This window comes from Protopterus annectens, chromosome 3.part0 (assembly GCF_019279795.1).
Source record: "Protopterus annectens isolate FY-2018-M chromosome 3.part0, PAN1.0, whole genome shotgun sequence".
Lineage (NCBI taxonomy): Eukaryota > Metazoa > Chordata > Ceratodontiformes > Protopteridae > Protopterus > Protopterus annectens.
In genome coordinates, this window is record NC_056731.1 from 1,724,818,486 (window position 1) to 1,724,962,664 (window position 144,179).

Below are 144,179 nucleotides of genomic sequence, written 5' to 3' on the forward strand. Positions count from 1 at the left end.
GGGTCTGCATGCATGTCCACAAAGGCTGTTGTACATCTATAATGCATAGTCATCATTGACAGACTCTCCTGCATTTGAACAGGTCTGACATATACCTCAGCCATAAACCTTCACACACACAATTCAATAGAAACCGTAATGACTGTGTGTGACACGGATGACCTGGGCCAGGTATCACTGCAGTGGCTGGCCTTGTCACAAGCATACAGATGTGACCTAAGGTCTGTGAAGCGGCAGCACAGTTTGGCAAAGATGCCAACTGTGTACTTGGATAAAGCAGGGTTCCCACACATGCAATACTTGAGGTGACATGTACGTATATGTATTTGCCTCATAGCTACCTCACATGTGCAATGCCTACTGATATGTCAATACGGCAGTAAAAGCAAAACCCCCAACACATTGACCAACACTGTCACACACACTCACCAAGTGCAGGATTCAAACCCTTACCTAACTAAATCATGATACTAGAGAAGTATGCATTAACACTTCTTGCTGTACATATTACTTGGAAGTATCTTTTCCACAGGTATATTTGTAGGCTGGTGACGTAATCAGACTTGATAAAGAGTAGTTTACCACTTTTAAAGTGTTTTGCTACTCCCCTAAAAGGTTGCGCTTTCTCAAGGAGACCACACACAAACACTCACACAGTTGTCAAGTGCAGGATTCAAAACCCTACCTAACTACATTATGATACTAGAAGAGTATGCATTAGGACGATGTGCTACACACATTACTAGGAGCTCTCCTTTCCACAGGTATACTTGTAGGATGGTGACATCATCAGACATGACAAAGATGTGTATACCATTTTTAAGGTGTTTTACTACTCTCCAAAAAGGTTGCTCCTCTCCAAGAAGATCACACACACACAGTTGTCAGTTGCAGGACTCAAATCCCTATCTAACTACTTCATGATACTAAAGAAGTACACATTATCGTGATGTGCTATACACATTACTAGGGGTTCTCCTTTCCACAGGTATATTTGTAGGATGGTGACATCATCAGACATGACAAAGATGTGTATACCACTTTTAAGGTGTTTTACTACTCTCCAAAAAGGTTGCGTCTCTCCAAGGAGATCATCATACACACACACACACACACACACACACACACACACACACACACACACACACACACAGTTGTCAGTTGCATGATTTGAATCCCTACCTAAGTACTTTATGATACTAGAGAAATTCTCATTAGCAAGATGCGCTGTACACATTACTGGGGGTTTCTCTTTTCCACAGGTATATTTGTAGGATGGTGACATCATCAGACTTAACAAAGATTGGTTTTCCACTTTTAAGGTGTTTTATGACCCTCCTAAAAGGTTGCTCTTTTCCAAGGAGACCACACACGCACTTCTTAAGTGCAGGATTCAAACCCCTACCTAACTACTTCATGATACTAAAGGAGTACGCATTAATACGATGCGCTATACACATTACTGGGGGTTCCTTTTTCCACAGGTATATTTGTAGGATGGTGACATAATCAGACTTGACGGAGATTAGTTTACCACTTTTAAGGTGTTTTACTACTCTCCAAAATGTTTGCTCCTTCACAAGGAGACCACACACAAACACACACACTTGTCAAGTGCAGGATTCAAACCACTACCTAACTACTTTATAATACTACAGAGGTACGCATTTACATGCCATGTTATACACATTACTGTGAGTTATCCTTTCCACAGGTTTATTTGTAGGATGGTAACATCATCAGACTATACAAAGTGGGTTACATTAGATGACATTAGGTGGGCTACATTGAAGGAATGTCTACACACTTTGGCCATGTCATCATCAAAGGGGTGTGTAGTATCTACCTGTGTCCCCAGGGCCATAATGACTTTCTCCGTACATACTGGATTACCACCTATGTGGTAATTTGTGTGCACTTTGTTGTACCCAAAAGGGATGGCCATGCATTCCTTGGCATTCAGCTTGAGCCCATTGTTTTGACACCAGGTATCTGTCTCTGTAAGACACTTCTAGAGGATATCTGTGTTAGCTGTTCAGTTGGTTATGGACCACAGTTACCATTCATCTGCAGACCTGTTCAGCCATACACATCTCATGCTTGCCTCTACCTCTGAGCAGTATCTACTGAACAGGTGGGGTCCCAAGACCAAGACCTGTGGGATGCTATTTGTGACTGGCTTAGAGTTGGACATGGCACCAGCAACTCTGAACATGTGTGTTTGATCTGTGAGCCACCTGGCCACCCATCCTGTGACATAGCTGTTAATGTTCCAGCTGGTATGCTTGTCCATGATGACAGAGTGGGGAATGGTGTGGAAAGTCCTTCGTGAGGTCCGGGTGGGCTGTGTGGACTACTTTCAACTCCATCTATGTCCTTGGTAACTGTTTGAAATAAGTCAACTAGGTTTGGAAGCCAGGATCTGACTTTAGCAAGGCGAAGTTTTGGAGAGTACAGGGTCTGGAGGTCTCCAATGCCTCTGTTTATGGGTTCCATGACAATTTGCTCAATAGCTCTGTAGACCAGGCTGAGTAGACATATTGGGCAATGGTGTCCATGTTCTGTTGTGGCACCCCCTTTCTGGAGCTGGATGACTGTTTGTGTATGCCATTCTTTGGGTACATAGCCTGTGGTACGTTTGTGTCTGGACAGTGAATGTGAGTGAGAGTCCAGTTCCTCATGGGCCTAGTGTATGACACACCTGGGACACCATCCAGACACACTGATGCTGTGTTCTCAGCTTTGGTAAGAGCTGTCTTTACCTGCATGTCCATGATGTCTGGGGCTCTGCATCCTTCTGTGCTAGACACAGGCCCTTTTGGGGGTGATGTGGGGGTGTTTACACTGAATGTATCCCCCTGGATGTGGGCAGTGATAGTTGGTTTGGTGTATTTCTTTCATTTTTTCAGTAGCTGACAGCATATTTGGAGGTTGACACCTACATGTCTAGTATAGCTACTATAGGCTTTGTGGTTGTCATTCTTACATTCCTTGGCTATTTGTCTTTAGGAACTGTCCTTGGATTATTTTATGAGCGATCATTGTTTCATCCTGATAAAGATCAGTGATGCGTTTCCTTTAGTGAAGTTGGCTCTATCATGTGTTTGTTTCCTCCTTCTGTTGTCTAGCTTATTTATGGGCAACAACCACCTGATTCTTGTCTTATTTTTGGAGGTGTGCATCTTGGTTTTATTTGTGGTGTCTCAATCCATGCATCCCTGTAGATGCTCATAGATGCACTTGTAAATGATTCTGCGGTTTGTATACCATTATCCTATAGCAAGAGGGCTTTGGAACGCTCCACTTTGGTCTTGGGAAGTGTGCAGTTTGCTTTTGCAAATGTCTTCACAGTGGTTTCATTGACTGGGTGGGGGTGCCGGATGTGGATGTCCAGTGTGATTACTTCATTATCTGATATCACCAGCAAGGGGTTTATCTCTGTAGTGGAACACTGGTACCCCATGTTGGTGATGATCATGTCCAGTATGTTGTCACCTCTAGTGGGCATGGTGACCAGCTGTTCCAGGGTGTTAGGGTTTTTAAACTCTAGGAAACACTGGGCGAAGGACGTTGTACATGAGTAATTCCACCACTCACTGTTTGGGTAGTTGTAATCTCCTCATATAATGGTGTTTGATAGGACCTTTATACTTTCCACTGTTCTCTGGAATACTGAGTGAGGTTCCTGAGACAAGGTACATGATCTGTAGCAGGCTACAATCTGATGGGCAGCTTTGGCCAATGTTACTTGCACTCGCAAGGTCTACAAGGCCTCATGCTGTGCCACTAACCTGAAGGTGTGGGTATCCATAGGGTAAATGGGTACACCCCTTCCTTTTGTATTTCACTCATGGTTTTGGGTCCAAAGGTCAGAGGGATTGTGAGTGTTTTACATGGACCATATCCAACACCTCTGTGTTTGACATTGCTTTGTATGTTAGGCAGTGAACACCTCTGAGTGGGCGATATGCAAGGGAGTATGTATGGAGCATTTTGAGATGGTCTGTGTATGGCATGCAGGCCGCTAATGCTCTTTGTGTGGTATTGCTGCTGGCTTTCCAGTTGTTGTAGTTGTCTTGTGAGGTACATAGCAAAGTGGCGTTGTACTCTATTATAGTTCTAGTGAGTGATGAGTGGAGGGGAACATTGTCCTCTTCCATTCTGCATGAGACCCATTTTGTGATGAGGTGTGCGACATGGGAGGGTTTCCTGACTACTGTGGGAATGTGATTAGCACAGTTGTATCCACTGTCCACCTGTGACCCAAGGTCCCTTGTCACACTTTCAGTGTGAAGTATACTACCACCTCTGTTGTAGTTCTTGGCTACAGAGTTTTTAACATAGGGGATGACAATGCACCTTTTGGCATTGAGCTAGAGCCCATGGCTTTGACAACAGCCATCTGTCCCAGTGAGGCCCTTTTGTAGGATGTCCACATCTTTTGTGTTTACCATTATGGCTCCTGGTTTGTAGTCCTCTGGTAAATTCAGCTGCCACAGACCTGCCATGTTAATGTTTACTTCAGGGAAGTAGATACTACACAGCCTAGGAAGTTATCTGGTCCCATGGCTGCTGTGATACTGGCTTTGGAGAGTGTTTATTACCTGTGCAGCCATGATGACAGCAACTTTGCAGTCTTCCATTATGGAGATGTGCTCTTTCATGGGTGTGAGGAGGGTACAGTTAACAGTGATCCTATCTGCCAGGATGTTGGCAATATCAGTTGGCTCTGTATATTTACTGCCATTGAGCTGTTACTCGGAACAGATCTGACTGTAACCATGACATGAACCTGTATGTTGGGCAGATATCTCCTGAGTAGACAGTATGCCACAGAGTACAGATTGGGTTACATTCAGTCTTGTTACATGAGATGGCTATTTGAGGCCAGTAATCCTCTTGTTAAGGTACTTTATTGGTCTTTCTAGCTGCTGAACGTGCCTAGTCGGATTCATCGCAAGTGTGTTGTGGTACTCTCTGAAAGGTCTGATGACTGCTGAGTAGTGGGAATCTCCTTTGACCAATGTGCACAGACCTTGGCAGTTGGTGTGAACACATAGCATGATTTTCCAACCACTTTGTGAATGTGTTTCTGGAAGTAGAGATGACTATCCACATTTGTCCCCAGATACCTGATTATCACATCCATATTTAGCCTAAGTGTGTGAACATGCCCAGTATGACCTTTCAGTGTGATGCTGAATGGAATCCACTACATTTGTCGGAGTGTCTGAGCATGCCCAGTATAGACATTTATACTATATGTGTATGGAAAATCAAGTTGAATTTTTACAGCAGGGCTCACCTTTGTGTCATAGATCAAGGGATCATGCTGTGCCTGCAGGGCTTCCATGCAACACTTTTCACAGACTTACCAACATTTCTACATACAGGGGAACAGCTATTCCTTGTACATTTCTACCCAGGGGCACACCTGATTGTTACTGTGAGTGTACATAGGATGTGGGTTTCACCTGACACATACACATTTGCTATGCCTGCACTGCTATGTACAGGACATCATTTCAGTCTGTACTGTTGCCTATTGTAGTGGCTGGAGGCATACTTCTGTACTACAGATGTTGGCATTAAATGTCACATATATTACACTGCGACTTCATAGCCTACACAACCCACATCACACCGCATAGCCTGATGTTCTCGGTCTGCATAGGTGTGTGGGGGAGGTTACCCATTTGCCTCTTTAGGGGCATGATACTGCATTCTTTGTGTTTGCATTAGTGTACAATTGTCCTGCTGTGTGTGTGTGTGCCATTGAAATGCTATCATGGCTTAGTGGTTCAGAACTGTAACTATAGTATAAAGTATCCTGGGTTCGAGCCCTATCATTGCTTTTTATTGCCATGCTGGGCAGACCAGACTGCTTAAGGAATAGTACAGCAGATATGAGCATGTTTAACTGACTTTACTCAACTTTGGCCAACCTTGCCTGACGTTGGGCTAGTTGGCACAAACAATTTTGTTTACATATACTAGATACTGGTAAAAGCTGCTTAGCACAGCTTTATATTGCTTAAAACATGGCAATCATGCCTCAGGTGGTGCTGCAGGGCTGCCTATGTCTGATGCACACACTACACTCCCTATACATGTTTGGAAACAGGTAGTGTCATGTTAGGCATCCCTATTATTTTATGTGTGAGTCAGAGGGAGGTATTATTTCCAGGGTTCCTACTGAGCCAGTGTATGTGCTATGCGTTGCCTCTTTGTCAAGGCCAAGGCATACTGGGCACGCCTCCTTCTGCCTACTGGGGCAGGCTCAGGTTGTTCCTCCTCCGAGTCACACTGTACCTGTGCAGGCCTTGGCAATGGTGGGGGGCTGTTTGGCCCTGCTCCATGCTGTTCCTCCTGCAGTTGTTTTCACAGCATCATATTGTGTAGCATGGCACATACCATGACAATTTGGGTACATATAGTTGGTGAGTACTGCAAGGCTCCACCAGATGTGTCCAGGCAACGGAACCGTGACGTGAGCATCCCAAACACATGCTCTATTACATTTCGTGTTTGTGTGTGTGCCTCATTATGGTGTTCTTGTTCAGGTGTGTGTGCATTTCTGATGGGTGTCATCAGCCACGGCTCCAGTGCGTATCCAGCATCCCCCACTAAGTGACCGTCAGGGATGTCCCCACTGGCAATTGTCTGGTACAGCTGTGACAGATGCCAAATATGGGAATCATGGCAGCTTCCAGGGCAGCCAGCACACACATTCAGTATTATGCCCTGGGCATCACACATGACCTGGCAGTTGATGGAGTGGAAGCCCTTGCAGTTGATGTAGGCCCTACCCCGCTCACCGGCTGGTGCTTTGATGTTTATGTGCGTGCAGTTAATTGCACCCACTACCTCAGGGTATTCCGCTATTTGATGGAAGAGACGCATGTTGCTGGCCAATACCTCACAGGAATTGGGGAAATATACATGATCCCTGACATGTGCTGACATGGCATTCAAGAACTGGTGCAGTACCCTGGATGCTGATGCCTGTGAAATCCCCATCATATCACCAGTTGGTCTCTGGAAGGTACCTGTTGCTAGTATTCTTAGGCCAACACATACCTTGGTTTCCACTGGGATGGGTTCCCCTCTGTTGGTTCTTTGTGTGAGGCGTGGCCTGCACAGCTCAACAATTTGCTGCAGGAGCTCTCTGTTCACTCTATAGCGCTCCACTATCTCCAGCTCATGTAGCCCCTGGTAGGTTACCCTGGGTCTGTACACTCTTCTCCGTCTCCTCACTGTGGGTTGCTCAGCAGCATTCGCAATGGCACCACCCTCAGCGTCTTGCACATGTTGCCTTATAATAGCAATGGCAGCCTCTAACATTCTTTTGTCTCAGTTAAGCTTTTTAAGTTTTCACTTCTCTTTGTAGACTGCAGTGTTGCAGTGTTTCTGAGAAAAACATGGGGGAATGTTGTTTGCAGAGTTTTAAGTGCTGGGCTGGGCTAGGCTATTGTACTGCCTGTGTAATTGGCTGATTCTGATTCATTTCACCTGGTAGCTCTGCTAGTTCTCCTTGGTTAACTTCCTACTACTTCCTTTCCTTCCTTTTCCCATTTCTGTTTCCACAGCGGGCAGCGCCACGCAAACAAGTGCAAACATGCGCAAACACGTGCACACAAGCTCACACGCGCGCACACAGGCTTACACAGGCTTGCACGGGCTTAGGCGGTGCATACATGCTTAGACAGCCTTACACAGGCTTACAGGGGCGCACACATGCGCACACAGGCTTAGAATGGTTTACAGGTGCGCGCACACAGTGTATGCCGCTTTGCAAGAAACTTCAGTGATAGCCACGGCGTACACCTTCGGTTTCTGGGTTTCAGACAACTGTAGACACGCCTCTTCCAGTCCTGAGTAACTCACAGCAACCACATGCCACTCTGCTCCAGTAAGCTTAAAGTCTTTTTGATACATACCCCCTCATGTTGTCACCTATCTTCTACAATGTTACTCCCCTAGTCCTACACTTACACTCTACGGACATGGTTCACATGGCAGGCAAATTTGGGATTCACTATCCTTATGCTCATTTGCATAGGATTGCCTACTAATGCTTGGTTACATCTCTCAGACTGAGCTTCTCCCCTTAGCAACCACTACTCAGTAGCCATGTTGCCTTCAGCCTGCCATTCACCTGCATGGCAGGAGAATATTTTGAATAAAATCCCTATTTGTGGCTTTTATTTTTTGTTTTTAGGGTTTGTAGAGCGCCCCACGTTTTTGCGGCGCTACGCTACGCTTAAACATCAGAGATCGAGGAAAAAAATATTATTTTATTATTTTGCAATGGATAAAAATGCCAATGCCCATATATCTGGCCATTGGCATGCTTCCTCAACTGGATGCATCCTTTATTTGGAGCTGTCATAGCTCCGTTTTGCTATTTGCAGAACGGTACTCAGTTGCCAACTGAGTACATTTCTGCAAATAACACTACTCTTACTCAGACAGGTTAGTGTTTCCTAGATCGCACATTTACCTCATTTGCATAGCTTTCAGCAGCAAATGAGGCAATTTGCATAAACTAACCCTGTCTGTGCAAGAGTCGTTTTAGGAGCTCTCTTGCACGCCCCTGCCGGCTGTTCCTGGATCACTCGGCAGACATGTTGGCTTGCTGGAGTCTTACTCTACTCTTAGACTCCGTACAAGCCTTCATGAATCTGGCCCCATGAATTTCTCAATTGCCTTAGTCTTGCATTCTGTGTAGGTTAACCTGCATAATATTAATATACACTGACTCTCACACTTAGTCTGTTGTTTTTCACAGACTACTTTGCATTATCCTTGCTTTCTTTGTCACATATATTCATGTAAACATTGATACTTTACTGATGTAATGCAAATATGCATGAGAAAGTATCTTATGACTAAAATAAAATGTATTTTGTCTATTGCACTTATACAATTGCATGCTAAGGACTAAGGGCTAGGAGTATCACTGGCATCCTAGATGAGGATAGGTTCCTGACTTTAATGCTGGTTCTCCTCCTGCTGTTATACCAACTTTCCTCAACATGACATTTTTTTCTTGGATATGGTCATTGTACATTTTTGTGACATCTGATCAAGAGATATTTATTATGTTTTCTGTTTCATTCTCACTTATGATATACAGAATCATATCTTATGTGTGCATTTATAACTTATATGTATAACTAAAGGATGTATGTTGTATTGTTATGCACTGCAACTGAGCCAGACATTTAGGCTTCTTGCAGTATACTACTTGCAGTATTGTGCCTGAGAGGTAGTGATTCCACATAATGATGGATTTATTTACAGGTACAAAAAAGTTATTTTTCACCTGATTGTGTCACTCTGGTGATCTGTGCATGTGTAAGTGAGCTACAGCCTATTTTCACTTCTTCCCTGAGAAAGAACTGTACCATTTTTGTCCTTTGCTTCTTTTTCTGTATTCAGGACTGTTATGGTATAAGTCTGTCTTGCAACAACTTGGATTTACAGCAATGATATTCCCAGCTTCTTATCTTGAATTTCAGGTTATTTCCTACAATGCTTCTAATAATTTATAAAGTGTTGACCTGTTCTTTTGTGATAACTGGTAGAGGAATGGTGGAGGACATTTCTGGGAAGGGGTAACCAGAAGTGATGGGTGGGTAAAATTCAAGCTGAATTTATCAGTCAGCAGATTTACTTTATCTTCTGGCTGGGTGTAGGTGATACCATCTACAACTAACTCTTTACATTGTTGGGTGCTGCCCTTAAGATTGTGGACATAACTGAAAAATGCCTTATGGTTATTCTTTGCTTGGGAGGCTATTTTTGCCTTGAAGTTGGCTTTTGAAAATGTGACTAGTCTCCTGATTTGCTTGTTTAAACTAATGAGAGAGATTTTTCCCTGCAGTCCATGCCCTGTCCTACTTCTGGACAGGATTTTCTTTTTTTTTGTTGTACAAACTATTTATAACAGGGGTCCACCAGGATGGCTTGTTTTTGCAGGTTTATCTTGATCTAGTATTGCCACTTCTCCGCAGCTGTTTATGTGGATGTACAATTATTTTGTTTACACCTCTGCATAGGCCTCCGTATTTTCTTGGTATTTTCTTAGTTTGGAGGAGCCTGGAAATTAGCTATGTCATCACATAATAGGAGGTAGTTGGCCTTCAAAAAGTTTTTAAAGGTTCTGGAGTTAGATGGGGGTTCTAGTTTTATATTTATTTCAAAGGACACTATTTTGTGATCTGATCTGACCAGTAAGGCATGGTAGTTGAAGGGGGGGGTGCAATGATTCCCCATATTTGTGAGTACCAGGTCTAGGATATTTGTACTCCTACTGGGAATATAGACTAGCTACTCCAGGGAATTTACATTGACAAAGTCTAGAATTCTTTCAGCCTACCTGTTAGGGGTCATGTAAGCTTCCCAGTTAATGGAGGGGTAGTTGAAATCATCCATGAGTATGGTGTTGGGCTTAAAGCCGGTATCACAGAGATTGCTACTTTCAGCATGTTACTTGGCACTTTTAAGCTGAATATAAATAATAATTAGAACAGCAGTGCAAGGAGAAGTGGCTTGAGTTGAGTGCTGCTTGTTTTTCTTATACTTGATTTTGATTGGCATTCCAGTAATGTATTTAAAAAGCAATTTATTTGTTCATGCCTCACAACCTTTTTTTTATCCATCTAGATATTAAGTAAACTGTCATACAGCCAAGCATTGAAATATTTTTTTTTCTTCTGCACTTCATTTTGTCTTGATTGGACTCTCATAGTGATGGTTTGACACCCAGGGCAACGTATTTAATTAAAGTTCCAGTTTTTATGGTTTTGAGCATAGCTCCTCCCCTTTCTAGTTGGCTGCACCCCTTCCCATTGGCCCCACCCATTAAGCTGTCTCCTGCAGCCCCCCTTTGATTTGAAGTCACCAGCCGCCACTGTGTATTTATTTATTTACATACATATTTATTGCTTTTGTTGACTTGGAAAGCCGGTCTGGGTGGAAAGCCCCTTTTTCTGTGAAAGCCTGGGGAGAAAAGCTCCACACAATACAAAGAAAAAGCAACATTAGTACAAATGTACATACCTAATATAATGAATCGAACATATAATGGAAATTAAAAAAAACATCTAGATACACATGAATAATTAGCATATAAACATATCATAATCATGCATTGAGGGTCTAGCAACTCCAGCTTTGAGTTCTAACTTTGTTACTTGGTCATTTTGTACTAATAGGGATTTAATTTTGCTATGAATTACCTTTCAGTGGCTCACAGCACACATCTTAGTACGTCTAATGAAAAATCAGCACTGCTTACAGAAGTATTCTAAGAAGTCAAGTGATTCACAATACTGTGATTGTATCAAAATGCATCCATCACACAAACAAGCAACCAAACACACAAACAAATAAATAAACAGACAAACATAGACAGCTGTGTCCAGACAATGTTCGAGCTTACACAGTTTGAACTAGGTTGTCTGTGGCCTGTCACATGAGGAAAAATGAGGCTTTAGTCCACTTAATTCTTCCATTGGGTGAGACTAAAGGGATATGCAGGGACATGAATCCTAATGATTATAGCAGTAGCTGCTGTAGGAGTGGACCCTGAGGGACAGGTCCCTGTCTAGGTGAGGGCATTACCTTTGCAACACCACTGCATGCCCTCTGATGATACCAGTCTGCATATCAGTGGGGGGTGGGGGGTAGGAGTCAAGCATGAAAAATCTCTACTGGGTGCAGCATGACATCTCCATGCCTTGCTTAGTTGTAGTCTTGGTCCATGACGGGTCATAAGTCATAGAACCATTGCATGTAGAAATTGGCCACCATCTATATGTATGGGCTTTCCATGCAGGGAGACCCTCTTAGCGTGGGTCACATGGAAGCCCATTATGATTTAGGAAACTGGGATGATTGGGAAGTATGGGAGCTGACACAAATACAAAGGAGCAATTGAAAAAGAAAGCTTGAATCCTTGGTAATACGTAATACACTTTATTCCACTGAGACTCCTATTCCTTCGAACACATTAACGCTGTACAGAAATATATCCTGCATTTTCATTTCAAGTGACTTCCTCAGATGAAGAAAACTGAATGCATGCCTCAAGAAACTTCACAAGCTGTTTTTAATCACGTAGGTCCCACCATGTTGTTTTTGAAACTCCCTGACTGTTTATTTTCAAAGTTACAAAGGAAACAAGGGGAACTGCTTTAGAGACACAGATCTTGCTCTAAATGTTCTGTTTCTAGTTTTGGTTGCCTGGAACTCCAGAAAATAATAACTCAAGGTTAATTTAACTAATCAAAATTTATCAACTTGATTTTAGTTGTTTTGTCTTTCGGCTTTTCCCAGTTAGGGGTCGCCACAGGGGAACGCCGGTCCGCTAATGATTCATGGCGACCCCTAACTGGGAAAAGCCGAAAGACAAAACAACTAAAATCAAGTTGATAAATTTTGATTAGTTAAATTAACCTTGAGTTATTATTTTCTGCAGTTCCAGGCAACCACGACTAGAAACAGAACATTTAGAGCAAGATCTGTGTCTCTAAAGCAGTTCCCCTTGTTTCCTTTGTAACTTTGAAAAGAAACAGTCAGGGAGTTTCAAAAACAACATGGCGGGACCTACGCGATTAAAAACAGCTTGTGAAGTTTCTTGAGGTATGCATTCAGTTTTCTTCATCTGAGGAAGTCACTTGAAACGAAAACGCAGGATATATTTCTGTACAGCGTGTTCAAGGAATAGGAGTCTCAGTGGAATAAAGTGTATTACCAAGGATTCGAGCTTTCTTTTTCAATTGCTCCTTTGTATTTGTGTTGGCTGGACTGTTTAGAGCAATTGTTTTCCATTTGTTGACTTTATTTAAGTATGGGAGCTGGTAGTAGTGTAGCCACAAGTCAGTACCATTATGAGGAGGACATAATAAATGAATTATTTTACTAACTAATTAATAAATAAATTAATTTAAAAAGTGCATGCATACTTATACACATACATAGATACACAGACTTCTTATATCTAGGCTGTTTCATTTTATGGGCACATAACAGGCATTGAAGGAAGCAGAAGAATAATCTAAAAAATAAAATCTCATTAGAACAAGAGTACCAGTGATGGCAATTTTGCAGTATAAGAATGTAAGCTGTAATAAGAAATGATTAGATTCATTGAAATGCTTTGTTATCTACATATAATGATGCATGTTTCATTGGTGTAGAAGGATAAAGACACTACAATGATTCAGGGTACCTACGTTTGGTACACAACATGGACATATGGTGCAGCTGGTATGAGAAGAAAGAAGAGTGACAAGGCTTAGCTTTCTTATATCTCTCTAGAGTGGTTTGTGATGGATATGTGGGTGATCTTGCCACTTTGATACCTCTGGTGGAAACTGTGACTTAGTAATAAGAGTGGGGCTAGGCATACAGAATGACTCGCAAAGCATGACCACCTTAGGTCCCATTGGGTGGTGACACTAACAAGCTGCACCTTATGGTACAATGTGGCCCATATAAATATAAGAAAGTACACAGAAGGGGTGATGGCCATCATCAAAGAGATCTACAACTATGATGCCTCCTGAGTCCAAGCAAGGTGACTTGCCAGATAGGAGACTTGCAACATGCAGTGTTATGGTTACAACTTGTGATTCATGAGGATGACATAATACCTACATATTTAGAGTATGCAAAGGCTAATCTACTAAACTGAATGATGACATGGCTAAATTCAAAAGTCCCTTCCAGCTTGATGACCACACTGCTTATGCAAAAAACTTTACTGCCATATTCTATGCACATGGAAAGTAGCTGCATAGATGTATCTGATCCCTTCAGAAATAAATATATATAAATTCCCATGGCGGAACCCAAATATAAACAGTCTGTAATAAAAGAAAAAAAAATAATTCCAAGCAAAACTAAATCTAGCTCACAAGACGCCAAAAACATGAACTCCAGCCCCTTATAAAATTAACCAAAGACAGATATGAAATAGCAATAACTACCATGGCAAAGGATCACCAAAAAGCATTCTTTAATTATGTTAAAATCTGAGAAATAATGCCCAACTCTGTGCACTCTTAACAGTAAATTATATAATTGACTTTAGCAAATGGCTTAGAGTATGGTGTTATTTAAGGAGGGTGTGAGGTTTGTCAGCCTGTGAGTATAGACCACTGTGCTTTGCCAGAGATGGTCTGCATTTGTACACTCTGGGTTTTCAAATATTGGTTAAATCCTTGCCCACCAGCATACAACCTTTTTTAGGCATTGCCAACCTGATAAACCTACTGTCATAGATAAACCATTCCAGGAAAATCTGAAGGTGTTACAGCTAAATGTCTGCAGTCTAAACAAAAAACCCATTCCCTGCAAGCTGATCTTACCCCGCAGAATATAGACTTCTGTGCAGTTAGTGAGACATGATTTCAAGCTGCATAGCGCACCCCAACAGTGCAGGGTTACAATGTTTTCCACACATTTAAACCAACTACTACAAAGGAACAGACAAAAGGTGGAGTTGTCTCTATTTGCATTAAAATCAAACACACCCTAAGGCTAGTCCATTAGTATGGCATGCTTCCATTTCTTCATTTCCAAATTACCTTATACAAAGTCCCATGCATGTTTTATCCCTGCAATCTAGAGATCCCCCTCTAAGACCCAGGAAAAAAATAATACATTCTTAAATCCACTGGTGATGTTCCACATTTGACCTAATACCATACACATGAGTGACTTTAACTATCCCCATTATAAAGTGGGAATCATACACAAACCCTAACATATAAGCCCAAAGATTTTTGGACTTTGCAAATACAAACACCTTAGGCCAATTTGTCTCTACACCCACTAGGAAAGCAAATATCCTTGACCTGGTCTTCACAAATAAGAAAGAACTTTGCATCCTCCCTAGTGTACTGTCCCTGCTGATCAAGTCAGACTATAAAGCTTTCTCCTTTGAAGTAAAGGTAAAAGCAGGGAGACTGGTTAATTATGGAATGATTAGGAATTATTCTAGGGCAAACTTCTTACTACTAAGTGACAATATGCCTGAATTTCAAGCCCTCCCCTCACCAAACCATGAGAATACTGCTGTTTTTGCAAAATCATTCACTGAAGCACTGTATAATCATATTAACACATGTATATATACAGCCATACATACCAGGATTAAGCACAGGATCAACTCAAAAAACAAGCCACCCTGATGGAATTCCAGCATCAATAGGTTCTATAACAAAAGGAAGAAATTCATTGCAAAAAATTAGGAGGTGCAATTCTCAGCAAGATAAAAAAAAATCTCTCATCAACCTAAAAAAATTATCTCAGGGGGCTAATAAAGTCTACCAAGACCAAAGCTTAAATAAAATTAGCGTCCCAGGTCATGGACAATCTAGCTTTCTTCAGCTATGTCTGTAACCTCAAAAGGCATTTCACAACAATGAACCAAATTAATTGCAAATGGTGCCATGTTTACAGAGCTGCAAGATATAAAAAACTTCTTGGAAGACAAATTTAGCTCCAGTTTTATCCTCCTCTTCCCACCAGTTGCCCTTCAGGAAATATCCACATCCATAACTCCCTCAGCTCTCACTAGAGAACTGATACTGAAAGCAGTCTCGAAGTTAAAAAAACTAAATAGATGGGTCCAAATAATATCTCAGGATGACTCCTTAATAGCATGAAACAACTATTGGGACCATTAGAAACACTATTTAGCCACTGTCTCCAAAAAGACTTCATGACAAACAAATTGAAGACTGCAATGGTTTTCCTATTGCACAAGGGTGGGCCATGCATGGACCCGAGGAATTATGAATCCATAAGCCTGACTAGCCTGATATGCAAAGCTATGCAGAGAACAATCATGGATATTCTAAATGACAAAATACATAACCTACAAACATTGGACCAAATGAATTTGGATTTGTCAAAGTCAGGTCTTGCCTACTCAACCTGGTGGACTTCTTTTGAAGAGGTCATCAAAGCAATGGATGAGGGCAAAATGGTACATACTGCCTACCTCGAACTGGCCAAGGCATTCAACACAATACTCCACATGGGCATTGCTTAAAACCTCACTAAACTAGGGATAAACCCCTACATCACCCACTGGATAACGATTTGACATAGACACAGGACCTAATAACTTATAACAGGGGAGTCATCCTCTAGAAAAAATGCTGATCAAGGCTAATGTCAAGTGCTTCTGGCTTACAAGGTTTGCAGATGACTGAAAATTGGATATAGTCATTGAATCCCCCTAACACACAAATATCGTCCTAGAAGGATTGACACAGACTAACAACTGGTGCCAGAGTCATGGTCTCAAACTCAATGCCAAAAAGTGCATCACGGTATCTTTTAGAATGATGGCCACCCCAGCAAACTACTATATTGACAATGCATGCCTGAGACTAGAGCATAGAGATGGCAATTTGGCATTTAACCATCAAGTGTCTACCGCAGTGAGGAAATTATTTGATGTTACACAACATATAAGCAGGATTATGGCATCTAGATCCAAACATATCATCGTTCCATTGTTTTCTGTCCTCATAAGACCAATCACTGAGTACAATGCCTCCTTCTGTATGTACCTCACCAGGTATAAGCAACAAATGGAGTATTCTCAGAGATTTCCTCACAAAAAGAATACATGGTATAGAAAAGAAGTCCTCTGAGAACCATCTCAAAGCCTTTCCGAATATTCAAGCTCCTACAGGCTGCTGAGAGGTGACCTGTGTTTGGCCTAAAAAGAATCCTCTAATCCAGCCCTCATTGACCTGTTGCATATCCATAAATGAAATAACATGAGAAACACCTGATTCTGGGACCTAGACCTTGCCTGAAATATAAATAGGACATGTTGGAGGGATAGGTATGTGTCTTACAGGCTCCCCTTTCTCTGGAACATGCTTCTCATCCATGTGAAGCAGAGTTCATCCCTGTACTTATTCAAGAAAAACTTGGATCAGTGGATGGGGAACTGTAAACATACCCCTGGTCTAGCACTAATATCTTAATTAGAGAACAGAAGCTTGTAAATGCTTGACCACCCATGTCCAAGTATATATATATACCTCCAAAAAACATTGGGACCTCATACCTATCAAATTTTATAGGGAAAAATGGCTAGGATTAAAAAGTTCTCAATGATCAATAGCCTTATATTCTCCAGTGATACTATGATCCTATGACATGGCATATGTGGACCAAGAGGCACAGCCAATCTAATACAAAATAAATTTAGTGCAAAGTGAACCTCCTTTTCCATCCAATATTTTGAGATCACTTACCCAGGTCTATATCAGTTCATTGAAGACTAATTACAGTGAACAGCTGTACAACTGACATCTATGAACAGCCTTTCCTTGAACATTCACATTAGTGAACATTTTTCTCAGGGAAGGAAATGACTTGGCCAACAGACCAACTGACATGAGCACCACAGTAAATCAAACCCACACACCTCCCCTACCTATATATATCAACTCTGAGATTGCACTACAGTGGGGAAAGGGGCAAATTTCCATATGTTGGCCAAGTCATCCTTCCCTGGGAAAAACGTTTATTGATGTGAACATTCGATGAATGGTCATTGGCTGATTTTGGTTCGATGTACAGCCACTCATTGTGGTTAGGCTTTAACAAACTAGTATAGGCCCCACATACCCATATCTATATCCCCCTTCACAAGTCTCCCAAGAACCAGTTCACAAGGTGCTATCTAAGGCCAAAACACTACATCTATGGGGCCAAAAACATACTAAGCTGCCTGTTGGATAGCCTGAAATATAACTTGCCTGATCTCCTACAGAAGATATTGAATATTTGCTTCAAAACAGGCCTTATGCCAAATGAATAGAGGATCACAACAGTTATTCCTTTGCACAAAAGTGGCCCTTCAATGGACCCAGCTAGTTATTAGACCATAAGTTTGACCAGTGTCATCTGTAAAACTATGAAAAGGATCATTATGAAATTAAGAAATAAGGATATATGGAACTTATAGTCTCTCAAACCAATCCTGTTTGGATATGGCAAGTGTACATCTGCCTACTTAACCTGGTTGACTTGTTTGAAAAGTTACTGAAGCAATGGATGAGAGCAAAACATTGCACACAACATATCTAGACCTCACAATGGCATTCAGCACCATTTCACACTCCGGTATTATATATAAACTTTCCCAGCTGTATACCAATCCCTGCGTAAATAACTGGATGTCAAACTGGCTCACAAATAGAACCCAGGAAGTTACAGTGGGCTGCTCCATCTTTTCAGAATCCCTATCAATAGCCATGTATCCAGGGTTCTGTCCTTGGGCCACTCCACTTTGGCATTTACTTCACTGTGATCAAAGTGAATGTTAATGGTTTGTAACTGACCAAGACTGCAAATATTGGTAAACCTGGTACCATCATAAAATCCATATAGTGTACAATCATATCCTTTAGCAAGCATAACTCCCCTTGTATCTATTGCAGTAACAACAGACCCTTGAAAATTGATTTTGTACTTATGGATCTGGGAGTCTATAGTGACAATGAACTGTCCTTTGGTCATCAAGTATACACTGTTGTAAGAAAGTCCATTTCTGTTACACAGTATATATATATATATATATATATATATATATATATATATATATATATATATATATATATATTTGTAGGTACTGTGCCAGGATCCAGGGATGTAATCATTACATTGTACTTGGCACTAATTAGGCTGATATTTGAATATAATACTTCTTTTGGTATATATCTGTCCAAGCACTTGCCACAGCTGGAATAACTGCAATACATTTTCATTAGAAAATTAAGGAAATAAATAGTAAAATGTATGCAGAGCATGTCACAACCTCGTTGCTCTTCTAAGAATCATGCAGGCTACTGAAAGATGAACTTTGCCTCACATATACAGCTTTAACAGACCCTATTCTATCAGATCTATATATATCTATACACACACACACATATATATATATGTATATATATATATATATATATATATATATATATATATATATATATATATATATATATATATATATATATATATATATATATATATATATGTATATATATATATATATATATATATATATATATATATATATATATATATATATATATATGGGTCTTTATTAGAACATCAAGGTTTCAAACCTTTAAATGTTCTAATATCAAACCCTATGCAGAAAATGCTTAAAATAGCGAAGCAACAGAAAACCAAATTTTTTCCTAGGAAAAGAATTCGGTTGTCCGTTTCTGTTGCTTCGGTATTTTCAGCGCTGTAGTGGAAAGTTACGGGTCAGGTTCAGGTAAGTGTGCGATTGTGTGGATGTGAGGGTTAGGGCAGGTTAGGTGAGTTAGGGTTAGGGCGCAGGTCAGGTATGTATGCGATTGTGTGGACGTGAGGGTTAGGGCGGGTTAGGTGAGTTAGGGTTAGGGAGCGGGTGAGGTGAGTGTGTGATAGTGACGGACCTTAGGGTTGGGGTTTGGGTTAAGGTAAGTGGATAGTTAGTGGTGTGTGTATAGTTTAGTGTAGGGTTAGGTGTAAGATTTTAGGTGTATGTGTGTGTGGATTGCTGTCTGTTTGGTGTGCTTGTGTTGCGTGTATGTGTTTTGGACAGCAATTTTTTTCCCCAAGGAAAAAAATCGCTGTTCTGACAGTTCAAAATTGTAAGCTTTCACTTACATAGGGTCGATTAATTACCGTTTGCTTTTTTTAGAGGTCGGTGATCTAATGTAGACCCTATATATATATATATATATATATATATATATGGAACCACTACTAAATCCTGAAAACCTAAAGTACCGACGCCCAAAATTCTGATACCAAATACCCAAAACACTAAAATACCGAAACATCAAAACAACGAAATTCAAACTACTGAAAACTACACTCAACAAACACCTCACACATACACATACACACACTGTCCCCCAGAACACAAACACGCAAACCTAAACTACAGACAATCAGGGGGGCAAGCCCCCCTGCACCCCCATGTGGGGGGCTGTGCCCACCCCCCACATCCCCACTACTTAAATATTCTAACTCCAAGGTTGCACTACATACACAAACACATGAAACACCACCACACACCTGCATTCCCCTCGCACGCACACATCACAGTCACAACACACACTTACACACTAAACCCTAACCAACACATTTAAACATGGATACTTTCCTGACCTTCCACCATACCGCAACACCAGAAGCCCGAATGTCAAACTCATGATGATCATGATTTTGAAATTCACACTTCTGGTTTTTCGGTAATTAGGAGTTTCAGCTATATAGTCTCGAAAGTTTGAAATTCAGTATTTCAAACTTTCGAGATTATGTAATGATCCTGTGTGTGTGTGTGTGTGTGTGTATGTGTGTGTGTGTGTGTATATATATATATATATATATATATATATATATATATATATATATATATATATATATATATATATATAGATATGGGTTTAATGTATATTCTTGTATGGTCAGTACATTGAATTGTCTAGGATGCATGCTTGTTTTACTGAACCGATTTTCATTGAAGGATGCAAGCATCTGCTTTGGGGACTAGCTACCCAGTGGGGAGTGCCCCTCCATCCATGTTTTCAGATCTCTGAGTTGGTATATATAATTAACAGGGAGTGTGTGTGGCATGGGGGGGGGGGGTCTCCCTACATAAAACGTTGTTCCTTTCTTTTTTCTTTTTTTTTTTTGAGTGTCACTCATTTGTGGCCAGTATAGTTTATGCCAGTCTAGTGAATCACTGATTTTATGAAATATCATAATATATATATATATATATATATATATCTTTATACATATATATATATATATATATATATATATATATATATATATATATATATATATATATAGTGTGTGTATGGGTGTAATGTGAATCCAACCTGCCATAAAGTTGAATGCATAACACTGACAAAATAAGTTCGATCACCCACAATACTGAAAACAAAAAACACTTAACATAGTAGTGCTGAGAGAGGAAAACTATTTCCTTTCCCGATATTAAAACTAAAACTCCTCGTAACAGTAGCCTCAAAATTGTCTGAATAGTGCCAGTTTACAGGAAAGTTTTAATGACGGTGATGTGTAGAGTTAGGGTTGGGTGAAAGGGCAGCATTAAGATTAGGATTAGCACCCATTACTAAAGAGGGCGGAGGGGGGCTACGGTTGCTTGACAGTTAGTTCATTTTGCTTTATTTTGCAGGAAGAATCATTGTTTTGTTGGGTCATTATTTTGTTTTCTGAGCTGCAAAGAGAGCTTTATTCAGGCCTGAAGGAAACATATTTGGTTTGGAACAGGACACATGGAAGGTCTCTTGGCATGTTGTTTGAAGGTTTAAGTGGCAGTAAACGATGGTAGAATTAGAGGCAGTAAAGACAGTGTTAGTCATTCCCTGCATACTGTTTATTCATGTAGGAGGAAATGATCTAGGTTGGATACCAAAATAAAGATGCTAGTACAAAATGTTTTGCATTTTCTGTGTTTTTAGCAGAGATTTCCTCAGCTTGTGGTGGTTTTGTCAGAGATTGCACCTAGGTTGGTTCATAGGTTCAGAGGTTCAGAGGTAGGTACTAGGCTATCTGCCCGAAAGCATTTATAAGCCTAGCCAGAGTGTGTCAGCTTTTGCCACCCCTTTGATTAATTAACTAATCTTCTGTCAAGCAGAGCCAATGAAGTGATCCCAGGGGTGTATTTTCTGTTACCCATCCACTCATCAAGGTTTCTCTTGAAGAGGGGGGTTTGAAGACAAATGGGAAAGTTTATGGATTTAGAGAGGGCCAGGTGTTTTGACAATCATATAATGGCAAGAGCTTTGAAGAGCTTGGGTATGTATAATATAGAGCATAAATATTTGGAAGATAGGGATCTCATCTGGTACAAAAAATAGGGAGTTCATTTAAATGACATATATTTTGATCTGTTTAATGTATACTTGGTATTGTTTCTGCAAAGTTTGGTGAAGGATTTTTTAAAAAGGGGGAAACATACTGTGGTGGCAGGCTGGTAAGTAAATGTGGAGTAGTTTACCTTGAAACCCATTCTTCTGTCCCCCACCCTTTTTCCTTTGTTGGTTGGGTATTCAAAGGTTAGCAGTGATATACTGCTTTAATAAATATTGATGATTTTAGTGAGAGGTGTGATTTAACACTGCTTGCGTTCTTTGCCTGGTATGATGAGACTTTCCATTCTGATGAATTAATGTTTTCCTTGATTATCTGATGAGTTTGTTTTATAACAGACATTATACATGTTTATGGTGTGATTCTATCAAAGGAAATTCATCCACAAAAAAGTAGCAATTTTCCCTTCCTAATTCAAATGTGCTTAGCAAGTATCTTATTTTAAATGCTACATTTTCCATAACTAAGATAATTAATCCTGGGAATAGAAGACCATGTTAGCATGCTTCTTTTTTAGTAGACCCCCATATCTGAAACCTCAAAATTCACTATGAATTCAAATGCTGTTTCTGTCTTTCCCTGGCTCTGTGGTACAAGGAGAGAAAGACCTGACTGTGACACAGATACCATGAGATTGATTAGCTGCTCTTGAATCTAGAAGAGCTGGGTAGAGGTGCTTCAGAGATATCTGGCATATGCTGGTAATTTCATCTTGGGGGAGGAGGGTGCATCAAGGCTCCTACACCTGTGATGACATGACATTCTAGAGTGGTGTGGGCAGCTGCGTCAACAACAGACCCCTTAGGGACCAGTGCAGTAGCCCTTGTGCAGATGTGTCATTGAGTGGACATGCCTTTACATCCTTCTACAAGCTACAACATTGCCCAGAGCAGTAGCAAATGTGGGTGATCAACCTGTCATGAAGAAACAGTACAATACCAAAAAAGAAGCAATCAGCAAGTCAAAATAAATGATACCTATACATGAATATCATAACAATGCTGATATGTTCATAACAAATATAAGGGTTAATGCAGGCAGTTATAGTTATGGAGTAACATAAATATGAGGATGCAGTCAGTGAGTAACATCAGAGAAATAAAAAAATCCAAACAATTATGCAAGCACTGCAATTTCTCAAATGCAATCCTCCCATAAAATGTATAAACCAGAGAAGGAAACAAGAAATAGCACATGCAAGAATATACACCTACTAAGCAGAAAATAACAATTCAACAATGAAACAAAAAACATGCATAACTCATTCAAGTCAGTGACAGCTCAACTTTATGCATTTGTTACAATAATACTACAGAACTCTGTGCACATACTCTGTGCACATGAATATATGTGTATCTCCTGACCCCATGAAATACATGTCAGATCACTTCAACGGAATCACTGAAACCCTGCAGGTATACAGCCTACATTGTAATTATTTATCAAAATACTGAAAGCAACATATAAGTCTTTTGAACAATATATACATTGAAAATTCATCAGAAATAGCCCTGTAATCATAGCCAAAATTGTTTTTACCACTTGGTGACAAGTTGTTAGTCCTAAAGCTCCATGTCCTGCTAACATGGTGTAGATAACCCCAACAATCCTACTAATCATAGGTTCATAGGTTCATAGGTTCATACTAGGCTATCTGCCCTAGGGCATTTATAAGCCTAGCCAGAATGTGTTTGGCTTTCGCCACCCATTTTAAATTTATTTTGCTATGCCCTTTTTCGAGGTTAGTATACTGTGCCTCTATCTAACAGTGACACAGAAGTGATACCCGGGGTAAACCTACGATCTCCCATCCACTCATCAAGATTCCTCTTGAAGAGAGTCAATGAGGGACTCTGCCTAACCTGGACTGGGATTTTATTCCAGAGTGAAGGGAGCCTCTGGGTTATGAATCTGTCCCTCCAGCATGTTCTATTTATTTCAGTGCTGAGGTTCAAGTCTCTCGAGCACATAGCTCGATGGGATTTGGATTTTCTGAGGTGCAGCATGTCCATTAATTCCGGGTTGGACATGGCTTTATACGTCAGGCACAGATCGCCTCTGAACAGGCGGTATGTCACTGAGTAGAGCTGGAGTTTCTTTAACCGGGCAGCATATGGCATCTGTTTGAGCCCTTTGATCCTCTTGGTGAGGTACTTTTGGGGTCTTTCCAGTTGCTGCAGGTGTCTGGTAAGGTACATCCCAAAAGGGGCATTATACTCAATTATGGGCCTGATGAGGGATGAGTAAAGAGGCACGATGACCTCCCCTGATCTAGATGTGAATCCCTTCATGATTAGGTGGGCTATATAAAATGTTTTTCTAACCACTTTGGCCACGTGGTTGTCAAATGAGAGATTGCTATCAACTTGGGTCCTCAGGTCCCTAATTACTTCTTCTGTACTTAATGGATTTCCACCTATGTGGTAATTTGTGGGCACTTTGTTTTTGCCAAAGGGGATGACTATACACTTTTTGGCATTTAGCTTGAGGCCATGGCTCTGGCACCAGTTGTCTGTTTCTATGAGGCCCTTTTGGAGGATGCTTGTGTCGGCTGGAGAGTCGATTATGGTGCCCAGTTTGCAGTCATCTGCGAACTTGGTCAGCCACAGTCCTTCCGTGTTGGCCTGTACCTCCGAGAAATATATACCGAACAAGAGAGGTCCCAGGACTGAGCCTTGTGGGACACCACTTGTAACTGGTTTGGAGTCTGACATGGCTCCAGCAATTCTAACCATGTGGGTTTTGTCCTTGAGCCAGTTTGCAATCCATCTAGTGACATTGGGGTTTATATTTAAGCTGGTGAGCTTATCTATAATGCCCGAGTGGGGTATTGTACCGAAGGCTTTTGCGAGGTCCAGGTAGGCTGTGTGGACCACCTTCCCCTTGTCAATGGCCTTGGTGACTGTTTCAAAGAAATCAACCAGGTTTAAGAGGCAGGATCTGCCCTTAACAAAGCCGAACTGGGTAGGATTCAATGTTTGTAGGTCCCCAATATCTTTATTTATGAGGTCCATGATGATCCTTTCCATAGCTTTGCAGACCAAGCTAGTCAGGCTTATGGGGCGATAGTTTCCAGGATCCGTTGAGGCACCACCTTTATGGAGAGGGACCACTGTTGCTGTACGCCACTCTTTGGGCACATATCCTGTAGTAAGGCTGAGATTGAACAGTAGTTTTATGTTTGGGTTTAGCTCTTCTTTGAGTTCATGTAGGACGAGCCGGGACACCATCTGGTCCCATTGATGCTGTGTTTTTTGCTTTGGAGAGGGCGGCTCTTACCTGAGCATCTGAGATGTCAGGGGGTTAGCACTCTGCTGGGATAGATATTTGCCCTTTTGGTGAGGAGGGGGGGGGAGAAGTTTGCGCTGAACCTGTCAGCTAGGATGTTGGCAATGTCTGTGGGTTCGGTGTATTTTTTGTCATTTTGGACTAATTCTGAGCATATCTGGGAATTACCACCCAGGTTCCTAACATAACTAAAGAAAGCCTTGTGATTATCCTTAGTGTCTTGTGCAATTTTTCTCTCGAAGCTGGCCTTAGACAATTTTATGTGTGCCCATAGTTTTTTGCTAATACTGATCAGTGATGCCTTCCCTTTTTGGGATTTTGCTTTATCATTTAGTAGCTTCCTCCTTCTATTGTATAGTTTGTTTATGGCTGGGGTCCACCAGACAGGATGTCTGCCTTTGGAGGATTGGGTCTTGGTTTTATTTGGGATCGCATGATCCATGCATTCCTGAAGGTGTTCATAGAATGCGTTTATAAAGGATTCTGCGGTCTGGGCCATATTTTCCACAGGCCCGGGGGCTTTGAAGGATTCCACCTCAGTTTTGAGGAGTGTAAAATTTGCTTTAGAGAAGTTTTCACTGTGGTTTTCTGGGCAGGGGGTGGGGTCGGGATGTGAATATCCAGTGAGATTAGTTTATGGTCTGATCTTACCAGTGATGGATACACTTCTGGTCTGGAGCATAGAGTCCCCATGTTGGTGATGATCAGGTCCAGTATGTTTTCCCCTCTTGTGGGAGTGGTAACAAGTTGTTCCATAGCATTTGAGTTTATAAATTCTAGGAACCTGTTGAATATGTTAATTAAGTCTCAGTTTAGTATCTTTCCTGAATCACTCCATCTGCTCGTTGTGCAGGTAAACATGGTGTTAGATCTTACGTAATGACGTGCATATGCCTGAACAGTACAAGAACATTTATTAAAACTTTTGGTTATGTAAAGCCTTCCATCTGTGACTCACCAGCAGTTTTGCACATTTAGTTACTTGTTTAGCATCCCTGCTAGTGAGAAGTACACACAGAAGATGTGTCAGAGACAAAAGTTAAGTTGAATTTATTTACTTTGGAGAGAACGTTGACATACACTTTAGTTAACTTGTAAGATTAATTGACTCAGATGACAAATTGGCTGTAACTCACAGCATATATACAGCTTGGTAATAACGGAAATGCTGCACCATACTCATGACAAAATGTAATGCATTCATGGTACAAAGGAATTACATGAAAGGAAATCAGAACACCCTTTTCCTTCACTTCTGCCAGGATCACATCGGCACACAAATGTACTTTGACAGGACAAATGACACCTGTGTAATATGGATATACTTCAGAAAATGTAAATGGGCATGATTTTCTATACATTACTAAGTAAATGTTCCAGTGGACAAAATTATTAATCATGTAACTGTTTCATGTTGTAATGCAGTTGGTGTGGAGTTCAAATCTAGAGAAGGTAATGTCTCTGTGAAAGTAAGGATACTTACTGTCAATATTTTACTTGTATAATGTCACAAAGTGCAGAAATCAACAGACTGACTTATGAATAACATTATGTGGGCTTCAACCTTTGCACAGCACTTGGCAATACATGTCGGGCCTCATCAGTGATGGCCTTCACTGAGTAACAGTTCACTTCCCATAGCAAAAACTCAAAATTTAATTTTGCATGAACAAAGACTTTTTCTGCGAGTAACACAAATGAGACAGGCCATGGCGTGCCCTAGTCAGCACTTTCGACAGTACTGAATGCAGAAAATACACCTGCTATGTAGCTTTCTCATTCACTTCTTGTGTTGATGACTTATGTTCTAAGTAACAACACGGGTAGTGCAGGGGTTGAATCAACATAAGAGATAATTTAACTTTAGGGATCATAATACAGGTTTTTCATTTTCCGTACTTGAACCTGACATTACACTTGCAATTTGAAATGCAAATGTTGCAAGAAAAGTCTGTCTAATGAAGGCTAAACAATTTAAACGTGATCTGTGCCACCTGGAGTACTCATATCAGTGATTGTAGTACCACACTGGTATGTGCATGATGTTACAAATAGTACTTGGGCAAAAGTATGAGGCAGTACAATTAGCAACATAATGAATTAGGGAAATATAAAGAGCACATCAACACAGCTTGAAAAATATGTACGATAATGGCATTAATGTAATGTAATATTCATTACCCACGTTGTAAATTGTACTAATATGTGCTGTGTAGAACATCACTTCTCTATGGTTCCTTCCTCCATATGTCTTATAATATAAATGCATCATGATATAAATCAATGGTCAACGATGTCAGTGAAATCAACAGGTCATCAAAGTCAGCAATCCTAGGATTTTGCATTGCTCTTTGTAATAGAGCAACATGGGACACTGATATTATGCAGGCATGACCGCAGAGAAGTAGTACTTCATGTTTTATGTGAAAAATTCACAAGTAATTTTGTATGCGTTAATACTTTGCCATCAGCCACATGAATAAGCTTGGCCTCAACATGCACTAGATAGCATGGAAGATATTAGAAAATCAATGTCATGTAAACGTTGCCACAGGAATACATGTTTGTCTAAACGTATTACTCGAATGATGAAATATTTCAAAGCACAACAGTTGCAAGGCTGTCAAAAGTATGTCTATACACAGTCATTTTCAGAACTGTACTCCTAAACTTGTAGCAAAGTTGGTTCACCTGTAACATTATGAGTTAAAACACATAATTATGAAATTCAGGTTCCTTTCTGTCATAGTTTGATTCTAAGGTGGCATCACTCACAGTTTTTACCATTGTATGGTCCACCAAGCCATTGTGTAGTATTTATACAAATTTATATTAGTACGCAGTTGAATTACAACAACAAAAGTGAGATTTTCATGTCATATTTGTGACACTATTTATGTTATGAAAGCTGTCAAACATCCCAGACAACATGTTAGAGGAGGCAATATATCATCTGAAATGTAAATGAGATACCAACATTAACCAGCACTTACTGAAGTTACTGTGGAGCATTTATGTATGCACTGAGAAGCAGAGAAGGTCAAGTCTTGCTTGCATTTTCTCACCTAATGTGGACATTGAAGGTATTATAACTACATCTCATACCATTACATTTCTGTACTTTTTTATATTTTAAATGCAGCTGTCTAGCTTGTTTGTCATTATGCACAAGCCCCTAATGGTGAGATCTGAATTGGTGCCAGTTCCTTTCCATTTTTTCTGATATTTTTGAAAAGACATGGCAGGAGATGGAGATGGTAGTGCTCCATGTAGAGCACAACAGTGGTGTCAGGACGAGGATGAGATTTTGTTCTCCTCCTTAGATGTTGTAGCCTTAGGCTGCTGCATGAAAACTATACCAACTCACAGTATAATACTGAGGTTTGCAGTAGCAACAGGCATTCCATAAACTGGTGAACAACAGCATCACTATTACAGTGACTTGAAAAGGTGAAGCAGAACCTCCTTAGCCAATGGGGAGAATATTATAAGGCCCACAACCCACCTGAGTTTGGTAAGTATTGTGACCGATTACCAGGCAATACAATGTCATGACTTTCCAATGGGAAAAAAGTGCTCATCCCCATGGTCGAGTGGCCTCCGAAAGACATGCGTGAATGGGAGTGCCTTCGCTGAAGGTTGGGCGTCAGGCTGGCAACTCGGCACCATAAAAAAATCTACTGCAAATCATTAGCGGACCGGAGTTCCGCTGTGACGACCCCTAACCGGGAAAAGCCAAAAAGACAAACATTCATATTTTTTTCTGTTCTTTGTAGAGATAGATTAAAGCAGGAAACACATCAGAAGAGACTACCATGCCTCAGAGATGCACAGGGAAGTATGTCTCATTTATGTCTGATAGCTGTTCCATAATATCATTAATTTCAAAATCATTTTATCAGTTCTATGGACATGTATCCAAAACTGCTTGACACAGTTAGACATAGGTATGCATACTCTATATATGCAAACTATACATACCTGCTTGAATAGCTCTTGCAATACTGCATTTCCAGTGGTGCAAACAAGATAGTTATCTGAAGGCTCAAATCCAAGTAGCAGCAGATAGTCTGTATTACTGAAAAGTTTATTATTCTGTAATCAGTAACTTGCAATAGCATTTTACTCATTTCACATAGACATTTTTTGAGTTGTAATGCATAAAGCATGTATGTGATAGTCACACTATTTGCCTAATGTTTGTAATATTAATTAAATGATTGTGTACCTTAGCAGCACGAATGCGTGGTTTCACATTCATATGTGGATATGGCAAATTTAAATATTTATGTGGGGACATGCATGGACTGGAATATATTACAATTACATGACATTTTCATGACATTTATGATATTTTTCTTTGTTGTCTCTCCCATACCCTATATCTTTGTTTTTTTTTTCTCTAATGACATTTGGATTAAAATGCAACATGAATGACCCTGAACAGGGAGAGCTACATCATTGATAGGGTTTCAAACGACCATCCCTCCACAGGTAGCTGAAGCAGCACCACCACCACAGGCAGCACAGTGACCTGGCACTTCTAGGCCACAACCTGGCAGCATTGCCTCCACAGTTCCTACCTTACCTGAACCAGCTGTGTTAGGCAGCTCTGCCCCGGGGCTCTTGCACTGGTACACATCAGGAGTAGTACTAGTGGAGCTGGAGATTATGTCACCTGACAAGAGCTGACATAGCTGATGGAGGAGAAAATAGAGAAGGACCTCTGTGCTTGCATTGGCAGAATGGAACAAAACATGCACCAAATAGCCACATTTATGCCCTATCAAGCATTGCCTAAGGTTTCTGGGATAGGAGACAGTGGTGACAGTTCTAAGGCTGAGGACTACATTCTCTCTGTACTCATGCTGGATGACGATGTATCTCTGAACTCCCACCCCCATCCCTAATTATGTTGTTTGTCACTATACTCAGTCTCATGCACACTATTAAAAGACAATCCATATCTGGCTTAAAAGGTATCCGCTGGACATAAGGCATCCTCAGATCAAGCACTATTGAAGCTATTCACATCCAGAAGTCAGATGGTAATAGAAACACCTTGCCACGGACCTCAAACTTTTCTGTAACATAAACAGAATGATCTGGAAGGACAGATAAATATCCTAGAGGGCATCTCTACTATAGAATGGACTCCCTATATACATAAAATAAAACCCTTCGGGTTCCTATTTAAGTGAAATTTAAACCAGTGGATGGAAAGTAGATTCAGTGCTTATATGCTCTACCTTGCAGTAGGACCCCTAATACACTAAAGGCAAGACCCAGACAAAATAATTCACTGCAAGTTAGAAGTATTTAAGTATAGGTATGCAAGGATAGTTAAACATCTATGAAGTAACACAGCTGGCTGATGATGCTGAAGCATGGCTAGGCTTAAAATGTCCCATTAGACAATAGCCTAGTGCTCACCTATGGACCAATGAACCTAGGAACCATTTCAATCGGTACTACTGGCAGACCTGCTGTATGCCACTTTACCACATACAAGTAAATGTGCCAGTGGTCTGGTTGTGTACTCCATCAAGATGGCCTCAGGGTAAAAGAAAAAAGAAAAAAACAAACCATCTTTTGCCATAGCAAAACCTAAGTTTGAATGGTAGCCTCAGTTTTTTTTTTTTTTTACCAATTGTCCGCAGTTGTTTATATCTCACTGCTATCTCATTTTTTTCTGTACAGTTTTCATATTTGATGACTGCTATTATACACTTAATTGTATCACCGCTTGCTTAATGGCTATGCAGTAAATGATCATGTAATCTTAGGAGATGTTATTATGGTGTAGAAGTGTTAGAGTAGTATTGTATTGGTCACCAAGTGGTTTTATTTCTACTCACACTGTGTTGCATTGTGGATATACTTTTGTTCTCTCGCTTGGATTTGTTGTGACCATAAACCGCTGCAGATTCCTATGATATAGACTTAAACCAGCAGTCAAAGCTGCATATCAGATATATCTGTGTCTCACTTTTTCCCACCTTCTCTATTGTACAGCACCTAGTTGACAATTTTCTGCTTTTTAATCCTTGTGTTCCTAATCCTAGTGACCCCAGCAATACCCCTTGGACCTATAACTGGCACTGTTATGAACATGCATTCTGGTTATTTTATTAGGGTTTAGTATTATTCTGTGAAATCATATTACTGTATTCTTGTATCCCAAAATTTGAACCATAAATCTCCTCTCTGTACATTTGCCCTTAACTATTTATACTAAGAAGTTTTCTATTATGGTGGCAGGCCCATCTCACCAATCCCATCAGGGAGGTGGTGCGTGAGTGTACCTGGTGGGACCCAAAAGATGGTGAACTATGCCTGGGCAGGGCAAAGACAGAAGAAACTCTGGTGGAGGTTCATAGTGGCTCTGATGTGCAAATCAGTCATCCTACTTGTGTATAGGGACAAAAGACTAATTGAACCATCTAGTAACTGGTTCCCTCTGAAGTTTCCTTCGAGATAGCTGGTGCTTGGGGGGGACAGTTTTACCTGGTAAAGTGGGAAATGTGGCATATGGAAGTCCATCTCCCTGGTACCACCCAGGGGGGCCCAAGTCCCTGTGATTGAGGCTCAGCCCGAGAATAGTGTGAGGTCGGTGGCGGCCCCCAGCTGGTCAAGATCAGATCTTCCCACAGTCGGGTTGTTTGGGAATGCAGCCCAAAGTGGGTGTAAACTACATCTAAGGCTAAACACCATCAAAAGACTAATAGCGGACAAGTACTATAAGGGAAAGTTGAAAAGAACTTTAAAAAGAGAGTTCAAGAGGGCGTGAAACTGTTCAGAGGTAAACAGATGGGGTCTGAGTGGACCGCCCATAGGATTCAGCTTGGCAGCTACATCGGCTGTCCTGGCAAGGTGGATCCCCCTCCGGTGGAGCAGGTGAGCCGGTCGTTAACCAGCGCACTTCCTCCAGGGCGGTGCACCGCAACTAGCTCTGGGTTGGTCAGGAAGGCCACACAGAAGGTGGCTCCCCACCCCAGAGGGGAGTGTTACAGCCTGCACCATCCTGCTCTTACTGTGCAGTGAGGTCATGGGAAATGACTGCCACCACACCCACCTCTGTCCTCACAGTGGGGGCCCCCGGCTCCCAACAGGACTGCAACTAGGACAGACTGTCAGTGCAGCCAGACCATGTCCCACCACTGGGCCCTAATCAAAACAAAGAGGTTGAACAGGTGTTGGGGAGGGTGGAATTGATGATCAAGGAGAGTTTCAAGGACAGGTCATGCTTGGTATCAGCAGTGGGAACCTGAAAAATTATTAAAAAAATATAACTAAATGTTCAACTATTTATGTAATAAGGTATGCTGTTATGGGCCAGATTTAGAAAGGTTACCACTAACTGCATCCTGATGTACATTTTGTGGCAACAGTTTTCGACTCAGAGCCATATCTGCATGGTACAGCACTGTGATGGGCTGTCTCTGTGGCCTACTGCAAATACTAATAAGGCATTCAAGGGAGGAGTTAATTCTAATTAATCAAGTGCTCTCTTTTCAAAATGCTTGACGTAAAGCATTTATACAGGTGAATAATTCTGGCATTAACACAGCCAAGTAATTCAGAGAATCCCTTGGTTGCGTAAATCACATTGGCCACCACTGTTAATGAATACAGCTGAAAACTCATGTTCACCCAATTGTATTGGAGGTTAGTGCTAAGGATTTTGGAGGAAAGGTAGTGCTGGGTAGCATCTGCATGTCTGTATGTGTTTGTGGCTGCATGTTGAGTGTAAGCAGAGTATGACTGGTGTGTGTGAGTGTGAGTGTGTGCCTGCCTGAAAGGTTGAAGTACAGAGGTTAGTTAGGTGAATGGTAGGGTAAGTATATGTGCAGGTGAATGACTGAGTTGGTTTGTGAGTCTGATTAGGTGGGGGAGGGAGGATCTAAGTGTCTGTATACGTGTGAATGTGTGTGTGGGGGAGGTGGGCTGCAATACTTTCACACTCCACTAGACTGAGGAGAAAAATCCTGCAACATGGGGGTAACACTAAACACAAGGGATAACTCTTTATATTTGCCTTAAAGACACTTAAAATAAAAGAACAAAGTTTTACAGCATGAAAGATGATAGACTGGTAGAACACTACAGAATAGGGAAACGTCTATTATGCCTAAAAGTCACTTAAAATAAAACAGTGTTGTAGCTCAAAAGATTTGGGGTGGGAGAAACACTAGACATCAAGGATAATCTACAGAGTGTATCTTAAAGACACACTAGAGGGTGTGCCTCTGCTAATCTGATGAATGGGCCTTCAATGGCTCTTACTACAGGATTTTCACTTAGAACTAGTTATGATTCAAAGACATGCAAATTTACTGATAATGAAGTATTTCCTCATAGTTTCTAATTTGGCTGAAGCTCTAACTGCTGGTGGTGGGGTTCTTTCTGAATTTCTAAGGTCGCCATACAACTTAAGCTAAAGAATTTCTCTTCAGCTTACTTAGTTGAATGCTTATGAAAAACACCTAAGCTGTATGCAAACCTTATTATGTTTCTGTCTGATGATTAAATGGCCTCCTTTCATAGTACGTTTCTAGGCTACAGATGTAATATAAAATCTGAATAGTGTTCCATTATCCTTCAGAGACAAAATATAACGTGGAATGCCTGTTCACAAACATAGCATGGGCTCATTATTTCTGTACAAATTTCCACTATTGAGATCAAGCAGATTTCCAGCAATGTTAATATCTGGATAACCTTCTCCTATTGATGTTTTGTCTTTTAAAATGAATCAGAACAACACAGATGTTACAAATCATTATAACAGTTTGCTTATTTTTTTTGCATTAAGATGAAAATATACTCAAATAATTAACATTTTATAGTCAGAATGAGTTATCATACTGTAAGCCAAATGGCTGTCAGCCTTAGTAATGGTCAGCCTTAACACTAGTAAGGCTGATAATCATTTGGCCTGCAGTATGAGTTACTAGACAATTATTTTGATTTAAGATGATCCAAGATTAGTATCTGTTACATAATTCCTTACATTAGTATCTCTGTTACGTACTAATTTATTTATTTTTTTCAAAACAGAATAACAGTTTTTTATGTTTTGCAATTGTTTATTCTTGCATTGCTATTGTATTAAATGGCATGCTGTTTTCAGGCTGGCTGTTATTTTCATAGCTGCCTCTTATTGCTTCTCTTTATTTTAAATGTGTTGGGTTTAAGAGCCACAAAATAAGGCATTCCTTTAAAAATCATATATTTTATCTTTCCAGTCTATACAGATGTCAGTTGTTCTTATTGTTAATAAATATGTAGTAAAACTAGTACATTTGCATTGGGATGTGCCATACCGTAGTCTATCTTGGTGTATGCTAAACTTAAGTGTCATGCTCACAATTGTCCAAGATGGATACTACATTGAAAAATCATAGAAGTTACCAAGACTGTGAGATATGTATGAAAAATAAAATAGGAAATGGAATTATTGTCTTATGATGTGTAACCACTTGAATGAGAAGTTTAGACACTGAATTTACTTTGTAAATTATGTGATGTCAATATTGCATTATCTTGAAGTTCTTTTAATGTAAAATGTGGATCCCTAATACATCTAATTGGTCTCATCAGAGCAAAGCACTTGCTGGAAGACAGACTGATAAGCACCAGTGAAGCCAAGAGGTTAGATTAAGAATATGCATTGATTTTCTCACTCTTCACCTGTAAATTACACAAAATCATCCAGTGATCCCAGAAGAATGTGAAAACAGGCATTAATTCTCATGAACTCAATCTGTAGTGAAGTACAACTAATGAGATAGGGTTGCAAATCAAAAATTCATATCACATTTACAGAGTACTAAAGCATGTTTTATAAAAATATGGATTAATGCTACAAAAGTAGCAAGCTAAATTTAATATTAGGTAAACTGAACGCAGACACAAAGGAAAGATATGCAACATCAGATCCTGCAAACTGTGCACAGAAGCAAGACATAATCATGGTAAATCTGAGACAAGAGCTTAGGCATTAATTTTGTTGCATTTAGTAACTAGAAGACAAAAAAACTGACAATCTTTTTTTACCCTATCTGTGACTGAGGAAGATATTATGCTATGTGCAAGGGACTTCAGCAGAATAAGTTATGAGTGCCATACACAAGAGTGCAGAATGGACTTTAGGATATTGATCTTTATCTAGATATATGATGGCAAATAGCTTTTTTAAAACATCAGCAGAGAGTGAAGCACAGTACATATTTTCATAATGTCTATTTGGTGAATATGTTTTTGATGAATTCATAGGTGCAGTGTGTGATACTGATGTTCTTTCAAAAGCAGTCAACATGAGGATTTGTGCTGGTACTAGATATAACCATTTATCAGAATGCTGCACTACATTAATAAAATTTATCTTATATGATATGCCAAGCAACATATACCCTAGCTAGCGGTAAAAGGTGGAGGTAAAATGGTCTATTTCCAAAATGCAGAAAATTGCAATTCAGAGACATGTTTGCTGCAGTGAGGAAATATCTCATATTAGCTAATTTGCATGTCTCTGAATGTCTTAGCTACAGCAAGTCAAACCAGCACTTTTCTGTGGTAGTCAACACTGGCGGCCCATGTATGACATTCGCACGACACCACCCGTATTCCCTCTCCCATCTGTATACACACACAGTCAAACATACACGCACACACGCACACACACACATACACACACAGACACACACACACACACACACACACACACACACACACACAGACCCACACACCCACACACCCAAACACCCCCCCACACACACACACACACACATAGACCCACACACCCACACCCACACACACACACACACACACACACACACACACACACACACACACACACACACACACACACACACACACACACACACACACACACACACACACACACACACACATCTTACCTACCTCTGAGTTGACAGAATGATCTGCCACTTGTACATTGTGGATGAGTACCGTCACTCAGTAATGCCAGACATTAGAGCTTTATTCTTCTTCTTATTCATTGTAAAGTGAATTGTGATGCTAGAACTGTTACTCTATTAACCTTTTTTCAGCAAGTCCAAGTAATAGTTTAAAGGTTCTCACTGATGTTACTTAATGTTCCTCTCAGTTTTGTCCCGAAGCTTTGCCTGAGATGGACACATCTTTTACAACTGTCCCTGCCTCCACAGAATGTTCCTACTGTTGCCTCTTATACTTCCTCTGTCTCTAGTAAATCACAAATCTTCACAATCAGAAATTATTGACATACATTATTTTTTTATGTAAAGAAAAAATACTTTTGTTAAACAGGCTCCTCGGTTACTGTATAGGTTTAATGTTCCTGCTTAATCGGCTGTTTTATCAAGAGTGCAGGGCACAACCCCCCCCCTCCCCTTTTTACTTTAACCTTTTTTAATTTTATCTTTAAAAGTCTAATGTAACAGTGCCTGTTAGTGGCACAAAAAGCTAAAGTCTTTTATGCAAATGCTGAAGATTCAGGTGTTCCCCTACCCCTATTGTAAGTGTCTTTATGGCACAGTATAAAGGATATCCCTAATGCCTAGCGTTTTCTCTGCCCTACATCTTTTGTGTAGCAAAATGTTCTATTGCATTTTAAATGCCTTTATAGGATGAAACAAAGATTATTCCTATTGTCTAGTGTTCCTTGCCCCGTGCCTTTTGTTTTGCAACGTGATATTCTACTATTATTTTCAATGCCTTTATGGTATGACATAAAGACTATTTCTAGTGTCTTGTGCTTCTCATTTCCAGAATTTGCAGGCTTATCTTGTTCGTCAAGGAGAGTGTGGGGGTGTGACAGCCTCCCCACAAAGATTCACACATTATACCTCTCAACCTCCTAGAGCAAGAACTCTGGACGAAGCCGCAAATAATGGGGGGACAAAGGCCCCAAAATAGGGACACTTTTTAAATATTGCTCTTACAAACTTAGAATGTTGCTAGAATAACAGGTGTTGCATTAGCATGCTTTCACTCTAGTCTCTTTTGATCTCATCAGTGCCTTCTTTGACTACTGCTTGCAGCTGACTGTGGACACCCCAATAGTTTATGCTGGGAGCTGTTTCACCAGGATGACTTTGCAATCTTTAACTTGACTAAGTTTACTTGAGTTGCATGCTGGCGACTCTTATATGTAATCTTGTGATCTGAGATAGTCGCTCATGGAGAATTATGTGATAGCCATGTGATAGTTGCTATTAAGTGGCTTGCTAGATCAAAGCCCAGGATGGCCTCTTTTATATTATTCCTGTTACCCTATTCACATGGACCTAGGTGATACTTTCATTCAGTTCTTACTATCCTGATATGAGCATTCAGGTCCCTCATTATAAAGTTTGACTCATTTGTCACATTTTATTGAAGAGATCCTGAATCTGCTTCTTGAATGCTCACTTTTTATTTAGTATCAAAGCCTTGCTTTGCAGCATATGTCTGAGATCATGAAGGCTGCTCCATATTTATACCAGATTGTGAATGACATGAGACTTTCACTGATTCAAAACTGTCTTACTGTTTACAGAAGACTGTCTCAACACAATTCCCCAAAATATTTTGGTATGTCCTCCCTTGAGTAGGAGACATTCATATCTGCCTTGTCTTTTTCATACACATACTATCCAGTTTTCCCCTTACCATTATTTCATCCATTTCCAAGCTACATCCTGTCAGTGTACACATAGGTTCATAGGTAGGTACTAGGTTATCTGCCCGAGGGCATTTATAAGCCTAGCCAGAGTGTGTCAGCTTTCGCTGCCCCATTGATTAATTAACTGAGCCTCTGTCAAGAAGAGCCAATGAAGTGATCCCAGGGGTGTATTTTCTGTTACCCATCCACTCGTCAAGGTTTCTCTTGAAGAGTGTTAGTGACGGGCTCTGCCTAATATAGTTAGGAATTGTATTCCAAAGCATGGGGAGTCTCTGTGACAGGAATCTATCTCTCCAGCATGTTCTATTTATTGTTGTGGTGAGGTTTAGCTCACTAGAGTGAGTGGCTCGCAGTGACTTGGATTTCTTTAGGTGGAGCATGTCCATCAATTCTGAGTTGGACATGGCTTTGTAAGTCAGGCAGAGCTCACCTCTGAGTAAGCGATATGCGACTGAGTACAGCTGGAGTTTTTCCAGTTGTGCTGCATAAGACATATGTTTGAGGCCAGTAATCCTCTTGGTGAGGTACTTTTGTGGTTTTTACAGCTGTTGGAAGTGTCTTGTGAGGTACATCCCAAATGGGGCATTGTACTCTATGATGGGTCTGATGAGTGACAAGTAGAGGGGTCCTATAACCTCTTTATTTCTAGATGCGAACCCTTTAGTAATTAGATGGGCTACATAGAAGGATTTCCTAACTACTTTAGCAATATGATTGTCAAAGGAGAGATTACTATCTACCTGGGTCCCCAGATCTCTTATTACCTCTTCTGTATTAAGGGGGCTGCCAACTATGTGGTAATTCATGGGTATTTTGTTTTTCCCAAATGGGATGACTATGCATTTTTTGGCATTTAGCTTGAGACCATGACTTTGACACCAGGTGTCCGTCTCAGTAAGGCCCTTTTGGAGAATGTCTGTGTCTGCCAGATAGTCAATTATGGCTCCCAGTTTGCAGTCATCGGCGAACTTGGTTAGCCATAGTCCTCCTGTGTTTGTCTGTACTTCTGAGAAGTATATGCCGAACAGTAGCGGTCCCAGGACCGAGCCTTGTGGGACACCACTTGTGACTGGTTTAGAGTCGGACCTGGAGCCAGCTATTCTTACCGTGTGAAGTTCTGTCTGTAAGCCAGTTGGCAAACCATCTTGTGACATAGAGGTTTATGTTCAGGCTGGTGAGTTTTTCTATAATTCCCGAGTGGGGAATGGTGTCAAAAGTCTTGGCAAGGTCAAGGAAGGCTGTGTGAACCACCTTCCCTCATCTATGGCCTTGGTGACTGTCTCAAAGAAGTCAACCAGGTTTAGTAGGCACGATCTGCCCTTAACAAAGCCGAACTGGGTCGGGTCAAGTGTTTGGAGGTTCCCAATGTCTTTGTTAATGAGTTCCATGATGATGCACTCCATAGCCTTGCAGACCAGGCTAGTCAGGCTTATGGGGCGATAGTTACCAGGGTCAGTTGTGGCCCCTCCTTTGTGGAGCAGAATAACCATTGCTGTGCGCCATTCTATGGGCATGTAGCCTGTGGTGAGGCTGAGGTTGAACAGTGTGTTTAGGTGGGGGGTTAGTTCATTTTGTAGTACGTGCAAGATGCAGCCTGGGACACCATCTGGCCCCATTGATGCTGTGCTTTTGGCTTTTGAAAGGGCTGTTTTCACCTGTGTGTCTGTGAATTCCGGGACACTACACTTTTCCGGTATTGTTGTGGGCCCTTTTGGGGGTGAGAGGGGGGTGAAGTTTGCACTGAATCTACCTGCCAGGATGTTGGCAATATCAGTGGGTTCAGTATATTTTGTGCTATATTGCACTAGCTCAGAGCATATTTGTGAGTTGCCACTTAGATTCTTGACATAGCTAAAGAAGGCTTTGTGGTTATCTTTTGAATCCTTGGCTATTTTTCTTTCGAAGTTAGCCTTGGAGGATTTTATGAGGGGACCTTAGTTTCTTACTGATACTGATCAGGGCCGTCTTTCCTTCTTAGGATTTGCTTTTTTTCTGAACTTTCCTCCTTTTGTATAGCCTGTTTATGGCAGGGGTCCACCAGACTGGTTTCCTTCTCTTAGAGGAGTGAGTCTTGGTTTTGCTAGGGATGGCATGATCCATGCATCCTTGTAGGTGATCATAGAATGCATTTGTAATGGTTCCTGCATCTTGGACACTGTTATCCTTTAGCGTGGGGGCTGTGAAACTTACCACCTCTGTCTTAAGTAAGGTGAAGTTTGCTATAGAAAAGTTTTTCACTGTGGTTTCCTTGGTTGGAGTTGGTGGTGTGGTGTGGACATCCAGAGTGATTAGTTTATGGTCTGATCTAACCAGTGACGGGTTGACCTCCAGTGTGGAACACCTGTTGCCCATGTTGGTGATGACCAGGTCCAATATGTTTTCACCTCTGGTAGGGGAGTTTACCAGCTGATCAAGGGCTTTTGAATTGATAAATTCCAGGAAGCACTGGATCTGGGAGTTTGTACTTGAGTAGTTTTCCCAGTTAACAGTAGGGTAATTGAAATTGCCCAATATCAGGGTGTTTGGTAGGACCTTCATGTTTTCCAGTGTCTCCAGAAAGGCAGAGTGCGCTGGTCCTGGGTCATGGATAGTGGTCTGTAGCAGGCCACAATTTGCATTACAGATTTGCCTGATGTTAATTGCACATGGATGATCTCGGAGGTATCATGCTGCGCCACTAACCTGGAGGTGTAGGTATCCTTGATGAATATGGATACACCCCCTCCTTTTGTGTTTCGGTCCATATTCTGTGGCCAAAATGTATGGTATGAGTTGTACAGTATGATGACCCAGAAGGTAAAACAATAAAGCATAGAACCGAAGCTGCCACAGGAAACAGAAGTTTAATCCACAAGCCACAAACAGTTCACATAAACGCCTCCAAATACACAGTACGTTTTCACTTTTTCTCAATTACAAGTTGATTGCTTAGCAAAGCTGATTTGTTAATTGAAACAATGTGCTCTATAAAAGGTGTTAGCTTTGGAAGCAGCCCACATCTGATGAAGTAGGAGAAACGAAACCGTACTGTGTATTTGGAGGCGTTTATGTGAACTGTTTGTGGCTTGTGGATTAAACTTCTGTTTCCTGTGGCAGCTTCGGTTCTATGCTTTATTGTTTTACCTTCTGGGTCATCATACTGTCTAATTTCAAGGTTGTTTATCGTGTTGGTGACCGGGTTACCTTATTTATTTATGGTATGAGTTGTAGCCCGGTAATGCTGGGGTGCTCTGTCGAGCCTTGAACCAGGTTTCAGTTTCTGCACAGATATCGACATTCTCCATACTGAGAAGTCCTTCGAGTGCGTGCATTTTGAGATTTTAAACTCCTGGCACTGAGTAGCATAACCCTCATTTTTTTTTTATTTGTGCTGTTTACGGGGGTGGGTTTGACTTTTGAGCCTTGCCTAAAAAAGGCACTATGAGGGCAGCAAGAGCCTTGGCCAGTATTTGAAAGCCTAGGGGTGACAGGTGCAAGCAACGTGGCTTGTTGAGCATGTCATCCCAGGCTGACAGACACTGGATCCCCTTTGAATGACACCAGAAGCTTAGCCAATTGTTGAAATTGACCATTTTTTCTTTATACTGCGGTTTCATTCTTGGTGAGGGCAGGATGCTACTCAGGGTCAGGGTCATGCCCGCCTGGGCTACATGATCAGAGAGCTCTTCTATGTCTCTTTTCATGTAGTCCAGGGAGGTACATCTCAGGTCATTCACACCAACATGAACAATGACAGAGTCATATTTGTACTTGTTCTGAAGAGACCTGAGTGCTTGTGTTATGTGACGGATTCTGGCTCCTGACAGGCAGCTAACAGTAACCTTCTCCTTGTCCAGCCTAGTGAGTGGGACATCAGTGTGCTTGACTATAGAGTCACCTATTACTAGTGTGTTAGGTATGTTATTTCTCCTTAAGGGCTGTGATTGTGCGGCACACTGATTTTGTGTTTTATGTGTTGTCTGGTTTGTGATGGGAGGTGCAGGTTTTTTGGGTGTCTGCTTTGGAGGTCTGTGATGCTTTTGCAGGTTTTTATTTAGAGCCTCAGAGTATGATTTCGTGCATTTATGTGTATTTTTTGCCAGTGCTGGTTTAGTATGTTTCTGTGAGGCTGGAGGTGTGGTGCAAGTGTTAACCTTCTCCTCATGACTGCCTGTTCCAGTCTTGGGTGGAGAGAGCTTAGCCTCCAATTTAGCAATATAATTGCATCTCTCGCATATGTTAATGTTTTGTGGTAGGAGGAGAGGGTTGTCTGTGTACATGAGACAGTTGTAACATTGCCTCAGGATACCCAGGTTCACCAGCTGGGTGTATATTCATTGTATCAATTCCTAGTTAATTTTAGTAAGTTGATTAATTTTACAACTCAGATAACCAGACGGGGAAACTGCACACTGACTGATGGGCTTTATGATATACAAAGGTACAATGACCACTAGTGGTTTATAGACCCTTCTTGGATTTGAGTAGGCCAGATCCTCAACCCACTTAGTACTGGAAAATTGGCAAGCACAAGTTCCTTAGTCAATGTGATCAAATCACCTAGTATCAATTTTACACTACAAACTTAAAAGCCCTGAGATGACATGCAGACTGTGGCCTATGTTCTTCTCTCCTGAACGAGTTCATCTGATTGATACTTCCCTTATAGCTACCAATTAGATTATGTGCTGCTGCCTCTGACCACATTTATTTATAGGTGCATTCTGTTGGCTGACTTCTAAGTTCAGCTAGAAAGACTGGTTTGGAACTTAGTACCTTTCACTCTTGAGACAATGACATTTAGCATGCTTTAGGAGTTGAGAGGAATGCTACACACACGTGTGCGCACACACACACACACACACACACACACACACACACACACACACACACACACACACACACACACACACACACACACACAGACGAAGAACAAAAAAGTGATGATAAGAAAGGATCAAACTGTGGTCTTTATGCTCATGACATGAAGATCTTAAGTGTTGAACAAACTTGCCCTCCCCTTGCTGTATTAAACCAGCGGCAGAAAAAGTCTGCATCTAGGCAAGAAATACAAGAATATATAGTTATAGTCAGAAACTGTAAAAACAGTGAATCCCAAAAACTAATACCATTGATTAGGGTTATCAATCAAAAGCAATTTATACCAAAGGTACATTTTAGAATAATAAGCAATTAGTGGAAGAGTGCCATAAGACATTGCTCTAGTTCCAGCTTTACTTAATACAGTTGTAGCGTATTTCTTCCATTGTTTGAAATAATGTGAAATTTTACACTTGCTGATGATTGCAACTCTGCATGACCATAACATAAGTATTACTCCAACTCAAAGAATAATCCACTGGTGTGCATTTGTTATTCTTTCTCCTAACATAAATGTGTCATTTTATGAACTATAGAACCTTATATGTTTCAAAATATCTATAAATATTTTATCACCAATTGTATGTCCTGACAATCTGTAAAGAACTTGGTCCTATACTAACTGGTATATTTTCTTTTATATTAACTGCAGACAGTCTAAACATGTGGGAAGGTAGTTAGTTACTTGTCCATGTACATTTCTGAATCACTTCTTAAGACAAATGTCAGTAACAATTTATAAATGAGAATGACTAGAAGCTATATTAGTGCATCTTATAATACGTTTGTATATAATTGTTTGATGAGGTATGTTCTGTCTGGAGTCAGCATGCCTTCCGATTGGCTCTGCTGGTATCTGCTGTGTTCTCTGCTTTCTTCCCATATCCAAATATATGCCATTAGCTGAACTCATGTTGTTGTTGTTGATTGTCTTTCGGCTTTTCCCGGTAAGGGGTCGCCACAGCGGAACTCCGGTCCGCTAATGATTGGCAGTAGATTTTTACAAAACGCCGAGGTGCCAGCTTGACGCCCAACTTTCAACGAAGGCACGCCCATTTACGCACGAATGTCTTTCGAACGTTACCCAACTTTGGGGAGGACATGCAGACTCCACACAGAAGGCACTCCCAAGCCCAGCCGAGAATCGAATGGGAGAACCTCTTGCTGTGAGGTAACAACGCTATCGTCGTGCCACCGCAGCATCCATATTCTTCTAAATTTGTTATAGTTGTGCAGGCCATGCATGAGTGTGTGTCTTTTGCAACAATCGTAAATTATTCATGAATTCTGTATAAAACTGTCTAACAGACTAATATAGCCCAAAAATTCAATATAGTGGGATATATTAACACATGAGGTAATTACACATAGTTGCAACAACACTTTCTGAATACATGCCCATCAAACAGCACTCTTGCCCAAGTTAAGAAGAATGTATCTTTTAAGGTTTAAGTCAGTTGAATCACACTTACGAAAATCTTAATTAATATCCATCTCTGGGATGTAACACAGAAGCATAAGTTGACATAAAACAGTAATAACAGGGTCAGTAAAAAGGCTTCACTAATTTGAGCAACAGACTGTGTAACACAAACTACAGTTGTTCAAATGTCATGTTTTATTGAAGTTAATGGATTCAGACAGTTTTACCACAGTACTGCACCACAAAGATGTGTAATACCATGGTGTGTTGTCACTTACAGCAAACATTAATGAAGCATTCTGGGGAAGAGGCATATGCTAATTAGCCATGTGCTTTCCCTAGAAATGTCTGTGGCAAGGCATTTATGTAATCGAGCCAATTGCATAGCTGGGTAATGTAGCTTGGCTATTTATATCAATGAATCCAGCCAAAAATTCACATTCCCCTGTTAATTTTAATGGGTGAGATTGCTTTAGAGGCATGTGTTAGGGAGCTTAATGGAGAGGTATTGGTGGGGCTGTCAGAATCCTAGCTGGTTCAACCAGTGCCCTGGTCAGTACTATGAACCAGTGCCACACTCCCCTCAGCTCTTCAAGAGAAGAGCAAAAAAAAATCTTCATTGCAATAAGCTGATTACTATTTTCAAAGCTTATTACAGCTTACTACAGTTAGATCTATGCCCTGCCACCTCTTCTGTTGGGAAAAAATGTGTTCCTTCTACTGGCACACTATCCAGGAGGCCAGATGCATGACATGCCTCCCTCCCTCCTGCACAGCCATTCAGGTCTAAAGCACTTATATCTTAAGTAAAATATATATCTATATATGTATATGTACACACACACACACACATATATTTTTTTAAACTGTAGCAAACAGTTGCTATGGTTTATACCTTGCCTGCATGTGATGCTACAATGCTAATTTTTTTCACTTTTTTACTTTTAAACTGTGCATCATTTTCTGCAGTCAAGCCACACATGGAGCACTAAAGAGCTCATGTTTGATTGCAGATGCAATACCAGCCTACCCATACGAAGGATAAGCAGATGACACAAGATGCATCTGAAGTGAATATAGGTTCATGGGTTTGTGTTAAACTATTGACCAACAGGGTCTTTATAAGCTTTGCTGTGCAACCCAATCCAGTTTTGTCCTTGAGCACACTGGATGCCTATATGGTGGAGGTATGTTAGTAAGGAGGTAGCTAAGGGTTATGTGTGGGAATATGTTTGCCTGTGATTAGTTAACTTACTGTTAGCCTCTGTCATCAAAGACATGGGGATCAGACCAGGGGTGAAGTCAATATTTCCCATCCAATGATCAAGGATTTGCTTAAAAAGGTCAGGGATAAACTATGCTTCACGTGGATGCAGAGCCTGTTCCAGTGATCATTTCAGATCCATACTGATATGTGCGCATGTTTTATTTATGTTGCAGGCAAAGCTTCCTTGGATCTAATGTTCATGGCGCTGTTTGTTTTTCAGATATGCAAGACATCCATCACAGCTGGGTCTGAGGATACCTTATATGCCAGGTAAAGATAAAATCTTAGCAATCTGTAGGAGAATGAGTAAAGAGATAGTGCCTTCAGGCGATCTGTGTAGGTCAGGGTATTCATACCCTGGATTCCCCTTGCTGAGAAAATTTTGAGGGCATTCCAGCTATTGCAAGTACCAAGTAAGGTACATGCCAAGGGGGCATTGTACTCAAGTGATTGGTCTGATAAGGGCTGAGTGGAGTGGTACTGTAACTTTCCTGGACCTGGATGCCATACTCTGGCTTCTGAGTTGGGTAACATAGAATGATTTTCTTACTATCTTGGCTACATGTTGGTCAGACGCTAAATTCAATCTGCATATGTTCCCAAATCCTTAACTACCCGGTCAACTCTTAGGGGTGTTTTATTCATGAAATAATTAGCATCAGTGGATGATTTCCCAAAGGACACTATAATGCATTTCTTTGCACTGAGTTTTAATCAGTAGTTTTTGCAACAGTCATTTTTTTGTGCTAGACCCTCTGGTAGGATGTTGGTGTTTTCGGGAGAATCTGTGATAAATCCCAATTTACAGTCAATTGCAAACCTGGTGAGCCAGATTCCTTCGACATTAATCTTGACTTCTGAGAAGTAGATACCAAAGAGGAGCGGTCTCAACAAAAAGCCCTGGTGTACTCTGCCCCTGGTAGAAGTAGTCTCACCAATCCTGACTTTTTGGCTTCTATCTGTGTGCTAGCCATCAATCCAGTGAGTTATGTAGGGATTTATGCTTAGTTATGAGAGTTTCTCAGCAATACCTGATTTGGATATTATATCAAATACCTTGGTCAGATCACAGTAGGTGGTGTGCATCCTTCATCCATAGCCTTAGTGACCCTCTTGAAGAAGTGTACCAGGTTGAGTAGGCAAGACCTTCCTTTGACAAAGTCAAAGTGAGATGTGTCTAGTGTCTGTAGGTTGCCATTGTCCTTGATGGTAATTTGCATGATAATTCATCCCTTGGCTTTGCATGTCAGAGTTATCAGACTGATGGGCCTTTAGTTCCTGCAGTCCGTTGATGGTCCGCCCTTGTGGAGAGGGATGACTGCTGTTGCACTCCATTCATTCAGTAAGTAACTTGTTTTGAGGTTGTAGTTGAAAAGTGCCTCTATTGGTCCTGTTAGGTCATGCCTGAGGCTATTTAGAAGGTAACTGAGGATATCATTAGAGCCAATTAAAAAAGTCTTTTTGATCTTATTCAGTGCTGCCAGGACCTGCTACCTGTTGATAGTTGGGGAGGATATGCTAGAAGGGATTTCACAGGGGGAAGCGGGGGGTTGGGGGTGAAGTTAAATTTATCCAGTAGAAGATTTGCTATGTCACCCTGGTCAGTAAAGTTTGTGCCATTTGACAAATGTTCTGCACACTGCTGTGTGCTATCTTTAAGGCTCCTTACATAGCTTACATAGCTGAAGAAGGCCTTCTGATTGTCCTTAGCCTGAGAGGCCTTTCCAACCTCACAATTGGCCTTGCTAGACCTTTTTAGACTTCTTAGTTTCATGTTTAGTTGAATCAGGAGGCTCTTGTCTCTGTGAGAGTTGCTCTTTCTGATTTTGGCCGTGATTTCTTTCTTTTGTTATATACCATGTTAAGGTTAGGAGGCTTGTCGTTAGATCTGGGTTTGTTCTGATAGGTACGGCAGCCTCAAAGCAGCCATTTTCATGTTTGTACTGGGTTTCTGTGAACAATTCTGCATAGGTAGTTGTGTTCTTGGGGTTTGTGGGAACCTTGAATTTTGGCAAACTATCACTAAACAGGATATAGTTAGCTTTAGGATTGTTCCTGACTGTTACGGATTAAGTTTGGTTTACAAGCTGATTTTTATTTCGAGGGAAATTGGTTTGTGATAAAACTTCACCAATGATGACTTGACATGGGGAGGTGTAATGCTCTCCCATATTGGAGAGTACCAGTTTTAGTCTGTTTGATCCCCTGGTTGGACTGTTCACTATTTGGTCGAGAATGTTTGTGTTGACAATATTCCAGGAAATGTTGTGGCTATGAGTTAGACGCAGCGTACATTTCCCAGTCTATAGAGAGGCAGTTCAAGTCTCTCATGAATTGGGGGTAACGTTGGATGTTGAGTGCCTCCAGTAGGTCCAGGTACAAGTTGCAAACTTTTTTTGGTCATAGAGAATGACCTGTATTTGACCAGGACATGATATGGTCCCTTGTCTATGGAGACCTGGATGTGAATGAACTCTAAGGCATGATCCTGTTTCACTAACTTGCAGCTGAATTGGCTTGTTGTGTAAATTATGACACCTCCACATTTATCTCCTGTCTGTGCTGTTCTTAGTTTTAGGTGTATAGAAGGCACTGTTGTAGATCTTTCTGTAGTCTCTTTAACAGCAAGAGATATCTAAATTTTCCAGAGTGAGGAGAGCTTATAGGAAGTGTAATTTCTTGTTTAGGCTCCTATCATTGAGCAGTAGCACCTCAAGGTTGCTTCGATTTTTTTTCTAGCTATGTTGGTACTTTTATAATTTTGACATTGCCTAAAAAGATTCTATATGTCAAAGGAAGATGTTATGAAACCTTCTGTAGAATGCCTACAGAAAATGGAGAGCAAAGAATGCGCTCTCAGTTTTGAAGAAAATGATTTAAGGGAAGAACTGTTTGATTTAATAGTGATGGATAAAAAGGTTAAGATTGATGAAAGAAATAGATTACAGAAAGTAAATAAGTCCCCAAATGTTAGAAGTCTGAAGAGCATAGTAATCAATGCTATTAAGAGAAATTCATGTGATATAACATCAATAAATATTTTATTTAACATTTTATTGACCGGGAATGTCCAACTAGGTTCCACAAAGCCTGTTTTCAGTGGAGGCCTGGGGAGAAATGCTCCAGATGCATGTCTTTGGAATGTGGGAGGAAACTGGAGTACCTGGAGGAAACCCACGAGAACACAGGGAGAACATGCAAACTCCATACAGAAGGCACCCCAGCCGAGAATTGAACCAGAGAACCTCTTGCAGTGAGGCGACAATGTTAACCGCTGCACCACTGCACCGCCCAGTTATATTATATTACTGTCCAGCTAAAATAATAAAAGGTAAACCCTGGGATTCAATAAACGAAGCCTACACGGAACTTACATGTGTGTATGGTGATGCAATCTGAGCAGCAGCACTCATTGCATATTCGTGCCACGCACTGTGTTTAAACATAAATAAGAGGTTTTGTGGCTGGCAACACCAGGAAACTATGTAAGTGAACCCAGCTAGCAATCCTGTTTAAATCAGAGCACTGAAGGCCCGTGGTTTTAGATGGAATGCCACAGTGATCACCAGGACTTAACAGATAGCTTCCAATCTATTAGTGCAAGACATCTGGACAAAGGCCAAAATAATGGGGGGAATAGTGACCCAAAAATAGGGTCATATTTGACATATTTGCTCTTTAGAAATGTGCTAGAATTACCAGGGGCTTGTGTTAAGTTACATGTTCTGAAGGATTTGAAGTCTGAAACTCAAACGTATGTAATTATTGTGTCACATCAGTCCTGAGATCATTTATTATTTATTTATTTATGTATTTATTTGGCATTTATGGACAGGGAATGTCTGACTGAGCTTGTGCCCTTTTTCAGTAGAGGCCCGGGGAGAAAAGCTCCACAAAGTATTACATACACCATAATAATGTTTACAAACAGTGGAGTATACATGAGGTAATTTAAACAGGCATTATAATGCTTGGATTCCCATTTGATATGGCAGAAAATCGCAAATTAGATAAGGAACATACCAAAAGATATAAAGGCAAAAATCTGGACATTCTGTGAAAATCTGTACAGTTGAGAAGTATGATTGTTAAGTATGTGGTCCAAACATAGTACAGGAAAGTAAATTTACATTGCAGATTATTGTGAAATCCCATTCCTGGCATTCTGTCCTGAAGTTGTGTAAATGGTCTGTAAAGGTACATGGACTGCCATGTAAAACAAACCCTCAGGGGAAGTTTGTGTATTGAATAGAGACACACAGGTGAATTGTAGGAATGAACACAGGGAAAGAAGACATGTGAAACAACCCAATGTATAACAGATGAGGGCATGCCAAAGGAAGATGGTTGTAGCAGCAACATCAATTGCATATCCATCTGGTACAGTAGGGATTGCACAGTGAAAATGCATATTAAATGTGACTGTCACACAAGGACATAACAATGGGGAGGATGTCTGTGTGAGATAAACATCCTTACATGAATAATGCAGAGGGCATCTATCAGGGATGTTACATACAATTGGGGTAAGGTGCATATTGTTAAGCTGTGCAAACTGATTTGCCACGTCCTGTCTGGTGGACCCCAGCATAAACAAACTATACAATAGAAGGAGGAAGCTACTACATGATAGAGGAAAATCCCAAAAAGGGAAGGCATCTCTGATCAGTATTAGCAAAAAACTACGGGCACTCATAAAATCGTCTAAGGCCAGCTTCGAGAGAAAAATTGCACAGGACACCAGGGATAATCACAAGGCTTTCTTTAGTTATGTTAGGAACCTGGGTGGGAATTCCCAGATATGCTCAGAATTACTCCAAAATGACAAAAAATACACAGAACCCACAGACATTGCCAACATCCTAGCTGACAGGTTCAGCGCAAACTTCTCCCCCCCCCTCCAAAAGGGCAAATATTTATCCCAGCAGAGTGCTGCTCCCCTGACATCTCAGATGCTCAGGTAAGAGCTGCTCTCTCCAAAGCAAAAAACACAGCATCAATGGGACCAGACGGTGTCCCGGGCTGCATCCTACATGAATTCCAAGAAGAGCTAAACCCAAACATAAAACTACTGTTCAATCTCAGCCTTACTACAGGATATGTACCCAAAGAGTGGCGTACAGCAACAGTGGTCCCGCTCCACAAAGGTGGTGCCTCAACGGATCCTGGAAACTATCGCCCCATAAGCCTGACTAGCTTGGTCTGCAAAGCTATGGAAAGGATCATCATGGACCTCATAAATAAAGATATTGGGGACCTACAGACACTGGATCCTACCCAGTTCGGCTTTGTTAAGGGCAGGTCCTGCCTCTTAAACCTGGTTGATTTCTTTGAAACAGTCATCAAGGCCATTGACGAGGGGAAGGTGGTCCGCACAGCCTACCTGGACCTCGCAAAAGCCTTTGATACAATACCCCACTCGGGCATTATAGATAAGCTCACCAGCTTAAATATAAATCCCTATGTCACTAGATGGGTTGCAAACTGGCTCAAGGACAGAACCCACATGGTTAGAATTGCTGGAGCCATGTCAGACTCCAAACCAGTTACAAGTGGCGTCCCCCAAGGCTCAGTCCTGGGACCTCTCTTGTTCGGTATATATTTCTCGGAGGTACAGGCCACCACGGAAGGACTGTGGCTGACTAAGTTCACAGATGACTGCAAACTGGGCACCATAATCGACTCTCCAGCCGACACAAGCATCCTCCAAAAGGGCCTTATAGAAACAGACAACTGGTGCCAGAGCCATGGCCTCAAGCTAAATGCCAAAAAGTGTATAGTCATCCCCTTTGGCAAAAACAAAGTGCCCACAAATTACCACATAGGTGGTAATCCATTAAGTACAGAAGAAGTCATTAGGGACCTGGGGACCCAAGTTGATAGTAATCTCTCATTTGACAACCACGTGGCCAAAGTGGTTAGAAAAACATTTTATATAGCCCACCTAATCATGAAGGGATTCACATCTAGATCAGGGGAGGTCATCGTGCCTCTTTACTCATCCCTCATCAGGCCCATAATTGAATACAATGCCCCTTTTGGGATGTACCTTACCAGACACCTGCAGCAACTGGAAAGACCCCAAAAGTACCTCACCAAGTGGATCATAGGGCTCAAACAGATGCCATATGCTGCCCGGTTAAAGAAACTCCAGCTCTACACAGTGGCATACCGCCTGTTCAGAGGCGATCTGTGCCTGACATATAAAGCCATGTCCAACCCGGAATTAATGGACATGCTGAACCTCAGAAAATCCAAATCCCATCGAACTACGTGCTCGAGAGACTTGAACCTCAGCACTGAAATAAATAGGACATGCTGGAGGGACAGATTCATAACCCAGAGGCTCCCTTCACTCTGGAATAAAATCCCAGTCCAGGTTAGGCAGAGTCCCTCATTGACTCTCTTCAAGAGGAATCTTGATGAGTGGATGGGAGATCGTAGGTTTACCCCGGGTATCACTTCTGTGTCACTGTTAGACAGAGGCACTGCATACTAACCTCAAAAAAGGGCATAGCAAAATTAATTTAAAATGGGTGGCGAAAGCCAAACACACTCTGGCTAGGCTTATAAATGCCCTAGGGCAGTTAGCCTAGTATGAACCTATGAACCTATGAACCTATGAGTGTAATCTCAGCAGAGATCTCCAGCAAATGGGACACAAGCAAAGACTCATGGGCAGCATTAACTCATCACAGCCGAGTGACACCTCCAGGCATTTCTGTAGTTAACTCCTGCTGTGACTCTAGGTGTCAAACATTTCTTGTTCATATTTGCATTATTAATTCCAAAACCATGCTACATACAATGTACCTGAATATTTTATCTTGTAGCATACATGATGGCAAAAACAATTATATTAATATTTGACCTCTGTCAATGAGTATTTATTAGAACTATAAGGTGCTAACGTCATTTTTTTAAAGGCTGAAGCCACACCCACTGAGAGTTAAAGGTAGCAAGGACAATCATGGACAATATCAGGATAATACCACCAGTAATCCCATGCCTCTGACATAACATATATGATTTAGAGTGATCAGAGATGATTCTGCACAAATACACTTGTACAACTATTATGATGCATTCACACTCTGTGAAGAAAATCATGCAGACTGTCCTGGCAACATAACATCTGCTGGAGGTGTTAGAGGGACACTGCTATATCTGTATGTGACATTATGATCAATACAGGCTAGTTGACTGGTGTGCATGGCATATACATATATGGATCTACAAAAATACAACAAGTATGTCCCCAAAGTTGAAAATACAACAAAAAGGCCAGTAAAAAAATATAAAATTCACCAGCTTGCACTTTATTAACAAGAAAGTCTCAAATCTCTAGCGCTTCGGCAAGAAATACCTTCTTGGAGTACATCACTAAGGAAAAAACAGTGCCATTTTATACAGACATTAACTATCAATTATAAAACACTTTAATTAATATCTAAAACATTAAATACTGTATTTTTATTATACTTAGAAAACAATTATATCAAAAGTTTCCATGAATATTCAGTATTAAGTCCACAGGGACTTAAAGTATTGTATTGTAAAACATAAATACTTTCTTTATATAACAAATGATGTTTATTCTTAAACTCAGAGTTGCCAACACCCCAATTAACGTGTTATATGATGCTGACTTGCAGAGAGTATGGATTGCTATTGTGAAACAACTTAAAATGCATAGCAACAGGACTTTTTTTCATTTTTATGTCTCTAATGTACTTCTGTAGTCTTAGTTTAAAACTTCTCTTAGTTTCACCTATATAAACGAGATTGCAGGAGCATCTAAGAACATAAAAAAACATTAGATGCTACACAAGTAAAATGTCCTTTAAGACTAAAAGGAACACCAATTATATAACTAAAAAAATTAACAACATATTTGCATGTTGAGCATCTAGTACAACCACTAGTGCCCAATGTACCTAAAGTGCTACATAACATATACACTGGCTTAACAAATTTATTGTGTACAACAATGTCCTGTATATTCCTACCTCTTGTATACGAAAATATAGGAAATCTACATAATGTATCACAAAATACTTTAAATTTAAATAAAAATGACTAAAAATGCTTAATTATCTTAACTTGTTCATGAGAAAAAACATTGTAAGAAATAACTATATAAATAATAATAATAAAGAAGATATTTATGTTCTGAAAATAGGCACTGACATGGGTGCATCATTTGCACCTGCCTATGCTAATCTTTTTATGGGCCTTTATAAGGTGGAATATTTATAGAGACATAATTTTTTTTAGAACTTGTGTTGTTTCCTATTATAGATTTAGAAATGACCTAGTATTTTTGTCCAAGGGTGGGATGACTCATTTATCTGCCTTTGTTAACGATTTGGATGTAAACAGGTTTCAAATAAAATCTGATGGACTTCAACAGGGCCCAACTCTACGTTTTCTGGATATTGATTTAGCAGGTGTAGTGTGGGGGGGGGGGATTTAAAACTAAAATTCATCGAAAGTTTGACAGAAGTAATCATTTCTTACATAGAACCAGTTGCCATCTATCTCATCTGCTGGATTCTTTACCCTATGAAGAGTTACTGAGAGTCTACAGACTATGTACTGATGAAAAGGAATTATACAAGGAAATGTGTATTTCTATAAATATGTACTTTAGAAGGGGTTATTTCAGGAAAGATATCCAGAAGGCACTGGTTACATTAAAAAATAATTCTTTGATACAAAATAATTTCTCATCAGCCAATACCTCTGTTATGAAACCCTAGAGAGGATATACTGGCAGTGATATTAGACAAGATAAGTTAAAAGTCAGGCAAATGTATATAGTTATTTCTTACAATATTTTTTCTCCTGAACAAGTTAAGATAATTAAGCATTTATGGTCATTTTTATTTAAAGTATTTTATGATACATTATGTAGATTTCCTATATTTTTGTATACAAGAGGTAGGAATATACAGGACATTACTGTACACAATAAATTTGCTAAGCCAGTGGATAAGTGATATAGCACTTTAGGTACATTGGGCAGTAGTGGTTGTACTAGATGCTTAGCATGTAAATATGTTATTATTTTTTTAGTTATATCAATGGTGTTCCCTTTAGTTCTAAAGGACATTTTACTTGTGTAACATCTAATGTTATTTATGTTCTTAGATGCTCCTAAAGTTTCTTTTATATAGGTGAAACTAAGAGAAGTTTTAAACTGAGACTGCAGGAGTACTTTAGAGACATAAACATGGAAAAAGTTGCTAGTTCTTTTGCCATGTATTTTAAGTTGTTTCACAATAGCAATCCAGACTCTCTGAAAGCCAGCATCCTAGAACAAGTTAGTTGGGGTGTTGGCAACTCTGAGTTTAAGAATAAACATAATTTGTTATATAAAGAAAGTATTTATATTTTAAAATACAATACTTTAAGTCCTTGTGGACTTAATACTGAATGTTCATGGAAACTTTTGATATAATTGTTTTCTAAGTATTATAGAAATACAGTATTTAATGTTTTAGATATTAATTAATTAGTTAAGTGTTTTATAATTGATAGTTAATGTTTCTATAAAATGGCACTGTTTTTTTCCTTACTGATTTACTCCTAGAAGGCATTTCTTGCTGAAGCGCCAGAGATTTGAGACTTTCTTGTTAATAAAGTGCAAGCTGGTGAATTTTATATTTTTTTACTGGCCTTTTTGTCGTATTTTCAACATATATGGATCTAATTTGATCCAATGAAAAAACACTTAATTGAAACTCACTTACCTGATCCCAGTTTAGCAAAACTTCACTTTAATGACAGCATGGATTGCCCACATCCTTTCCCTGAGAAAGAAAACACTTGGCCACCATGGTGAACGTTGCCCTTTCTACAATGAAGTGTGATCTCAGAATTGGAATATTTAAGTAGGGGGTGGGGGGAGTGAAGCCCCCCCCCCCACTTTGGTGGGTTTAGTTTTGGTCCGTGTTGTTTTTTTCCCATGGTGGTCAAGTGGTTCTTTTCTCAGGGAAAGGATGTCGGTAGTCCATGCTTTCGATAAAGTGAAGTTTCGTTGAACTGGGAACGGGTAAGTGAGTGTTGATTAAGTGGTTTTTCAATGGATCAAAGTAGATATATATTACACAATCCACACTGTCATGAATGGTACCCATGCCATTAACATTGTCGAACATCTACGTATGTACTGCATGTGTCACCAGTACAGCCAGCACACATGCATCTGGTGTAGCAACTTGATGGGGGTTCAGCACCATCAGACATTAATGTTTATGCCACACAAAGGATACCTAGGTATGGCCAATAGGATGTGTGAGGGCTCACTGTGAAAGGTGGTACATTTCAGTTACACATCACTGGAAGATGTGTAGGGAGGTACATGAAGAAGGATGCATTGTACTCAATTATTGGTGTGATGAAGGCTGTGAACTATGGAGGTATTATGGCCTCTGATGTGGATGTCCTTCACATACTCAGAAGTTGTGTTACATACAAGGGAGTAGTCAGCACTGTGACCACATGCTGGTGAACATTCCACTTACCATCTACCCCAGGACACAGGTCACATACCTATTCATCTGATTATATGGTGTGATGTCTACATTATACTCGGGTTGTATGTCTGTTTTCCTGATGTACCAAATACTCCCATTATTTTTTGTCTTTCAGGTGTTGTCATGGCTGTGGCAGCAATCTTTGGTGTGTTTTGATGCTGCCTGTATTATACTTATATCACAGTTGGAGGCAATGATTGCACACAATCTGGAGTCCTTCAGGCAGCTGTTTGGGCACATGATGTGCATGTCATCTGTGATGTCTATCACTTAAATGATGGATAGGAAAGGGCCTAGCAGACAGTCCTGATGTATGGACCTGATCACTAGACCTGAGATATAGGTCACTTCACACATGTCAACATATTTAGATGCCATGTATGTGATGCACTGGTCTACCCACTTGATGATATAGATGTATCTGGCCACATCTAACAGTGGTGAGTGAATACCACAATGAGGATTTGTGTCAAATGTCTTGAGGTTGTCAAGTTGAAAAGGCTGATAGTGTTGTTAACATGCATGCCCTCGATGACCTCTTTGAGGACATCTAACAGATGTAACAGACATGATGCAGAGTTAACAACTCACACAGGTCTGTCGCACACAGCTGGGATAGCAATAGGGTCCATTTAGAAAAGGTCCATGATGACATGTTGGTCTACCTCACAAATGAGGAGAGTCAGGATGTCTCTATACATGCATGTATTGGGTACTGTCCCCCTCAAATCACACAGATGCATGTTGGAAACTCCCTTCTACAGCAACATGGTCTGTCTGGAAGGCATGTTAAAGTGTGTATTCAACCTTGTCAGGAATTGTATGTGGTGAGTCATGAGAAAGGTGATCTGTGATGTTGTCACAGCCCATTAATTCTGTGTAATAGGCCTTGATGAAAGTAAGACAGTACATAATGGCTATCCAAAACAGGCCTAGGGTTTAAATACATCCCTCTGACATACAGATCCTTGAAAAACTCTCCCAGTTGGGGATTAAACCTCATTTCAGTAGAAGGCTAACCAAATGGATCACTGGCAGAACACATACTATGAAAGTTGTTATCAACCTGTACCAGTAGAGCTGTCACCATTGGTGTAACCCTGGGATCTGTGCTTGGCCCTTTACTGTTTGGAATCTACTTCTCAACAGTTCAGGACAAAGCATACACCCTTTGGCTTACTGTGTTTGCTAATTCTTGGATACTGGGTGCAATCTTTGAGTCCACTTATAATGATAACATACTATAAGAGAGGCTAACACAGATAAATGATTGGTGACAAAGCCACTCAGTCTACAAATAAATGCAAAAATGAGTGTTTATTTTGTCCCTCTGCAAAGTGAAATTCCCTGCTAATTGCAACATTGACAACAATCCCGCTGTCCTGAAAACCAGTGATGCAAGCACTGGGAACACACATACATAGCACTCTGAACTTTGACCACCAAGTATCCACACTGAAAGCCTATGTTGTGAAAATTATAAGTCACATCATAGTTTTCAGATCTAAGTATTATATTACTGCACTGTTCTCAAACCTCATCGGAACATTAATATATACTATAATGCTCTTCTGTGCACTCACGTCACCAGACACATGCAGTAGCTGGAAAAACAAAATTGGTTACTCATCAAGAAAACACAGTGCACACAAACCACGCCATGATGTATGTGGATAGACTGAAATCTATGTCATTCTAATCTGTATTGTATAAGATGAGGTGACTTCTGTCTGGCCTCCAAGCCGGTCTCTGTCCCTATCCTAGTGGGAATAGTGTACATCCAGAAATTAGATATAGTTGATGATGTCACTAATGTCTAGTGGGGAGAATATGGCAATAACAATGTCCTACATGCCAGTGTAAAAAGCTCTCTGTAATGTCAAGCAAGTGCGCATTCACACACACACACACACACACACACACACACACACACACACACACACACACCAGTTTACTGTAGTGAGATCAGAAACCCTACCCATCTAAGTACACAGACTACAGAACTCAGTACTTTATGCAAGTTGCACAGCACTAGTCTGACTTTTACAAGACTGCAAGTCAAGTTATAGTGGTTGACATCAACAGGGCATGTTGGACAGAAGATGTTGGGAGGCTTGCTTAAGTTCATAGCTTCATAGGGTCATAGGAGGTTATTAGCCTAATGGTCCTATGGGGGGGGGGTTAAAGCCTAGCAGTGTATAACATAAGTACCCTTATTATGAATAGTTAGATGGTCTTTGTTAGCAGATCAATTTTGTGATCATCTCCGACTGGCACTGTCCATGAGGGGCATAGGTGCCACTCCAGGGGTGAATTTATAATCCCCCATCCAGTTGTCAAGGTTGCATTTGAATAGGTTCATTAAGTAACATTGCTTCACATGCAGTGAGAGTCTATTATACATGCAGTGGGAGCCTATTATACAGAATGGCTAGGAGGTATATCTACCTCCCCAGCATGTTCTGTTTATGTCACAGACTAGGCTGAGATCCCTGGAGAAAGTTATTCTTGTCTAATTTGATTTTCAGATGTACAGCATTTCCAGTAGGGCAGGGTCTGAGACTGCTGTTTAGGTCAGGCATAGGTCACCTGTCAGCAGCCTGAATGATACTGTGTACAGTAACAGGCCTTTCAGTCTTTCCATGTATGTCATGATTTGGATGCCCTGGAGTCCTTGGTCACAAACCCTGTGTGTTTTCTTCAGTTCCTGCAAGTATCTAGTGAGATGCAGAGAGAAAGGAGCATTGTACTCAATTAGTTGTTTGATAAAAGTAGAGTACAGCAGAGCTACAACCTCTATGGTCTTGGATGTGAGGGTCTTATTTATGAGGTGCACAATGTAGAATGTGTGTCTCACCCCTATGGACACATGTGATTGAAGTGTAGATTGCTATTAACATGTATTTCCAAGTCTTGCAACACTGTGTTTGAACTAAGACAGGTGCTATGTATATCTTAAATAGCAGGGGTACCTCACTGCCAAAGGGGACAATGAGACATTTTTTGCTTTAAGGTTCAGTCCGTGAGTTTTACACCAGTCATTTGTCTGTGTCAGTCCCTTCTGTAATATGTTAACATCATTGAGGGACTACATATGATGGAGTTCAGTTGACAGTCATCTGCAAACTTGCTAAGCCACAGACCAACTCTCTTTGCCTGGACTTAAAAAAAATAGTTTCCAAACAACTGAGTGTGCAGCACAGATAATTGTGCTATTCCACTGGTAAGTGTTCTAGGGGTGGAGGTGCAGTCCTTAACTTTGACAGTGTGTGTTTTGTTGGTGAGCCAGTTGACAATCCTACTAGTAATGTACGGGTTAATCCCCAGATGGGAGATTTCCCATATGATACCTGAATGGGGGATAGTATCAAAGGTCTTGGATAACTCAGCATAGGTGGTATGTCCTTATCCCTCATCCAGGTATTTGGGGTCAGTATCAAAGAAGTCCCCTAGATTTAATAAGCAAGCTGTACCCTTGACAAAACCAAAATGGGTTGAGTCAAGTGTGTTGCTGCTCACTATGTCCCTGTGGATAAATCCCATGATGATTCCTTCCCTAGTCTTGCAGACAAGGGTTTTTAGGTCAATAGATCTAGTTCTGCATGTTAACAGTTTGATGTACATTGCATATCATGCAACATTTTATATTAATTTCTGCAGTGTAAGTGATATATGTGTTAAAAAAGCTCTGAGACACCATAAAAAATGTCTCCAAAGCCAACTTCACGCTTTTTAAGGCAGAAGTGGCAAACTTCATGACACCCATGCAGATGGACAGTAGAGGTACGACTGCTGAATCATACACAAATGCGCTTCCTAAGAACTTACACAAGTGAATGGATCATGCTATCCTGAACAGAACCAAGATGCTATGCTCCAAAAAAAGGAAGCCAATCTGGTGGTCCCCTGCCATAAACATACTCTACAACAGAAGAAAGAAACTGTTGCAAAAAAGAGTAAAATCCCATGATTGGAGGAATTCCCTGGTCAGCCTCAATTTATGACTCTACTAGAAGAAACAATACAAATGGAAACAAAGGTAAAAGAAACAAGATTCTTCCCTAATAAATGGATCAACAATCCTTGGAAGAAAGTGTTTTTCTCTCATTGAGACTTTAAAGATCTCCACATCTTAGTACTTGGAGAAATTACACTGATTTTTTTGTTATGTGTAACTACCTCTCTCTAACTGTAAGTTATTCTCATTTTTTTTCATATAGGCCATATGTACATATTGTATATAGTTGTCTTTGTTTAATTTGTATTCTAGTAGAAATTACGTTTTGTCTTTTTGAAAATCATAAAATATTTGAAAAAAAAAGAAGCTGAGATCCCTCATAAAATCCTCCAAAGCTAGTTATGAAAACAAAATCACCACTGATTCTAAAGGCAACCACAAAACGTTCTATAGATATTTCAAGAATCTCAATGGCAACACTCAGATCTTCTCTGAATTACAACACAATGGCACTAAATATACAGAACCAACTGATATTGCCAACATCCTGGCAGATAAGTTCAGTGCTAACTTTACCCCCCTCTCACCCCTAAAGGGCCCATTTCTATACGGGAAGAATGCAAAGTTCTTGTAATCACAGCTGCACAGGTAAAAACCACTCTCTCCAAAGCCAAGAACATAGCATCCATGGGACCAGACAACATCCCAGGCTGCATTCTACTCGAACTACAGAATGAACTGACACCCCACCTAAGCACCATGATCAATCATAGCCTCACCTCAGGCTTTGTGCCCACTGAATGGTGTACAGCGATGGTTATCCCACTCCACAAAGGGGGAGCCACCATGGACCCTGGGAACTACTGCCCCATTAGCCAAACGAGCCTGGTCTGCAAGGCCATGAAAGATATCATTGTGGAACTTATAAACAAAGACATTGGTAATCTCTAAACCTTGAACCCCACCCATTTTGGGTTTGGAAAAGGCAGATCATGTCTCCTAAACCTGATAGACTTCTTTGAAGCAGTCAACAAAGCCATAGACGAGGGTAAGGTGGTTCACACCACCTATCTAGATCTCGCCAAGGGTTTTGACATCACCCCCCCCCACAATGGAATTATAGATAAACTCATTAAACTAGGTATAAATATGTCACAAGATGGGTTGCCAACTGGCTCACTGACAGAACCCACACTGTGAAAGTAGCAGAATCCAAATCCGACTTCAGACCAGTGACAAGTGGAGTACCACAGGGTTCAGTCCTGCATTCTCTCCTGTTTGGTATCTTCTTTTCTGAAGTACAGGGTAATACAGAAGGTCTTTGGCTAACAAAGTTCGTAGATGACTGCAAACTAGGAGCCATAATCGAAATTCTTAATGATGTGGACATCCTACAAAAGGGCCTCACTGAGACAGATGCCTGGTGTCAAAGCCATGGCCTCAAGCTCAATGCCAAAAAGTGCATTGTCATCCCCTTTGATAAAAACTCTGTACCCATGAGCTACCACATAGGTGGTAGTCTACTTAACATCAAAAGTGTGATAAGAAACCTTGGGACACAGGTGGACAGTAGTCTGTCCTTTGACAATCACATTGCCACGGTAGTCGGGAAATCCTTCTACATGGCACACCTCATGACAAAAGGTTTCTCATCCAGGAAAAAGAGGTCATTGTTCCCCTCTACTCGTCACTCATTAGACTCATTATAGAGTACAACAACCCTTTTGGTATGTTCCTCACAAGACATCTACAACAACTGGAAAGGCCGCAGAAATACCTCACAAAGAGGATTACCAGCCTCAAACAGATGCCCTATGCAGACCGTTTAAAAAAACTCCAGCTTTACTCTGTCACATATCACCTACTCAGAGGCGATCTCTGCCTAACATACAAAGCTATGTCAAATCCAGAGCTGTTGGACATGCTCCACTTAAAGAAATCCCAATGCCTCTGAGATACATGCTCTAGGGACCTAAACCTTGTCCCCACAATAAACAGAACATGCTGGAGGGATAGATTCCTGTCCCAGAGACTTCCTATACTCTGGAACTAACTACCTATCTATATCAAACAAAGCTCCTCATTAGCAGTCTTCAAGAAAAATCTTGATGATTTGATGGGAAATAGGAAATTCACCCCAAGGATTACCTCTGTGGCTCTGCTCAAGAGGAGCACAGGAAAATAATTTTCTTTGGTGGCGAAAGCCAGGGTACCTTTTTGGATAGGCTTATATAGGCCCTAGGGCCAATAGCCTAGTACCTACATATGAACCTATGAACACCAGGGTTACAGTGCTTGGGGGGAGGCAACATGTGGCTGTATTGTAAATGTGTGAAATATTGTTAGATAGAGCCTTCAGTTTGTTATGTGTCCACATGTAATTTCATGTCAAAGACAGGAAATGGACAGTAAATAGCAGTAAGTTACTTTTACATAGTACAGTGAGCAGCAGGTTTGCACGATGGTTGCCAAAGTCTCTGTGCATGTGAGATACACATTTCAAATACTTTTCATGTTTGCACGTATTTAAGCAGGGCATAAATGCAAGTTGCATTGCTGAAGTCTGAGAGTTAGTACTGAGTCTATGAAACACACCTGCTGCTTAACTGACTGTGGCAGCAAGTGTAAATGCATTAACACATTTCTTTTTGAGCCCAGATGTTACTGAGTTCGAATCCAGGTATATCTAACACTTTTAAATACTTTTAAATAAACAGTAGTATTGCAATGACATTAATTCTTTATAGTACATGTGTTGCTGTATGTTTGCAAGAGCAATGAGGTTAAGCAAGATTGTGCAGAGGTCACCACAGCATTCTACCACTGCTCACCATCACCTGGCATTGCTGCATGATGAGAAACTCTGCACAAACATAGAGGCCAAAAAGGGAAGGTATCATTGCTTTTTCTGCTACTTATGTGTGTTCTGTGTGATTCTAATTTAACCAGATTATAGGTGTTAAGATGGGGTGGATAGGAAAGTGGTAAATTGGGGAGCAAGCAGGTGGAAGAACAAAGGAAATGCAATACAGGAATGTGCAGGAGGGAGATAGGAAGGAACCATAGCTATCCATTTCTTTAACAGTAAAAACTGATCATATGTGCAGAATATTAGTTGAATTTGGACTGTCACCTCCAGAGAGCAGGGTGACAACAACATAATAATGTTGTATAGTCAAATGGACCAGATCAAGTCTGTCAAGAAGGCACACGTGTGACATGGAGATATATAATTGGTTTGTGCTGCAGACTAATCCACTATTGGCTAGTCTTTTAAGGGCCTCCGGGCCAATAGCTTAGTATCATCCTATGAACCTACGAGAGGATTGCTGGATAACAGAGGTAGGTATGTCTGGGTCAGGTAAGTTGGGTAGGTGAGGAAGCAAATGCAAACAAACAAGACAAATGAGACAAGAGACAGGGATGGTGAGGGACACAAAAGGTTGGGGGATACCATGATTGGTGTGAGGGAGGGAACAAGCCATGCTCATGCCTATCAAGCTTGGAAACAGTAAGAAATTTGTCCTCACCTAATAGACTGTCATCACTTTCCCCTTACTCCATTGGCAACTGGAGTGCTTAATGTCTTCTCCTCTTATGGACCATGAGGGAGAGCAGCCTCTCCATCCATCATAGGTGTATACCAATGGTGCCATGCACAAGCCTACGCACCGACCCTGGCATCTCTTGATGGGTGATGAAAGCACAACCTCCGCCACTGCTCCTAGAGGGTACCACAGCACCCACTTCTAGAGCAGTACTACCTGAGGGCACAGGTAGTGCACGGGCAGGAGAGGCAGTGCTGCTAGGTCAGTACTCAGACATGCTCAGCATCAGTGCTGGAGCCGGTGGAGCAGGGGCAGGCTGATCCACTGTGGCTGACCTACCTTGATGTGCTGTGTAGCATTTAATGATATGGTACACATGAATTACATGGAAACATTTTGAAGACACATAATAGAAAATAAAAAAAAGAGATAAGGGTTGGAGTGAGAGTAAAAAGGGATACAATTTGTACCATCATATGTGACATACAATGCATTAATACAATTATACAACTCTTTTATATGAAGTATTACATTTAAGTATATGTTCTAACAGATGCACACTGTACTACAGATTGCTGAAAGTAATCCATGAAATATGCATATATTGCACATATGCATGTTCCAGTTATACAGATTACAGTTAACATCAGGCCATTTGTGCCACTGGTATAGAGTTTTTAATTTAATGTATATATTATTGAAGAAATAATGGTATCATATAGTTGTGAATTGTGGTATATGAACCCATACCCTCTCACTACAATATAATATTAGACTCCTACAATTGGTTTGTGCTGCAGACTAATCCATGCATACTTGTTTTTACAGTAGGGATACTCATGCTCAATTTGATACAATTCTATAAAAGACCAAAAAGCTATCTTTAACTTTTAAAGCTATAATAACACTTCTCTTCTGCTGCATACATACCACTTGCTTCTCTTGGTCTCATCAATCAAGAAACATGAGCCTGCCAATTGAACTCATGTTCAGTGGGACCTGGGGAAAGAGCAGAAAATAACAGAAGATCATTATCCATACCAGTCTTGCCTATATTTAGCTTTCTAAGTCTTACAAGGACTCTCTTACTATCATATGTACATGGCTGTGTGATGTCACCAGTCTCAAACTCATTCAACCAATGGTTGAGAGAATTCCTTTTTCACCTGTGAAGGTCATTACAGTGATGACTACACTGATCTTCCATGGCTAAGATACCAGTAGAACTGGATACAGCCTGGGCCGCACTATTCCACACCTCAGACGTGTACTGGAGCTATAATAGTCCCCTCCCAGAAACATTGGCTGTGGCTGTTTACCAGAGTCCAATAAACATCCAGAATTCCTGGACATCCCACCTGTGGCCCTAAACTTGGGATCTTCCTTTCTAATGCCAGCCATGTCTACCAGCCAGACTAGAGCAATGGAAACTGATGCTTTCCTAAGAATTCCAATTTTAGCATTCAGTATTAGTGCACATACCCAAGCAATAATGCCATCAGTGTTTGAGAGATGTTAAGCAGAGAACAGCAGTGCCAAGCAGAGAGGAATTAAATAATTGAAACTAGAAGGCTGATCTGACACTTGGCCTTAGTTTGAGGGGTGTCTACTGATGTAGCCTGGAAATACATATTGGAAATAAAAAGGGTTAGGTGAGTTTAATTTGCAGACATGCAGGTGGGGGGGCATCAATGTAATAACCTAACACATTTATTTTTACCTTTATACACTAAGGAAAATTGATTTTGATAGTGTGGGATTTAAACCTATGCATAACAGACAAAACATTTTCTTCCAGAGTGTTGATCTTCCATCTTTGCCACAGAAGAAGATCTGCTCAGACATAGTCTGGAATCATACATAAATACAAATGCCAGTTTGAGCTATTACACATGTACGTGTGTGACTTGACATGGTTATTGGATATAGATCCAACTGTGTAAGTATCTTATGTAATTGTGAAATCCATGCAAGTCCAGATAGCAGAATTATACTTACAGAAATATATTTGACAATATACCTTCAGTCATACATCTTGAACTGAACTGTGCCCAACAGAATTAATTCAAAGTATCTGGTTTCAGTTATTGGCTGTCTGGGTCTTGTCTGCAGGTGTTTGATGGCTGCAGCTGCTAGGGAACCATGCAAAACCACTGCACAACCCTGTTAAGAACAGTTGCATAACTGAACACAGAAGTTGCAACAATATATTGTTTTAGATCTTTGCCCTTTTACAGATGTCCTGTTTGCAGGTGTTCTGCAGGTGTTCTGTCTGCTTCCTGGGTAGGCCATTAGTCCAGTCTGTGCATTGTTGTACTTTGTGCAAAAAAGATAAGAACAGCCAAACCTGACATTCATTTTCTCTGTTTCCCATGTTTGTGCTAAGTGGTACAGTATGCAAACACTGCCCACCCCCCGCAAAAAAAAAAAAAAAAAAAAAAAAAGAAAAAAGGTAAAAGTAGTTGAAATGAGGAAAAGCAATCTATAACATCCACACTACAAAATGTTAGTACACATGAGATATTTCTATATAGGTCTGGATTTGATCACTCCAATGAGTCTTTAGGTTCATAGGTTCATAGGTTGGTACTAGGCTATCAGCCCTAGGGCCTATACAAGCCTAGCCATAACAATTCCCTGGCTATTTCTTCCCACACTATTTACTTCTCTGGACCCCTGTCTAGCAGGGTGACTGACGTGATCCCCCGGGTGAATTTCCTTTCTCCCATCCAATCGTCAAGGTTCCTTTTGAAGAGGACCAAAGAGGCACTCTGCTTGACATGTATGGGCAATCTATTCCAGAGTCTGGGGAGTCTCTGGGTCAGGAACCTATCCCTCCAGCATGTTTTGTTTATTGTGATGACAAGGTTTAGATCCCTGGAGCATGTGGCTCTGAGGGATTGGGATTTCTTTAAGTGTAGCATGTCCAACAGCTCTGGGTTTGACATGGCCTTGTATGTTAAGCAAAGATCGCCTCTGAGTAGACGATATGTGACAGAGTATAGCTGGAGTTTTTTTAAGGCGGTCAGCGTAGGGCATCTGCTTTAGGCCTGTGATTCTTTTAGTGAGGTATTTCTGTGGCCTTTCCAGTTGTTGCAGATGTCTTGAGAGGTACATACCAAACGGGGCATTGTATTCTATAATGGGTCTAATGAGGGATGAGTACAGTGGGACAATGACCTCCTTTTTCTGGATGAAAAGCCCTTAGTGATGAGGTGTGCCACATAGAAGGATTTCCTGACTGTTGTGGCGATGTGGTTATCGAAGGTGAGACCACTGTCCACCTGTGTCCCTAAGTCTCTTATCAAACTTTCGGTGTTTAGTGTACTGCCACCTATATGGTAATTCACGGATACATGTTTTTTCCCAAAGGGGATAACTATACATTTCTTGGCATTGAGTTTGAGCCCATGGCTCTGGCACCAAGCATCTGTTTCTGTAAGGCCCTTTTGTAGAGTATCCACATCATTTGTGGATTCAATAATGGCTCCCAGTTTGCAGTCATCTGCAAACTTTGTTATCCAGAGTCCCTTAGTGTTGGCCTGTACTTTAGAGAAGTAGATGCCAAACAAGAGTGGTCCCAGGACTGAACCCTGAGGTACTCCTCTTGTCACTTGTCTGGAGCTGGATTTGGAGTCATCTACTTTTACAGTGTGGGTTCTATCAGTAAGCCAGTTAGCAACCCATTGGGTGACGTAGGGATTAATGCCCAGCTTAGTAAGTTTATCTATGATTCCAGAGTGGGGGGTGGTGTCAAAGGCCTTGGCAAGGTCTAGATAGGCTGTGTGGACCACCTTACCCTTGTCCATGGCTCTGGAGACTGATTCGAAGAAGTCAATCAAGTTCAGGAGACAATATCGGCCCTTCACGAACCCAAACTGGGCGGGGTCCAGTGTTTGAAGGTTGCCAATGTCTTTGTTTATAAGTTCCATGATAATACACTCCATGGCCTTGCAGATAAGGCTTATCAGACTGATGGGATGGTAGTTTCCGGGATCCAAGGTGGATCACCCCCTTGTGAAGTGGGATAACTGTAGCTGTGCGCCACACAGTGGGCATGAAACCTGAAGTGAGGCAATGATTAAACATGACACTTAGGTGAGGTGCCAGTTCATATTGTAGTTCATGTAGTACACAACCCCGGATGTCATCTGGTCCCATGGATGCTGTATTCTTAGCTTTGGAGAGTGCATTTTTTTATCTGTGTGGCCGTTATTTAGAACAGAGTAGGGGTGACTTATCCCTCTTTGCCACACAAATACTTTTGCAATTAGGAACTGAAATTATTCTGCATACAACAAACTGCAACATCGTCTACAGTAATATGAAGCGATACAAGTGTTATTTGTACATTTATTATTTCTTGGATGTAGTGCACTAAGTGATCACACAACCAGTTATGAGTATTGCTTGCAAATATGCAGCTCTGTCTTACCTGTCTGTAATTGTTTTTCATTTTTCTCTTACCTGACCAATTATCTGAGACATGCAGTCTGTAAGCCATTTGTTATCATTTTCCTTAAAATGTGTGAGAATATTAAATGACAATAATATAATATGCAGTTGGGAACATATGAAGGGGTGTTTGGATGTTAATGAACAGAACCCGTGAATTATGCGCTGTTTACTTACATTTCCAACCTTGACAAAATTACATCTAACACTTTGTAAGTCTAACCTGACACACCCACTGGATGTAGGCCAGTCTGCATTGCTGTTGTGTTTTCCTTCTCCCTACCAGCTATCATTCACAGTTGCAATCCATTAAAAACAAACACTGAGGGAGTGTCTGCACTATGTTTCCATCTGAACCAAGTATTTGGGATTCAGCATTTGTAATGAGTTCACACCTCATTTGCATCTTCACCATGCTGACAACCCTGATAGACCATAAAATGACAACCATGTAGCTAGGGAAACTGAAGGTGAGGAGACTTTTTTATGTGGAGAACACAGAAAAGGGGCTATTATTACTTTGAGATATATCTGCACAGAGGATTACTAAACTTGAGAAAGTATGCTTGCTTTTTGTCAGCTATATACTGCATATGCTGAAATGTAATTAAGAAAAATCTGTTTAATAGTTATGTGTGTATATATATATATATATATATATATATATATATATATATATATATATATACACACACACACACACATGGGTTCACTATATAATTTTGAAATACTAAAATCATGAATTTCAGTATTTTGAAATTATAATACCGAGAACCCGGAATCCCAAAGCAGCAGAAGTGGGAAATTCAAAGTCTCAAAGTACGGAGACTTTGAATTAACACTTCTGTTGTTTTAGAGAGTGAGTGGTGTGGTGTTTGTTTGTGTATGTGTGTGTGTTGTTTGGGATGTAAGCATGTTAGTGTGTGTGCGAGGGAGTGTAAAATGTGTGTATGTGTGACTTGCACTTGTGTGGCTGGTTGTGCGATCTCGGAGTTAGAATATATATGAAGGGGGGTGTGGGGGTGCAGGGGGCTTGCCCCCCTGCATATACATAGTTTAAGTTAGTGTGTGTGGTTGTGGGGGGATGTTATGTGTTTGTGTAGTGTAGGTGTAGGTGCGTGTTTGAATTTCACGTTTTTTTTTTATTTTCGGGATTCCGGGTTCTCGGTATTATAATTTCGAAATACTGAAATTCGTGAATTTAGTATTTCTAAATTATATAATGAAGCCATATATATATATATATATATATATATATATGTATATTAGCAAAAGCTTTTACAGTTTTATCTGCATGCATTAGTTAGAAGTGTGCTGATGGCATGACCATGTTTGTCAGGGCATTTCACAGTAATATATGATTAGCAATACCTTAACATGGAATACATCATTAGCAATACCTTAACATGAAATGTTCTGTGTTAATTCTGTAGACATGTTTCAGGGACAATTCATTTGATGGTATTTTAGCATTTCAAAGATGGTTTGTTAACAAAATATGTCATGTGCTTGTTCTTTTGGGGTTGCGGGAGCAAAGCTTTATTTCTGTTATGGCACAAATAAGGATATGATGCTATTGCTACTCTCCTTTTTTGCATGTAGCCTGTTGTTCATATTTAATATCTCTAGACTGTTTTACATTTTACTAGTGGGTAATACCGCAATGCTACCTTCTATGTTTTAGCTGGGAACAGTTATTTTATAGTTATGCGATACTTATGTGTATTATCCTTCTATTGATTTTTAGGGCACTCAGGACTATGGCTCCCAGGTGTCTCAGTCCGCGAAAATCACCCTTAACTGACTCTGCGAATCAGGTAATTGTTGAAGCTTTTAGGTGACATGGTGCCTTCCTGCTTGAGCAGGGACATGGAGATATGTCAGGCAGAATGCAAATTTGGTAGCAGATGATTGCAGATGTTAATGCAGTAGGTGGCCACAACAAGACATATGACCTGGTGTGCCATACAGCCACTGATATGATATGATCTGCATGGAGGAGAGAAGCTGCAGTGGCCTGTGATTAGATGGATACCTGTGGGGGCCTGCTACAGAGCCACCACTAACAGCAAACTAAGATTTCTTGTCTGTTGTCAGGGATCCAGACAGCTCACAGGAAAGTACAGAACAACATGCCCTTAACATTGACACTACTGTTTCTGGGACAGCAAGCATGTCTCAGGAGGAGCTTTCAGGTAAGCTTTTTTATCTCAATTGTTAAATACTATTGCATAGTAAAACAATTTAAATCAATATGTGAGTTCCTGTTCACAAGACATTTTTTTTTTGGGGGGGGGTTGCTACAGTTAACATCACATTCTGATTGACTATACATAAGTATAGTTAATGGAGATATAAAGGGGAAAAGTATTAACCCCCTGTGTCACTGTTAACTGTGATGATTTTGTCCTTACTTTTTGCTTAACTTCTTCCAGGACCATCTGGCATACATAGCATTCCATCACCTGCACATGGTAAGCCAAAGATTTTTATATCAGTACTGATGAGCAATTCAAAGAAATATTTTAGTGCATGATATTGATGTCAGGACTGTTGTGTGTATTGCTCTCCTGTCTAACAGTAGCACCACTGTTATTTTGTTAGCATACATTGGACTATAGTAGTGTGGATATTAATTGTTCCTGTGTTTGTTGCTTACTATCACAGGTGATCCTCACAGTGGAAGTGTACGACTTCTATGACCTGATGTCAGAGTATCAGCAGACTCTGATGATGATGGTGGCCAAACAGAGGAACAGTCAGGGGGTGCAGAGGTTGAATCTGCCACTGAGGTTGACATACAGTCATCCCTTGAAATTCCATTGGACACACCCAGTAGGCCTATGCATACCTATTCCATTAAGCCCTCAGATATTAGACAGGTGGAGCGTGAGACAATCAATCAGGGAAATATGGTTACTAAAGCGTCAGTGTCTGTTGACCCTGGGCATAGTCAAAGGGTGAGAGAGATGCCATGCAGGAGGATTGTTTGGGGTGCTCGGAGGAGGCCTGTTGTCCATCTTCCTCCTGATACAGGTGTCTCTTCCTGTGCCACTCAGCATATGTTTAGGGCCATCATGGAGACACAGGCACATTTCCATAGGTGCTCTAGAGAAATGCTTTGTGTTGTAGAGGTGGTACAGCCTGATACAAGTGACTGCCTCCACCATGTTGCCTACTCAGTGGATCGGATGAATGACATATTGGAATGAGCAGTGTCTGTGGTGGAATATCTGCTGAGAGAGGGATGGCATCCTCATGGATGTAGGTCATCCACATCATCTGCTATTAGCCAGTGTGGGTTTGTCCAATTACACTCCCTTAGTGGCAGCATTTCCAGTGCTCCATCAGTGGTTGAGCTTTCCACACCCAGATGTGGCAGGCCATGGGTTTGTGGTCCTGGGCATCCTCCTGAGGGAAGCTCATCCAGCAGACATCAATCACATTTAGGTAGCAGCAGTGTATCTGACTGTGGGAGTGGATATACCAGCACAACTCCTGGCAGAGTCAGTTCTCATACACACACACACACACACACACACACACACACACACACACACACACACACACACACACACACACACACACACTCACCAACCTTTTGTATCAGCCTATGCTTCCTGCCCCCCTCCCCTTGTGCAAGTGATGATAACTGTGCCATATCCCTTTTTTTATCTCTTGGATTTAGGGATACATAAGCCTTTTGTCTGATGCTCAGGGTGCATAGCTGACTTAGTGCTTAGTATACCTGCATTTGTGGTGTTAAACTGGTGATTGTACCTTTGACTTATATTGATGTTAGAAAGTTAGACAGTTGATAGCATCAAAAATGTTCCATTTTTATTGTTAATGATCTTTTAAGGGTTGTGAAGTATGAAACTGCAATGTGTATCATTACTTTCTAACTTCTCTCTAATGATTTTCCGGTAAAACCATACGGTGCTAAACTGAGCGCATGCAGTGACCACCGCTACTTTTGCAAGGTATTACTGTATGAGTCTTTGACGGCTGAAGCCTGCTACTTAATAATGGATACATATAAGTCAAGTAAGTCTCTGCTGTCACATGTTAAGGTAATTTAAGTACAAATCTCCAACCTTTAACTCGCATACACCACCAAGTAACAACATGTAAGCATATGGCAGTCATTCATATTATTACACAATACATTCCAGGTTCAGCACTTACCTTGTAAATACAGCAGTTGTAACAGTTTTAATTCAGAGCTGACTCTGTCTGATGCTAACAGTACACAGCCAATAGATGGGGAGGTAAAGGTTGCGACAGTTGCCTGACATCAATGTTACAATATGTATGTGTGTAGGAGGAAGGTTTTAGGCACTTAGGTGGCAAATGAGTGTGCTATACATTGTCTCTTAGCCAATGTGAGGACATACTGAGCATGCCTATGTCTGCCTACATCTAGAGCAGCTGTAGCTTCCCCCCTGACTCCTTACCAGCCTGTGGCTGTGGTGACCTTGGCATTAGTATTGGGATATGTGCTCCTTCCCCTTGTTGATCCTGCTGAAACTGTTTTCTCATGATGATGTCATGCAGTAAGGCACATACTGTGAATATTCCAGTACATGTCCATGGATTGTACTGCAGGGCTCCCCCAGATGTATCTAGACACCAAAACCACAAGTTCAGCAGCCCAGAAACATGCTGATGTGCCTCATTATGGCATTCTTTAGCAGGTGTATGTGCATTTCTGATGGGTGTCATCAGTCACGGTTCCAGTGCATAAACTGCATCCCCCAGTAAATGACTCTGTGGAATATCCCCCCTAGTGAACATCTGATACAGTTGGGAGGTGTGTCAGATATGTGAGTCATGGCAACTGCCTGGGCTGCCAGCACACATATTCAAGATGATTCTCTTGGCATTACACATGACTTGGCAGTTAATAGAGTGGAAGCCCTTTCTATTAAGGTAGAGCATTCCCTGTTCCCGGGCTAGTGCCCTAATTTCTATATGTGTGCAATCTATGGCACCCGGTCTTTCAGGGTAGTGTGCTACAGGATAGAACTCTGGCATACTTCTGGCCCTAACATCAGAAGTACAGGGAAAATGTATGTGGTCACTAGCACGTTGGAGCATAGCATTCAAGAATTGATTGAGGATCCTGGATGCTGATGCCTATGACACCCCCAGCATGTCTCTTGTCATTCTCTGAAACTTGCCTGTAGCTAAGATTCTAAGTGTTACACATACCTTTGCCTCTACTGGAATGGGTTCCCCTCAGTTTGCCCTGGATCTTAGTTGAGGACAACAGAGGTCGCAGAGTTCCTGTAGTGTGTTTCTATCCACCCTGTAGTGCTCTATAATTTCCACATCATGTAGGTTGTAATAAGTTACCAGGGTCTGAAAACTCTTCTCCTTCTTGGCCTTGGTCTATTAGCAGCAGCAGCAGCATAGACTTCAGCCAGTTGCACATACACATGAATTAAAGAAACAGCAGCCCCTAACATTGTTTTTGTGTAGACTCCTTTCTGTGGCTGTATTCCAATAGGTTTAAGAATTCACAGGGAAAACCAGCACTGAGATTGCATTGTTGTTTTATAACTTGTTTAATGGTTCCTCCTTCCCGGGCTGGTTGATTAGCATACAATTCAGCTGCTTATGCTGTAATTGGCATGGTACAGTGCTTATCTTGTTTGTGCTGTGTAGAGCCACTTACTGAATCCAAAACATTGCACTGCACTAACATGTGTGCTTTGTGGCGCAATACCCACATGGTGGAAATGGACCACCTAGACTTTATTGAATCTTGATGAAAATCTTACCTCAGAAACACAGATCAGTATGAAAAAGGAAGGAAAGAAAGAAAATGCACCATGGAATCATCAAATAGAAAAAACTGTCAAACAGTTAAGACAAGAAGTGTCACTGTTAGAAGAATAAAGAAGACAAAATAGATCAACAAAAATAATTAGAAAGACAGACATGATTAAAACAATGCACAGTATCAAAGCAGACTAAGATCCATCATATACTATTGAAAATGATATACTAAAGATATAAGGACAGGTAAAAAAACTTAGAAGATATGTAGATAAATATAAAGGAAAATGAAACAATAAACAATTTGTTGATGACCCCAAAAAGGTTTGTAGAGAGCAATGAAACCAAACAAAAAGAATAGAAACACCACCAAAAAAAAAAAAGAAAGAAAAAATCGATATATTTGTGAGAAATATTTATGAAGATGCTGTAGAACATAACAAATATGCAGAATGGCTAGAAAATTTAAAAATAATCACAAAAGATTTCAAATGTAGAGGATATGAAATGGGATGAAATAATGTAAACAAACTGAAACAAGATTAAGAAAAACTCCTAACTGAAAACCCCTCAGCTCAGATACAGTACCAAACTACTTGGCTAAAAGTACTAATATCTTCATGCAAAGATTTAGGTCTGAGTAAGAAATATTTATATGCGCATCCTGAACCAAGACCAACCTGGTTAACAACAGGAAAATGGTACTTGTCCTTAGCAGTGAACCTGTAAGCCTTGCTAAAAACTATAGACCTAAGTCTTGCCTTCCAATGATGTACAAACTATATACTGGAACTGATGCACACAAAGTTTATAGTCATTTATAAGAAAACTCAGTTGTAGCAATTGAACAAAAGGGTAACAAAAACAATCACATGGAGCAAAGGGTAATTTGTTGCTAAATAATTCCATAACAGAGATTTTCAAAAAGGGGAAGAATCTAAGTATGGCATGGATAGTTTAGAAAAACGCTTCTGATAACATTCCACAATCATGGGTAAAGAAGGGATTACAGTTGTATAAGATACATCCTACATTGATCAATTACATTACAGTGAACATGAAACAGTGGCAAACCACTTTGTAGTCAAGCCATGCCAAAGAGCAAGTTATTATCTTAGGGATAAAAATTTAAAGTGGGATATTGCAGGGTGATTCTTTGTCACTGTGCCTGTTTTGTCTTGCCCTTAACCCATTAAGTGGTTTACTTAACAGATAAAGCCATAGTTTTAGCTTGGCTCCCCGAAAATAACTGAGAGTTTTGAGGTGATTTCCTGGCACCCAAAGGTTTTAGGTCAGTTGGATAGGAAAACAAGAAAAATGCTTCATGCTTATCAAATGATACATAACAATTAATGTATACCAAAATTATATATTCCTCACTCTGAAAGAGGTGTGCACCTCCTTACAATTGATTACATATGTAGATCTGCAGTCATTGGATTATATACGTATCTGTTGACCTCATAGGATCCAAACTTACAGAACATTTTAAGACACGAGAAGAGGAAGTCTAAGATGACCTCTCTGCTTGGTTTAGCAGAACCATTCTGGTATCAAGTGGGAATGAAAATCAAACTAGAAGTGGAGAAAAATCAGACAGCAAGTGGATGTACAGAACAGCAAAAGAAAGAATGTAAGGAGAAGGGTCACATGAGAAGGAAGAAAATGTGGAAAAGCGGTAAATATTATGGATCTCCTGCAACAACCTCATATTGATCAGGATTTGATGCAGAATGGTTAAGAATAGATGAATTCAAACTAAAGTATGAAAGATTAGTAATAACAGCCTTGGATAATAGATTACGTACACTTTGGCTTATGAAGACCATTGAACATGTGGGAGAAACAGGCAAATGTAGGTTCTGTAAAAAAGAACCAGTCACACATCTTGTTGCTGGGTGTGAGACACACTTGGCAGACAGCTGTGCACTGAAAGGCACAATAATGTGGCAAGAATGTTGCAATGGAGATTGTGCAAACACTACAGTATAGAGGTAGCTAAGAACTATTGTATAGAGGCAGCTAAGAAGTATTGCAAACATGAACCACAAGACATTATAAATAATGATGAAGTGTGCATAACATGGGATCACCCATTAACAACAATTCAAGAAATCAGTGCAAGAAAACCAGATATAGTAGTCCATGAAAAAAAGAGACAAAGTAGTATCACTTATGGAAATTTCTATACTAGTGATTACAGTGTCTTATATATGGAGAGAGAGAGACACAAAGTCATTAAATATCAGGATTTCCAGGTAGAAATGAGAGCAATGTGAAAGAAAGATAGCCACACAGTTCCAGCAATAGCAGGAGCAATGGGTCTAATCTGCAGTCATACTTAGATATGCTACCAATGCATGCAGCTCCATATGAATTGCAGAAGGTGTCAATTCTGGGCAAATTACAGGTACTACAAATAACACTTTTAGTTAACCTCAAAGATTAAACTAACGTCATGAACATTAATTATATCCTGACTTAGGAATGGGACTCACTCCCATCATGGTACTAGAAATTCAAATGACTTGGGGAAATTATACTATAGGAATGTGATCAAATTTATCCTAATTTAAAAATAAATAAATAAACAATTTCAAGGGGGAAAATAGAACCTCTACCCTTGATACAGGGAACAGCACATTTTCAAAGTTTAGCTTTTGTACAATGCATTAACATTAGACACCACGGGTGGCCTTTCAACATTATTCTAAGCCAGCTAAAAAAAATGGGGGCAAAAAACCTTCAAACCCTTTACACTTGGCTCAGATCACATTTCATTACTAGCACTTAAATCTTCTAAACTATAAAGCAACTTGTGCTATAAACAGCTAGTTTCTAAGTAACAAGAAGTATGAAACTCTAATGTTGGCATTATTGACTGGCTGTAACAGTCCATTTATTACGTGAGATAGTGCATGCACAAGTCAAATCAGACATTATACAAAATCAGTGACAGTTGAGATGGATGGGAGTGTGTCTGTTACCTCTCAAAGGCTATGTTAAGGACTTCTGGACAAAGCTGGAAGGAACACTAAATGGCACCAGATAGATTTTATAAATAATAGTCTTGTCACTTAAAAAGTTAACAGGGTAACAGCTGCATCATCACAATGTACTTTCTTAAAAAAAACAAAAAACTCTACAGTCTGTCAGTATCAACTGATTGTAATCATCAGTGATTTACAAAGTAAAGGGAGGAAAATAAGAGGACACATTTGGAACATTTTGTTCACTGAGGGACAGGTAAGAGGTATGTTGGTGTGTGTATGTGTGTTGTTGAATGTATGCATGTCTGAAAATCATCGAGGGCTATGCTTGTGACAATGCTGGCCAGCAGAGCTGCTTACCAGAGTAAAAGTGCTGATTAACACTCATATTAATTACTGGTGGTTCAGAGACATGCATATTAGCTGATAATGAATTATTTTCTTATTGTAGCTTACATGTTTGTGAGTCACATTTTCTGTGATCAGTGAAAAGTCTCCTGGCTATAGCTCTCACTGCCCAGTAAGATTCTTTCTGAATCTTAAATTGATGTGAGAATTTCCTAGAGAATAGAGAATAGAGAATATTCAATAAAAGAATGTAATTTTTGAGTAATATATATTCAGCTTTAGTCCAGTGTTTTGCAATAAAATTTTTCATCAAAGAATAAAATAATTATATTAATGAATTGCTTACATCTGAGGTAATGGTGTAGGAATATCAAGAAGATTGTTGTACTCCTCATAAGTTATATTTGAATACTACATTATTTAAACAGTTGAGACAGAAATGACCACATTGGTTAGCCAGCTTTATATGACCAGAAAATTTGAAACACATCAGCTTCAAAACTATTACCACAGACAGTGCATTTGGTGAGTCATTTTTAACCATGAAAGCCAACATATAGGTAATAAGGCCATTATTATAATTCAACCTAAATTGATGGTGGATTACGTTAGAAATAGCCAACACTTTATAGGCATTAAACCATATCATCTCCTAGTCAGGGTAAATAGTTATTAATTTTAATAGAGTAGTCCAATAATTCAAGAACTGTGTCTGGAAATGTTATGTAAATTAAAAACACTGAGTTATGCAAAAAAGAAAGATGGCACTTCTTTTTAGGAGACCTTAGACATGAATGGGTCAAATAAACATTATTCTTGTTTACTCCATTATGTGGAAAATGTATTTATGGCTGTTCTGATTAAGCTTATCGGGGAAGTAACATTAGATGTACAATCTCAAATTTGAAGCTAACACTGTTGGTGTATAGATCAATCATAAAAACATTTGTGTTTTAATTTTGAAACTTAAGAAACTTTCAATTTATGATGTCCAGTTTGCTCTGAGTGAGCTTAAACATCATAAAAATGTAGATGGTCCTAACTTGTTTATAGTATTATAAGCATCTCAGTATCACAAGTTGATAAAAGAAGGAAGTTTACCAAAGGTAGTCATACCCTAGGATTCAAAAGAATTGCTTTTACAAATGTGAATTGCAGGTAGATGAATTTAAACTCTCCTCAAAGCATGTGATTCAGAGAAAACTTTATTTATAATGCGTAAGACCTCATCACTGGCTTATTTGCATATTTTTGAATCCCATTTTTGTACCACTAGCACCAACAGTCCCATATGGTGATGGTGTATGTTGTCAGCTCCCACAGCACACTGCTGGAAGTACCCCACACTCTCACCCACAAATACACACACATACACACACATACACACACAAACACACACAGACATATAGACTTTGGAGCATGCCCATACACACATACTTTCACAAAATGTCCACCTGCACAGAAGAAGCTTTACCATTTAGGACGAGTTCTGAAAATTGCTGAGTATATTTGTTTAGTCTTTTAACATAAATAAAGAAGGATTTGTAATTTTCCTCAGCATGCCAACCTGAGCTCATGGGGGGGTAACTGGTAGATCTAATAATGTTATATAAAATCATAGTCAAATTCTTAATATTTCACTGACATGAAGATCTTTACCTCTGTTGTATACTCTAAGTATTTTAATTTTATTGTAGATTTTATTTATTTGGTGGGCCACCAGAGTGGTATGCTTTTAAATTTCCCATTGAATTTGTCTCTAGATGGGACTGCCAATTCTATACATTTATTTTATTTTTGTTACCAGTTTAGCTAAATGTACCATATTTATTTACGTGGATCAACAACTCATTTGTGATTCTATCTGCTGAGGCAATGTCTGATGTGATGTCTGTACTCAAACTCTTTGAATTCTGATATATTAGTTTCAGGGGATTTAGATAGTTTGAGGAAAGAGGTTACTAGTTTATGGTCTGACTTAAATGGACAGGGAGTTAGTAGTGAAACTGTGCATGGTGACATTAGATTTCAGAGGTCAAAATATTTTGTCCACTACTTGAGCTACTGATAATTTGGTACATAATGTTTTTACTTTTTACATCTAAAAAATTCTGAGACTATCCTATGCTGGTGTTGTAAGTACTCCAGTTTCTTGGTGGGTAATTAAAGTCTCCCAGATTGATGAGTATCTTATTTATGGGGAGTTCATCCATAACATTTGGGAACATGACATAAATATTCAGAGTTATGGAATGTGTTGTCACAAGTGATAAATTGATAGCTGATTTTCTTTAGTTTCATTTGGAATCTGTCAAGAGGTGATGCATTTGATAAGTAAGAACCCACCACCAAATTGCCTTTGGGTCTGAAGACATGGTAAGTGATAAACCCAGATATGGAGGGAGTTATTTCTGGAAATTAAACTATATTTCAGTGACTACACATATACATCTGTGTTACAAATATAGGAGTGCCTCAAGATCAGACAGCTTGTTGCTTTAACTTCTGACATTGGACAGAGCCTCTTTAATTTAACCCTGTTTTTGATATTGATATGTTTGCTACTCTTACTTTTCAATACCTAAACACTTCCTAAAACATGGGAACAGAAAAGCCAATAACCAGTATGTGGAAGCTTTTGAATGAGAGATGCAGACCATCCCATTGTAAAGCAGATAGGACATTCAAGCATCTTATTCCCTGCAGGTACATACTAGACCCTCCTAGAATGATGCTAATCATCTTTTCTTTTTTTTGTACCTAGGCATTAATTGTGGGAAACAGGAGGAATCCACTCAGTATTGGGATCTTTGCTGCATTTGTGGCATGCACAGAGATCTCAGACATGTCTCTTTGCATGTTGATCCTAACTCATTCACCCCCACATGCACAAGTGTTAAGCCATAAGGACCTTTCAGATGTTTACCTTCTACAAGAGTCATAGGGACCCTTCAGATGTTTGAGATTTGGTCACCTGAATGACAATTCAATCATACTGTCTTTTTCCAGCCTAATGAATGGGTAATGTGTACATATCACTATGAAGTCACTAATCAGTGAAACACAATTGTTTGTGGAATGGTCAGGTGAATTAGCATTAAGGCCCTTTGTCTCACAGTGACTCTTTGTTAAGAGAAATATATGTTCAATAATGTTTGATCCATAGCTTCTGTTTTGCACTTTTTATGTTCCTCATTATGAATCAAATAGCTTACCAAAGTTCAGACAAACTGATAGAATTCCAGCCCATAGACTATTCAATGTCACTGTTTTATAAATGTCATGAAATAGTTTTCAAGGGAAATAAGGTATTGGTAAATGTCTTTGTTAACTTTGAAACTGTTAGTTCTCTTTCATAGGATTATAGGAAGTTATTAGGTTGTTGACCATGAGACCCTTACAAGCCTACCCAAGAATTTATCACATGTTCCAACAAGTCAGCACACTATGGTCCTGACCAGTAGGGATACAGGTGGAATCCTAGGGTGTATTTTCTGTTCACCATCCAGTCATCCAGGTTGCGCTTAAAAAGGTTTAATGAGGTACTCTGCTTTACATGGAGAGGGAGTCTATTTCACAAAAGGGGAAGTCTCTGGAGTCTCTGGGACACAAACTCTTGCTTTGTGCTGTTTAAGTCTTACTTACATAACTTTTCAATTATGAACCAGCAAGCTCTGTTTCTACCTAATAATTTTAATCATCTGCTTTGTGAAAAATTTGGACAATATTTTCTGCATGTTTAATATTATTGCATCTATATAATTCTATTTATAAAACTGCTTTTCATAGTTTCATAGGTTCATACGTGTGTACTAGGCTAATGGCCCTGGAGACTTTACAAGCCTAGCCCAAAAAAATTGCCCAAGCACTGTGCCACTCAATGTTAATTCACAGTGTCCTTATTCAGTACAACAACTGGACTGATCCCTGGGGTGAACTTTCTGTTACCCATCCACTCATCAAGATTTCTCTTGAAGAGGGACCACAAGGTGCTCTGCTTGACATGAATGGGAAACCTATTCCACAGTATGAACAGTCTTTGGGAGATGAACCTGTCTCTCCAGCATGTTCTGTTAATTGTGGTAATGTGATCTCTGGAGCATGTGGTATGGGGTGAATGGGATTTCTGTAGGTGTAACATTTCAAGTAGGGCTGGGTCAGACATGGCTTTGTAAGTCAAGCAGAGATCACCTCTAAATGGATGATAAGAGACTGAGAACAGCTGAAGTTTCTTGAGTCTGTCTGTGTAGGACATGTGTTTAAGGCCTAGGATCCTTTTTGTGAGGTACTTTTGTAGCCTCTCCAGCTGTTGTAGGTGTCTGGTCAGGTACATGCCAAGTGGGGCATTATATTTGATGACTGGTCTAATGAGGGATGAGTAGAGAGGGATTATGACATCTTTCTTCCTGGATGTGACCTTTGGTTATAACATGTGCCACGCAGACAGACTTTCTGACCACAGTGGCCATGTGGTGGTCGAAGGTGAGGTGGCCTTTGACCTGTGTGCCCAGATCTGTTATGGCCCTTTCAGTGTTCAGTCGACTTCCATCAACCTGGTATTTCATGGGAACTGAGTTTTTTCCAAAGGGGATGATAGCACATTTTTGGCGTTAACCTTTAGGCCGTGGTTCTGACACTAGTCATTGGTCTCAGAGAGGCCCTTTTGTAGGATGTTTGCATCACTTGGTGAGTTTATAATGACTCCTAGCTTGCAGTCATCAGCAAACTTGGTCAGTCAGAGTCCTTCTGTGTTGGCCTGGACTTCTGAGAAGGAGATGCCAAACAGGAGAGGGCCCACCACCAAGCCATGTGGAACTCCACTCATGACTGGTCGACAGTTTGACTTTAGAATCTGCAACTTTCACTCTATGGGTCCTGTCTGTGAGACAATTTGCAACCCACCTAGTGATGTAAGGATTGATGCCTAGCTTGGTGAGTTTATCAATAATACCCAAGTGGAGAATGGTATCAAATGTCTTGGGCAGGTTGAGGTAGGCTGAATGGACTGTCTTACCCTTATCCATATCCTTGGTGACTGCCTTGAAGAAGTCAACCAGGTTCAGCAGGCAGGATCTCCCCTTGACAAACCCAAACTGTGTAGGGTCATGAGTTTAGAGATTGCCTATATATTTGTTAAGCAAGTCTATGATGATGCACTCCATAGCTTTGCATGCCAGACTCATCAGGCTAATGGTGCAATAATTCCCAGGGTTTGGAGTTCCTCCCCCTTTATGGAAATGAATGACTGTAGCAGTGTACCATTCATTAGGGACATAGCCTGAGGTAAGGCTGTGATTGATGTGGTGCCAATTCATTTTGTACCTCATGCAGGATGCAGCCAGTGATATTATCAGGTCCCATGAATGCTGTATTCATGGCTTTGGACAATTCTTTTACCTGTGCCATAGAAATGATGGGTACCAGGCTTTCTTCTGATATTGTGATAGGGCCCTTGGGGGAGAGAGGGGTGACGTTGGCACTGAATCTGTCGGCCAGTATGTTGGCTATATCTGTTGGCTCAGTATAGGAGGTCCCATTGTACAATAACTCAGAGCAAATCTGGGTATTGCCTTGTAGGTTTTTGATATAGCTATAGAAGGCTTTGTGGTTGTTTTTGGTGTCAGCCGCAATTGTGCTTTCATATCTGGCTTTCGATGATGTGATAAGGGATCTCAGCTTTTTGTTGAGACTGTTAAGGAAAGTTTTCCAGTCTTGTGACTTCATTTTTTCTGCAACAGTTTCTTCCTTCTGTTGTAGAGTTTACTGATGGCTGGGAACCACCAAATTGGCTTCGTTTTTTGGAGGAGAGCATCTTAGTTCTATTTGGTATGGCAAGGTCCATGCATTTGTGTATGTTCTCATACAGTGCTTTGGTGTATGATTCGGCAGTCATGCAGGTATTTTCCATTTGCATGAGTGCTGAGAAGTTAGCCACCTTTGTTTTTAGGAGCCCAAAGTTGGCTTTAGAGAAGATTTTCAGGGTGGTCACCTTAGTGGGGGTTGTAGGTGAGGTGGAGATTTCCATGATGATCAGTTTATGGTCGGATTTAACCAGGGAGGAATTGACTATAGGTGTGGAGCAAAGGTCTCCCATGTTGGAGATAACCAGGTTGAGGATGTTGTTTCCTCTGGTGGAGGTCAGAATGAGCTGGCCCAGGGCATTGGAATTGATAAATTCCAGAAAGCATTGGGTTTGTACATTGGTACTGAATAGTTTTCCCAGATGATGGAAGGGTAGTTGAAGTCACCCAGTATGAGAGCATTGAGTTGGACCTTGATAGATTCCAGGGTGCTTAGGAATTTGGAGTGAGAGTCTAGGGACATGTTTTGGGTTCTGTAGCAGGCTATGACTTGTATTGCCATCTTACCTGTGTTAGATGTACCTGCAGTATCTTGGATGCATTATGCTGCGCTACCAGTCTAGAGGTGTGCGTATCCTTTAAGAATATGAAGACACCACTGCCTTTGGAGCTTACTGCTGTATTCTGTGGCGGAAAGGTATGGAATGAGTTGTAGCCTGGGAGTGCAGGGGTGCTTTCTGCTTCTTTACACCAGGTCTCCATTACAGCACAGATGTTGACATTCTCCATTTTGAGGAGAGCTTTGAGCGAGTGCTTCTTGAGATTTAGACTTCTAGCATTGAGCAGCATGACCCACAGATTGCATTTTTTTGTAGCTGTTACAGTGGAATTTTGGTCTCTGGAACACTGCATAATAAAGGCACTATAGGGTTGGCAAGAACCTTAGCCAGTACCCAGACTTCCAGGGTTGACAGATGCAGGCCGTCTCTGACAAAGCATCGGGGTCTGTCAATCATGTTAACCCAAGCAGACAGATACTGCAACATCTTAGAATGATACCAGAAACTTACCCAATTGTTGAAGTCAATAATTTTCTGCTTGTACTGTGGTATCATTCTTGGTGATGGTAGAATGCTGCTCAGGGCTAAGGACATACCTGCCTTGGCCACATAATCTGAGAGTTCCATCACATCTCTTTTCATGTAGTCCAGGGAGGTACGTCTCAGGTCATTCACAACCACATGGACAATGACTGAGTCATATTTGACTTGTGGAGTGACCTGAGGGCATGTGTTATGTGGCAGATCCTGGCACCTTATAGACAGCTGAATGTAACCTTTTCCCTTGTTCAGCCTAGTGAGTGAGACATCAGTGTGCCTCACAATTGAGTCTCCTATGATTAGTACATTGGGCAAAGTGTTTTGCCTTAAGCGCTTAGGTTGAGCGGCACACTGTGGTGGTGAGCCATGTGTTCTGGGATCGGTGTTGTGGTGGCCAAGAGCATTTCTGTCTTTGGGATTTCTCTTGTTTGGGTAAAATTTTATTGACAGCCTCTACAAAAGTGGGTGTATGGTTTGTGTTTCTATGTGTGGCTTGTGATGGTTGGTATTTTGGAGGGCTGTGTGTTCTTTGTAGTGAGTTGCAGGTGTTGACCTTCTCCTCTTGACCAGCTAGCCAGGTCTTAGTTGAAGCATGTACTGTTTCCAGTTTAGTGATATAAGTGCAGCTCTCACATGTATGTGTGTTGAGAGGTAAGACGAGAGGGTTGCCTGTGTATATTACACACTTGCCACAGTGTCTCAGAATGTCCAAGTGCACCATGTTAGCAGGAGAAAGCACAGGAAATTGCACAACAATCATACCAGGAGGGGTGGTCATAACTAATAAGTACTGGTGCTGTTACTGCTTAGGAACAGCTAGTGCTGATAGCACCTAAGCGTGCTTCAATAAATGCTACAAAAGCCTGTTAAAGTACTAGCCGATTAAGCTAACTGAAGTTCAAGAAGTAAAAGAACAATCATGTTCTAAGGGAAAAATTGAAGAGCAGACTTTCAGGCACCAGTAATAATTTACCTCAGCTGAGCACTGCTGCGCAGTGAACAAACCCATGCAAACATGGACTTTTAAACCAGAAAGTTGAAAGGGATGGAAAAACTGCCCAAATGGCCAATAAACTACAATTTCTGGACATGAAACAAGTCATCATGTGATACATAGGCTACTTAGTGCTTACCACTCCTACAGATACGTTAGAAGGCTTCCCTCCAACACAGTAGGTCTGGGGGGGCTCATAAACTTACAAAACAGTCCTGGATACAGCAAATCTGTATCTCAACTAGACTAGTTGCAGGAAAGGTGGGAAACAAGCTGATAACTTTTTCTGATTTGTTTTTTTTTTTTTTTGCAGAAAAGCAGTTAAAACAGTAGCAAAAACACATTAAATACAGTACAAGCTAGCACACTTGAGTGTGTAGCAACATTAAGGCAAATACAGTTTAAATAAATGCAGATAAATTAAAAATGACAAAAAACAAGTGCAAAGAGCAGTACATTATGAAAAAAATCAAAATGGAGGCAGTTAGAGTATCTCTTTCACCTTCCTGTTGCTCTTGTAATCTACAGGATGCCAAAATTGGATCTGCGGAGCATAAACAAGCACAAACCCAGGCTTTTAAACCAGAACATTGAAAGAGATGGAAAACCTGCCCAAACAGCCAATAAACTACAATTTCTTTGACAGAAACCACTCCTCTTGTGGTAGATAAGCTACCTTTTGCTTACCACTCCCACTGATAAGCTTGAAGGCTTCCCTCCAACACAAAAAGGTCGGGAGATTCAGAAACACAAAACAGTCCTGGATACAGTAAATCTGTATCTGGACTAGACTAGTTACAGGAAAAGCAGAAAACAAGCTGAGAACGTTTTTGTTTTTTTTTGTTTTTTTTGCAAAAAAGTAGTTAAAACAATAGCAAAAATACTTTAAAGCAGTACAAGCTACCACACTTGAATGTGTAACAATATTAAGGCAAATACAGTTTAAATAATTGCAGATAAATTAAAAATGACAAAAAAAAAACAAGTGCAGAGAGCAGTAAATTATGAAACAATCAAAATGGAGGAACTTGGAGTATCTCTTTCTCCTTTGTGTTACTCTTGTAGTCTGCAGGATGCCAAAACTGGATCAGTGGACGTAAACAAGTGCAAACCCAGGCTTTGAAACCAGAAAGGTGAAAAGGATGAAAAAACTGCCCAAGGAGCCAATAAACTACATTTCCTGGGAAAGAAACAACTCTGCTTGTGGTAGATAGGCTACTTAATGCTTACCACTCCCACCGATAAGCTAGAAGGCTTCCCTCCAACACATAATGATCTGGGGGGCTCAGAAACTTACAAAACAGTCCTGGATATAGCAAGTTTGTATTTGGACTAGATTAGTTACAGGAAAGGTGGGAAACAAGCTTAGAACTTTTTTTGCAGAAAAGCAGTTAAAACTTTAGCAAAAATACTTTAAATGCAATACAAGCTAGCACACTTGAGTGTGTAGCAATATTAAGGCAAATACAGTTTAAATAAATGCAGATAAATTAAAAATGACAAAAAACAAGTGCAGAGAGCAGTAAATTATGAAAAATCAAAATTGAGGCACTTAGAGTATCTTTTTTCTTTCCTGTTGCTCTTGTAGTTTGCAGGATGCCAAAACTGGATCTACAGAGCTTAAACAAGTGCAAACCTGGGCTTTTAAACCAGAAAGCTGAAAGGGATGGAAAAACTGCCCAAACAGCCAATAAACTACAATTTCTGGGTCAGAAACTACTTCTCTTGTGGTAGATAGGCTACCTAGTGCTTACCACTCCCACTGATAAGCTAGAAGGCTTCCCTCCAACAAAGAAAGGTCTGTGGGGGCTCAGAAACATACAAAACAGTCCTGGATACAGCAAATCTGTATCCGGACTAGGCTACTTACAGGAAAGGTGGGAACCTAGCTTATAACTTTTTGTTTGTTTGTTTGTTTGTTTTTTTTTTGCAGAAAAACAGTTAAAATAGTAGCAAAAACATCTTAAATGCAGTACATGCTAGCACTCTTGAGTGTGTAGTAATATCAATGCAAATGCAGTTTAAATAAATGCAGATAAATTAAAAATGACAAAAACTTAAAGTGCAGAGAGCAGTAAATTATGAAAAAATCAAAATATAGGCACTTAAACTATCTCTTTCTCTTTCCTGTTGCTCTTGCAGTCTGTAAGGACACTAAAACTGGATCTGCAGAGCTTAAACAAGTGCAAACCTGCGCAAACTCGGGCTTTTAAACAGAAAGTTGAAAGGGATGGGAAAACTGCCCAAATGGCCAATAAACTACAGTTTCTGGGCCAGAAACCACTCCTCTTGTGGTAGATAGGCTACCTAGTACTTACTACTCCCACTGATAAGCTAGAAGGCTTCCATCTAACACAGAAAAGTCTGGGAGGCTCAGAAACTTACAAAACAGTCCTGGATACAGCAAATCTGCATCTGGACTAGACTAGTTACAGTAAAGGTGGGAAATAAGCTTAGATTTTTTTATTTTTGCTGAAAAGAAGTTAAAACAGTGGCAAAACACTTTAAATGCAGTATAAGCTAACACATTTGAGTGTGTCGCAATACTAAGGCAAATACAGTTTAAATAAATGCAGATAAATTAAAAACAACAAGAAAAAAGTGCAGAAAGCAGTAAATTATAAAAAAAAATCAAAATGGAGGCACTTAGAATATCCCTTTATCCTTCCTTGGAAACTAGAAACACCCAGCTCACAAATGTACCAAATAAACCAAATTCGGACACGTAGAACTAGCACTTTCAATCACTTTTTAATGCTGTGATCTTCTTCAGAAACAAAAAAATACAAAGCCCACCCTTTCTTTTATATTAAAATAATTAACTAAAACAGGAAGTGACATATTGATTAATGTTAAAATATTTAAATGACATTTTATGTCTATATAAACAGTTGTATTAAAAACTTGCGTATATAATCACTGTATATTCATTCATAAATATAACGAGTTGTTTTCAACAATAAAATAAGTATTTTTAACCTAACTATACAATAAGAAACATTTTAAACTGATGACTTCATTTAAACCTGGGGCTCTATCTGCACCCAGTAACAATTGCCAAAAGGCTTCTTTGCATTCTAATATATTATTTAAATCACCAGCAAATAATGTTTTTTCTACATAATCCAGAATAAAAAAGTCAAACTTCTTAAATTCATTGCATATCATAGCATGCCTTGATAGTGCATTCATTCTATCCTTCTTTATTGCCAAACAATGCTCATATATCCTATGTTTGAGACATCTTTTAGTTTTGCCAATGTAATAATTTCCACATGTTGAACAAGTAGCCACATAAACTACATACTCGCTGTTACAACTGTAATATTTTTTAGCCCAAAATGTTTCTTTAGAATATCCTATTGTTACACAGGATGAATTACTAATAAACCTGCATTGTTTGCAATTGTTACAGCTAACCGTACCTTTTTTATTGTAACCACAAGATAGAAAAATGAACTGGCGAAACAATGCAAGCGGATACCAAACAGGAGCACACCAGATGTAAAGGTTCCTTAACGCAAATTTATTTAAACACAGTATCACAGCGTTTTCGCTACACAAAAATGGTAGCTTCTTCAGAGTGAATGAGTACAGATAAAAACATTCTCTTAAAAAGGCAGTGGAGTGTTACGATGATTTCATCACTTCCTGACTGCATTTAATTTTAAAGCGCTAATGTCATCGCAAAAGCTGGGACATGCGCTCTTTAAATGTAGCAAATAAAAATACATCTCAAGTTAAAAAATATATACTATACTATACTTTTGTGGCTTTTGCAATTACTGTCATTTTATAAGGACAGGTAGTTCCTTTTCCATCAAGGGGAAGAAATTTGACATCTTCCATAGGATTACTTGTAATACAAAATCCATTGTTTATGTAGCGTTCTGCTCTTGCTGTGCAGTATATTATGTCGGCAAGACTGATAGAAGATTCAAGGATCGGATCTATCAGCATAATTATGCCATCAAAAATAAGAAATGTGAGAACGCTTTGGCCAAACATTCAGTAAGTTGCCCGGGCCATACATTTGTATTTATGGGTATTGACCATATTACTGATTCCATCAGAGGGGGGCCCACCTCTATTCTTTTAGAAAACACTGAATTGTTATGGCAACTTAAACTGGATGCGTTTAATCCACCTGGCCTCAATGATAGTTGTAATATAGCTGCTTTCCTCAAATATAGATCTTATTTGAGGTAATTTAATAGTGGACATAAGGTATTTTAATGTTTCCATATTTTTATGTCTATTTAGTTGCTCTTTATTATTAACATCCTAATGCCCCAAAAATTGTTCTTGCAATTTGTTGCCCACATTATTTTATTTCACCCTGCTTTGTAACAGATACATATTATAATCTACCTTCCTTTAGATGATTTGATGTGAAATTTGGTTTTTACATTCACTAGGGGCTATGGTTTACTGACATGCACATTTATTATATGTAAGCCTACTTTTGTGGGTACATTCTCATTAAACTTGCTTAGATTTGCTGATTGTATTAAAAGCATACATATAAAAAAACTGTTTTATACAAGTTGCTTTTTGCATTGGTTAGAATTAGCTTATTTTTGCATAGTACTGTAATGATACTTTCTAGCTTGAGTAAGTGCTTTGGCTAATCTATATTGATGTTTTGAACCAAGCCCTTTGCACTTATGGTTTTAGTATATATTTTTTAACTTGAGATGTATTTTTATTTGCTACATTTAAAGAGCGCATGTCCCAGCTTTTGCGATGACATTAGCGCTTTAAAATTAAATGCAGTCAGGAAGTGATGAAATCATCGTAACACTCCACTGCCTTTTTAAGAGAATGTTTTTATCTGTACTCATTCACTCTGAAGAAGCTACCATTTTTGTGTAGCGAAAACGCTGTGATACTGTGTTTAAATAAATTTGCGTTAAGGAACCTTTACATCTGGTGTGCTCCTGTTTGGTATCCGCTTGCATTGTTTCGCCAGTACCTTTTTTATTGGTACATAGACAAATGAAACTACCCTCCTTCTCTTTTCCTGATTCCAACATATATTTGATGTTAGTAATTTTGTTGAAGGTGAATCTAGGTACTAATCCCAATATATCCACTAACTCTTTATTGCCCATTATTATTCTCCAGTTGTTTTCTATTATATTTTTGATACACCACATTTCACTAACTATTGGTAAAGGAAATGAAATTCTATATTCATTTGCCTCTCTCCGTGAATCACCCAAACTACTGTGATACACTGTTTAACCATTACTAAGCAGGTCTGCAGTCAGCCGAGAATTTTACAAAATGGCCAATCACAAAAAAGTGCAGGAAATGTGGCATATTTAAGCCCCATAGGCGGGAATACTCACCATAACTGGTTGTAGCTCACATTTGCAGTCAGAATGGCAGGTGCAGGAGAGGGTTCACGCTTCCGAGCACAACGTTGGGGCATCGAGGAGTCCAAATACATGGTTTGACTCCTTGTCCACCGTCATGAGTCAAGACTCCTGCAGGGCCAGTTCCAAGGGTCGGAGTACAAGGCAGAGGCTTGGAACCGGTTAGCTCGTGACCTCACCAGTGCCACAGGCGCTCCTCGGACTGGTGAGCAGGTCCGTCACCACCATGCAGACCTGAAGAGACGAAAGCAGGACAGCCTGAACCAGTGGATACAGGAGGCCCGTGGGATGCAGAATTCCCAACAACTGAGTATGTAGCCATGGAATGCAGTATGTAAGAATTGATAATGGAATATGTATAACGGATAGGTATGTCTCAGTATCCCTTCATTTACTTTACAGCTGCAGGTGACCATGCTACGAATCAGCAAGCCTATGCTGATAGGCTGCTAAGGCTGTGCCACCAGGCATGTTAGTGATTATTCTGCATGTATTGTTATATAAAATATGGGAGAGAGCATGAAAGAAAGTGTTGTAGTCCAATAAAACAGCGATAGAATTGCCTGAATAAGTCCTCTGCATGTACTGTCAGATAAAAACGTCAGAGAGGCAGAAAAAGAGTGTAGTAACCCATTAAGAAAGGTAACATATGTCTGGAATAATATCTCTGCAGACACTGTCATATAACATAAGTGAGTGAGCCTGAAAAAAGATTGTTCTAACCTATTAATAATAGTATAATATGTCTTGAACATGTCTGCCATAAACACCGTTAAAACAAATAAAGGAGTGAGCCTGTGGAAAAGTGTGCAATGTCATTAATAAAGGTCTAAAACCCAGAGTGTGTCTGTGTCACAGAGTCTGAAATGTTGTTGTACCCTTGCATTATACAAACAGTACTGTTTGAAAATGTGCTGGCAACCCAGAGTTATGCAGTCCCATATAAAGTGGGTGATGGAAGTGCTAGTAGCTGTGAAACATATATACAGTCCACAATAGTCAGTTACTGGCTGGCATGAATAAGTAAACCTGGCACACATGTAGCATGTAATTATTCACCAGAAATGTGAGTGTGTGTCAAGAAATGCAGGGTTCTGTACAAATCGAAGTGAAAATGTCATGTGAAGACATCCCAGATATGTAGATAAAGAAATATAAATGCAAACAAGAAATATGTAGCAGTAACATCTGCATCCTGGACAGTTAGTATGTCAGATATAGGTCAGGCATATATTGGACTAGCCAAACCCATGACACAACCTAATGTATGGTGGCAAGTGTAATAATACAGGTAGGGGATATACACTTGCAGTCACTGGGAATGTAGTGTAGACTAAAAGGTCATTATAAGATGTTAACTGAGTTTTTTTCTACACCCTACCATATGTGCATAAACCATGCAATTCCACACCTCAATGGGTATGTGTAACCTTAAATATTTGTTGGGACATATGTCCTATTGTTTTATAAATATTTGCATTGATGTTGATGCATGTGCCCTGTTCAAACACCACGTTCATGGTGGCCTGTTGCTACCAAACATCCCTGCATGCTGTTAGAATATCCACTGTCGTTCAATATATGCATGTGTTATGCTTGCAGTTCAACTGTTGGAACCTTGGTGTGTTGGGTTAATGGGAATATTACTGCATGCTGTTACAACTAATCTGGAATGCTGTTGTTTATGTTGTAATTAAACACACCTAATCACAGAACATATGGGAAGGCCGGTCCCAGCAGACCCACCTGTCCCTCCTCAGTTGGCGAGTGCACCTGGCACCAGTGGCTCTGGTGCCCAGCCCGGGCTCCCCTCCTCCATTGGTCCTGTGCCACCTTTGGGTGGAAGAACTGCAGGGGATGGGGCTCATCCCCCCATGCAAGCGTGGGCAGAGGAGGGCCACCTGTCACCCTTGCTAGGGTCCGGGCTGTGGTGCATAGGAAGATCCAGCATTCAGTCACTGATCCCCTATGCCAGCTCGAGGCGAGAGTGGCGCATCTCTCTGGTGAGCCTGCCCATCCTACACAGCCCTCAGCACAGCCACGACCCTCGGGGCTGTGAAGGTGCAGTGGTGACTTCCCATGGGTGGGGATCTCAGTTCCACTGTTACCATCTGTGGGCTCATGGGCTTGTGATTTCCAAACATCCTTCCCCATCAATTGTGTTCACCCACCCCATGTGTCAAACTCTGCCCCTGTATGCGTCTTGTTTGTCTTGTCTGTTTACCTCCCCAACCTACCTCCCCAAATATACCTACTTCATCTACCTCACATTCCACTCTCACCTGAAAAAATAAAAATAAAAAAAAAGAGCAATCTGTTCCCACAAAAAAATTACGCCCCGTACATAGCTGCCCAATTTGCACACATGTCCGCAGGACATGTAAACTGATAATTCTAATTGGCAGTACAACATATTTTGTTGTCCTCACCCCTCTCTCAGGGGTGGAAAGTTTCAAATTTCACACCAAATTTCAAACATATGCACAGCTGTTGCTGGTAAAGAAATGGGCAGCTATGGACCTTCCCTACACCTATCCTGCACATCCCGACCTGGTTTCCCTACTGTCTTTCCCTCTTTGTGCCCCCTTTTTCACCACTTTCCTATCTCCCCATTTTCTTTTCTTTAAAAGAAATTAGCACAGGGGTTAGCGGGAGTAAGCACTTTTAAGCAGTAGTTAGTGGGGGTGTGCGAGTGTGAGCTTGTGTGCGCTTAGCTAAGCATTGCTAAGCATCGTGCAAACCCGTGCAAACCCGCTTACAACTGCTTAAAAGTGCCTTAGTCACTCTGTATGACAAGGCCCTTGTACTGCTCAGCAGCAAAATAAAATACCCTTGTCAGTCTCAAACCCGGGACCTTGGACTCACCAGTCTGCATGAAGTACCACTACACCACAGCAGATATACAATAACTTAGTGCTGAAAGCAATATATCATGCATTACCATGAGTGAATGTAAAAGGAAAATAGGAACGGCATAACACAAATCTTGTTCTGTGGGCCTTAACCAGCAGGTGTTGTGGAATTGCATGACATGACTGTGAAAAGAGAATCAGCCATGCTAGTAGGGAATAATGTTACAGTAGCACCTTACAAACCCCACACAATATCAGAGCAGGATAAACACTGGCATATTTGCATAGGTCACAGGCCAGACCTCCCAACAGTGACTGCTCTACAGTAATGACCCTGATTTGTAAACAAATGTTAGCTGTGCCCCTCTGACTCCCTGTGAAATGTACTAACAGTAGGCAGAAAGGTGGGGAATCTCACTTAATGACAAATGTCGAGTAGACACTGCTTGCACATCAGAAAAGGTGTAGTAATACATATGCTCTGAATCCCCTAAAGTCTGAAATGCAAAATGTCTGAAATATAACACAGGTGTATCCCAGTTATATGTACCTTTCCCTGAGGCTGTTCAAATATATACGTGAGAGTATCTGAGGCCTGGAAGAGTCAGAAACACACAGGCATATCAGCTTGCCTGCTGTTACACACTCTGCAAATAGCTGTAGAATGAATCCCACAAGCATGTCCTTATGTAGAAGTACAACACAGAAATATCAAAGGATGTAGCCATGTACTGCTAGCAACCACCTGTGACAATACCATTGTTCAGGTGCTGAAAAGACTGCTGTGGTGCACAGTCAAAGAATACTAGGCTGACCTCTGTCTACCATCTGGATATGGCCACAGGTGGGAGCTACTCAGACAGACTACTAGCCTTTATAGACTTACAGGTACACAGCAACTCTGTATGTTCAGTAAGATAAACATCACACGATAATAAATAATGCACTCTGCACTTCTGCACCCCTACTCAAAGGTACTATATACCCATGTAGTCAGGCACAACCAAGGGTGTAGGTAGGCATACACAGTAGTGAAATATCTCCAGTTATCCTGAGCAGACTGTGTTAATGTCAACACAAACAAACCACAAACTGTTCAGAAGTGAGTAACGTACTAATGACAGTGTAGCAGTTCACAAACAGTGCATGTGCCTGATATTCATAATTGGTAGTACAACACACTTAGTTGTCCTCACCCCTCTCTCAGGGGTGGAAGGTTTCAAATATCCCTCCTAATGTATTGCATATGCACAGCTGTTGCTGGTAAAGAAATGGGCAGCTATGGACCCTCTCCACACCCATCCTGTACATCCCGAGCTGGTTTCCCTACTGTCTTCCCCTCTTTGTGCACCCTTTATCACCACATTCCTATCTCCCCATTTACTTTTTTGTCAAAGAAATGAGTGCAGGGGGTAGCGGGAGTGATCACTTGTAAACAGTAGTAAGCGGGTTTGCACCAGTGTGCACATGCGTGCGCTTAGATTAGCATTGCTAAGATATGATAAGCTAAGCCAAGCTTGGCTTAGTATTGCTAAAATAAAATAAACTAAGCTAAGCTTAGCTTAGCATCGCTAAGCGTCGCGCAAACCCATGCAAACCCACTTACAACTGCTTAACAGTGCCTTAGTCACTCTGTATGACAAGGCCCTTGTACTGCTCAGCAGCAAAATAAAAAACCTTGTCAGTCTCAAACCCAGGACCTTGGACTCATCAGTCTGCATGAAGTGCCACTACACCACAGCAGATTCACAATAACTTGGTGCTGAAAGAAATATAACATGCATTACAATGAGTGAATGTGAAGGGAAATAGGAAAGCCATAGGAATACATTGCAATAACTACTGTTGTATGCCAGTTAATTCTCTAATTCGAAAAGAAAGTACATACACCCATGCATCCAGTGTTAGCATTAGGAGGTGTGAGTAAACCTACACACTGAGAAGAGTGTACTGGAAGAAGCAACAGTCAGGTTTCAGTACAGCATGCATTTCACTGGCTACAACCCAGCTTCAGATATGAGACATATACCAACCTTCTACTCTACCACACGACTCGCCCAAATACAACACAACTCTGACTCAGAGTACTATTGGAAATTTTTAACAGATGATAGATCTTTAGTGAATATTCTTCCAAGGAAACCTTTTTTCTTATAAAAGGGGTAGAAACCTAAAGGATATGGTAGTACATGGGAGATTTTTGATGCCTCAGGCCAATGTGCCGAGAACTTTAGATAATTTTGGTACTAGGTGTTGTAACAGGTGCAGTATTTGCAAAAACATTGTTAAGACGTTTGATAATATCAATGGGATTAAATTTGTCCCAAGAGAAGTTTTTACATGCAGGACTAAGGGGGTTATATATGCACTTAGTTGTCCATGCGGACTGTATTATATTGGTGAAACAAAAAGAGAATTTCGCATCAGATTAACAGAACATATTAGGGACATAAGACATAAAAGAAAATAAGACTATTGCAACACATTTTAATGCATGTCATGAACGTGATGTTTCTTTATTAAAAGGAACTGTTTTAGAAAGTGTTAAGTGTTTATATGGTGTTGAAAATGTTTTGAAATATAAATTATTGTATAAAGAAAGTATTTTTATTTTGAAATATAAAACTATGGTACCTGTAGGTCTTAATAGTGAATTTAATTGGAAATGTTTGCTTTAAGCTTTTAATGGTGTTTAATTGAATAATTATATAATTAAGAAGAATTTATTAATTGTTTGATATATATATATGTTTGCTTTTTTATATGCAAGTGTTTATACTCTTGAAAGGTGGTAACACCGAGGCACTGGAGTATAAAGAAATATATCTTGTTTCCTTGATTGTTTTCTTTTTTTTCACAGTCGGTGAAAGATTTTTTCCATTTGTGGCCAGAGTTGTGTTATATACCAACCTTCTGACTGAGACAACAGTGTCCACAGCAAGCAAGCATGGTCCCCACCTTGCAAAACTGAAAGGGCTATGCCTACCTAACCTATCATTTTATAGCAGTGTCCTGAAATCACAGTGAGAACTGCAATTACCACACAGCAGGCTGCATGCAATTACTAAATGGTGGGCACCAATTGGTGCAGAGGCCATCACATGTACATGTGCAGATACCTAGAAAAGCAGCCTGTATCTGCTGTCCACACATGCAATAATATCATTGCAACAACTGGGAGAGAGAGTGATAGCACAAGCGAGAGAGACAGACAGACACAAACAGACAGAAGGAGGCAGATGCTGAAAACAAACAGCAACACACAGAGGAAACAAAACCAAAACAAAAATAAAAAAAAATAAAAAAACAACACCTACAACAGATGGAGGTGAGGAATACAAAGGTAAGGTATGTAACAGATATGTATTTGGTGACATCCGAAAGATGTGTCTGAAGGGTACTACATACTGTGAATCATCCATATGTGGCAGCAGTCCGTATCTATATGTACATGCACATTTGCATAGGGAAAGGGACATACTGCAACTGTTAGTGAAGCCTGGACATAAGTATGTTGTTGAAGGCTGCTATGTGCACATATGTATGTAGGTTGTAGTGTGTGGCATTGTAGAAAGCAAGCACTGCCGGTATATGTCATGTGGTGTCAAACGCTGTGGGACTGAGCTACAGGCAGTGAGGCCTGCAACAGCTGTACGGCCTGAGGACAGCAGAATGCATTCTGCACAACATTGTGCAATAGTATTACATAACCGTATGTCTCACAACTGTTGCATAATTGACATCCCCGCCATGAAAGGTGGGCAGTATATGTGACTATATGTGCAGCTATATGAACAGCAATGGATGTTTACATGTATGTGTATATATACATGTATATATACGTATATATGTGTGTATAGATATATAGATATATATATATGGATATATTTCGATATATATGGATATATATGGATAAATATAGATATATATGGATATATATGGATATATATAGATATATATAGATATATATGGATATATATGGATATATGTAGATATATATAGATATATATAGATATATATATATATAGATATGTATGGATATGTATGGATATGTATAGATATGGATAGATATGGATGGATATGGATAGATATGGACAGATATGGATAGATATAGATATGGATAGATATGTATATATGTATGTATGTATATATATATATATATATATATATATATATATATATATATATATATAAGATAGAGAGTGAGGGAGACACGGGGTCATATGTACTGCAACAGGTGCCTGTTGTCCAAGGCATGGACTGAACACCAGTGTTGATACCGCAGTGCCATACCCCATTCCAAAACACCTTACGCAGTAACTGCCACATAGGTAATAGCCTGCCTAACACTGATGGTGTCAGAAGGGTACACAGGACACAGGTGGACAGTAGGCTCCCCTTTGATAATCACAGTGACAACAACAGTAATGTAATCTGTGTACGTGGTACGTGTCATCACAAAAGGTGTGTCATCTAGGGAAATATAGGTCGGTGTTCCCCTCTACTCATCACAATGCCCCATGTGGTATGTACCTCACATGACAACTACAGCAAGTGGAAAGGCCACAGACATACCTAACAAAGAGTAATACTGCCCTCAAACACATGCCCTATGCAGACTGATTCACAAACCACAGCTAGAGTGCATTGCATACCGCCCACCCAGAGGTTACCACTGCCGGACATACAGTGGTATGTCACACCCATAGCATTCGGCCAACCACCATGACAACACCTCACAATCCCTCCCGGCTGCATGACCTAGGGCCCTAATCCTTGTCACCTCACTAAACAGCACATGCTGGAGGTACAGGTTCCTATCCACAAATATGCCATACTCTGGACTAAACCACCCAGCATGAACAAACAAGGCTCACATATAGCATATGTCATACATACCCCTGATGATTGTTTTGGAGATAGGTAATATGCCCTGGGAGTCATCTCTGTGTATCCAGTTGACAGGAGCAAGTGAAATCACATTACATGTGTGTCAAAGGCCAGGGTAGCATATGGCTAGGCTGCTCTAGGCCCTAGGGCCAATAGCGTATTACCTATCTATGACACAATGCACACACACATGTACTCAGTGCAATACCTGCTATGTGAGGTGGAATGAGTGTGACAGTGACTGTGTGCAAGGTTTGTATAGGTGTGATAGCTTAGTGTGAGGTTGTGTCTGTCATGGTAGTTTGTGTCCTAGGTGTGAGGCCGGAGAAAGAAAGTGTCAGTTATTGGGATGCAGACATAGTAGGATGGCATATGTTGTGACGTAGCTCCTTGTGTACGACTGTGGTGTCCCAATGTAGGCTGAAGCAATACATGTATGCTCATTAAGTGGTACTGCTGGTGACTCCAGCTCACATATGAACTGTTGTACTACCTGAAGCTGTATGCCTAAACAGCACAGTATGGTGTATGTTCACAGTCCCTGGTAACACTGTCTTGTGTGTTTCCTGTAGTCTGCACAGATTACATACCACAGGCATAGGTATCTGTAAGTAGGGGAACACATACTATAAGGTACACAGGTAATGCTCATCTGTGTCGGCATACATCTGTGTGTTGTATGTATGTCTGATGTGTGTTTAATGATGCCTGTACCATGCCCGCAATGACATGTGTGTTACAGGGTATGTGTGTGTACCTATCAACATGTATACTCTGTTACAGCTGTATGCCAGCTATATTAACAACCATGCACATATGTTAGGTAGGGGTATGGCATCAAAGACTAGGGTGGTTTACTGGTAATACTGTAAATGTACATGACATTCATTGCATTGGATGACATATTTCTTCATGCATTAGCTTAATATATACCCCGGGGCGAGGTTGTGCATTGTATCTCAAACAGTGTGCCGACTACTGGTGTATACTGGTGTATTATATCGAGTGCTGCAGGCACTGTCAGCCAGTTGTGGGCTGAGCACTGATATGTGGTATTGAATGTGTGTATCCTCTGATAGACAGATAGATGCTATATATGGCAGTTAAGTGATATCTGTACTTCATAATGTTAAGTGTGCCACATGACATGCTCACACATATCATTTAATTGTCTTCCAGGGTTATGGCTCATCAACGTAATCCATCATATTCACCTGCGGAGGAGCAGGAAATTCTGAACAGCCTGGTGCAGCACTATAACCTGCTTTTTCCAGGGCCAGCCAGCACCAGCATGACTGTACTGCACTGTGGCAAGACCTTGTTCACCGGGTAAATGACATAGGCATGCATAACCGGACATATGAGCAGGTACACCATCACTGCAGTGATTTAATTAGACATGTCCAGCGGTGTGCATCTGATATCCATAGGCAACAGCTTGCCACAGGTGGTGGGGCGGCCATACATCCCCCCCTCACCAGAGTGGAGGAGCTGCTCCTAAGCATGGTGGATCCTGGCCTACAGCAGCAAAAGCGTCACACATGTGTCATCATGGAGGCCGGAACCACCCAGCAGGGTGACATGAAGTGTGCAGGTAATATGCCCTAGCTGTAGACTACCGTTACCTGTATTGTTAGAATATGCATATGTGAGATGTGTACTGTGTGTTTAGCAGTTGTGCTGCCTAACGTGTGCAATACTAATATTTGGAATAGGATCCGTACACCTGTGACTGTTGTTCCACTGTCGTTTAGCACACTCACAGTAGCAATGCCACAGTTGTGGCCACTGACAAACTGTGTCATATTTTTCTAGGTCCCTCTGATGTGACAGCAGGGCAGACAATACATGCTGGTGAGTGTGCTAACACTTTAATATTGGTAATGAAATTTGCATGTCATAGGTGAGGTGTAGGCCATGTACACGTAGCACACCTACGCATAATGCATGCTGTGCAAGTTTGCTGTGAGACATCAGTCATCTCAGTAAAGTCAGTAGCTGCCTCAATCACATGCAATGCACAGTGCAGCAGACACAATTGTGGCAACACTGTACTGCACATTGAATATGCATAGTTGCTACAGCTGTACACAACAGAACATGTTTATCATACGCAGCACACAAAAACATACTACATTTGGCATTACCACACAACCACTGTAAGATCACACTTCAGTATCCCACATGTCATGCACACACACATGATGTACCTCAGGGGTAGAGGCCTATCATGGGGCTGTGCAACACTCTGCAACACATAACACAGTCATGTTAGGCAATGCTCCCTATTGGGCACCTAACACACCTATGTACAAGGTGGCTGTGTAATTGTGAACGTAGCCATGGCACTGCAGTTCAGGTACAGCATGCTAGGCGGTGGTCTTGCACACATTAGTAGCTGTGAGTGACCACAAGATGCATGTTGATGATGGCACAGGGTACTACACCCCATCCAGTTACAGTGACCACAGTACTACTCATAGCAGTCATTGCTTTGCCCCTCAGTGTTGTGTGTGTGCAAACATACGCACCTATACACAATATGCATAGCATGTTGTCTGTGTGCTTACATATGCCAGTATACACAATATGCACAGCAGTCACCATCCACACAAAGTATCACATATATGTCCTGGAACGCTAGTGGGTGTATAGGTCACTTGACACACATTGGGTATGTGTGGTGTTTAATGTTGCAGTCGTGTAGCATGCCATGCTATGTCTGGCACCCACATATCTGCAATATGTCCCACACTCACCATAACCACTGTACACTGGCCATGTCGAGCATTGGGATTCCTTCACATCAACATGCACCGCACATCCTGTGTGTGTACATAGCATGCATGTGCTACACTTGTGCCCACTATTATCTGCTATGGACACAGACACTGCATTCAGACATGGATATCTATGTGTCACACAGATAACACATGCAGCCATGGCATGTATACTTGTGAGTGATGGTGCACAGGGCATTGCAGAGCTGATAATACCTGCACAGCAATGTTGTGTCCATGTACACATTGTGTTCCAGGGTGTAGCCAATCACTGAACAACTACACAGTTGCATCAAAGCCATGTATACTGCCATTTAATAGGGGCGTCTATGCTTGCACTGCATGGTCTTGTGCAACACATATTCTGCATGCTGACACGTGTGTGGTGACTGTCTACCTTGTGATACTGACACCCACCTTCACCCATTATAGAGTATGTGTTGGATTGCTGGTATGTGTGCGTATGTGCTGTAGTGAGGTGTGTATTAGTGTTCATGTGTGCATGTGTGCATGTGTTCATGTGTGCATGTGTGCATGTGTTAATGTGTGCATGTGTCCATGTGTGCATGTGTGCATGTGTTCATGTGTTCATGTGTTCATGTGTGCATGTGTGAATGTGCAGACTGTAAAGTGTGTTTCCTGTCTTCCTCTCACAGGTGCTGAGTTAGGGGTTGGCAAAAGCAACAGGCAACCTGAAGCCACTGCCACGAATAGTGGTGATGAAGACACATGTATTTTGGCACAGGAAGATTTGACAGGGTCTGTCTTTGGTCAGCCAATCGACAGTACACATCGTTCAACCCCATCTATGCACACACTCATACTGTCAATACATCCCTCAACACCAATGGCCATAGGCGAGGGACAGCATACAGTTGGCATTGACCAGGAGAGTGTGGTACCCATGGCACTTGCATCCCCTCACAGCAGCCATAGCCGTAGACCCAGAACTGTACCACATAGGCAGAGGTCCAGGGGTTCTCGGGGGAGCACCACTGGTCATATTGCCCCTGGCAGGCGTGCCCTCACAGGTCGTATGATGACCAGTATGTTCTGGGCTGTAATGCAGGCTCAGGCACGTATGGAACGGTACACCAGGCAGGGACTTAGGGCGCAGAGGCACATTACACTGCTATCAATGACAGCATCAGTGACCTTGGCGGTGCCATCCGGACTTACACCAAGGTCATTGATAGACATTGGGGGGAGACATTAGATGCCCTCCACAACATGTCTTCCATGAGCCAGGACCATGCGGGATGGTTGCGACATCAACGCGGATGCATGCCAGCAACAGCAACAGTTGGCAGTGGTCTTGGATGGCCCACAGTTCACAGCCACTCTCGTAGTGGCAGTACCTGGCCTGTCCGTTGACCATCCCAGTAGACCACGTGCACGTGGCTCTGGCCAGTCCCAGCAGGGACATGGGTCCAGTCATCATACCTCTGCCTCTGATGACAGTATCCAGTCAGGGTTGGTACCCGATACTGTCCGTAGCACCCCTGCCAGGCACAGGTACTGTGTCCATGGCCAGAGACAGTGATCTGTACAGCCTAGCAGGTACAGTCTGTGGCTGTCCCACAATCTACCGTATATGGCAGCCACATGGTGGAGCTGTGTGCATGCAGACACACACACATTAACCAAACAACTAGGGTTCACACATACACACACACATTATATCAACATTGGCCCATGCTGTACTGTTGTCCCACACACACACACACACACACACACACACACACACACACACACACACACACACACACACACACACACACAGACATGTCGCTTGGATGGGTCAATGTCAGGCTCTGGCAAACAACAAAACGCCCTGTGAATATGATGATACCTGTGTCGCCTCCTGTCATCTGCATCATTGATGGAGGGACAGGCTAATATGGTGGTGATGCACAGGGTGACACTATAGCAGTGTAGCAATAATAGCAAGTTGTCAACAAGGAAGTGTAACGACATCCTTGTAGGTATATCTGAGCAGACATTATGCATCAAAGCTCTGATTGTCAATGTAGCATTGTTTACACCACTGTTAGGTCTGCGTATGTATTGTCCATCCATGTGCCACTTGGCTGAAGTGTAATGTGTTGCCAGCATGTGTTAGTGATTGGACAGTACGTGTGTGATGTGTGCAATACAGATTAGCAAGTGTACATCTGTGAACATGATGGGTGTGCACTGTCTGGATGTACGTGCATAGTGGACACATGGGACGTGTGGTATACCCTGTCGTACACATTGTTAACATCTCATAGTATCTTTCAATGGCCAGTATGCATTCTACTACAGTTATGTACTAACATGGGTAGACGTGTGTATGACATGGGTTGACACTATGCTGTGGGTGATTCTGTTAATATCTGTCAATGATTTGCGGTCTGGTAGTATACACAACCTCAACAGCATGACTATAAGCAATCATTGGATGATGTCCTGACAAATGAAACACAGTAGTAGGGAACCCAGTAACAATTGGATCCTTCCAGTGCTACACTATAACACTAACCAGTGGTAATGACCGCCACCCATTCCTGTGACCACACCTGTTTGGCATATAGCCCCCTTAGGTACAGGCAGACACACTAGAGATGTGTCCATCCAAATCTGGAAATGCATGGATTGGCCTACAATGCATTCCCTAGATGGGACGCATATCCTACACAAGGGTATCATGCAGACAGATACCTGTTGTCTGATACATGCTGTGTAGCAGTAAGCCGACTATGGCATAGTCATCCTCATGCACTATACATACTATCCCGTCAGTACCACACAGGTGGTAGCCCTCAACATGTATGTTGGGTACCAATGTGTACATACAGCCTCATGTTATGTCATGTGTCCCTTGGTATCCACATATCCATAGGTATTGTGGAGTCCCAAGGTGTATCACATAAGACATTAGAGGCCTGAATGCATATCCACAAGGCAGTCATACACCTATAAAGACTGTCCATTCTTGGCAGTCTTTGTTGTGTATGACCATGTCTGACATATACCCCAGGCATATACCCTCACTCACACTACTCTTAAGTAACTGTCATGGGTGTGTGTGCCACAGATGACCTTGGCCACAGAACACGACAGTGGACGGCCTTGCCACATACATACATATGTGACCTATGATCTGAGAAGCAGTGGCACAACCTGTCAATGGAAACAAATGTATTCATGTAGTATGCAGGCTTCACACCTATGTACTGATTGAGGGGACATGTACACATATATATTTGCCACACAGGTACCTGATGTGTGCAATGCACTTACTGTTGTAATCATACTATGTCATACCATAGTAAAAGCAAAACCCACACCGCATTGACCAACAGTGACACACACACAGTGATTATTTGCAGGATTCAAACCCCTACCTAGGTTATGCTATGATACTAGAGAGTGATGCATTAACATGGCGCGCTATCTGCTTTACTGGGTGGTTTCCTTTCTCCGGCTGTATTTGTAGGATGGTGACATCATCAGACTTTCCAAAGAGGAATGTACCTCTTTTAGTGAGTTTTCCCAGTTTCCAAAAAGGGAACACCCCTCAAAGGAAACTGCACACACACACACTCACTGTTTGCAGGACTCAACCCCCTACTTAACTATGCTATGATACTAGAGAGAGATGCATTACCATGGCACGCTATTTGTTTTACTTGCGGGTTTCTCTTCTCCAGCTGTATTTGTAGGATGGTGACATCATCAGTCTTTCCAAAGAGGAATGTACCTCTTTTAGTGTGTTTTCACAGTCTCCAAAAAGGGAACTCCTTTCAAGGACAATTGCACACACACACACACACTCACTGTTTGTAGGAATCAAACCCCTATCTAACTATGCTATGATACTACAGGTAGACGCATTACCAAAACACGCCATTTGCTTTACTGGCTGATTTCCCTTCTCCTGCTGTATTTGTAGGATGGTGACATCATCATACTTTCCAAAGAGGAATGTACCTCTTTTAGTGAGTTTTCCAAGTCTCCAAAAAGGGGACACCTCTCAAAGGAAACTGCACATATACACACCCCCCAACACACACTGTTTGCAGGATTCAAACCCCTACCTAACTATGTTATGATATTAGAGAGAGATGCATTAACACAGTGCGCTATTTGTTTTACTGGCTGGCTTTTCTTCTCCTGCTATATTTGTAGGATGGTGACATCATCAGACTTTCCAAAGAGGAATGTACCTCTTTTAGTGAGTTTTCCCAGTCTCCAAAAAAGGAATACTTCTCAAAGGAAGCTGCACACATACACACACAAACACTCAATGTTTGCAGGATTCAAACCCGTATCTAACTATGTTATAATATTAGAGAGAGATGCATTAACACGGTGTGCTATTTGCATTATTGGTTGGTTTCCCTTCTCCTGCTGTATTTATAGGATGGTGACATCATCAGACTGGACATGGTGATGTGTGTACACTTTGTTTTATGCCATTCCAGGAATGGTCCATGTGGGTCAGCAGGTGTCAACAGCTTGAACAAGACCTCAGAATCCTTACCTTGTGTGATCTATCTGTGGACACATTGACGTTCCGTCATATGTCAACACATATTTATGCACAGCTTGTTGGTTTTGTGGATACTACATGTGGGGCTATTCAAAGTCTATGTGACACATGTGTAGATGTGTTCATTGATGTATGTCCTGGGTGGCTGCCTTGCAAACAGTCTAGCATGTTTGGAAACCATGATCTGCACATGGACATACCACAGTTGGTAGGGTTGTGTGTATGTCAGCTTCCAATAGCTCTGTTTATGACTGCAACCATGATGGACTCCATGACCTTGCAGATCAGACTTCATAGGCGTACTGGACTTGACTTCCCATGGTGTGTTGTGCACCAACACTAGTGGGGAGTGCCATATGTAGCTGTGACACATTCAACGGTTCCACATCCTGTGTAGGGGGTGAGGCTCAGCTGTTTGTTCTGTAGTTTGTGCATGACGCATATTGGGAATCAATGTATTCCACTTGCTGCCATGCTTTTGGCAGTGGTGGCAGCTGCTCATCCATTCTACATGTGATATCTCCTGGTATGATGATATGGACTATTGTCAGTGAGAGATGGGTATGTACATATGGGCCTGTCTGTCATGATGTCGGCATTGTCACTCAGGTACAGTTGGCCCTGACTCAGGACATATATGGATGTACATTGCTATTTATGACATAGCTGAAGGAGGTGTCATGATTCAGTCTGGACTCCTTCTCAGCTACTCTTTACAAAACGCCAACAAACATGAGCACTAATCCCTGTTATACTCTTTTACATGCTTAACACCCTACTGATCCTTTGTGATCAGGCTACAGAGTATGTCATGATAATATCCTGGCATGTCCAGGGGTTGGTTTCATGTGTACTCTTCAGTCCATCTGGTGGATATTGTGATATTGACACAATGTCACATCTGCCTCATGTACACAGACAACCCTCTCCTCCTCCCGACAAACTCAGATATATGTGTGTGATGCACCTATATAGACATACAGGGTGCTGAACTCTCTCAACCCATGACTGGCATAGTCTATCAGGTGGTGAAGGTAACCACACACACCACATATCAGTCTCACATATCCTCTAGCAACAGCACTCAAACCACATTATCACACATAGACATACTCGGATGCTGTAAATGTACTCTACCTAAGCAGCAGAGACCTCCAAAGCAGACACACACACACATCTGCTACCCCACTACAATACCCGCATATCACATAGTTCACAATGTCAGTGTGCCACACAGTCACTGCCCTTCTGGCTAAACAACACACTTAATACACTTGTAATAGGTGACACTTATTGTCAGACACACTGACATATCACTCACCAGCCCTAACAAGGGAATAGTCACTTTGGGCTGTCTGTTAGGTGCCAGGATCTGCCGCATAACACAGGCATTCAGGTCACTCCAAAGCAAGTACAGGACTGGCACCATCATTGTCCATGCTGGTGTGTATAACCTCAGACGTTACTCCCTGGACCACATGAAATGATACATGGAGGAACACTCTGATCATGTAGCCCAGGCCAGTATGACCCTGACCTTGTCTAGCATCTTACACCCACCAATTATGATGTCACAGTATACGGACACACATATCACATTTAACAGTTGCCTAACAAATTTGTTTAATTCATAGGGGATACATTGTCTGTCAGCCTATGGTGACATGCTCAACATGCCACGTAGCTTCACTATGGACAGCTTGCACCTGTCACCTTTGGACTTTGGAATGCTGGCTAAGGCTCTTGCTACCACCATAGTGCCTTTTTTAAGCAGGGCTCAGAAGACAAACCCACCTCCATAGACATTGCAGGTTAAATTAAACTAAGGGTAATGCTGCTCAACAACAGTTGTGTTAACCTCATATTGCGGCCACTAAGGACTCTCCTCAGTATGGAGGATAGCGATATCTGTGCACTGACAGATGCCTGGTTCAGGCTCGCTTATGCACACCAGCACTACCAGGTTATGTTTCATACCATGCTGTCTGACAACAAGACTTGGAACAGACAACACAACTAGGGGGAGTATCCATATACATCACAGATACACACACCTCCGGGTTTGTAGCACTACACAAAGCATCACAGACCATACATATACAACTACCATTGTTCAATGCTGCCTTTCAGTTTGTTGCCTACTACAGAACACACTCCCAAACTAAGGAACCACACTTGGCTTAAATGCAAACTATGGAGAATATGAAGGTCTCCACAAACACCATTATATTGTGTGACTTCATATACACAAATATTGACTGGGGATACTACTCAAGCCCCGACACCCTCACCCAACAGTCGCTACAATTTGTAGACTCATATGCTATGGCACAACCAGTCAGCACAGCCACAAGGGGGAATACATATTGGACCTGATCATCACCAACATGGGGACTCTATGTTCCACACCAGCGATATACCCCTCATTGGTAAGGTCAGAACATACATGTATCTCACTGGAAATACATATACCCTCCACACACCCATCCTGGGTAATCTTGGTGAACTTCTCATGAGCCAACATCTCACTTCACCGAAGCAATGTGGTATCCTTCAGAGACCCTGAGACAGTGGCAAATATGGCTCACACTGCTACATCCTTTACATACACATTCTATGGATACCTAGTGGACTGCATGGATTGTGCTATCCCAAATAACAACAGGACTCACTACTCCAATGGCAGGGGACTTGTCTAGTAGACTCCAGCCATTAATAATCTGTACAACATCAGGAGGAAGCTACTACATGATAGAGCACAATCCCAGACTGGGAAGGTATCTGAGATCTGTACTAGCAGACAGCTACTATCACTCATGAACTTTTCTAAGGGCCGCTTCTACCAGACAATTGTAACAGACACGTAGGACTATCACACGGCATTCTTCAGTTATGTCAGGAACCTGGGTGGACACTCACTGATATGCTTTGAGTTACTGCATACTGACTAAACCTATCCTGAACCCACTGGCATTGCCAACATCCTGGCAAACAGGTTCAGTGCAGATGTCTCCCACCCATCCCCCCTAAGGAGCAACTATCCATCCCAACAGAGTATAATCTCCTTGACATCACACAGTAACAGGTGAGTGCTGCCCTTCCCAAAGCGTACATCACGGTATCAATGTGACCAGACGGTGTCCCAGCCTGCATCTTACACAAGCATCATGACAGACGCAACCCTCACATTACATCACTGTTCAATATCGGAGTTACCACAGGATATGTACCCAAGGAATGGCGTACAGTGACAGTGGTCCCACTCCACAGAGTTGGTGCCACAATGGACCACAGACAATATTGCCCTATAAGCCTAAGTAGTCTGTTCTGCAAAGCTATGGAGCGTATTGTCATGGGACTCATACACATAGACATCGGGAACCTACAGACACTGTGTCCTACACATTTCAGCGTTGTTGTGGGCCGATCTTTCCTCTTGAACCTGTTTGTATTCTTTAAATGGCTAACAGGTCCATCGACATAGGGATGGCTGTCCACACAGCCTACTTGAACCTTGCAAAACCCTTCAACACAATAACCTACTGGGCCATTATGCATAGGCTCACCAGCGTTGATATGGACACATATCTCACACGATGGATTGATACCTGGATCAGGGATAGCACCCACATGGTCAGAATTGCAGGTGCCATGTCTGACTATACACCAGTTACACGTGGCATCCCACATGGCTCAGTCCTGGGACCTCTCTTGTTCAGTATATATTTGTCTGACGTACAGGCTACCACAGGGGGAATATGGCTGAACATGTTTGCACTTGACTGCAAACTGGGTGCCATAATCAACTCTCCAACTGCCACATGCATACTCAAACAGGGTCTCACAGAGATGGATGACTGGTGCCTGAGCCATGGCCTACAGCTAAACACCATTAGTTGCATAGTCATCCCCTTTGGGAATAACAACATGCCCACACATTACCACATAGGTAGTACTCCATTACATATGGTAGGAGTTGTTAGGGGTTTGGGGACATGACTTGTTCGTACTGTCGCCTTTGACGTTCACGTTGCCAAAGTGGTTGGACACACCTTCGATGTGGGCCACCTTATCCCATACGGTTTCACATCTAGATAGAGTGAGGTTATTGTACTCCTATACTCATCACATCCATGCTTGGTTACAATGCCACATTTGGGGTGTACCTTACCCAACACCTGCAGCGACTGTACTGACCATGGAAGTTCCTCACCAAGCAGATCTAGGGACTCACACAGATGCCCTGCACAGTTCAGATGCATTAACTCCAGCTCTACTCAATTGCTTACCACCTACTCAGATATGATGTGTGCCTGTTGTTTACAGATATACCCAACCCAGGATTACTGGACATGCTCCACCTCAGGATATCCGACTCCCTTGGAGCTACACACTCCAGGGACGTATACCTCAGCACAGATGTTAATAGGACATTGTGGAGGGACAGATTCTTATCCCAGAGGTTCCACTCACTCCAGAATGTAATCCCAGTTTCACATAGGCAGAGCCACCCACTGACCACCTACAGGAGACATCTTGATGACTCTATGGGTGATCATATGTTTACCCCTGGGATATCTTCTGTGTCCCTGCTAGACAGAGGCACACTAGCCTAAGCGTACATGGGCTATCCTGTGTGACCTACTATTCACACACACAGTGTAGTAATCTGACAGGGTTGCAAATGCCAAACACACTCTGGCTAGGCTTGTACATGCCCTAGGGCAGATAGCCTAGTATCAACCTCTGAACCTATGCTAATGTTCAAGATGCACAATGTTTATTGCTGATACTGTTTGCAGGTCTTTATCATCTTTGCTTTACCAGTTTATATGAACAACTTCGGTATCTGCAGAAGATATTTGATTATGACAGGTTCCACTATATTATAGATGTGTCTGTTGTCATATAACTGTGTGCACAGGGTGGATTGCTGTATAGTGACAGGTTCCTGGGTTAACACATGCAACTGCCAGATATGCGTGGCCCACTGCTGTACTCAGACATGGCCTAAGTGTGTGAGCATGCCCAGTTCTGCCAGTCCGTGTTTTGTTGCCTGACATTTGTCTCATTTATTCAAGTGTGTGAGCATGTCCAGTGTGACCTTTCAGTATGTTGCTATCTGAGGTCCACTACATCTGTTTATGTGTGAGAACATGACCGATATTAACATTTATACTGTGTGTGTTAGAAGTCAGGTTCTGTTCTCACTGCAGGACTCACCTTTGTGTCATAACTCGACAAGGATTATGTTGTGCCTGCAGGTTTTCCATGAAATACTTTGCATAGACTTATCAACATTCCTTCATATAGGCGGACCACTGCAATACTGTTATGGTTTAGTGGTTCAGTACTTTGGCTATAGTGCACAGTATTCTGGGTTCGAGGCCCATCACTGCTTTATATTTTCATACTGAGCAGACCAGACTGCTTAAGGGCCAGTTAAGCAAATATGAGCATGTTGGCTTTTGTTCAGCTATGCCCTACTTAGACCAGGCTTGTCCGACATTGCTCAATATTCACCAACATTGCTGGACGTTGCCCAATATTACTGAACATTGACTACAGTTGTGCTAGTTGGTGTGTGCGATTTTGTTTGCATATACTACATGGTGGTAAGTGCTGTTTAGCACTGCTTTATATTGCTTAACACATGGCAATCATGCCTTACTTGGTACTGCAGGGCTGCCTATGTCAGATGCACATACTACACTCCCTGTACATGTTTGAAAGCAGGTAGTGTCAACTTAGTTTCATAGTTTCATAGTTTCATAGTAGTGTACTAGGCTATCTGCCCTGGGGCATTTACAAGCCTAGCCAACAATGATGTGGCTTACGCCACCCCATATTATATAGTTGCACCTCTCTAGTAGTGACACATGTGGGACCCCATTATTTAGTAAACTATACCTCTGTCTAGTAGTGACACTGAGGTGACTCCCGGGGTAAGCTTACGATCTCCCATCCATGCATCGAGATTTTTCTTGAACAGTGCCAATGAAGGGCTCTGTCTCACATGAACTGGGATTTTGTTCCAGAGTACGGGTAACCTCTGTGTTATGAATCTATCCCTCCAGCATGTTTTATTCATATTTGTGCAGAGGTTGAAATCTTTAGCTCAGCGTGGTTCTGGTGGATCTGGATTTTTGAGATGGAGCATGTCCATCAGTTCTTGGTTGGACATGGCCCTATATGTTAGGCACAAATCACCTCTGAGCAGGCGGTATGCTACTGAATAGAGCTGGAGTTTCTTTAATCTAGCTGGATAAGGCACATGTTTGAGACCCATGATCCTCTTGGTGAGGTACTTCTGGGGTCTTTCCAGTTGTTGCATGTGCCGGGTGAGATACATCCCAAATGGAGCATTATATTCAATCATGGGCCTGACAAGGGAGGAATATAGAGGTACAATGACCTCCTTTGATCTGGATGAGAATCCCTTCATGATGAGATGGGCAAGGTAGAATGTCTTTCTGACCACTTTGGCAACATGGTTGTCAAAGGAGAGGTCACTATCGACTTGAGTCCCCAGGTCTCTGATTACTTCTTCCGACTCAGTGGGTTATTGTCTATGTGATAATTTGTGGGTACTTTGTTTTTCCCAAAGGGGATGACTATACATTTTTGGCGTTAAGTTTGAGGCCATGATTCCGCACCAGTTGTCCGTTTCAGTGAGACCTTTCTGTAGGATGTGTGTGTCAGCAGGTGAATCAACTATGGCACCCAGTTTGCAGTCATCTGCAAACTTTGCCAGCCATAATCCTCCCATATTTGCTTTCACATCCGAGAAGTAAATGCCGAATAAGAGTGGTCCCAAGACTGAGCCCTGTGGGACACCACTCGTGACTGGTTTTGAGTCTGACATGGCTCCAGCAATTTTGACCTTATGGGTTCTGTATTTTAGCCAGTTTGCTACCCATCTTGTGACATATGGATTTACATTTAGGCTGCTGAGCTTGTCTATGATGCCAGAGTGTGGTATCGTGTCAAAGGCTTTAGCCAAGTCCAAGTAGGCAGTGTGGACAGCCTTGCCCTCGTCGATGGCACTAGTGACTGTCTCGAAGAAGTCAACCAGGTTTAAGAGGCAGGATCTGCCTTTTACAAAACCGAACTGGGTGGGATCAAGGGTCTGCAGATCTCCAATATCACCATTTATGAGTTCCATGATGATTCTTTCCATAGCCTTGCAGACCAGGCTGGTCAGACTTATGGGGTGGTAGTTACCAGGGTCAGTAGAATTTCCTCCTTTGTGGAGTGGGACCACTGTTGCTGTGCGCCAGTGTTCAGGTACATATCCTGTAGTGAGGCTAAGATTGAATAGCGTTTTTAGGTGCGGGTTTAGTTCATCTTGAAGTTCACGTAACACGCAACCGGGGATACCATCGGGTCCCATAGATGCTGTGTTTTTTGCTTTGTTGAGTGCTGATTTCACCTGTATGTCTGAGATGACAGGTAGGTTACATTCAGCAGGGATAATTACTACATCTTTAGGGGGTGAGGGAGGGGAGAAATTTGCACTGAACCTATCTGCCAGAATATTGGCAATGTCGGTAGGGTCAGTGAATTTGTCGTGTACCAACTCAGAGCATATCTGAGAATTTCCTCCCAAGGTTCTGACATAATTGAAGAAGGCCTTGTGATTGTCTTTGGTATCCTTGGCAATCTTTCTCTCAAATTTGGCTTTAGATGTTTTTATGAGAGAACGTAGTTTTTTACTTGTGCTGATCAGGGAAGCCTTTCCCTTGTGGGATTTGGCTTTGTCCTGCAGTAGCTTCCTTCTTTGTTGTACAGTTTGTTTATAGCGGGTCCACCAAACCGGGCGTTTTCCCTTGGTGGAGAGGGTCTTGGTTTTAGTTGGGATTGCTTGATCCATGCATTCTTGGAGATGTCCGTAGAAGGCTGTTGTGTAGGATTCAGCATTTTGGGATGTGGTTTCCATTAACCCAGTAGGCTTAAAGGATATCATTTCTGAATTAAGGAGTGTAAAGTCAGCTTTTGAAAAATCTTTCACTGTAGCCTTTTGTTCTGGGGGTGGGGGTGGGATATGTACATCCAATGTGATCAGTTTATGGTCAGATCTTACTAGTGAGGGGTTTATATCCGGTGCGAAGCATTTGGACCCCATGTTTGTGATAATCAGGTCAAGTATATTATCTCTCCTCGTAGGAGAAGTGACCAGTTGCTCCATAACATTTGAGTTAATGAATTCCAGGAATCTTTGGGCTAGGGTGTTAGGGCTAGAATAGTGGGCCCAGTCTATGTTGGGGTAGTTGAAGTCACCCAATATGATGGTGTTTGGTGTGACATTCATATCCTCCAGTGTTTTCAGGAATGCTTGATGGGATTCCTGGGATTGGGAGGGTGTTCTATAACATGCGACCAGTTGTATGGCAGTTTTGCCTATGGTGAGTAAAACTTGTATGGTTTCTGATGCTTCATGGGTAGCCACCAATTGAGAGGTGTAGGTGTCCTTTATGAAAATGGACACTCCCCCTCCCTTTGTGGTTCGGCCTGGAACTTGAGGCCGAAAAGCATGATATGAGGTATAGCCTGGTAGCGCTGGAGTGCTCTCAGGAGCCTTGAACCAGGTTTCAGTTACTGCACAGACATCGATGTTCTCCATACTGAAAAGTGCTTCGAGTGCCTGAATCTTGAGATTTAGACTTCTGGCGTTGAGCAGCATTACCCTTAAATATTTTCCATTTTTGTTTTTTACAGAGGTTGATTTGTCTTTTGAGCATTGCCTAAAAAAGGCACTATGGGGGTGGCAAGAGCCTTGGCCAGTATCCGGAAGCCCAGTGGTGACAGGTGCAAGCCATCCCTTGCGAAGCAACGCGGCTTGTCCAGCATGTCATCCCAGCTGACAGACATTGGATCCCCCTAGAATGACACCAGTGATTAAGCCAATTGTTAAAACTGATCATTTTGTCTTTGTACTGAGGCATCATTCTTGGTGAAGGCAGGATGCTGCTCAGGGTCAGGGTCATACCAGTCTGGGCTACATAATCGGAGAGCTCCTCAATGTCTCTTTTCATGTAGTCCAGGGAGGTACGTCTCAGGTCATTCACACCAGCATGGACAATGACTGCATCATACTTGTACTTGCTTTGGAGTGACTTGAGTGCGTGTGTAATGTGGCGGATCCTAGCTCCCGATAGGCAGCTCACCGTTACCCTCTCCTTATTCAGCCTGGTAAGTGGATTGTCGGTGTGTCTGACTATAGAGTCACCTATTACTAATGTCTCTGGCATAGTGTTTTGCCTTAGGGGCTGTGATTGTGTGACACACCTGTTGTTTGAGGTATGTGTTGTAGGTGTTACGTTTTGTGGGGGTGTATTTCTGGGTGTCTGCTTTGGAGGCCTCTGTTGTTTTGGTAAGTTTTTTATAAGAGCATTAGGCATCCCTTTTACTATATGTGCGAGTCAGAGAGAGGTATCATTTCCAGAGTTCCTACTGAGCCAGTGTAGGTGCTATGCGTTGCCTCTTTGCCAAGGCCAAAGCATACTGGGCACACCTCCTTCTGCCTACTGGGGCAGGCTCAGGTTGTTCCTCCTCTGAGTCATGCTCTGCCTGTGATTACCCTGGCAATGGTGGGGAGCTGTTTGGCCCAGGCCTATGCTGGTCCTGCTGCAGCTGTTTTTGCAGGATCATATTATGTAGCATAGCACATACCATGACAATTTGGGTACATGTAGTTGGTGAGTACTGCAAGACTCCACCAGCTGTGTCCAGGCACCGGAACCGTGACTTGAGCAGCCCAAACACATGCTCTATTACATTACGTGTTTATGCATGTGCCTCATTATGGCGTTCCTGTTCAAGTGTGTGTGCATTTCTGATGGGTGTCATCAGCCACGGCTCCAGTGCATAGCCAGCATCCCCCACTAGGTGACCATATGGGATGTCCCCATTGGCAAATGTCTGGTACAACTGCATCAGATGCCAGATATGGGAATCATGGTAGCTTCCAGGGCAGCCTGCACACACATTCAGTATTATGCCCTGGGCATCACACATGACCTGGCAGTTGATGGAGGGGAAGCCCTTGCTGTTGAAGTAGACCCTACACCACTCGCCGGCTGGTGCTTTGATGCATATGTGCATGCAGTCTATTGCACCCACTACCTCAGGGTATTCCGCTATTTGCTGGAAGAGAGGCATATTGCTGGCCAATACCTCACGGGAATTGGGGAAATATACATGATCACTGACATGTGCTGACATGGCATCCAGGAACTGGTGTAGTACCCTGGATGCTGATGCCTGTGATATCCCCATCATATCACCAGTTGGTCTCTGGAAGGCACCTGTTGCTAATATTCTTAGGCCAACACATACCTTGGTTTCCACTGGGATGGGTTCCCCTCTGTTGGTTCTGTGTGTGAGGCATGGCCTGCACAGCTCAACAATTTGCTGCAGGAGGTCTCTGTCCACTCTATAGCGCTCCACTATCTCAAGTTCATGTAGTCCCTGGTAGGTTACCCTGGGCCTGTACACTCTTCTCCGTCTCCTCACTGTGGGTTGTCCAGCAGCATTTCCATTGTCACCACCCTCAGCATGTTTCATATGTCGCCTTATAACAACAATGGTAGCCCCTAACATTTCTTTGTCTCAGTAAAGCTTTTTCAATTTTCACTTCTATTAGCTTACTGCAGTGTCTGTTGTGAGAAACATAATGGACTGTTGTTTGCAGAGTTTTAAGTGCTAGGCTGGGCTAGTGTACTGCCTGTGTAATTGCCTGATTCTGATTGTTTTCACCTGCTAGCTCTGCTAGTACTCCCTGGTAGCTTCCTACTATTTGTCGTGCTTCCTTTTTCTTTCTGTTTCCTCGGAGGAGGGGGGAAGTGCCACGCACACAAGCGCAAACATGCGCAGAGCAGCTAACACGCGCACACACATGCTTACACGGACTAAATCTTGCTTATTCGGGTTAAAACACGTGCACACCAGCGCAAACATGCTTACAACTCTTTAAACAGCCTTATACATGCTTACTCCGGCTTAAACCTGCGCACTCACGCTTACACGCGCGCACTCTGTTTTATTCGGGTTTACACGCGTGCATACCTGCTCAGCAAGAAACTTTGGTCTTATCCACGGCATACACCTTCCATTTCTTGCCTTTCCCTAGCCTACCTGTTGACACACCTCTTTCCATGATGTGTGAATGACACTTGACACATGCCACTCTGCTCCAATGAGCTTCACTTCTTTCATACATACCCCCCTCATGATGTCACCTATCTTCTACTCTGTTACTCCCCATATCCTACTCCTACACTCCACTGACTGTGCTCATTTGCTATGTAAACCTGCGATTCACTATCCTAACGCTCATTTACATAGGATTGCCTACTAATGTTTGGTTACATGTCTTAGACTGAGCTTCCCCCTTAGCAACCTCTACTTGGTGGCCATGTGGTCTTCAGCCTGCCATTCCCTTGCATTGTACATTAACAATTTCAATAAAATCCACATTTGTGGGTTTTAATTTTTAGTATTCTGGGTTTTAAAGCGCACCCCGTTTGTGCGGCGCTGCACTATGCTTAAACATCGGAAATTGGTGAAAAAAAATAAAATATTATTATTTTCATATTGCATCAGGAAACATTTTACATGGACATATATTTGGCCATTGGCATGTTTCCTGCACTGGATGCAACCTTTATTTGGAGCTGTCACGGCTCCGTTTTGCTATTTGCAGAATGGAACTCAGTTGTCAACTGAGTACATTTCTGCAAATAACACTGCTCTTACTCGGACTGGTTCGGGTTTCCTGAATCGCAAATCTACCTCATTTGCATGCCTTTCACCTGCAATTGAGGTAATTTGCATATCCCAGCCCTGTCCGTGTAAGAGCCATTTTAGGAGCTCTCTTACACGCTTCTACTATTCCTGTTCCTGGATCGCACGTCGGGCATGATGGCTGCATGGAGTCTTACTCTACTCTAAGACTCCGTGCAAGCCTTTGTGAATCCAGCCCTAAGTCTTACAAGAAGCCAAGTAGCCAATAGGCTTGATATAACAGAGACAAAAATAATGGGAAATTAAGTTAAAATTGAAAATCTTCAAAAAATCTGCCAATCTAATACTCAAGACATTCAGGATATCCAAAACAGCTTAATGGATTTAGAAGTAAGGAGCAGATGTAATAATATACTTGTCCAAGGTTTGTCTAAGAAATATGAACAAGGTAATCTGTTGGAAACACTGCAACAAATATTTGAAGCTTTTCTAAATAACCAAACAATAGATAATCCAATCATTATTGAAAGAGCTCATTGTGCAGTATGGACAGCTACCATAATGGATAGACCACAACGAATATATGTGAAATTACTAAATTATCAAGAAGTATGTAAGATTTTGGCAGAAGCAAAAAAATAGTTTAATTTGGAACAACAATAAAATAACTTTTGTGGAGGATTTACCTATGTTAAAGTGCAGTTTAAAATATACATAAATAACATTACTTTTAGTCTTGAGTTAAGAATATCTCTTTAGGATGTGCAAAATATTTTTTTTTATTTAAATTTACATACATCAGTGCTGGGAGACTACCTTTACAGTTAAAAGAAATCAGTCTCTTTAAGCGGCAAAAATACACACTCTTTATTTTATTTTTTATCAGTCATATGCATGCAGAATACTGACGCTGACAAATAGGATTTTTTCAGACCCTCATGCTTTTTGCTTAGTGCTGCACATGAACACAACAATTATGTTTTTAGTAAAAACAATGTTTTAGAAAAACACAAGGCTTGCTAATCAGTCTTGTTTTTTGACCTTGTATATTACAGTAACAGCACCATTTTAACTTTTTAACATTTTTTTGTAACTACCTATTTTAGCCTGAGAAGGTCAGAGCTTACATACAGTATGCTTTTTTTTTTTTTTTTTCTAGAAATCAGTTTTTATAACATCCCTTAACCCCCTTAGCACTATTTTTACCTTTAGTCATTTGTTAATAAACTTGCAGCTTGATATTAGAATGCGGTTGTGAAACACTTAGAACTGCAATAAGTATTTGTGGTTTGCATAACTATGCATTTATACTACATATTATTTTTAACATGAGCAAATATTACATTATTAAATTATTTATTAAACATATTTGTGAAGAAGTTGTAAGTTAATATGCATTTTGTGTAGAATAATTATGAGAGATGCATTTTTAAACACCTATTCACATCAGACAAGGACATCAGAAAATGGCACCCTTCTGCTCATATCTATTTTCCAAGAAAATAAAGCTTCAAATGAAGTATCCAGCAACCTTGTTTTCCAACATAATGGTAACAAATACACTATTAACTCACCTAAAGAAGGTAAGCAGATATTCAATAACATCTTTAATTATTCTCAGAAGTGAAAAAAAAAATTAAACGTGTGAAGTTTGTTCATCCACTTTATGCTTCAGCATGTAAATGTCAATTTGTTGATTTTAGTAACTTTCTAACTGTTGATGAAAAAATATTGTATCGGTTTATGATGACCTTTAATTGATGCTGCACTTAAAACTCTTTGGATCTTATCAACTATGTGTTTTTCCACTGTGACAAGGAGATTTTATAACATTTTAAAGTCTGACATTAAAGAGCATATTATACATCGTGTAAAAGGGGAAAAAATGAGCAGACAGAATATAAAAATTGAAACCAAAGTGTGTACACTGGCATCTGTGTTAGCTTAACCATGTTCTGTGCATAAAAATACCTTTTTGTTCAGAAAAAGGCTGTTCCTTTTACATCACTAGTGCAGTCTCTGTAGTCTCTCTGTCTCTGTATAGTTCAATCTACAAATTATTGGCTTTAATGTGAGCTGTTCTTTACAGGCCATTATGAAGTAATTTTAAATATGATGATCTAGCTGCTATCAAGAAAATGCTGTACACTTGGAAAGCCAAAGGATTTAAAACAATTCAAATAACTGGAATTGTTTTACAACATATAATAGACCTTTATTTATGATTTTGGCTATTCTTCAACTAATGTGCTTGTTTTGTCTGAATTGGTTCAAATATTCACTTGGTGAGCTGATACTTGCATCTCTGTTGGGTTTGATGCTCTACTGCTCTGACAGAATGACGTTTGAATGTTTAGATACATTTTTTGATGAACCCTGATTATTTTTCATTCTTTTTGCCTGTGGATGCATTTTGGAGTGTGTCCAAGTTCAAGGTTGCTGAGCACAGAGTTGTGCATGGCCTGTTTCTCCTGTGACTGAACAGAACAATCAATTATTTTTCCCTTGGAGGGGACTTCAGTAATTCATCATTTTAAAGTTGTTTGATCTGTGGATTGAAAGTTTTAATCAGTTCTATTTCTTCCTTGTTCATGCAGAAATGGACTTATCAAGAATATATGATTAACATAAAATGACTTACATTACTTTTGTCAAAATCTCTGGTTCTCTTCTTGTGGTTGTAATGGAAATTAATATTATTTTGTATTCTGTGTCCACATAATGGTCATCTGATTAGGTTTTGTCTAGCCCTTATTGATCACAAAGATATGAAACTAGCATAAATGTGTAAATACTAAATAAGGGCATTATTATACAAATTTGTATACAATGTTGTTCAATTCATGGAAAATTCTGATTCTATACATATGCAGTTTAATATACATTATGATTGGTAGTTAAGAAGCAAAAGAATGGGTATATAATGCTCTCTCTCATTGAGAGGGTAGTATCTTCCATGATTAATGGGATGCTAAGTTTGGAGCCATTATCTACTTACAAAAATTATTCTTAAGGCTCACTGTTAACCCTATGGCTGCTGTTATTCAAATATTAAGTTGCTTTATAGTTATCAAACTCTTATTAGGAGGCACATCATAAGCTTGGCAAAATTTATAATTTGTTTATAACATTTAGAATTACATGTGAATTTATACTCTTTTTTATTGCTCTTGTGATGTTATAGTTGTTACAAAAATGTCAAATTTATTAATACTATGTGTAGTTAGTAATGTTAAAGGCAATTCCATACGAGCAACTCCCTATTATATATTACAGTTTCAAACGTTATGTTAGAATTTTAATACACTAGTTGTGAGATGGGGCACTTAGTGTTTTAGGACAGTTTACTCTTACTTACTCCAAACTGGAGAGATGTTTTAATAATTCTTCTGTAATTTCTACATATTGTAGTATGACGTATATAACAAAATGTTATTTTAAGTTATTGTGCATTCAGTACTCCTTACGTGACTTCGTTAAATTCTCTTCCTGCTGTTTGATTGTGGTGGTTAGGCATGGGTTTGTGACAGGAAGAGTTAAATGCCACTTGCCTACACTGACATTTTTTCTTTTTCCTTTAAGATTGTTATGTTGTTATATGTCAAGGTAATCTCAGTCACATTTCAGATAAGAATTTAAAATTACTTCATATGTGGATAATAGAATCCTGGAAATTGAAAGGTCTTCAATTAACTAAAAAGAGGAGTTTATTCTTGCACCTGTTCTATATCTCTAAAGCTGAAATTATTCTTACACAAGAGACATACATGACATCAAGTCAATGATCCCAAACCTTTAAGAAAAGATGGATTAATACTGTTATAGACTCAGGTTACAAAATAAATAGCTCTGGTTTTGTTATTATAATTAAAACATCATTTAAAGATTCAAAAACTCAGTATAACTTGGACTTTGAGGGTAGATAGTGATATTTGACTATTAAAAGCAAGTTTTTGGATAAACCAGTATTATTATTAAACATTTATTCACCCTGTAATGAACAATTATTTATTGTGTCACTATATAAAATACTAACCCTTTTTTCCTAATCATTGCTATGTTATTAAAAGAATTTGAAATGCTGTGGCAGATCCAAATGTAAACAGAGCAAATAAGAATAAATCATATGAAGATCAAGTAGCTCAAATCAAATGTTAATATTTTTAATCCTTTTCATTTATAAAGAAATAATAGCATAACACAACATATACATATTATTCTTCATGTCACAAATCTTGGTCTAGAATTGTTTTCTTTTTGATATCAGAAGCTTTCTTACACACTTCAGTTATACATTCCAAATTGAACCCATATTCTTCTCAGAACATTCTAAAATGTTTTTTTGCATCAATAAGTCTAGCTGTTTTTTTTTTTTTTTTTAGAATAGAAATAGAGTTAATAATTGGACATTAAATCCTAGTCTACTCCAAAAAAGATAATGTAAAAAAAAAGAAAGACACCTCTTATCTATTAAAAAATCTTCTTCAAAATGGATCTGAGTCACAAGTTCCACTAGATATGCAATGGGCAGCTCTAAAGCATATTTATAAGTAAAGCTACTTATTATAAAAACAACATCATCTTAAATAATCAGAATTAAATGTGAACATTAATAGACTAGACCAAGATTTACAAACTAACTTTAAGGATGAAACTGTGAAACATATTGCTGACCTTCAAAAATAACTTTATATGATAAATATTAAAAAGCAATCATTTTATGAAATGAAAACCATTGTAAGATACTCTGAATAGACTCAAAAGCCTTCTAAATTCTTAGCAAGAATAATAAAATTATTTAACACTCCATGCTTGATCACTGAGATCATATATCAGAGTAAATGTTAGAAAATTAGAGAAGAAATCATGGAAACTTTTGTGCAGATTTATACTAATCTGTATGGGGAACATAAGCTATTTTTTTCTTACCAAGATTTAGAAAGTTTCTTAAGTAATTTATATTTTACTAGACTTAATAAGAATCAGCAAGATAAGATTGTTGCTCCCTTTAATCAACAATAAATCTTAGATATTATTAAAACCTAAAACCAGGTAAAACTCCAGACCCAGATGGTTTAATAGCGAATTACTGTAAAACTTCTGCCCAGCCAATTTCTAAAACTTTACTATTTGTTTTTAATTATATATGTAGGAATGGTATATCCAACTTACATATGAATGCATCTAAAACATTTTCCATTCCTAAATCAAATCAGAATCACAGATTTCCCACAAAATATAGACTGATATCATTTATAAATACTAAACATTATAACTCATTGATGTTTTCACTTGCATTAGAAGCCTCAAAAGCATTTGACAGATTACATTTAGATGTTCTCTTCACAGTTCTTCCACACTTTGATTTTCCTTCTCCTTTTATTCATCTTATAAAACACTTCATTCAAATGCATATACTTCTCTATTTATCAATAAGATTTTCTTGTCTGCAATTAAGATAATAGATGGTAAAAGACAAGGTTGTCCTCTTTCACCATATGTATTTAATATCTATATGGAACTTCTATTCTTAATGATAATTCAAAATATGTATTACTTAATTCTAAAGATTTGTAGAATTTCAATACCCTTTAATTATTTTGTGTATGCTCTAAATTTATACTTCACATTGCCTAATATGGATTTATCTAAAAATTTCCTAAGTGGTAAAATGTTTTCTAAATTCTCCAACTATAAAATAAATGTATTCAAATCTTCCATTTTTTTGATTATTAGGTCTAATTTCAGATTGCTCTATATTATTCCTGACTCTTCAATCAAGAATAATACCTCACCTACGTACCTGGGTATAACATTTTATCACAACCTCACCTCACTTTTTTAAAAATAACCTGGTGAAAATGTGGTCAAATATTGAAAATTCTATTTTAAATTGGAATAAACTAAATCTCTCTCTACTCTTTAAGGTAGCTGTTATCGAGATGAATATATTGCCAAAACATTTATTTCAATTTAATTCAATTAATCTAATAGTAAAATTGTTATGTCAATATATATTCTAAACTTGCTATGTTTATATGGTTCCCAAAATCAGTTAGAATAGGATATAAAAAAATCTATCCTAAAATCATTGGAGGCTTAAGTCTTCCAGATGTCAAACTATACTACAATATAATAAAGGCTAGTAAAATATTTCAAATAGCAGATTATAATCTTAAATCATCTTTGTGGAGTCATTTGTGGGTTAAAATATTGTATAACTTTGAATGTAATTCAGACTGTAACCCAAACTTACTGCCTTTATTAAAAAAAAAATGACAAAAGTCCTAAACTACACAATTTTCTAATACATAAAATAAGAATTTTTCAAAATCTTTTAGACTTGGTTAATTTGAATAATTCATTTATGCTATTACAACCAATTCACTTAATCCTTATCTAAAGATCAATAATAGAGTCCTAAATCTTTCTAATTTCCCACTCCTTAAAGAAAAGCCAAGCTTAGATTTTTATTTAAACAGAAAACTTTCAATTAGTGATTTGAAAAAATCCTTTAATTGTTGCAAAAGTTATACTATTATACTGAGACAAATAAGAGAGCTAATATCAATATATCTGGCTGAACCCAATATAAATGATGCTAATATAACATTATGTAACAAATTGTGAAGTTATTCACTTCAAAAAAAAGTTAGCAAATATGCATAAACTATTTACTTCATTAAAATTTCATGAATCTGTTATATTTTCAAATTAAAGGACCAGTATAAACCCAAAAATGTTATATCATCAGCAATTGAAATCAATTAGTATAACTTCTAAATTTTTACCTATTAAAAACCTTGTCTACATGCAGTTAATGATAACCAGCAATGCATATCTACTCCCTGCTATTTTTAAAACTTTTACCCTAACTTGTCAGCAGATTGTTCTATTTGTAAATATCACTATGCAGATATATTTCATATATTAAGGAGTTGTAAACTATCATATCAACTCTGGTGATCTGTAAAAGTCAAATTAGAAAAAAATGGGTTATAAAAAAGCTACAGTTTCATGGGAATTTGCTGTTTACATATCCCTCCAAATGACTTAGCTCATAAACATATTCATATACTAATCACACTGTTCTCACTAATTAAACTCATTACCCAGAATAGCATGGATCAATGTAAAATCAATTGGGATGATTTCAAACAAATGGATACTATGTAGATTGTTTTATTCTAGTGTTATATAACTAGTGATTTTACTTTCATATCACGTTTGAAAGTAAATAAGATACATAATTCTTATATTTAACTATCTTTTATAATCTTCTTTTTTCCCTATGGTTATTTATATTTTGTACTCATCTACTTGGCTTATGGCATTGCATTGTATATAGTATATACAATCTTAATATTCTAGTTTGTCTATACAGTTTTATATATCTTATGTAAATAACTACCATTGTAAATAACCACCACCATGACAGGTACAAGCATGCAAATTCTGAAGGTAATACTACTCAATGCTAGAAGTCTACACCTCAAAATGCACCCTTTCAAGGCACTCCTAAAAATGGAGAACATTGATATCTATGCAGTAACTGAGATCTGCTTCGAGGCTCTAGAGAGCACCCCTGCAATACTAGGCTACAACTCTTACCACACTTTTCGGCCACTAAACCAGGACCGAAACACTAAAGGTGGAGGAGTGTCCATATACACCAAGGATATTCACACCACCAAGCTAGTTGCCCAACACAATGCATCTGCAATTCTCCAGGTGCAACTAACCCTAGGTAAGACTGCAATCCAAAGTGTAGCTTGCTACAGATCCCCCACCATGCCCCAAGATTCTCACTACACCTTTCTAAACATACTGGAAAATATTACGATACAACCAAACACCCTAATACTGAGTTATTTCAACTACCCTGCCATTAACTGGGAAAACTGCTTGTGTACCAACACCTTTGCCCAATGGTTCTTGGAATTCATAAATTCCAATGCCCTTGATCAACTAATCCATAGTCCCACCAGGGGCTCCAATATCCTAGACCTGGTCATTACCAACATGAGAAATCGATGCTCCACACCTATGGTCACCCCTTCATTGGTCAGGTCTGGCCATAAGCTAATCAACCTTAACATCCACATCCCACCCCCACTCCCTAGTAAGGAAACCTCCATAAAAAACTTCTCCAAAGCCAACTTCATGCTACTCAAGTCAGAAGTGACAAACTTCATGACACCCATGCAGATGGGAACCAAACGTCTGACTGCTGAATCCTACACTAAGGCAATGTACGAGCACATCCACTCATGCATGAATCATGCCATCGCAAATAGAACCAAGATGCTCTCCTCCAAAAAAAAGAAGCCAATCTGGTGGCCCCCTGCCATAAACAAACTTTACAACAAAAGGAAGAAACTGTTGAAGAAAATAGGAAAATCCCAGTATTCAAAAAACTCCCTTACCAGCCTCAGTAAGAAGCTGAGATCCCTCATAAAATCCTCCAAAGCTAGTTATGAAAGTAAAATTGCCAAAGATTCCAAAGACAACCACAAGGCATTCTATAACTATGTCAAGAATCTAAATGGCAATGCTCAGATCTGCTCTGAGCTACAACAGAATGGCATTAAATATACTAATCACAAGGATATTGACAATATCCTGGCAGATCAATTCAGTGCCAACTTCACCCCCCTCTCACCCCCTAAACGGCCCATCTCAATATCGGAAGATTGTCGTATTCCGGTAATAATGGCCACACAGGTAAAAAACCCACTCTTTAAAGCTAAGAATACAGCAGCCATGGGACCAGATGACATTATGGGCTATGTATTACATGGACTACAAAATGAACTGGCACCTCACCTAAGTGTCATGTTTAATCATAGCCTCACATCAGGGTTCATGCCCACTGAGTGGCACACAGCTACAGTTATCCCACTCCACAAAGAGGGATCTACATTGGATCCTGGGAACTACCGCCCCATTAGTCTGATGAGCCTGATCTGCAAGGCCATGGAACATATTATCATGGTACTTATAAACAAAGACATTGGCAACCTTCAAACACTGGACCCCACCCAGTTTGGGTTCATGAAGGGCCGATCTTGTCTCCTGAACCTGATTGACTTCTTCAAATCAGTCTCCAGAGCCATGGACAAGGATAAGGCAGTCCATACAGCCTATCTGGACCTCACCAAAGCCATTGACACCATGCCCCACTCTGGAATCATAGATAGACTTACTAAGCTGGGCATTAATCCCTACATCACTCGATGGGTTGCCAACTGGCTTACTGACAGAACCCACATTGTAAAAGTAGCCGACTCCAAATCCAGGTCCATACAAGTGACAAGTGGAGTACCTCAGGGTTCAGCCTGGGACCGCTCTTGTTTGGCATCTACTTCTCTGAAGTACAGGCCAGCACTAAGGGACTCTGCTAACAAAGTTTGCAGATGACTGCAAACTGGGAGCCATTATTGAATCTCCACATGATGTGGATGCTCCACAAAAGGGCCTTACAGAAACAGATGCTTGGTGCCAGAGCCATGGGCTCAAGCTCAGTACCAAGAAATGTATAATTATCCCCTTTGGGAAAAAAACATGTACCTGTGAATTACCACATAGGTGGCAGTACACTAAACACCAAAAGTGTGATAAGAGACTTAGGGACACAGGTGGACAGTGGTCTCACCTATAAATAACCACATCGTCACAACAGTCAGGAAATCCTTCTATGTGGCACACCTCATCACTAAGGACTTTTCGTCCAGAAAAAAGGAGGCCATTGTCCCGCTGTACTCATCCCTCATTAGACCCATTATAGAATACAATGTCCCATTTGGTATGCACCTCTCAAGACATCTGCAACAACTGGAAAGGCCACAGAAATACCTCACTAAAAGAATCACAGGCCTAAAACAGATGCCCTACACTGACCGCCTTAAAAAACTCCAGCTATACTCTGTCACATATTGTCTACTCAGAGGTGATCTCTGCTTAACATACAAGGCCATGTCAAACCCAGAGCTGTTGGACATGCTACACTTAAAGAAATTCCAATCCCTCAGAGCCACATGCTCCTAAACCTTGTCATCACAATAAACAAAACATGCTGGAGGGATAGTTTCCTGACCCAGAGACTCCCCACACTCTGGAATAGACTTCCCATATATGTCAAGCAGAGCTCCTCTTTGGTCCTCTTCAAAAGGAACCTTGACAATTGGAAGGGAGAAAGGAAATTCACCCAGGGGATCACATCAGTTGCCCTGCTAGACAGGGGTCCAGGGAAGTAAACAGTGTGGGAAGAAATAGCCAGGGAATTGTTATGACTAGGCTTGTATAGGTCCTAGGGCCGATAGTCTAGTATGAACCTATGAACCTATGAACCTATTCTATATGTATTATTCACATTCTCAAGGCCAATTACTAAATTTCTAGGCCAATTTTTTTTGTGTATGTTAAAAATGCTAATAGCATATAAAAGAAAATAATAATAAAGATATTCAAAAAAAAAAGAAATGAGGGAGTGGAGTAGACCTCCTCCATCAGGAGATGACGGGGTATGCAGCCCTCTTCAAAATGATTTATTAAGAAGAATTGTTGCTTTACATATTACAATATACATAATAAGTGACAGGTACATCATCCACAATAGCATTGTGGATGGCTTGAATTTGATTAGCAAATGTACATATCCAACACTTAGGTCACAGATAAAGAGTAATAGGGAAAATAAACGGGTATTGGGCAAGTGTAGATACATTTAGCATATAATAAACATTAACCTGCACTCACAACATGCAATACAACCACATTTGATATTAGACAAAAGACTGAAATTCTCAGTGCTAAAACTACAATAAAAATTCCAGACTGATAAATAATTGGAGATGTTGATAACATAAACAACCATCTCAGCTCACCCAAAAACATAATATACTTAAACCAGAACTTACAATTTGATCAACCTAAAAAAAAAGTTTAATGAAAACAGAAAAGTAAAAAAATAAATTTTAACCACATTTCCCCTTATTAGTGTATAAACATTTTACTTTAAATATACAGGTAAAAAAAAATGTGAATATACAGTCCTCCTCCCAAAGAGACAAAAAGAGGAAAAAAACACTTCCCTGGGCACTTAATGTAATGCACCACACTACAAAATTATAGTTAGAATTAAAAATGGTATATTAAAACAATAGTCTGTCCTAAATCAGCATTGTCAGAAAAGGGACCACATTCTAACTATCTACATTAACTAATAGAAAACTAACTACAGCATTACTAAATTATAAAACTGAAACATGCTAGCATACTCTTCATTAAGCTACCAAATGAACTGTCAAATCTAAAAGACAAGATTTAGTCCCCAGCAGAGTACCTCATGGCTCCATGCTGAGCCCACTTCTGTTTGGCATTTACTTCTCAGAAGTCAAGGTTAATGTCAAAGGCCTTGTGCTCACCAAGTTCTCAGATGATATGAACATCTTAGAAGAGGGTCTAAAACAGACAAATGACTGATGTTGAAGTCACAGATTAAAACTTAATTCCAAGAAATCCATTATAACTCCCATTAGGAAATTGTCCACTCAAGTTAATTACTCCATTGAGAAAAACACCCGTAAGAGTCGATATAATAGTCAGTGATCTGGGAACATATGTAGACAGTAACCTGGCTTTCAACCAACATGTATCAAAGATAGCAACAAAATCTTTCTATGTCACCAAATGTATAAGTGAGGGTATGCATTGAATTCCAAGAAAGTTATAGGGCCAGTCTACTCAGCCATTATCAGGCACATCACTGAGTACAATGCCCCCTTTAGCATATACCTAACCAGACACTTGCTACAATTGGAATGTCCACAAATTTTCTTCACTAGGAAAATCCAGGGCATGAATACTTTGTCCTGCACAGGTCACCTAAAGACCCACTCTCTGTACTTAGAATCCTACAGGCTCCTGAGAGGTAATCTATTCCAGGCTTACAAGGCATCCTCAGACAAAGCCCTGATGGATCTTTTGTACATCTGCAAAACAAACAGCACTAAGAACACCACATCCAAGGATTTGAACTTCACTTGTGACATAAATAGAATATGCCAGAGGGACAGATATGTGAGTCCAAAGATCCTCATGTTATGGAATAGTTTCCCCATCTATTAGAAGCAGACTTCATCCCTTACCCTATTAAAATGAAACCCTGACCACTCCTTCTTGAGGATGAGCAGCATTGATGGAGAGCTACAGAAGTTGGTTGTCCCACAGGTCCATTAACTACCCTCCCATCCCTACCAGCTGATCTTGCCATTGCTGGAATGAATAGCCTGATTTGGACTCCTGGGCAGGAATTAGTGGTCTAGGGGCCACTCATCTAGCCCAGAGATTCCTGGCTCTCACTTTCTCTTAACCAGTCAGCCATTTGGTCAATGGCAGTGGAGTAATCAGGCACAGTGTTGTACAGAAGACAGGAGAATAGAGTCCTCTAAAAGACTTCATAGTGTCACTAGCCTGCCATACTGTGAATAGCCTGCCATACTATGAATTCACACTAGTGGAAACCCAAGAAAATCTAAGGGTATTACTGCTTAGTGCTAGGAGTCTAAACAAAAAACTCCACTCTCTAGAAGCTCTCTTTACCATAGAGAATGCTGACGTCTGTGCAGTCACAGAGACATGGTTTAAAGCCACGGACAGCACACTAACAGTGCTAGGTTATAATGCCTTCCACACATTTAGGCCAACTACTTCACAGGCAGGGACTAAAGGTGGAGGTATCTCTGTTTACATCCAACATAAATATACTTCAAGGCTGGTCAAACAGGACAATGCACTTGAGCTGTTCCATGTTCAAATCACCATAGGCAAAATCCAATACCACTTCCTTTCAAGCTATAGGTCCCCCTCTATGAGCCAGAAAACCCATACCAAGTATTTAAACATATTAGAATCACTAACCATCCAACCCAATATCATATTCATGGATGACTTTAATTACCCCACTATTAACTGGGAATCTTATATGACACCAAACATACATGCACAGAGATTCCTGGATTTTGTAAACACAAACTCACTGAACCAGATAATCAATACACCAACTAGGGGTGCAACCATACTGGATCAGATCCTCACTAATATGGGAGAATGCTGCACACCTCCCACTATAATGTATTCCCTGATAAGGTCAGACCATAAAATGTTTTCCTATGAAGTAAAAACTAAACCTGGAATATTCAGGAACTATTCTAAAGCTAATCTCCTACTATTAACCTGGCAAAATTTCAAGCCCCTATAAACCCTGAGAACACCACTGCCTATACAGAACTGTTAACAGAAATCCCATAAAAGCATGTTAATAGCTGCACAGAGGCAGCTGTACCCACCAGGAAGAAGTACAGAACTTACTCTAAAAACAAGCCACCCTGGTGGAATCACAAAATCAATAGGCTGCATAACAGGAGGAAGAAAATAATAGCAAAAATTCAGACGTGCAGCATCCAGCAGGATAAAAGCACTCTCAGCAAACTAAACAAAAAAATCAGAAGACAAATAAAGTCTACCAAAGCCAAATTTGAGATACATTTGGCCTCCCAGGCCAAGAACAACCACAAAGCATTCTTTAGCTATGTCCACAGCCTCAAAGGCAATACACATTTGTGTGCAGAGCTCACTGTAAATGAAGCCTAATGACTAAATTTGCAGATAATTGAAAATTAGGAGCCATCTTTGAATTTCACACTGACACAAATGTTCTCCAGGAGGAGGTGACACAGACAAATAACTGGTGTCAGAGCCATGGACTAAAATTAAATGCCATGAAATGCATAATAGCATCCTTTGGGAAGTCATCCATCCCTGGTAACTATCATTATTGACAGGACACCCCTTAGAGCTGACCCAGTAGCCAGGGACTTAGGGACACACATAGATAGTAATCTAGCCTTTGACTGTCATGTATCTACATTGTTGAGGAAATCATTCTATGTTGCACAACTTATAAACAAACATATGGCATCTAAGTCCAAGGAAGTCATTGTTCCACTAAATTTGGCATTCATTAGACCAGTCATTGAGTACAATGCCCCCTTGGGTACGTGCCTAACCAGGCATATCCAACAACTGGAACGTCCCCAGAGGTTTCTCACTAAAAGAATACAGGGCATAAGTAAAATGTCCTATGCAGACTGCCTCAAGTCCTATCCCTATATTCTGTCTCCTACAGGCTTTTGAGGGAAGATCTATGCCTGGCATACAGGGGATTGTCAGACCCCACTCTGATGGACCTCCTGCATATCCACAAAACAAACAGCAGAAGAATTACCCATTCTAAAGACTTAGACCTTGCTTGTGATGGCTCCCCATCCATGTGAAGCAGACTTCCTCCCCAACCTAATTCAAGTACAACTTGGACAATTGGATGGGGAACCAGAAATTCATCGCTGGTTTGGCACCTATGTCTCTAATGGACACAGGTAACCTGTAAATGGCTCATTTCCCAAGCCCATGCATACACCTATCAAGGGTATCAGAACTTGTTAGAGATTTGGGATGCATGGCTAGGCTTAAAAAGGCCCTTGGGGTTGTTATCCTAGTAAGCACCTATGAACCTATGAACATATAACAGTTAAAAGACATTAAACTTAATAGTGTTGATTATCACAAAATTAGTGGAAAACTATGCTTAGTATTTAAGTTAATTTATGATGAGACATTAAGAGTAACACTAGATTTATAACAAAAAAGAAAATCTTAGAAATGTGCAGCATTCATAACAGTGAATATTCCAGGAGTATATTTATCTATATAGCAAATAACTAGTCACAAATATTAAAATTATTTACTACATCATAACATTCTATCATAGTTGTTAAATAATGACAGAAATCAAAAGTATACTTATGTCAAATAAGCAAAACTAAATTTATGAGTATTCAGAATAACAGTTAAATTATCAGAAAAAAACATCTGGCCAACTATCGTTTAGTGAATCTGTTTCTATAGTTTCTTCTACAGGTACAGAGCACCATTATTAAATGTGATTTTTTAGACTACCATACTATTCATAATTAATGAACCTAATTTGCACATAAAATTTAAAATCACATTATACTTTATTGTTTCTTTACTTGTTTTTTTAACAGTTTAATTAAATTCATCCAATAATTCCTTTCAACCACATTTATGGCATCAGATACAAAATGCAGTGAGATATAGAACAGTAAAACATGGTACATTTGTCATATACAACATATCAGTATTATACTCAGCAACTTTAATCTACATTTTAAATTAATTAATGGCCAATATTTAACAAATCTACTGAGCAATAAAATATATCATAAAATTGCAACATACCATTATACATTAAAAATAAGATTTTTATGCATAGCCATGGAATCTTTGGCCATATAGCTGGACATCATCTTAACTAGAATTACTAAAACCTTTACACATACGTTCCTCTATGAGATCATCTTTTAATTTTTCTTTGAAGTTCAGTAGGTGTTATTACTTTCTAATGTGACTTGCAAGAGTGTTCTAGCAAGTGGTGTTTATAAAAAAGTAAACAGATAAAGCATTCACCTACAGCTTTAGTAAATGTGGGTCAAGACAAGCTGGATGTTGAGTTTAATAGAAAGTAATAAGTACCTACACAGACAGGTTATGTGCCAGACTTGGGTAGCACTTCAGAAGTAATAACTTAAAATAGAAGTATTTTGCAGAAAAAATATATAAACAAGATGGGTAGCCACTGTGGAAGGCGCGATGTAAGATGGTAATATTTATATCTTTGGAAAGGCTGATGAAATGACAGACACTACTAAAGAAGCTGGATTTCACCAATACAAGAAAATAGTGAGAAGCAGAAATGAATAATCTGGCCTGGATATGAAAATGTTCATTCCAACAGCTTCCCCAGCCTCAGTCACATGTGAGTCAAGCTATAATCCTGTGTGTGTGTGTGTGTGGGGGGGGGGTAGCAGTAGGCATAATGGTTAAGATGTTCATATTGCAAGCACAAAGTACAAAGTTTGATTCTGAAATGTATAATTAACTAAGCTTAAAATGACCTATAAGGGTAGTTAGCCTAGTACTAATCTATGAACCTGTGAACATTGCGTTGAGTATGATATGCAGAAATATTGCTGAGTGAAAAATAAAAGAAAAGTTTTGATCCAGGAAAAGGCCTAAATATTTTAAGATAGTGAACTTTGAAACCATATACTCACCTGTGTGATTATTTTATAGCTGGCCTACCTGAGTCAATTTCTGATGGAGGTGTTAAAACAGATTCTGATTTTATTTGTATTTGGTATACTACCTTTATCTTATGTATAAAGATGATTCATTGCACTTGGTGGATCAGGCTGTTAACTAATGATTGCAGAGGTGAGATCTGTATGCATCGCATTATGGCACTGTAATGGTTGACATTTAAAAGGATGATAGGAAATGCTTAACATATTAACAAATCTGCTGCTATGGATGATTACGGAGGCTTGAATGAATGCATGTGGTAAAGTTCTTTGCACAGTTAGATACACATAGAATGAGATTATCTGCAAACTAGTGTATTTTACTATAGAAGATGTATATCGAGCAAAGTGTGCCTTACCAAGTGTTGTTTGCATTGTGTGGCCACTGATTATCTACAGATCATATGATATACATTGGCAATGCACAGTGTTAGAATATACTTTACTGTATTAAGGTGCCTTTAAAGTTGTACTGCTTTGAGCATGGTGCTGGGCATTGATCACCTTTAGGTGTTGCAGATGCCACTGCACAGCTCTATTGGTCAGATTTATGTTCAGAGCTGCTACTCTCTAATCCTTCTCCAGTTATTTTGCAACCCTGGCCTAAAGTATCTTTCCATTGCCATAGATGAAAAGAGAGGAAGGACTGCTCTTACACTATGCTTCAGTGGTTCTCAGTTTGGTTCTCAGTTTTTATGCTATCAGTAAACAAGTCAGTAACATGCAACCTGACTAATCAAAACTTTTCTAATAATGTATTTGTTAGCAGCCTGTTTAAATCTCTCTATACCATTTGAAAAAAAATTATATAGTTAACCTACATAACCTCTCACTGTCAGTTGTTATAAATATATTAAACCATTTTAAGTATAACTAAATGTGTGAATTTGTCAATTTAAAGTTGTTATATCATTATAGATCAGATTTTAAGGAGTATTGGTCACTTTTGGAAGCATTCTTGTTATACAATTAATTTAATTTCTTGCTATAGTCATGTTAAAGTTGCTGGACACTGCAAAAAAAAAAAATGAAAACTAGACTGTGTTGCTTATTTTTTAGTTTCACTACTTACTCAGTTTGTATCTGTAGTCACACCCACAAAATTATGTCATGGTAAGTAATATGAAATTATTTACATATGACTGCAAAGCAGTATGGGTAAGAAAATAATTTACCTTCTCAGGTGAACAACTTCTTACTTACATTGTGATTTCACTACTAGTATGCAAGGTATTCTGCTTAAAAGAACTAATTGGCAACTTGTTTTTTTAGGAAGTAAGAAGCCACAATTGATGGATTTATTATGGAAATGCTGTAGCTTTTGCATAAGCCCAGTTAGTGAGGCATTGTGGGTTGGGTCTTCTTGATATCATGGTAAGGATTTTCACCTCTGAGAAAAAGGTCAGTGGACTATCCTTCTTAACAAAATAAAATGCATGAACAACACAGTTTTTGCCTTGAAAACTGTATGATTTGGTATTGTGCATGGTAAGGGGGATATATTCAACTCCAGAAGATTGTTTCTCTGACTTGTTTTAGAATATGACCAAAACACTTTAAACAACTACAGTAGAGGTCGAATATCCAAATTAATTGGGACCTAGGGTAGTTTGGATACTCAAACTGTTTGGATAATCAAACGTATAATTGAACCGGATAAAAAACTTCTAAAATCTTCCCCCGGATTCATGAAGCCTGCGCCAGGCGCAGGCATAGCATATGCAGGATAACGCCAAATATGTCCGCCGAGCGATTCAGGTACGAACCAACACCATGTGCACTACTGGTGTACGCCAGATCTACGCAGCCCTCGGCATAGGTATGCAAATCACCCCATGTGCAGTGTTGCACCATGCTAATGAAGGCATACAGCGATTCACGAAGTGGTGCAGGCATAGCGCAAGCCCATGGAAATGTAAACCAAAAAACACGGTTTACATTTTCCCAAACAGAACATCGGAGTTATGGAAGCGGACCAGACTCATGTATTACAAAGTTAACATATGCCAATGGCTAAATACACAGCCAATGGCACAAGAAAAGATGCACAACTCCTAAAAAACATTTAATGTCATGTCCACAGTAACGCACAGTACAACCGCAGGGCATGTGTGTGCAAACAGGAATACAAAGGAAATATATACAAATGTCATAAAATCGCAATGTAAGACAAATCAGGATTTCACCATAATATGCAATGGTAGGCATGGCACACCTTAAGCAAGGCACAAGGGTTGCCAAGGGCCCGCAACAGTATTTGGCGCTGTAACTATGAATTAGTAGTCAATGCCATGCAAATGAGGCAGGTAATAATGAATCGCAAGCATCCCACCGGATTAAGGATGTACCTGAAGGTGCAGCACTATAACACCGAGGAGTGTATCAGAGGTGATACATGACATCAGCAGAGGGGTGTGCCACCGTATCAGTAAGCACATTGGAGCAATGCAAATCTGGCCTGGCCATTGCTAAGCAAAGCTGCAGGACAGGGGTGGGGAGGAGGGTTTAGAACCGTTTAGCTGAGAGCACACATGGTGCCCCAAAGCGCATGTGTACGGGGATGAAATCGTGCCCGAAACCCGGTAAGCGGATGCACGCGCCGCGAACAATAGCATGAACAGGAAGGTCAGGGGAAGAAAAGAAGGAAATGCCAAAGCAGGGTATCTGGCGTACTAATGAGCAATTAACACCAATTAACTCACAGCAGCCAATCGACGGCAGTAGACATGCCTGCATGCAGAAACCTGCAAAACAGGATAGGGGAGGCATAGGATTGCAAAGAAAGGAGGGGAGGACCTGGAATGCAAGGATAGGAGAACTGTCATAGCAGAGCAAAGCAAACCCACAGTAGATTGGCAATAGCACACATTACGCAAGATAAGCCAGGTCTAGGAAAGTACAAATGAAAGCAGGCAGCTGGATGCATGCCAGCAAATGGTAGGTGTAATGTGCACAAATGTAAATGGAAGGACCGGAGGTAATTCACGGCATCCAAATGTAATGCAACACCAAAGGCAGCACAATAGTGGTTCCGTTAATAAAACACAGAAGACACCCTGTAGCCACGATCTTACATACACACCCTATGACATCATCAGTGTTCACAGCAAAACAGTATAAAGTGTGAAAGCACCCAACACACACCTGTGTATTCCCAAACACCACACCATAGGTGTAAACAGATGGGGAACTTTTAAAATGTACATGTTGGGAGCTGCCATAGCTGCGATTCATCAGCATGTGTTACAGACTGACGGTGTTGTGGAGGATGATGCCGACAACCACCGTAGGAGGAGAAGAGTGTTCAGACCAAGGGTTACCTACCAGGGGCTACATGATCTGGAGATAGTAGAACGTTACAAGGTGGACAGGGACATCTTACAGCAAATAGTAGAGCTGTGCCGGCCACGCCTGAGAACCAGAAACAACAGAAGGGAACCCATCCCAGTGGACACGAAGGTATGTGTAAGCATGCGAATACTAGCCACAGGTACCTTTCAAAGGCCAACTGGAGATATAATGGGGATCTCACAGGAATCGGCATCCAGGGTACTACACCAGTTCTTGGATGCCATGTTACCACATGCCAATGAGCATATATACTTCCCCCGAACTCAGGAGTAGTTGGCCAGCAATATGCGTCACTTCCATCGTGTGACAAACTACCCAGAGGTACTGGGTGCGATAGACTGCATGCACATACAAATCAAGTCACCACCCGGTGAGTATGGTAGGCACTACATAAACCGCAAGGGATTCCACTCCATCAACTGCCAGGTCGGGTGCAATGCCCAGGGCATTATCATGGATGTGTGTGCTGGCAGCCCTGGAAGCTACCACGACTCCCATATCTGGCATGCCTCACAGCTGTATCAGGTATTTGTCAGGGGGGGCATCCCACAAGGACACCTTGTGAGGGATGCTGGCTATACACTGGAGCCAATGATGATGACCCCCATCAGAAATGCACACACACCAATGTAAGAATGCCGTAATGAAGCACACGCACAAACCAGAATCATCATAGAGCATGTGTTCGGGATGCTGAAATCATGGTTCCGGTGCTTGGACACATCTGGTGGAGCATTGCAGTACTCTCCAGGCATGTGTGCCCACATCTTCATAGTATGTGCCATGCTACATAATATGATCCTGCGGAAACAGCTGCAGCAGGGTCAAAATGGTGGAGGGCCTCACAGCCCACCGCAAGTGCCAAGGCCAACACAGGCACAGAGGGATCCAGACCATGGACACACTGTGCCAGCCCCAGTAGGCAAATGGAGGCATGCCCAATATGCCTACGCCTTGGCAAAGAGGGAACGTATAGCACATACCTTGACAGTGTAGGCTCCCACGAACTGACACCCCTCCCCACCTGCACACACAGTAACATGGATGGCACACAAACACGACTACCTGTAAATTGTGATGTATAGGTGGCCCACTGTGGAATCCTATATAGGCAGCCCTCAAACATTGTACACACAACAGCCATTGGAACATGGAAATGTCAACACCTGAACAGTAGATGCGCCTATCAGCATCTGTCGGTGCTGTGTGTATAGGTTCTCAGGTACATCGGTAGGTACAAGCCCGATTGTCAGAGGCAAAACACCAAACGGGGCAAACAGTGATTCCCGTCACCACAACATCGAGTAAGCAACTGTTGCGTACTGGAGCAGAGGCAATCACGTAAGCATGTGTGTAAGCACTATCACGGATTACCCGCCGCGTTACTGAGGGGCTCCACAAAATGTAATCATGGATGTTGTGTCAAGGCAGAGGATGTATCCATGACAGGCATTCATCACCCCGGCATGCTGCATTCACAGTCGTATGAAGGTGTAGCAAATTATCGGGTGTAGCTAATTGTGTTATACATACCCAGTGCTGGAGTACAGCCAGTAAACGTCACATGGACATACCATTAACTGGACCCATCAAGTTGTAAACTAATGGAGTTATCCATGTGAGTGTAGTGTGGAGTAACTGCTGTAGTGTACTGCACATACAAAATGACATAATTCGTGTACAACCCCCAGATGTCCAAGTGGTACATGCAGTGACTGTCATGCATGTTCCCGGTCCCACGTCCCGCAAGGGATGTAATGTAATCCTGACAGCATGGGTAATGCATTCCGGATGCAGGTCATCAGAATATGTGTAGCACACGTTAGTGGGAATAAGCGTTGCCCACAGCTGGTAAGCGATGTTTAAATATGACTATATGGATATGCGTGAAACAGGGCTAAGCTTCACCGACCACTGCGCAGATCACGGTCAATGATGTACAGAACAGGTGACACCCGCATTAGTCACCCCTGAACAAATAGCGCCTGATCTTTAGGGTAAAACGACCACTGCCAGGAGTGGAACAGGTAGTCATGTATATAATCACCCAACACTATTGCTAGGCAAGATGTATGTACGGTAGGTTGCCACAGTTCAAATGACCAATGTGGGACATACGCCAGATGTCTGCAGGACGACACATACACCCGGCCAGGATGAAAACCAGAATGTCAGTGTTTTGCATAGATAAAAAGCTTAGTCTAGTAATGGTCACGGGTACGTGTTCCGTGTCCTGTAACATGTAGGTGGGTCAGATACAGAATAAGTGCGTTATGCAACTATGACATAAACTATAGGGAATATGTTTGCCCCAAAGTCGCAGGACATTTGCTATGTTCACAAATATTTCGCAGGACACAACTGCACAAAGAGGGATGGGAGGTAAACTTAACCTATGGCAGGTGTGTAATGTGACAGATACAGACACAAATGTGCGGAGTCCAGGAAACACAGTATACACTGACAAACACACAATGAAAGGCATAGCGTGCCTGTCACCACCCCTGTCCGAGATGTATATATATATATATATATATATATATATATATATATATATATATATACACATATATAATACAGATAGAAAGGGCGATAGTGTGATATATGTCAATATACAAGGGGTCACTGACATCTGCAAATATATAGATAGGTCAATGACATTCAAAACACCTTTGAGGTACAAATAAACAGGATACAGCCAACTATGGAATGTGTCACACACCATGACGCGTAACCAGGAGGCTGAAAGACAGAAAGAACACAGTACTGGAACAGTAGAACCACGAGCAATATGACGATAGTAAGGACATGTAGTCACCGCTGGCGGCGGTGTGGTCCACGTAAGTACCGTGTACAACTGTGATTGTGAGTGATGTAGCCTGTCTATGTGTGTGTTGAGGGTGCCATGTGTGTTCCCGTGTGACTAAAGTGTGTGTGTGTGTGTGTGTGTGTCTGCATATGTGTCTGTAAGTGGCAACTCGGAGGTAGATGATTACGGTAGGTGCGGGTATAGCTAGCCGTAGGCATGCGGTAAACACCTAGCCCACATTGGGAGGGACAGCCCCCCCTGGCCAGGTGTGTCCTGACATGAAACATTACAATGGGCAACTCTCCGAGAGTTTAGGACATTAGTATGTCCCAAATAATATGCAATAGTTGCAGGAAATACTCATGCCTGTATGTAAGAAACGGAAATGTTACATGCAAATCGATAAGTAGTGAATGACCAAGAACAATTGGTATGTAATGAGGATAAACTATGTGCTATCCTGTGTACTGACCGTGGCCATATGTCAGCCTGTAAACACCACTGTGTGACCCGCAAGTGTCCAACTATGGCCATATGAAAAGGTGGCAAGCCATGTGACAGAGGGTCTGACACCAACACCACTGCAATGACTGCAAATATCTGGGACAGACATACATGGGATAGCGGTCATTTACAAATATCCCTGCACATATCGCCGTATATCCAGAGGTATGGAAGTATCAACCGCACCTGCATACCATATAGAAACCAATTAACAACGGCCCAAAGTAAATTCCCATAACAGAAGTCTATTAAGTGATAGCACTGTAATTAGGGAAGGGGCCCACACACATATAGATGGACTACTTAGAAATGCAAGCCCCACAAAACCGTATATGCTACGTACACCAGCCTACATCCCCCACACTGGAAACAATAGCAATACAGACCGTAACCACAGCCCAAACATCTAGTTAGTCAATTACATCTGCTGAACTATTTACATACCTTGTGAGAGACACATTTAAAGGCGCCATGCAAAATTGTATCTGTCGTATAACGGAACAAACGGCGATGTTACAGGTGTTTGCAATAGTCCTTTATCAGACGGGTGGGATGACAGGTACAGTCACAGGTAGAACCACATACTCAAGCTGTCACACACAATCCACGGGGGACATGACCCCAAAATAGACTTGGCTCTACACATAGCAGTTGCAATTACACACAACAAAACACAATACAGGCCATCTCCCCGAAGGCAGGGCAAATGGCCAACGCACAAGTGGAGAATTCAATTATACCCCACTGTTGCCACGTAATTGGTGAATGGAGTAGCTGCACAGCTGATGTGCATGTAATTAGTCACACCACACCGCCAATTGGCGACAGTAAACCACAGGTTGCAGGTATAGACGTATATAAGGATGATTGCCAGATATGCGAACTGTATGCTCATACCGTATAACAGTTGAAAGTGTGATACAGAAGAGCGAGATAGAGACGAAACACCAGAACGATATCAAGGTATGTAGAACACTAACTGTATGTATAGTATGTTCTGTATTACGTAATGTCAGTGTATGCATAGCCTGGTTTGCAGTAATTAAAAGTGTCTGCCATGCATAAAGTGGGGAATGGTATTTATGTAGTGATGTCTTGCTGATCGTACTAATGCTTGTAGAAGATGTGCGTCCAGCAGTGGGCCACACGGTAAACAGCACAGACACCACAAGGGATGCGACATGACGGCTTTAAACAGAGCAATGTCATATGACCCACTGTCAGTGGCAGGGTATGTCCAAAAAGTACGTGCCATAGCAGGGTATAGTATATGTAGATATACTGTAACAGTACCCCCGTGTCATCAATGACATGTCTAAGGTGGACCCTCTGTGCAAGTATGCTTTGAATTATGAGATACCATGTAAAACATGTGTAATGTATAGTACAGTAGATTGATACATCAAATATGCTACACAGGAGAACAGGCATATGATGCATAACAAAGGTATCATATAGTGATGTGAGTAGTATGTAATTAATATATGTATAAACAGTTATGATGAAATAAATAATATGTAATCCACTCTGTGCATTTGCAAAGGACGCAAGCATTACTCCCATACTAGAATAGCAGAAGAGATGTGACAGACAAACATGAACATGATTGGCGTGTACAATAACAGTATACATATGGCCTGTAGTCACGGGACATTGTAACAGCATGACAGCCAATCTAATTGGAAGGGCTATACCAGTAACCATGCACAAAGGACATGTAATAGCTCCACAGGTTCATAGTGGGGTACCATGCAGTCTGGCAAGTCTATGTGTAACAACAACTACAATGTGCACACCAGTGGCACCTCTCTAGGGTAGTGTCCTGTGAACAGAAGAGCCATGTGTAACCTGCATCACTGCACAGTACAGCCACTGCATTGATCCCTGGCGTACATGTGTCCACCATCCACCAAGCGAGGTATCACATGAACACTGCTACTGACTGTCCATGCATGATGTACATAGGAATTATGTCCCAAAGCATGGTGAGTGTCCGGTCTGGGAATGCAACCCCCAAGCACATGCCACACACTGTCGTGTGTGTGCACATATCCATGAGCATCATGCTCATAGTGGCTATTGTGTATGTCGTGTATGCGGAGTATATCCATAAACATATTTGCAGACATGGGCCCTGTCTTTGCAGCAGACATCAATCCTGAGTATGTAGTCCGCAAATGTGTACAGACGTGGTGTCTGTACATAAGCCACAAATTGTAACAGTCGTAGCTCAATAAACGTCATGGCGTTTTAATGTTGAGTTATGTAAAGCTGTTGTGTAAGGTACACCCTAAGTGGGGTGATGTACCCATGGATGTGTGTATAAGTCCGGTGTTCAGAGGTACAATGGGTGCCTACGTACCAGCTACACACCCAGTACAGACATGTGTGGACACGTAGAAAGATATCCACGCCACAGTGACAATGTGGTAATCACAGGAGTGTGTGCGACATACATGTGTCTTACAAACATGTTCAATGCGACATGTATGTAGGGGACTAACACCTATGTGATAAACAGTGGGTGGATGGTGTACTGCAAAAGGTGATGTTCATACCAAGTGTCATGCAGGTAGAGGCCATGATGTTCATATTGGTATCCGTCATAGTGACACCCATATGGATGGGGTCAGTATCAGCTGGTGGAGCAACAACAGCGCTGGGTATGCAGTGGTCTGTAAAGCTAGGCAGGGAAGTCTCCTCAGTGGTAGCCTGTACCTCAGGGAAGCATATACCAAACATGAGGGCCCCATGACTGAGGACTGTGGTAAGCCAAGTGTAACTGGAATGCAGTATGTGATATGGTATGCCACCCTCAGTGTGTGTGTCCCATCCATTAGCCACTATGCATAATATCCAGAGACATATGTTGTGATGTGCAGGTGGATGTGTATGTAGTCAATACCAGAATGGAGAACGGTGCTGAATGGCAGTAAGAGGACAATGCAGGCCGTGTGGACCCCCGTGTCATCATCAACTACTCTGGTGACTGTATGAAAGGTGTTCAACAGGTGTAGGAGGCATGCTGTGGCCCCAACAAGAACAACCCAGCTGGCATCAAAGGACTGGAGCACAACAAAGACTCAGCAAATTATGTCCATGATGATGTGCCCTATAGCCATGCATAACAGTCCAGTGAGGTGTGTAGGGCAATAGTCCCAGTCGTGCATTGTGGCGCCACCTGTGTGGAGTGTTACTGTTGCTGTGTGCCAGTCAGGGGCCACAATGTCTGGTACAAGGCTATTACTGAATATGGTGTCCCAGTGGGGAGGCATGCTGTTCAGAGGTCTGTGGACATCACAGCCTGGGATATTGTAGGGTGACAAGGGGCCTGTGTCCTAGGACATATAGAGTGCAGGTCAGTACTGTGTAGGTGTGACTGCAGGTACACCGCAATGTTCCTGCAAGGAATGTGGCCCTGCAGGGAGTGAGAGGGTGTAATGTTAGCATTGAAGTCATCAGACAGCATGTTGCCAACATCACCTGTTACTGTCATGCTCCAGATTGACAGTTGTATGTGTGAGCAGATGTGGGTATTGCATATGACTACCGACATACCGCCATAATGCCTTGTGGTGCTTCTCAGAATGTGTCACAGTAATGAGTACATTGCTAGTTATGGAGTATGTGATGAGGGATCCTGCGGCCCTACCAAGGCTGACCAGTGAGTCACCGCACCCATGGGAATGTACACCACTGTGTAACAGCCCCCACCTGTTGTTGTAAAGTATGTCCATGGGACTGCACCCCCAGAGTGTCGTCTGTAATCTGGTGTGTACCATCATGGCTCTCTGTGGAATAGCATGAACCATATTGTCGTGTACATGCTATTGAAGTGCACTGGGGTATGTCTCAGCATTTGCATGTGCATTGTCCACTTGCACGTGTGTCACAACAACAACCACCGCTGTCATACGACATCTGTAGTTGATGTTGTAGTACTCATCTACTGTGTATGTTGTGAAGTGTGTGGTGCCGGTATGTGGCTAACAAGGGTGGGTAACAGATGTTCGGATTCCACCAATGAGGGGATAACCCCAGGTGTGGAACAGCAGTCACATGTTGGTAGTGTCCATGTCAAGGATACTGTTGGTCTTGGAGGTGCCGTATGGGTCGAACCAGCCGAGCGGAG